Genomic DNA, 144,179 nt, shown 5'->3' on the forward strand with positions numbered 1-144,179 from the left:
TGTCAGTTATATTACAGGCGCACCACTTCACCCTTTGTGCCCACCCTCCATTCCCCTTTCCCCTGGTAACCACTAATCTGTTTTCTTTGTCCATGTGTTTGTTTATCTTCCACATATGAGCAGAGTCGTACAGAGATTGTCTTTCTCTATCTGGCTTATTTCACTTAACATAATACCCTCAAGGTCCATCCATGTGTTGTTGTGAATGGGACGATTTTATCCTGTTTTTCTGGCTGAGTAGTATTCCATTGTATATATATACCATATCTTCTTTATCCAATCATCAGTCGATGGGCACTTAGGTTGCTTCCACATCTTGGCTATTGTGAATAATGCTGCAGTGAACATAGGGGTGCATGGGTCTCTTTGGATTGTTGATTTCAAGTTCTTTGGATAGATACCCAATAGTGGGATGGCTGGGTCATATAGTATTTCTGTTTTTAATTTTTTGAAAAATCTCCATGCTGTTTTCCATAGTCCATTAATTTTTTTTAAGGTTCATATATAATCAGGTAATTTTACTAAAAATAGACCATTGCTAGGAGAAAAATCTCAATTCCAATGGCTAAAAATTTTGTACGAGATTACCTATAAGGAAAAACAATGATTTTGTAGCAGACATCTCTTCCACAATGCTACAATCTAAATTTCAAAGTGGCTTCCCTTGTGCAGAGCTCCCCTCACTTCCTTCTCCATTGTATTTCCCTTCTGAAAGCTCCACATAGTGATAAAAGAAACGGATATGGAAAGATTCTTTTGAGAAAACAAAATATGAAGTAAGAAAATGCATCTTCTTTAGGAAGCAAACAATCTTTCACTAAAGGGAAATGGTGAAGCTGACACTTGGGCCTACACATCCTTTGGGGAGTCGCCACTCGTAAATCTCCACCTTTCTGCTCATGAGAGAAGCTAGAGCATACGGTGTGTTCATTATAACCCAGGGAGCTAAATGAGGAAGCTATTTGTTAGTAAATCAAACTGAGTATAACTCATTCACTGTTGCTGCTGTAATAAACTACCACAAATTTAGTGACAACACAAATTAATCATCTGACAGATACGGAGATTGGAAGTCCAAAATGAGTCTCACTGAGCTAAAACCAAGAGCTGTGTTCACCTTCTGCAGGCTCTAAAGGAGAATCTGGTTCCCTACCTTATTCAGTTTATAGAGACTGCCCATTTTCTTTGGCTCACAGCCCCATTCTTCTGTCTTCAAAGCCAGCAACATTGACTGGAGTCCTCATGATGCCATCTTTCTCTCTTTTCTGTCTCCCTCTTCCACTTTTAAGGAACCCTGTGATTACATTGGGCCCACCAGAACAATCTAGAATAAACTATATTTTTAAGGTCAGCTGATTAGCAACCTTAATTCTACCTGCACCCTTAATTCTCCTTTGCCATGCAGCCTAATATACGCACAGGTCCTGGGGAATAACACACAGACATATTTAGGAGGCCATTATTCTGCCTACCATGGTATCAAAAGAAAATTAAATGTGTTCTCTCTCTTAGGTGAAGTTGTTTTCTATGAGTCAATGTTAGTTTTCATGCTGAAACATTATGTGTCAACCTAAAATGTAAATCTTTGTCAAAAATTATGAGACACACTCTGGGTAATTATGAAAAACCATAAAGCATTAGTGGGGATTAGAGATTAATGATCATTCAATACATGTCATTAGTGTTAATGTCAAGTATAGCCAAACTTAGAATTAGCTCTCTGAAGTTTCCAGCTAAAAATGCACTCTTTTGTCTCTATGAAAGAAGGAAAAGCCAGGGCAGATGTCGGTCTTAGGCCCCACTGTCATAATTCACTGCGTCCTTTCTGCAGGTCGCAACACATCTTCTTCTGGTAATTGATAAGCCTAAACACAATCCGAACTTTGTGTGCACTGATAGCAGAGACTGTCTCCAAGGAAAGGAATTGGATCGAGTCTTTTATTACACACTTTTTACCTTTTGAAATTTATAACACGTGCATAAATTCTTATTCAAAAAGTATACTAATTTTAAAAAGAATATATCATGCAGCCCAGTCTATTGTGGTGGGTGGTCAAGGTTGAAGGGGCGAGGTTTCTTCATCCCCTTTCTTCCAAGTTCCAGCAGAGAAAGAAGGCAGTGGCCCTTTAGGGGGCCCTCATCTGGAATCCCCAGTGCTTACTGGCAACAGAGAAGCCCACAGGGCTGGAGGCACTAAGGAATTTGGTGTAAGAGAGACAGCAAGATCAAACTTCCTGAATGCTCAAAGGCCTTCCCAAGAAGGGAAAAGAAAGGAGGCCCAGCTACATCCAGGTTTTAATAGACCATGTTTACATACTTTGTAAATTGAGTAATATAAAACTGAATGAAAAAACTGACAGTAAAGGTCAACAATTATAATCAAGAGATAATGCTTAAGAATAATAGCTCATTAACAATAATACAAGTCTAAACCCTGTTTACAAAAATATATTTAAAAAAAAGACAAGATTTGGCTGAGGATGGGAGGGAAGAAAATATGAGTATCAGTGTTCTAAATACCTAGAAAAGAAAAAAGAAAACATAATGCAAGGAATGATGGATAGGAAAAAGAATTAGGACAAAATATTTATACCAGACAAAATGTCAAAGATCACATAATTATAACAAAGTTGTCAATTAGTTAAACTTTCCTATTAGACTACAAAAACATCTGATTGGGTCAAGTAACTAAAGCTATACACCTAAAACTAAGGCAGGCACACACAAGTTAGAAAATGTGCTAATGCATCCCAAAAGAAAACAACGGTGGTGGTATTAACAAAATATATTACAAGGTGAAAAAGGGAAAAGGTCACATCAATTCACAATAAAGACATAATTGACATGAATATGAATCACATGGCTTCAAAATATGTAAAGACTAAAAGTTAAAAATACAGGAAAACTTAAAAAGAAACACAATGGTAATAGACTGGAAGCTATTCACCTGTATCACTTGGTATCCATTAAGCTGAAAGGGACTTAAGCAACTTTTAAGCAAAAAAGGAAGGATATCAGGAGCCACAGCACTGAGAGAAGCCAGGGTCCCTTGCAGACAGGAGAGCTAAGGGAGATAACTTGGATGTGCCCTAGATTATCTACAAATGCAAGACCTGCTAGTGGACGGGAACACTCATGGGCAGCAGCCTGAGGCTCTCTGGTGCACGTGCTCTAGGCAAGTTCAAGACTGCTCACAGGCAGGTCCTAAGCCAAACCCACTCTGCAGGGCTTCTCAGTCACTTTCCTTTAGGATGCAGCAGAACCCAAGTACCAGGGAGGGTCCCTTAGGTCTCCATTGTCCTCTCACCCCATGTCTAGGTTCCCAAGCCTCACAGCCCCCGCTCCAAGTGAACTCTCTATACTTCTCTACCAGGTGCCAGATAAGTGAAAACAAAAAAGATTTAGCCATGCCCAACTGTTATACATTTAAAATTTATATAATAGAGATTCAGACTATTCATTCATTCCCGGAGGTAGCTTGTCAACAAATTTGAAAGACATACAAAATCAACACTTCTTCTGATAACCTGTGTATTCTGAGCTACATAATAAAGCATCTGACCTTAAAACATGGGAGAAGTAGGAAGAAAATGTTTTAAAAGATGCACACATTTTACCATCCTCCCTTCTCTGATCAACTGAATATGGTAACCTTGCCAAGTATTTCCACAAATTAACCCAAAAAATGACACTTGAAGAAGAGATTACTCATCTGAAAGAACTGGGACAAATCATAAGTAAAGAAAAACACGGCCTGCTCATGATAAATCATAAGGTTGACAACTGTTAAGAAAATATTTAAACATTGTCTTCCTTTTATAGTCAAAGTGGGTATTTTATTTCCAAAAAATTTGTCAAAGAAATTATAGAAACTATAAAGCTGAAGGATAAACACTTTAAATAAGAATTCATACTCCAAGGAAGTAAGAATCTTTCAACTTTTATTTCTAGGATACATTCATCTGGAACCTTTTTGTTTCTTTACAATTTTCCCCCTAAGAGAAATGAATACAATAAAAATATAATCCAACTACCAGCAATGTTTGTAACCAGAAAAGAATCTAAAATCTCTGGTGTGATAATATAGGATTTTTTAAAAAATATAAGCTTCATACCAGAAATAAAGCCTGAATATTCTCTTTTTCTTTAAAAATATAATTTTCCTTCTTTGCTCCCTCACGTAAATCTTATAATCAACCATTTAGTTCTAAAGTCTATTTTTCAACTAGTAATATAACACTATAGCACTGTTTTTCCCTACTTCGTATCCTGTTCTGTACTAAGAATTAACTAATAATTGCAGAAGTGTTTAAAAAGATGAGACGCCACTAAGTTGTAGCAAGATTCTTCAAGACATACTGATTTAAAAAGAAAAATTTCATTAGCAAACTGAAACCTAGTTAACATGTTTTTGAAATTCAAAAATGTGTACAAAGCACTTTTGCAAACTGTAAAGCTCTAATGGAAAACATTTTTAAAATCTGTTTTGAATAGAAAGGCTGCTGACTGGGATGGAACATCAGGGACAGAAAATTGAAATCTTGTTCTTTTTTTCTCTAACACCTTAGATATGGGGAGGGAGAAGAGTATAAATTGCAAAGAAGTTGGGGTACGGGTACAAGGATATCTCACAAACACTGACTGGTTTGCAGTGACTGTTTTTGCTAACTGAGAATACAGACCAAGGGGCATAGTAATAGACCAATACTTTTACACCAGACTCAGAAATCAAGCCATCTGTCTCCAACTAGGAGCCAGAAATAACAGAAGTGAGACAGTTTTTCCCCATCTTCTGACCAGCTCCCTTACGCAGAGCTTTATTACTTGAAGTATAGTCCATTTTAAAATCATATTCCAAAGCCCAACATTAATGGTCTGGAATGGTTTCCTTTCTTTAGTTTAGGAAGATAATCAAAAAGCCTAATTATAAACATAGGCACAACATACCTGAACCAGAGTGACACTCTCCTACCTCTAAGTAAGCAGCATTATTCATGACAACTTTTTAGGGTATTTTGTGGAATATAGGAAGTTAAGCAAAGAATTTAAAAAGTTTGGTAACAAAAACAATCCCAGTGAGGGAGTCCTTATTCGCCAGAATGCAAAATAGACATAAGAGAAACTTCTTTCCATGAGCCATCTTAATGAAACAGATAGGCCTATGAAGACAGACCAGCAATGAAGGACTGCGGAAAAGCTCATCTGTACCTAGACACAGGCGATCCAAAGAAAAATCCTCAATTATCGAAAGGATGAGTGAACTGACAAGAGAGAATGGGTCTCGGTAACCACAGAAAAAGGCTTTGCTAACAGAGTTGAGCGAGTCAGGCATGCTGGAAGAGGCTGCAACCAGGGGCTGCAGAGCCTCCCTTCCCAAAGTTGCTGAAGAGTCTTCCTGTGGCTCTCCGGGAGCAGGCCTAGCTTAGCACAGAGAATGGGCTAAATGGCCTTCTAACTTCTCTTTTGGCTCTCTGATGCACTTACTCTTTTCTTTAGTGTCTTCTTTCCCCAAGAGAATATTCAGGCCAATTATGTTTTTGTTTTTCCTGCATTCGTTAAGAATTATATACTAGCAATTTGGAATACCCCTCTCACTGAGTATCTTATGTTAGTATACGATACCTTGAGTAATAAGAATGTAGAACTTAAATGCCATTTACACAAGAGGAAAACAAGCCCAGGTCAAACTTTGATGATTCCACATTAATAAAACTCAGCTATGATATGTAAAAAACTATTTTTGTCAAGGTTTTAACTATTGGACTTTAAACCAATTTCAATATTCTACATAAAGGTCATTTATATTGAAGTAACATGCCTTCATGTTTTCTACATACAACGACAAAAGAAGATTTTTAAAAATATACACATATTTTTAAACCAATTCACTCCCTTTTACAATCATACCTTCAGTCCAACATTTAAAATATAAACCCAACTAGCAATGAAAACAACGTGGATCAAGTGACAGTATCATTTAAGTCAAACAATAAAAGGTCAGCGTTAAAACAGAAAATAAACAGATTCATTGGAAATCTGCTCGTATGCCTGATGTGTTCAGAAATGAACCTCACACAGAACAGATCCTACTGTGATATTAGACAACTAATTCCTTTCTCACTTTCTCATTCCATGATGCCTCACTATTTTTACTGCGGTTTATACAGTAACTAGTTATCCTAACAGCAGAGATTAATATTAAAAACACAGCCTATTCCAGAAGTGGCATATGCTCCCAACAATTGTTTTGTGCAGTCCCTGAATTATAAAATAGTCCAATCTTTTAGGAGCATAAAAGTGAAAGGGCTTAGATCTATTCATGTACATTGTCCATTAAATGTTTCTAAGTTAAGACAGTAAGGTGGAAAAAAGGAATAGAAGGGTACAGTAAATTTTCTTTACACAATTCTATTACATTAGACAGTATTGTCAATGACATGTATTCATTTTAACCAGGTTATGGAAAAAAAAGAATTATTACCAGAATTTGTATCAATTTCTTGGAGAAGCTAATAATAAAACATTAAATATACATATTTATTTGTATATTTATTTGAAGAATCTTTGGTAACACTTGTGTCTCTTCCACATTATAGGACTTTCCAAAATAAATGTCAAAATTAATTTACTAATCAGCATATGAAAGATAAATTATGTTACTATTCTTTTGGTTTTCCTATAAAATGTACTTGAACCTGACTATTAACTTTCACTAATCATGCATTTAAACATAGTATCTGTTTAACTTTTGTACATATAAAATGAGAGACTATTACCAGAAAGAAATTAGACAGTAATGAGAATCAATGACAAAACATAACAATGACAACTGTTCTTAAGTAATTTATTTTTAAATTATAAGATTTACAATGCTTTGATTATGCAAAATAGCATAATAGAAATTAAACCAAATCAATAAACCAAGAGAGAAAGAAAACTTAGTTTTCTTGAATATCAGAACTTAAACCATCATTAAAGTATCTGATGTCCCAATCACGTCTTATGGAGACATAAGTCTAATAATTTCAAACATTTCACTTGTGGGTTTAATTCCTCATTTTCAACTTTTATGAAGTGTAATGTAATTTATTTCAAATCCTATTATACCTAGTGTTTATACTGCAACAGCAGCAAATCTCACATGTGCAATCAAATGTGGAGCTGGGGCACAGCTTTTAGCTTTTAGCCACAGACAGAAATTATACACTGCATTCAGTACAGTAGAGGACATTATATTAACCAGAGCGTAAAGTTTAGTACACTTATTGCAGGGTTGGTATTTCTTCCTGTTTGAACTGAACCGGCTGAGCTTCTGAGGTGACATATTACTGCTGTGGATAGTAAGACTGCTGTGGGGGCTGAGGGAAGGGGTATGAAGGCTGCTGGGGTCCCGGGTATGGAGCCTGTCCAGGGCTCTGGTGATACACTGGCGGATATGGCATATTATACTGGCCGTATGCATAAGGATTATAGCCCATGGGCATGGGCATTTGGCAATACCTGATGGGAAGAAGAAAACAAAAAAACTGGATCAGTAAATCAAATACTAGAAAATGAAACACATAATAAATTCTAAAACCAAGTTTTTCAAGAAAGCCATTATTCTCTATTTCTCAGTCTATTAGAGAATGGTCGAGAGAAAAAAACAGCTGTTTCAAAGTACCTGTTGAAGAAAAGTGTTCCCATCCTCTTATTAATAGAAATGAAAGAATACCAAGTGCTTAATACTATCCAGAAAATAATACTGTTGAAGGAAATAGGACTAAATATTTGACTATTAACAAGAAATAAAAATGGAGACCCTTCATTTTATGTGGCAATCTAAGTACATTCCTATTTCACAAGATTCAGTGTTCACTATAATGCACATAAATTTACTGTTTACAAAGTTTTAATATTTGGAAGACAGAATGTACTTACTAAATAAAGTTGGGAGCACATCTTAAAAGGCAGCCAAATGTCTAGATTTTTAATACTAAAAAATTATCACAAAGAAAGCTGCTCTTTAAGAAAATACATGCCATAATTAGATAGATTTCTGTTTAACAGTTTATCAGAATGCCAAGATTTCGAAGTACAGGTATGTAAACAAGGCCTTAGCAGTCTTGCTATGCTAAGATCAGAAAAGGCACCTATCCATTTATCACCTAAATAAAGACAACCAAGGAAATACATTCTGAATTCCTGAAGAGGTACATTTAACACAATCCCAATATGCAAAAACATAAATTAAATAAGCCTGGGAAGTGGCTATTCAACTACTCAAATAAGTGACTATAACTATTTTTATTTCTGTGTAAGCTGACAATGTAGCTTATTCATTCATGATACCTCCATTCAGAGAAAGGGGTAACCCTGTTTTTAACAGGTTAACTAGAGCTAGAAACATTAGCCAATTTATTGGGATAGACGAAGTTTCAGCCTTACCCGGGATATCCTGGATAGGTAGGATATGGGGGTCCCTGGGCCTGTGGAGGAGGAGCTGAACCAGGAGTTTGTGACGGAGCTGGTGCCGTGGTCCCAGTCGCCACTGGAGCTGGAGCAGTAGCAGAAGGAGCTCGATTTGCTGGAAGCACAGGAGGTGGAGGTCGGGCTGGGGGCTGGGGCTTAGTAGGCTATAAGAAAAAGTCAGCATTGACTACAAAATGTTTCATGTTTCTGTCAAATTGCTATCAATTAAAATAAATGAGGTCATATGAAGAACTCTAGAATCCACCCAAATATATTTCTAATTCCCATTCTCAAATGTTGGCTTATTACTCTAGAAATGTATCATAGTTGAGGAATAATTCTCCAATTTGTGGATACTCCATAGCCACTGCTCTTTGCCTGATGCCTAATATTTAACCATTTATTGCTCATTACTGGTCCTATCAATGGTTAGACATTTGAGGTGGGAGCAAAGAGCAGATCAGACACAGCTTACTACTGTAATCTCCTCCTGGCCTCAACATTTTTTATATGAAAATTTTAAAACACCAGAAAATTTAAAAGAATAACCACCACATATTTGTCAATTAAATTCAGTAACTATTAACATTTGGCCATATTTGCTTTATGTATAGCTATATCCATATATTTATCTATATATTGGCAGAACCATAAAGTAAATTGCAAACTTCATGACACCAGCCCTAAACACTTCAGTATACAAGTCCTAATATTCTCCTGCATAATCACAATACCATTTCACCTTAAGAAAATTAAATTATTCCCTAATATCATCGAGTATCCACTCCACATTCAAGTTTCTCTATTCAGCACAAAAAAACTCTTATAGGTGTTTTCATAAATCAAGATCCAATTGAGGTTCATGTAGTGCATTTGATTATTATGAATCTGTCCTCTCTTTTAATCCAGAATATGCCCCCTCACCTACTTTTTTCTTCCTATGACATTCACTTTAGAAAAGGCCAAGCCAGATGTCTCACAGAATGTCCCAGTTCTGGATTTGTCCAATTGTTTCCTAACAGCACAATTTAACTTCTTGTTTTATCACTGTATTTACTACAAACTGAGAGCTGGTTCTAAAGAGTTGATTAGATTCAAGTTAAACATTTCTTGGCAATAATTCACGAGTGATGCTGTATTCTTTATACTGCAAAACATCAGAAGGTTGGTCAGCTGGTGAAGTGGTGACCACCAGATCTCTACTATGTAAAGTCTGTTTTATCCTTTACAGCGAGCAAGCTGCCACTAACATAACGCTTCGATTTTAACAACGTGCTTGCTTACTGACCGGCATGGTTCTCGGCGCTGGAGTTGGAGGAGTTGGCGCATGCCCCGCTGCTGGAGAGGACTGATATGCAGGGGTAGGAATTGAAGGAGCACTAGGTTCTCTGGCAATGCTTTGTTGCAAATCCCTTATTAAAGACAAAAGTGTTAGAAATTAATACAAAAAAAAAAAAACCAACACATATAAAGTACCAGGTCTTTTTCTTTTCTTCATATATGAAACAGAAAACAGACTTAAAACAAGGATGGTATTTTAAAATATACTACATTTCTGTTCTTGACTAGAACTAACTTAAATCTTCTTTCTTCCTATTTAATAAAAGGAAGTCAGTTCTTATTTTCTTTCTGAAGACTAAGAAACAAGAAAAATTTCTTTGGAGATCACAGTTACAGCTAGAACAAGGAACATGTCATATTGGGCAAGTGGTCCTAAAGACTGCCCACTCTCCAATCAGACGTCATCCCCTAGATGAGAAACTCCTAACACAGTAACAACCAATCTACAAGTTACCAGAAAATTAGAACTGTTCACAGTCACCTAGCTGATATTTTAATCACTGTTATCATATCACTGTTTACAGAAAACAAAACAAGTGAGAAAGCTAACCAATTCAACTATGTAAATTTCTTGATGAAAACTTTCTGAAGATATTCAAAGAAATCTGGCACTGAGATGTTGTATGTTAAAAGATACCTCATAATCTACTACTAAGGTAAATTCAGGAAAGACAGATTGTTGAAAGGATCATTAAAATACAGTATTAAAAATTAGAAAAATATTTTAAAGTCACCTCTAACTGTAACTGGAATCCACTCCAAAATCTCACTCAACAAAACCCTAAGATAAAATGCACTCCATGAACACATGGTATCGATCAGCTTCTCACTGCACTGATTCACATACACAGAGAAGTAAATATGACACATCCCCAAGTGGCTGCACCTGTTGTCCTGATGTAACAATCAACAGCAACTCCCAGAGTCCTCCAGACCACACTTTCACTCTCAAAAAGAGTCCCAACTGGAAGATGAATTAGTCACTCCCTATATAAAGAAAACTAATATACATTCATCAAGAAGCCAAAACAACTTCTTAATGTTTGTAATAAATGCTTACAACATAATAGAAGTTTTTAATCGATGTTAAATTTTGAAAAGGTTAGGTTTTGAAATATCTCCATATGTGTATATATCTCATATACAGTAAATATATTTCTATATTTTATATATTTTATTACAATTGTTTAAATAATTATAGTAATTATTTAGATATCTGAGTATATTTAATCATAAATGTATCTAATATATATAATTATAATTATAATACATTATAAAGCCTTAACATAATACTTTTTTCTTTTCCTTTGATAAACTCCAGAGATGGTTGGAGTAAAAAGCACATTTATAGGACAAATAAAAATTTCTTAGTCACTTAGTAATTATATAAATCAAAGCTATTAAATCATAAGACTAATAACATAAAAAAGCAAAACTATATGAAATAAAATACCAATATTCCAACGCCCATGATTACTGACATTAGTTTTATTTTTTATTTCATTTTTTAAAATTTCTATTTAATTATTTTATTGAGGTCATATTGGCTTATAACATTGTGTAACCTCAGGTGTAATTATTGTCTAGCAGTTTCTGTATAGACGGTGTTCACCACCAATAGTCTAGTTTTTATCCATACTGACATTAGTTTTAAATCATTAGTGAAAAGAAGGCAAAGCTCAGAGTTACTCTTTTTGCCTACTTTATATAAAGAGGACATCTTTGTCATCACGGAAATGAAAATTAAAATCACAATGACATAACACTACACACTCACCAGCATAGCTAATGGCAAAAATATAGAGTAACCAGAACTCATACATTGCTAGTAGGAATACAAATTAGTACCACCACTTTGGAAAACTGTTTGGCAACATCAACTACAGCTAAACATACACATACCCCATGACCGAGCAATTCCACTCTTAGATGTATACCCAACAGCGCTACATATATATACGCTCACCGAAAGCATGATCCAGGGGGCCAGCCCAGTGGCGCAGTGATTGGGTTCACACACTCCACTTTGTTTTTTTTTTTTTTTTTTGGAGGAAGATTAGCCCTCAGCTAACTACTGCCAGTCCTCCTCTTTTTGCTGAGGAAGCCTGGCTCTGAGCTAACATCCGTGCCCATTTTCCTCTAGTTTATACGTGGGACGCCTACCACGGCATGGCTGCCAAGCAGTGCCATGTCCGCACCCGGGATCCGAACCAGCGAACCCCGGGCCGCCGAGAAGCGGAACGTGCGAACTTAACCGCTGCGCCACCGGGCCGGCCCCCACACACTCCACTTTGGCGGCCCAGGGTTCGTGGGTTCAGATCCCAGGTGCAGACCTACACACTGCTCATCAAGCCATGCTGTGGCGGCATCCCATATACAAAGTAGAGGAGGACTGGCATAGATGTTGGCTCAAGGATCATCTTCCTCAAGCAAAAATACGAAGATTGGCAACACATATTAGGTCAGGGCCAATCTGCCTCACGAAAAAAAAAAAAGGAAAAAAGGCATATCTAGAAGTAGCCACATGTAGCTTTAAACACCTAAAATGTGGCTCTAGTGTGAACTGAGATGTGCTGTAAGCAGAAATTACATATCAGATTTCTAAGACAGTGTGGAAAAAAAGTAAAATACCTCATTCACAATTTTTACATTGTCTCTATGTTGAAGTTAAAATATTTTGAATATACTAGGCTAAACAAAATATTTTATTGAAATTAATTTCATCTGTTTCTTTTAACTTTTCTGTGTGTGTGCGCCGAGGAAGATTCAACCCGAGCCAACATCTGTTGCCAATCTTCCTCTATTTTGTATGTGAGCCGCCAGCACAGCATGCCACTGACAGACAAGTCACTCAGGTCCACACCTGGGAACTGAACCCAGGCTGCCAAAGCAGAAGGTGCCAAACTCAACCTCTAGGCCACCAGGGCTGGCCCTCTTTTAACTTTTTTTTTTTTTTGAGGAAGATTAGCCCTGAGCTAACATCTGCTGCCAATCCTCCTCTTTTTGCTGAGGAAGCTTGGCCCTGAGCTAACATCTGTGCCCATCTTCCTCTATTTTACATGTGGGACGTCTGCCACAGCATGGCTTAATAAGCATGCAAACTTAACTACTTAAGCATGCAACTACTTAAACATTAACTACTTAATAAGCATGCAAACTTAACTACCACACCACCAGGCCAGCCCTCTTTCAACTTTTTTAATGTGGCTACAAGAAATGTTAAATTTTAAATTGTATATGTGACTGCATAGTATTTTCACCATACAGATGTAGCTTTATTTCTTTCCCCAGCCCTGAACATTTGATTTGTTTCTATTCTTTTACTGCTACCAGCAACAGTGGACAGATGTGTTTGAGAATATTCAAGCCCATCCTATTTATAATATAGCAGCCAAAACTAGAAACTACTCACATACTCAACAACAGTAGAATAACATGTAGTGTATTCACACAATGAAATACATACAGAAATGAAAATAAAAGATCTACAACTATACGGATGAATCTCACAAACGAAATGTTGATTGAAAGTCAGTCGCAAAAGAATACAACCGATTCTACTTATATACAGTGCAAAACCAGGAGAAAGCAGTCTGCACTCTCACAGTCAGGATAGTGGGTGCCCTGAGGGGAGTGAGTGATGACTTGGCAGATGCAGGAGCGGTGCTTCTGGGGTGTTGAGAATGTTCTGTGCATTGATCTAAGTGCTCACCGCTTCGGTGTATTCAGTTTGTGAAAATTCAACAAGATGTACACTTATGTTTACTTGTGCTTTTATTTTAGAGTCAATAAAAATGTTTTAAAGAATTTAGGCCCTGAGCATTAACAGTGATTCTGACAAAATAAACCCTCAGAATTTTAAAGGCTAACTTTATGACTATTTGGCCTACTTTTCCATCACTCATTCACCTTTTAATCACTGAGCTGAAACCACTTGACAAGGTGATGACTGACTCAGAACTGATTTTGTTTATAGTATAAATACAGAAATACACACGCAAGTAGTAACAAACCTAATTTTCAAACTAGAGATTTGAAATATGAAGTATTTTAAGATGAGAGTATCCAAAAATTTCTTCCTAAGCTATGAATCTCTATTATGCTATAAAATTCTAAAAACAGTTATGTTAGCCCTTTGTACACTAAAGATTTAAATGGAGAAACAGTCCATTTAAAGAGAAACTAGAAAGTCAGTTATCACGGACAGCAAAATGATTTCAACCAACCGCTGGCAAAACTTTTTGTGTAAAGAGTCACACAGTAAATATATTAGGCTTTGTAAGATATAGGGTCTCTGTCACAACTACTTAATGCTGCTGGTGTTAGTGCAAAAGCAGCCACAGACAAAACGTCCATGAAGAGTGTGGCTGTGCTCCAATGAAACTTTACTTTCAAAAATAAGCAGCAGGCTGGACTTAGTCTGGGTGCTGTAGTTTGCCAACCTCCAAGTTAAACTTAAGAGTCTTTTTCAGCTCTCTTGGTCCTGAGCTACAGAATTTAGGGGTTCTGTACAGATGTCTCAGTGGCTGCTGGTTGAAAGAAGGAAAGGAAAGAGGGACAAAAGGTCCTGCTCTAACACCTAACCCGGCCTAGATCTGAGCCAGACACATTTTTATCTGTTTTACAAACTGGGTTTCTCTGTAAGACTGAGTTTGAAAAAAGGATTCTGCAGCTCAAAAGAAAAAAGCAGGAGGCAGGGGGAATGAACACAATACAAAACATAAAAATCAGAGTACTTGGTTGTGACTATAAAAACATATGAAGTCCCATCAATCATTTAGATTAATTTAATTTTCTGAAAAGTAACATACTCACTTGATTCAAAAACTAAAGAGTGAGACCCCTATCTGCAAGCTCCCACTCCACCCTTCAATTCCCAGACAGACTCCCACTCTTCTTGATGTCTTATGAACCTGTCCAGAGCTTCTTCAGGCATAAATAAGCCAATTCAAATGCATACTTTTATTTTCTTGCTTTTTACACAAAAAAGCATACTTTACACTGTTCTGTACCTTATTTTTTTTTTACCATGACTATTTATCTTATAGATCTTTAAATATCAGTAAATAGAAAACATCCGCTCTTTTAAAAAAATAGCTGCACAGTATTTCACTGTACAGATATAGCTTTATTTATTTCACCAGCCCTGGATATTTAATTTATTTCTATTCTTTTACTGCTACAAGCAACTTAGAAATGAATTAGCTCATAAATATGTCATTTCTAACATATGCTAATATATTCTCAGAATAAATTCTCAAAAACAGAATCGCTTGATAAAAGGATGTATGCATTTGTATAATGCAAACCTCTGCAGTTCAATTGTCCCACAGAAGGACCGTACCAGTGTACATTCTCACAGCAATGTGTGGGAACTGTTACCCCCATGGGCCAACAAAGCATGTTATCAACTTTCAGATTTTCCCCAATCTAAAAAACGCTATTTCAGAGTAATTTTAATTTGTAAGTATTTTATATTGAATGAGGATAGGCATTTTTTCACATGCTCAAGAAGCACTTATACTTCCTCCTCTGGAAATTTCTGTTCACATACTTCGCCAATTTTTCCGTTGAGTTTTTTTCCTCCTTTTTAATATCTAGGAGTTCTTTATAAATTAGGTAAATTTGCCTTTTGCCTGTGAATAAATGTCAAATATTTTTCCCCAGGTTATTACATTTTGACTCTGCTTATCATGTTACGATGAACTTATCCTTTTTTTAATGGCTTCTGGATTTTAAGTCAGAATTAGAAAACCTCTTCCATTTCAGTTTTATTAACAAATTCTCTCATATTCTCTTTTAGACTTTACATTTCATTTTACACATCTCAAGTTTAATCCATTTGGAATTTTTCTGGTATAAAAACAACTTTTGTTCTCTAAAGGGCTAGGCAGTTGTCTCTAACTTCCTCTGACTAGTGTAGGATCTTTTTCACACTGAATCCACATACGTATTTGGATCTCCTTCTATTTTCTATTCTGTCTTTGGTCTGTCTAACCATGTACCAGTACCACTGTGTTTTGACAACATTATATATTTTAATATGTGGTAGAATTAGTTTCCCCTTACTCTCCTTTTTATTCAGTTTTCCTGGCTAATCTGTGTTTCTACTTGAGTTTTAGTATCAATTTGACTAGTTTTAAATGAAAATCTGTTAATTTTTTTAAAGTCAAAATTACAGCGAATGCATAAGTTCATTTAGAATTGACATCTTCATGAAGTTGAGTCATTCTATCCAAGAACATCATGTCTTTCAACTTCCTCAAGTCCTTTTTCGTGTCCCTGAATAATGTTTCAAAGTTTTCTTCATACAGGTCTCATATTTAGCAAACTTATTCCTATGTATTTTATCTTTTTTGCTGCTATTCTAAGTAGGCTCTTTTCCTCCATTACATCTTCTATATGTTTACTTATATGAAAGCCATTGATTTCACCAATTTTTATGATCAACTACCTTCAGTAATATTTTTTCTTCTATTTGCAGAGTTTTTGGATTGTTCTCTTGGGTTTTCAAGTGGTACAATCCTAAAGTCTATAAGGAGTGATAATTTTACCTCCTCCTTTCCAATTTTTACATTTCTAATTTCCTTTTCTTGTCTAATTGTGCTGGCTGGTACTGCCAGTATATTAAATGACAGTGTTAACAGTGGGAATTTGTTGCCTGTCCCTGCCTTTAGGGGGAATGTTTATAGTGTTTCTCCATTAGCCACCATGCTGAGTTTTGTGGAGATATAGACATAGAGACATATACACATATACATACGCATACACAACACATACACACATATTTTCATATTAAGGAAGAACCCATCTACTCCTATTTTATTGAATACCAGAATAGTTATTTTCTCAAATACTTTTTACTCATCTATGAAGACAATCTTTTTCTCCTTCGATGTAAAAATACTGAACGAATCATTGCATTACTGGAATAAAAACTCCTTCTCGCTTGGTCATGGTTCTTTTTTAACACACCGGTGAATATTAATGGCCAGGATTTTATTTAGGACTTTCGCATCCATATCCAAAAGTGAAATTGCTCTGAAGATTGTGTTTCGTTTCAATCTTTGTCAAATGTTCTTATCAATAAGACTAATTTGGAGGTTTGTTTTTTTTATTTTAACCTCTAGAATCATTTAAAAAGCATTCAAATTATTTGCTTTTTAAAGGTTTAGTAGAAAAACTCCACAAAAACCACTGGTCCTTCTCTTTCCCAGGGGTGGAGAGAGATTAGCTCTTTGATAATTTCTCCTACTTCTTCTGTGGAAAACCATTTAAACATGGACAGACAGGTGAATAATGGTTAGGTTGGCTGAAGGGTTCAAGAAAGGCTCACGAGTACAATAGTTTCTGAGTTCCTTATGTTCATTATTAATGAACATAAGGGTTTGTATATACCTAAGAACAGTTTGACTGGATATAAAATGTTTGGCTCATGTTTGCTTTCCTTGAGTTCCAAAAGCAATCACTCCACTCTCTTCTAGCATGCAGTGCTGCCAACCTAATTTTTTTTTACCTTTTTATAAACTGACTTGATCTTTTTGTGTGACTGCCTAAAGGATTCCGCCATTACCTTTTAAGGGTAATAATCTATATGCCTTGGTGTTGACAGGTCTCATTCATTTTTCCTGACCATAACATAAACCCTTTCAACAAACTTTCACTTATTTTAGGAAAATGTTCTTGAGTAATATCAATAAATATTTGTTCTGTTCACTGTTTTGGTTTTTCTTCTTTGAGGGGAATCCAATTTTGCATATATTGGGTCTTCTTTGTCCATCTTTTCTCTAATTCTTTTTAATTCTTTCATTACTTTGGTTTCATTTTCTCAGATTTCTTCTTTTCTGTTCTGTGTTCTTGTGTTTTATTCACTGTCTATTCTCCTTTTCACTCCTTCTCATTTCATCCTATATCTGTGATGGTTTTGTTCTATTTGTTTCCTGAATTCTGACACCACACATTTTATCAGTTTGTTTTCTCACAATCCCCATTGAGTTCTGGCATTTTTGCTCCTCAGAGTTTTTGGTGTTCTTTACAGTGATTGCTTCCTAGCCCTTTTTTTTTTTTCAATTCATGGTGAAACAGTCATTCAGAATTTTCATCTGTTCTGTGACAGTATTATTCTGATGAATGTTCTTCATCTATTAAGTTCTGTCAAATTTTGTTCATTTTTTCACCTTAATAAATACAGTACCTTCGTATTGATGCTATGTCAACTCTCTATTCCATGATTACTCTCATTCCATGCAGAGTAATCATGGAATGAGTCTTACATTACTGGCCCAGCTTTCTCGGTAGGCTCCTTCAGAAAGAGATTTTGTTGATATTTTCTGAGCTATTCACCCTGACTTCTCCAGGGTCTGTACCTCTAGTTTTATATAAGGAAACTATTTGCCACTTCAAGGTAAACTGCTTATGTTTACTGGTATTTCCTGAGCCCCGCCACCCTGAGCTGTTTCTTTATCACTTCTGTGACACCACTGTACTTCCTACATCTAAAGTTTCTGCTCCTTCTCATCCTTTTGTTCTCAGATTATGCAGCTTGCTTGTTACTTTGTAAAATACCCAGGAGGAAAGAAAGGAAATTGCTATCTCATACTGTCAAGCTCACCCCAAGAGTCTCCATATAGGATTTTTTAAAAGAAAAATACTTTATAATTTGATACACAGAACAAACTTACTTTAAGAGTTCATCTCTTTCTGTCTTCCGTGCAAACACTATATCACTGCATTTGTTCTGGAACCTAACCAGGATCTCAGTCAGTTCATTGTAAAACTACAAGCAAAGAACAAATCCAAGTAATAAATCAGAATAATTCCTTAATCTAAGGAGGAACACAATCTAAAGCTCATTTGACAATAACGGTGAAAGCTTAAGCACTAAAATCCTCTGCATAAGACAGAGTCATACCACTTAAGTCCAACAACTTAATATTAAAGATGACCTAAGATTCCTAAGGAAAATAAAAATAATAAAATCATTTTTAGAGAACACCAAAAATTAAATGACAACAAATTACAAGTTTCATGGTCTCAGTGAACATGTTTCCAATTCCTACAGAAAAGTGAACTACTTAATAAAGACACTAAACATTTAAGTGGAAGGATTCCATTTGCACATTCACTTTAGAAATGCAGGCGTCATTTCAGAAATAGAAGTATTTCTAAAGGCTCTCTGGAGAGTTTCTCAGCTGATCTATTTCAACAGAGCATTTTAAACCAAATTAAAAGAGTATTTTACTATACTCTCTATTTGGAAGGCTTTGCAGTATTTCTACCCTCTCTTCAGAGGGTTCTACATTATATCTAAGGTACTTACATCAAGATAACTTTATTCAATGATCATCAGGGAGCTAAAGTACCAAAATGAACTGTGTATCTGAAAAATTTAAAAGTCATTTGCTCCCTCAAAAGCAAGGTAATTGGTAAAACAAATATAAGCATTTCCCTAAAGTATTTAAAGGAAAGGCAGGAAAATTCTTAAGCCGTTTTTAGTAAGTACTCTGAGACTCAGGCAGATCACAAGTCTATCATTATCCAAACCATCAGCACAGAATACAAAAGCCACACCCGCCCCCTCCCCACCGCAGATCAGCTTTGACTACATCTGTTCCCTCAGAATCCACTGACTGGTCAACTTTCTATCCCCCAAAAAAGTGTCATTGGCTTCTGACATCTCTGTGCTAATTTCTGCTTCCTGGAATGCCTACACCCTTCTTCTGCCTGGTGAAATATACAATTCATTCTTCAAAGTTCCCATGAAATATTGCCACCTTCATTAAGCTTTCTCCCACTTACAACCAACCTCTCAGAGGCAAAAGTCATCAAAGCTGACAAATTCAAGACAAAGAATAATCTGGTCCCACTAGAAACACTAATTAACTTCCCAAACTCTATTTTCACTCTATACTGGTTACTGCTGTTATTTTGTTCTTCGTACCTTCGTGCCCTCCTTCAAGTTAGCTACAAGTTCAACAAAGTTGTCATACGCAGTAGCTAAATTCTTCAAAACTTCTTCTCTTAAGTTAGCTTCATTGTTAGATTGTTTCATTTTCGAAAATTCCTGGTGTGAGACCTTGTTAAAAGAAAGATGTATGTATTTACATTATTTATCAAATTAATATCACTCATATTTTTATTGATACTTTTCCAACTATGAAAATCATAGATGACTACATGCAGAAATTACTAGAAATTTACCTAATATTTCTTTTGTGGTAGCACAGAACTTTAAATCTTTCCTTAAATAAAAATACCAAAAATTCAGTGGGTGTCAAAACATAACCAATAATTACAGATTTCTATTAATATGTAACACTTGCAAAAAAAATCCTAAAAGGACATAAATTTAGTCCAAGCTTATCCTTTATGTAATTTTTTTAACATAAACTTATTAAATATACACTTTAATAGATCATAGTATATATTTAATATATATTAATATATATTAACTTTACCTGAATATTTTTAAGAAGTTCTTCCTGTTTCTTTAGAGATTCTTGGACTTTAGTCGTAAGACCTCCATAGATTCGATCCAGTTCAGTAACAGAAAGAGCTTCTTCATTTATCACACCATCTTGAGCCAGAGCAGTCAAAAATTTGCTTGTCATGTCAAAATTCACAGATTTCAGGTCATTCTCCAACCCCTCTCTTTCCTTCTTTACTTCATCAAGATTTGTCAATAAGGATTTTAAGACATTTACAACCTAAACATTTAAAAAGAAAACCCTTAGTTTAATTGCCCCAAAAGCCAGAAGCCAGTTTCAAGAAGGGAATTATATACAAAGGTTTATCCAGGGTCACAGAGAGATGATTTCTCAGAGGGCCAAGGATAAAGTGTCCATCACATTTATTTAGACACAGATGCTATACCTTCAGTGGACTCCAGTTATAAGAGCAGCAGCAATAATGATTAACAGCAGCAAGAGCTATGACTCACTGACCATTAACTATGTGCCAGGCACCATCCTAAATAGTTTACAAACACAACAATGTATTTCTTACAATACCCATAGGGGTACCCACAGGTGCTTATTACCTCTATTCCACAGATGGAGAAATTGAGTCTCAAAAGAACTAAGTAACATGCCCAAGGTTACACAGTTACTAAAGGGGCAGAGGTGAAATTTGAGATCTAACTCTGCCTACCTCCAAAATTAATCTTTAATCACTCTACACTATACTGCGTCCCTCTCGCAACTTTGAAATAGGGGAAGTATGAAGTATGTCTTTCCTACGTAAGTAAATACTCCATTTTGCCAACATAGAGAGACTGAAAGATAGAAATAGAGAGACAGATATGAAGACAGAGAGACATATAGAAAGAGCACCCGAGAGCGAGAGACAGAGAGAGCGCGCAAGCGAGCTATAAACCACGTTTATTTCACATACTGGGAGAGAAATAGGGAGAGAGGGTTCTTGTACATCTTTTCACATCATGAGTTTTATCTCTCTTATTCAGTCCAGGCAGTCTCTGACTAACATCCACGCGACTCATAAACACCCCTTTACAGGAAGAGTGTTAGAATGTTCAAGTGCCCTCTAAGGCCACTTATAAGCTGCCCCCTTTCACTCACATCTCTTCACACTTTTGCTAAGGCCATAAGGGAGAACACCAACCCCAAGCCTCCCATTCTGCTTGCCCCAATTTTGCTCACAGAAAGAAAGCTGGGGGAAGACAAAGCAAGAAGAGACATCCATGAACCCCCTCTACATCCCTGTCTCATTTCCAACTCCAACAGATCTCCTCACCTACTGCCTGTTTCTAGGAATTTCTGTCCTACTCTTCATTCCACAGTCCTAGTGAGCTCCCTGACAAGAGTGTCCAGAGTAACCTTCATCTGTGAGGACCACAGACCTGAGCAAAAGTCTAAACTTTCTTCTGAATTTTATCGCCTATATCTCCTAAGTGACCTAACTTAAATTCAGTCTTTAAACTTTTAGAGCAGTGGAAAGAAATAACGACTCCTAGAGGTCCAAGAAGCATCAAACCACAGACACTCTAAAAGGAAGGAAGAGGGGAAAGAATCATACTGGATGCCCACAGCAAAATCTGCTTTAGGGATCAGGTAGACAATGTGGATAAAAAAATCTTGCTTCCAAATGACTTCCTGGATATATTCTTTTCCATTTGGAAAAAAAGGTGCAAAAGCATATATATAGTATGTTGCATTTTGAGTAAAAGAGAAGGGAAATCAGAATATAAAGATAAAGACACATATCTTATGTACATATGTGTGCATATGTCTTTTTTGCAAAAATAAAAGCACTAAGGAAAAACCAGAAACTAATGAATATGGTTACTTACAGAGAGTGGATGAGAACAAGGAGAAATGAATAGGGATAAGACTTCTCTCCATGCACATTTTGAATCATGAACATTTTTTACACATTCAAAACACAAAATTCAATCAAAACTCAAATAAAGAAACAAATGAATCTAGTTGTCCATCAAAGTGAAACATAATCACATAGAAAAAAATACTCCAACTCTGACTACTCTCCTTTAGTGGAAGCAATGGACTTAGTTACTGTGTAACCAAGGACAGCTGACTACCTGGAAAACTCAGTTTTCCCATCTGCAAAGCAAGAATAATAACAGTATCTATCTCAGGAATGTTAAGAAAACTGAAATAATCCATACAAAGTGCTCAATGTAACTTCTAACACAGGATAAGTGTTCAATCACTAGTAGCCATTATTATTAAGTGGTAGTTAGGTTTCATGGTTGAACTCTATGCTTTGGGTACATTATGGACTAAACAGACTTAGGCATATAAGCATTCAGACAGGAATAGAGGAACAATGAGGGAAGACTAAGAATTAAAGTATCCTTTCTGAATTATAGCTATTTCTGTAATTATGTGACACATTGTGTAATGGAAGGATGCAACAGGATATAAAATTTTAAAAGTACTGACAGCATTATGTTAGCATATTTAAACTGATAATGGAACCTCAACCACGACTTTGACCCTATGTGAAGGTTGTTTGGCTATTAGAAAAATAAGAAATGCCATTTTTATCTCTCTATAAGTTACATCCAACAAAAGCTAGGCAGAAAAAAAAAAATAGCCAAGTAAAATAAAGCTTGGGGAGAAATAGGAATATGCAGAACTGGTTTTAAAAAATAGTCTAATAACCCAATTACAAAATAGGCAGGGGACATGAACAGACATTTCTCCAAAGAAGATATACGGATGGCCAATAGACACGTGAAAAGATGCTCATCATCACTAATCATCAGGGAATTGCAAATCAAAACTACACTAAGTATCACCTTATACCTGTTAGAATGGCAAAAATATCCAAAACCAAGAGTGACAAATGTTGGAGAGGCTGTGGAAAAAAAGGAACCCTCGTACACTGTTGGTGGGAATGTAAACTGGTGCAGCCACGATGGAAAACAGTATGGAGAGTCCTCAAAAAGTTAAGAATAGAAATACCTTATGACCCAGCCATCCCACTACTGGGTATCTATCCTAAGAACCTGAAATCAGCAATTCCAAAAGTCCCATGCACCCCTATGTTCATCGCAGCATTATTCACAATAGCCAAGTCATGGAACCAACCTAAGTGTCCAGCAACTGATGATTGGATAAAGAAGATATGGTATATATATACACAATGGAATACTACTCAGCCATAAAAAAGGACAAAGTCGTCCCATTCACAACAACATGGATAGACCTTGAGGGTATTATGTTGAGTGAAATAAGCCAGACAGAGAAAGTCGAACTCTGTATGACTCCACTCATAGGTGGTAGTTAACATATGGACAAAGAGAACTGATCGGTGGTTGCCAGGGGAAAGGGGGGTGAGGGGAGGGCACTAGGGGTGAAGTGGTGTACCTACAACATGACTAATAATGATGTACCACTGTAATTTCACAAGGTTGTTAACTATCATAACCTTAATAAAAAAATAAAAATAAATAAAAAATAAAATAGTCTAATAAACAACACTAAAAGTCAGGAACACTATAACACTATTATCTTGAAATAGATTGAATGTCTCTTACATAGTACAGAAACCAAGACCCTCCACCAAGATACACGTGGTTCATATGGATACAAGTTCCTCTTCAGTGAAAAACTATACACAGGGCAGCAGAGTAATGTGGGAAGAGAAACCCAGCAGAACTTTAAGAACCACAAGTTTTAATACCACCTCCATTATGATGAAAAGTTAACTTCCTTTTATAGTAGTCAGTTTTCTAATCAAAGTGATAAAGAAGGACCAAATAGCTATTTAATAAGTTGTATTCTATTCCAAAATGCTATGATTCTAAGTCTCTGAAAAAAACTGCCATTTGAAACAACCAATTTATAAATGAACTTTTAGACCACCACACAGAGACAGAAAAATTCTTTGCATGACAAACATCTTCTTCTTTTTTTAACTGTCATATATACTAGTTTAACCATATTTTAGAATGTATAATACCGGCCTTATTTTAACAGAGCGAATGTAGTAGAAAACGAATTAAACTGCTTCCACAAATAAATGACAAGGATAGTAAGAAAAGGAAACCACTGCCTAAATTTTCTTATAAACTCAAGTTTGCGGTTTAACATATTATCAAGTTGAAGTATATAAATAATTAGAATCCCTACCCACCCTACAGCACTATTTACAATAGCCAAGATATGGAAACAACCTAAATGTCCATCTACAAATGAATGGATAAAGAAGATGTGATACACACACACACAGAGGAATATTATTCAACCATAAAAAAGAATAAGAAAACCTTGCCATTTCCAACAACATGGATGGACCTTGAGTGTATTATGCTAAGTGAAGTAACTCATACACAGGAAGATAAACACCATATGATCTCATTTATATGTGGAATCTAAAAAACAAAAAACAAGCTCATAGATACAGAGAACAGGCTGGTGGCTACCAGAGGCAGATGGTGGGTGAAATGGGCAAAGGAGTCAAAGGTAGAAACTTCCAGTTATAAAATAAGTAAGTCATGAGGATGTAATATACAGCATGGCAACTATAGTTAATAATACTGTACTGCATATTTGAAAGTTGTTAAGGGAGTAAATCTTAAAAGTTCTCAATATAAGAAAAAAAATTCTATATGTATGGTGACCACTGTTAACTAAACTTACTGTGGCTATCATTTCACAGTATGTACAAAATTGAATCATTATGTTGTATACCTGAAATTAATATAATGTTGTATGTTAATTATACCCCACTTAAAAAATAAAAAATTAAAACCTAAAAAAATAATTAGAATCCTGCAGTGTTTATTTCAGTCTTATAAACAACTCTAATTAGCTTTCAACTGCAATTAACTGCATCCCCTATCAAGCTAGGCTCCTGGTGGTTACCACTCAATCAGCAAATACTTTTTGAATCCTTATGTGTTGGGTACTGTTCTAGGTTCTAAAATGTAACCATTAACAAAAACAGAATCTTTTCCTTCATTTACGAGGCTGGGAGGGAGGATTAAACAAATACACAAAAATAGAGTAATGTGGTAGACAATGACAAAGAAGGGGGAAAAGTGACATCTGAGGCTTTAAGGGAAAAGAGGTAGTAGCCACGCAAACGGAAGAAAGATCCCAACAGAAGGAAAAGCAAACGAAAAAGTCCTGAGGCGGAACGAGCTTAGTGTGTTCAAAGGAAAGGGGAAAAAAGCCAGTCTGGCTGCAGCATAGTAAACAAAAGACAGAAGGGAGGAGGATGAGGTCAAACAGAAAAGCAGGAATGAGATCACCTAGACTGTCTACATTTCATCTTTCGGACCAGGGGCTAGCAAATTTGTCCCGTAAAGGACCAGACAGAAAATATTTTTGGCTTTGTGAGCCATACACTCTGTAGCAATTCTACCTTTGTAATGCAAAAGCAGCTATAGACAAAAGATAAATGAATGAGTGTGCTTACGTCCCAACAAAAATTTATCTATGAACACTGAAATCTGAATGTCATATAATGTTCACATGTCATGAAACATTATTCTTTTGACTTTTCTTCACCATTTAAAAATATAAAGAGCATTTTTGGCTCATAGACCATACAAAACCAAGAAGCAGGCTGGATTTAGCCCACAAGCCATTTTTGCCAAGCCCCATTTTAGATGATGATACTCTCTGTAACATCAAATAGCACTGAAAACACTTAGGCACATAAGAAATGTTCTCAATGAAATTTTCAACTTTACCTTTCAGACTTCCCATCTTTCTGTTAGGGACCACAGTGTCATTGTTCCTGGCATACAGTAGGCCTTCAACAAATGTTTGGTGAACAAATGAATGAACAGATGCCAGCCACTCTCAACACTTGTCTATATACTTTCTGCTATGAAAAACTAAGAGTAAAAGCTGTGTGTGCAGATCATCCACTAGTCTATAAGGTGCCTCTGTGTGAAGCAGAAAAAGCACCCCCTGGGAGGGAACATAGCTTTGGACAGTGCTACCTTATGCACTACCTCTGAGGAGATGAAGCTTTTTTTCAGTGGTACCCCTCCATCACCCTAGGCAGATGCAACACTGTGAGTATAAGTGGATATCACCTTTGTGCAAAGAAAAAGATGCCCCTTCCTCTGGGCAGACTCGGCCCTGGCTGGGCAAGTGTAGACCAGATTCCAGACCCCAGTTGGTCAGAGGCACACAATCACACGTAGTGGTCCTAAGTATTTAAAAAAGGATCTTTAAATACAAATTAGCAATAGCCTGCCAAATTGTTCAGACTATGTCAATATCTAAAACCAGATGCCCAAATAGACCAAAGATAAACAACTATATAGTAGGCTTCTTCACAATAAAACAAAACAATGGCCCTACCATTAAGCTTGAACCTCTTAATAAAACATGTACTTTGTATCACTTTAATAATCAGCAATTCAATGACTGAGTTTTTATCCTAAAAATTCTGGCTAAAATGTGTCATCAACTACTATGACAACTATCTGAAATAGATTTGATAAAGATATGATGTTTGACTTTTTTTGATAAAGGCATACGATGAATAAATATACAGAGCATTAAAAATTTTTTGGTTACCTCTACCCAAAAAATCTAGTTTCAGTAAAAAAAATTTCATATCAACTATAGAAGTTTTCTTCCCCTACGTAACACCACTATGGATTAACAAAAGCAGCTATTACTACAACTGAATAAAATAACAATCAGTGAAGGCTGATTACGCTCAGCACAAACCATTTTTGCTTTCCCATTGAAAGCAGGAGAGTCAGAGGACAAAAGCCATGTAAGTTTTGAGTCATGTACAAGACACCAAAAAGAAAAAGGAGAGGATTCTAAACACTTCTTTTTTCTAAAATAAGAATGGGCCGGAATTTCTTGCTCTTCTGTGGGTCTGAAGTCTCTGTTCTTGGCTAATCTTCTAACGACCTTCCCTCGCTCCCTCACTTCCACAAAGCATCTAACTGATATTCTTTGTTCCATAAGGTCCCCTGCCTCGAGAGACTCAGGTTCTGTGCACATTCAACTATGCAGTCTTCTCTTCACTTTGGGGGCTGGTTTCCACTAAATGTCTAGTAGCTTCTCTGGACACACCCACTCACTTAGTCCTTCTCAGATCCTATAGGTGTTCACTTTTTCTGCCTGTCTACTCTGTTCTTATAATGAGCCAATATCTTAAGAAACCTCCTTGGGCCGGCCCCGTGGCCGAGTGGTTAAGTTCTCGCTCTCCACTTCGGCGGCCCAGGGTTCTGCTGGTTTGGATCCTGGGCACGGACATGGCACCGCTCATCAGGTCATGCTGAGGCAACGTCCCATGTGCCACAGCTAGAAGGACCCAAAACTAAAAATACACAACTATGTACTGGGGGGCTTTGGGAGAAAAAGGAAAAATAAAATCTTTAAAAAAAAAAAAAAGAAATCTCCTAAGAGAGGAGCTCCAAAATGCTGGAATCTAAGTACTTCATCATCTAAACACTCACATCATACTTTCTATAGTTACAACACTTTTAAATTTCTACCGTGTTACAGTTATCCTTGTATATGTCTAATCTTCCACAATGACCATAAATTGAGGGTAAAGGCTGTGTATGATTCATTTGTTAATTTTTCAAAGTACCTAGCACAGTCCCTTAGACAGAGTAGCAATGTTTCTTGCCCTTTGGCTTATTTTCCTATGCACTTCAGAGACTCTATCTTATCCTACTACATTACCTCAGTGATCAACCACTAAACCATACTCACACTTTCTCCTCTTTTAAGACTTTCTGAATCAGATACCCTGCTATTGATTTTCTCCTTCCTGTCACCGTACAAATGCCATGACCATTTATTAACATGCACATCTTGTCAATTTTCCCTTCAGAAGCTGTCCCAGTGGAATACGGTGGAAGGCAGTATAGAACGATGTAAAAAACAAAGAATTTGTGGTCAGAGACTATCTGGCCAAACCCAGTCTTCCATTTCAGGGAAGTTTACCTATTTCCAAGCCTCTCTCTTTTATAAAACCTGAATTAAAGACTGTGAACATATGAAGTATCTAGAATATAGTACTCAGCTCATAGGAGGCATTTAATAATGGAAATTATTATTACAGGATAGTAATATTAGTATAATTACCTATTAGACGGTATATATATCATGCTTTAAATATAACAACCTCAATTTAAATCAGTATTTTTTAAAAGATGTCAATAAGAAAGAAATTGGCAATTCCCTGCATGTAATGGCTTTAACACAGTCTTCATAAGCAGATGACCACCCACATCAAAATGCATCTTCTCACCTCGCTGCCCTGCATGGTCTTTGCTGGGTTAGCGGAAGGGATGGCTGCATTCAGCTCAGGTTCTGGCTTACAGAGAAGTGCAATGGTGTCACGGTGAGACTGATACCGTTCTTTCACTTGTCCATCTGCTTGCACAGCCTTATCCAAAACTGCTCTGAAATTGTTTCCCTCTGCAGGAAAGAAAATGTTACCAGAGTACAGCATTGATTTTAACAATAATATTTATGGGCTGCTTTACTTTTAGTTCTGTTCTCTAACTTTACTTTTTTCTCTTTCTACAGGCCCAATTCACTAGATAATTGAAGCTGAGCTCCTGTCAGTCTTTGCAATTTTGTTTTTGGAAAAATGACAAAATCAATTATAAAGCAAAAGCAATTATACCTTAAAATACATCTGTGGTTACTGTCCACCAAACAAAAGCTAATCAACATTAGTCTAATCTTCTCCTACAACACGTGAATATAGAAATCATTCACTCCAAAAATTGCTATAACTTATTTAAAAAGTACCCTCTCTCAAAGAATCATTGCTTCAACTTGACTTAAAAGAACAGCAGTTACATTTTTAGAAAAATCTCAACAGTACTAATTCCTTTTACAGAGAAATAAAACAAGTCTCTAGCTACCAGGAAGACATCATTTATTGCAACAAGCATAAAAAGTCTTAAAAATAATAATTTAGCTTCAAATTAACTGTTAAAATTCACCTGTTACCACCCGGGATTCACTACTAAGTGAAATGAAATTACAAAACTATACATCTAATATGATCTCATTTATGTTTTGAAAACATGTGCAGGGGTTGGAATAGGAAAAGAGAGTTGAAGAATCATTTTAATTTTCACTTTATACCCTTTTTAAGAATCTGAACTTCTTAGAATGAAGATGGATTATTCCTTTTATCTTACACTGAACTGCAGAAAAACAGCTGGGTTTTCATAATAGCAGTTTCACTAAAAACAGGTTTACAACAGAGCCTAATTTAATCAAGCAAAAATGTAGACCCAAATTGGGAATTTATACAAGGGAAAGTCATTTATGCACATTTTTACCTGCTCGTAAAGGCTTATAGAGTTCATTGGATGGTGTCCTTTGCCAGCGTTCCTTGAATTTTGCTCTTAAATCACTGTCAGTTGCTTCTTCTTCATCCAACAATCTTAAAGACTTTTAAAAAGGAGGCAAAGCAACAATGAGATATCATTTCTGGTATAAAAAATTTAAAACATTTAAAAAATGATCATACTCAATATGGGTGAGAATTAGATGGGAATACTCCTACATTACTGGTTAGAATATAAATTGGTACAATTTTTGTTGCAGAAATATAAGTGATAACGTATTTAACAAAAAGTCTTGTAAAATTTAAGGCTAGGTTAGCCATTACCTTACTTAGTAAAACTGAAAAGGAATAATATCTAAGAGATTATGTACATTCATCACCAAGACTACTTTAAACAAAGACTTTTTTTAAGATTAAAATAAATAGAAAGCTTTTGGACCTTAGAAGACATAAACAAAACAAAGAGAAAACTGATTAACTTCATGAAAATAAGATTTAGACGTCTATCCCAGTAAAAAAAACTGAAAATTAACATATAAAAATGCCTTTTCCATGCGCAGCTGAGAAGACAGGACAGTAGGGGCCAGAAACATAAGAAAGTGCTGATCCACCAGTGGAAACAGGTTCTAGAGCCAATGGTATCTGCTGACCCAACAGCTCAGAGCAGATGTCTGTAAACTTCTCTGTCCAACACTGGAGTCAGTATTTTAGGCTTTGCTGGCCACAGTCTCTGTCACATATTCTTCTTTTCTTTTTTTACAATCCTCTAAAAATGGTAAAAATCAGCCTTAACTAGTGAACCATACAAAAACAGCCTACAAACCACAATTGGCCCACTGTCAGTAGTTCACCAACTACATAGTTTCTACTGGCTTAGAGGGAGAATTTAAGAAAACACGAGCAGGAAACAAGAAACATCAGTGGGGCTTAGAAGAGTAAGAGGTCAGATCAAAGGCACTATCTTTCCTCAAACTGGGACACTTCCAAATGGGTGACATTAAGTGGATGAATTTTTAAAAAGGAAAATTGTCCAACAAAAGGAAACTTACCTGACTGGAAGTTGCTCTAACTAGAAAAGATAAGAAGTATCACCTAAGATTCCTAATCAAAAGCCTGAACTGAGGATGGAAATCACATGACCTGTGTGACATGAAATCCTAACATGAACTTCTGATTAAAAGATTATGCACAATGAAGCACAGAGCAACAGAAAATAAGAGCGGATAAGAGACATGGAAAATAAAGTGAGAAGATTCAACATAAATATAATCAGAGATCCAGAAAGAGACAATAATGAGAATAGAGGAAAAGCAATATTCAAAGTAAAAACTAAGAATTTTCCGGGATGGATGAAAGATACAATTCCTCAAATTTACTGGATCCAATGAAATGTCAAGCAATTTAAATGAAAGGAAATCCATACCCAGACACATTATAAAGAAGAAAAAAAAGAGTGTATTACTTTTATGCTGGTGTTTTAAAAAAATGGAGGGAACAACTCAATAGAACCAGGAAAAAGTAGGGGTGGGAGTAAAAGGGACAAAAAACCGAAAAATACAGAAATACAAGTGTGAGACAAGTAGGAAACACCAAATATAGAACATGATTCCAAATACATGAATAATCACAGTTAATATAAATGGATTTAACCCTCCACAGATAGAGATGAAGACTGTCAAACTAAATTAAAAAGAAAAATCTTGCTATGTGCTATTTACAAAAGACAAAAGCAGAAGGACACACAAGTTGAAAATCAAAGACATTCCAAGAAAACTACAGACCAATATCCTTTATGAATATAGATGCAAAATGCCCAACAAAATACTACCAAACCAAATCCAGCACACATTAAAAGGATTATATACCATGACCAAGGGGTTATCCTAGGATTGCAAGGATGGTTCACATCAAAAAATGGTGGCACCATGGTTAAGTTCGCACGCTCCACTTTGCCAGCCTGGGGTTCACAGGTTCAGATCCCGGGTGGAGACCTACACACCTGTCATCAAGCAACGCTATGGTGGCACCCCATATACAAAACAGAGGAAGACTGGCACAGATGTTAGCTCACAGACAATCTTCCTCAAGCAAAAAGAGGAAGATTGGCAACAGATGTTAGCTCAGGGCCAATCTTCCTCACCAAAAAAAAAAAAAAAAAAATCAATGTAATATTGTATATTAGTAGAACGAAGGAAAAAAACAATATGATCATCTCAAGATGCAGAGAAAACATTTGACAAAATAAAACACCCTTTTATGATTAAAAAAAACACTCAATAAACTAACAATAGAAAGGAATTTCCTCAACCTGATAAAGACCATCTATGAAAACCGCACAGCTAACAGCATACTTAATAGTGAAATACTGGACACTTTCCCCCTAAGATTACAAACAAGAGAAGGATGTCTATTCTCACCATTTCTATTCAACAATGTACTAGCCAGGGCAATCAAGCAAGAAAAAGAAATAAAGGGAATCCAAAACTGGAAAGGAAGAAGTTAAAACTATCTCTACTTGCAGATGAGATGACCTTAAATCCTAAGGAATTCACAAAATAACTATTAGAGATAATAAACGAATTCAATAAAGTTACAGAATACAAAATCAACTTGCAAAAGCAACTGTCTTTCTATACTTTAGCAATGAATAATCCAAAAAGAAAATTAAGACAATTCCATTTATTACAATTGTATCAAAAAGAATAAAATACGTGGGAATAAATTTAACCAAGGAGGTATAAGACATACAATGAAAACTATAAAACATTGTTGAAGGAAATTAAAGGCAAATAAATGAAAAGACATCCATGTTCATGGATCAAAGACTTAATACTGTTAAGATCGGTAATACTCCCCAAATTGATCTAAACATTCAATACAATCCCTACCAAACTTCTAACTTTAGGATTTTCTATATATATGGTCAAATCAAAATCACAATGAGATATTACTTCATACTCACAAGGATGGCTATAATTTTTTTCAAAATAACAATTATAAGGATTGGCAAGGGTGTGGAAAAACTGGAACCTTCATACACTGCTGGTAACAATGTAAAAATTTTGCGGCTGCTCTGGAAAACAGTTTGGCAATTCCTCAAAAAGTTAAATGGAATTACTATATGACCCAGCAACTTCACTCCTATGTATATACCCAAGAAAACTGAAAACAGGTGCTCAAAAACAGTTGTTCACAAATAGCAGCTTATTCGAAATAACCAAAAAGTGAAAACATCCCAAATATCACTGATGAACAGATGAACAAAATGTGGTATAACCATACAATGGAATATTATTCAGCCATAAAAAGAAATGAAGTACTGACATGAACTTGATGAACTTTGAAAACATTAGACTAAGTGAAAGAAGGCAAATTCAAAGGGCCACATATCGCTTATGATTCCATTTATATGAAATGTCCAGAATATGCAAATCCATGGAAATTCAGATTAGTGGTTGCCAAAAGCAGGAGGAGAGGGAGAATGAGAAATGATTGCCAATGGGTTTCTTTTGGGGGTGATGAAAACGTTCTGAAATTAGATAGTGCTGATGCTCACACAACACTGTGAATATACTAAAAGCCAGTGAATTGTACACTTTAAAGAGGTTAAAATGGTGAACTTTATGTTGTGTGAATTTTACCTCAAAAAAAAACATGTAGTTGTGAGATAAATATAGGTGACTGTTTAAAAGAACCAATTAGATATCTTGGAAATGAAAAAATATCAATGAAATTTTTAAAAAAACAACTCCACAGAATGGCTAAAGAACACAAAAGGCATGCCTAAAGAGCCAACTAATGAGCTGGAAGGCTGGCCTGAGACAGTCTCCCGGAAAGAGCAAGAGCACGAGGAGAAAAAGTAAAAGAAGTGTTAAGAGAGATGAAGAACTGATCCAGAAGCACCAGCACCCATCCATCAGGAACTCATTAGAGAGAATGGAGAGAACAGAGGAAAAGGAATAACTGAAGAAACAGAATCCACAGACAGAGATCTAAGATTAAAAGCCCCCATGAGGTCCCAAGCAGGATAAATTTATTATTTACTAAATAAATTAGTGGACACTTCAAAATTTCTGAAAATCAATACTAAAACTAAATTTCTAAAAGCTACCAGAGAGATGAACACTCAAAAAGAGTATCAGCTTCACAACCTTTTTACTTCACAACTTACTTAAAATGAGACTCTCCAAGTACAAGTGATGGAACAGTGACTCTAAATCCCAAAGCTGTTAGCAACATCAAATAAGACAAGTAGAAGTACCTCCTGGTAAGACAGGCAGGCAACACACATATCATACACACTAATAATGCCACTTTTTCCTTAATTATGAGTTTTTTTCACATAGTATTTCTAATGAAGATGTTCCTCATAATTGATAAAGTTATTTCATAGGCAATGTTCTTTTTCCATAAAACTTGTTTCAAAATCAAATATGCATCTTCCAATCAATGACACTTTAAAATTAAGGGACTATAGTAATATTAATATTTAAATAACTATTAACTAGCAGGCACATGCACGATCCCACTTCACAACTATCTTCAGTGCTCAATACTATTATCCCATCTCTTGGATGAGTAAACTGAGACACGAAGATGTTTAGTAATTTGCCCAGGGTCACAGCTAGGAGTAAGAACTGGGAATCAAGTCCAAATATAATTCCACATCCTGAAACCTTAACCACTGAATTATGTGTAAACTATAAAATATTAAATAATGATTTAGAACTTCTACCTACTAAGTGCCCCAGACTGCTTTCCATTTGACTTGTTATGCCTCCTGCATTGTCCACTGTTTGTCTTCTCCCTCACTATCAGACAATTACTTCTTGCTGCTTTCACTTATGTACAGTCTTGAACAGCATTCTCCACATTTGTCTCCGTCTGTCTATCCACTATTCTAACATCCTTTCAGTTGTACCACCAGATAACAAACTTGTTTGAGCCACAAATCAACACATTTTAAACAACAATTTTAAAGTATTCTCATGCATAAAGTCTATGACCTTAAGAAGAGTGTTTGTCAAATTTTAATGTACACACAAATCACCCTGGGATCTTATTAAATGCAGACCCTAATTCAGTGGATCTGGAGTGGGGTGTGAGAGTCTGCATTTCTATTAAGCTCAGCATAGCAAGGCTTTGGTACTGAACTATGTAACCCCAATTCTGTTTGCTTAGTTTTTGATTACTGACTACGTCTACATAGGTAAAGGTGGTAACGTTGATTGTATGTTAACGTAGAACCCCTCATGAATCAGATTTCTCAGGCCAATAGTGCAGTAAATTTCCATTTAAATTTCCTAATCTTTTTCAATAGCTGATTTGCAATGAAAGGCGAACTACGAGCACTACCATCATCATCATCATATCAGTTATTATACTTGCAATGTTATCACCATCATAGTAATATAATAGTAATAATAGCTATAATTTATTAAGCACATACTGGTTGTCCCATAAGCTAGGCATTCCACTCTTTTACTTTAGTTAATCCTTTAAACAACCCTGGGAGGTAAGTATTCTCATCCCCAAGGTTCACACTGTCATAACTATTTGAGTTCTCTAACCTGGCCCCAAAGTGCTTGGAAATGAAGGAAACACAACAGCCTCTGAAAGTTAACTGAAAAATCAAAACATCATGGACTAAAGCATTGATAACAGAAGTTCACCTAAAACAACGTGACTTCTAAACTGGCAAAAGCCAATATAATCAGTTTGAATACATTTATAGCTAAAGAAAGAAATGTATCAATTAGAGGAAAGAGGTGAAGGTACAGTAGTAAAAGGAGAATAACAGTGGCAAACAGTTGGCTTTAGCCAAGTAAAAAATACTAAAAAACTTTAGTATTCCCACTCCTGTTGACAAAACGCCCTCTCCACTGGAAGATGGATGCAGTGGGCTTATAAAATATTTGAAGGCCTAACTTCCTTAGTCTTATTCTATGTTCACCAAGAAACCGAATCTTTCACAGACATCACTATAAAGACTGTGAACAGTTTGTTGACAGATATTTCTCACAATGTACTCATTTTACACAATAGTCATATAAATTTCAATTATGTGAATTTATACACCCTTAAAACTTGTATGAACCCATTCTCACTCAACTGGAATTCCTCGCAAGGCTGAAGGGCAGGCTCTAGGCCATAGTAATTCACCAAGATGACCACCCTGTGAAACCCAATAGGAGTAAGCAAACCACTTAAAACATACCTCATCCAGGATTTCTCTATTTCTTTGCAGTAGTTCAGGTAGCTCTTTGATCAACTGGTCAACAGTCTGGATACCTCCCTGTTCAATCACAGATGTGGACTTAGTCAATATAGACTGAGGTACGGTGTCTCCAGATACATCTTCAATTGCTGCTGGAAGATTAAGGGAAGCTAACACCCTGAAAAAATAACACACTATGTCATCTGGAGGTCTAAACCACCTTTAAAACATTTATCTCCTATATCTGAATCAGTGGCAATGGAGTTAGCACCCCAAAAAAGTGGATAAGCCCTATCAATGGAAAAATAAAGCAAAGATAAAGGGAAAAAGAAAATTAGTGATTGATAGAATTAAAACAAAATCATTAAAGAATTAAGTTCACAGTACAGAATTAAAAGCCAAAAAAGTAAGAAATACACATTAAAATATACTAGATACCTTTGGCTCACGGCTCAAACTTAATTTCTTTCAGTCTAAGTAAATAAAAGTCAAAACTATTATCTTAAATCCAATTTTTTATCACAGCCCTCATTATTATAATGTCACTCACAGGTCAGAAATAATACACAAAACAGTTATTATTTCCTACCATCTAGGCAAAATGTCAAGAGAACATAGTTGATCTAGGTATTAATTACAGAATCTTCATCTGTTCTCAGTTTTGTGGCACAGTAACAATTATTCTACTATTTCATTTACATAAAGGAAGGGCTGTTAGAGTAAACTTATGTTGCTTTCTTGCTAGAGGATGCAAAATGAGGTCAAAATCCATGCATTCATCAAAATTAAAAACATGAAAAACCAAACAAAACTAGGGAAAAAATATTCTCAATTACATACATTTGACAAAGGACATGCCTCTAAACTATGCAAAGAACTCTAAAGATTAATAAGAAGAAAAACTCAATTTTAAAAAATGAGCAAAAGATTTAAACAGATATTTCACAAAAGATGTATATATGACTAATAAGCACATGAAGAGTTGCTCAACATCATTAGTAGTTAGGCGAATGCAAACTAAACCACAATGAGATGCTGCTACACAGACACTAAAATAGTTAATATTAAAAAGACTGACAATGTTAACTGCTGATGAAGATGCAGAGCAACTGTATTTCTCAAACACTGCAGGAGGGAATACAAACTAGAACAACCACTTTGGAAAACAATCTGGCCATCTCGTACGAAGTTAAACATGCACTAACCATACAACTCTGCAATTCTAATCCTAGGTATTTACCCAAGAGAAACAAAACATGTCCACACCAATAATTGTACATCAATGTTCATAGCAACTGAAATTTCCATCAACAAGTGAAAGAACTAACAAACTGCTATTTGACCATAATGTGGAACACTGCTCATTAAGAAAAAGGATCAAACTGATACACACAACATAGATGAATCTCGAAAACATTACGTTACTTGAAAGAAGCCCAACATGTTGACTATACACTGTACATGCTATACAAGCTGTAAGTACTGTATACACTGGAGCAATATTGTAACGTCCTATATACTATAATGTACATATTGTACATGCTATAACGATTACATTTATACTAAACTGTATAAAAAGTAAAGCTAACCTCTAGTGACAGGGAGTAGATTCAGTAGTGGCTAGGGGCTAAGAGAGGAGGGACTGAAGTGAAAGAGGCATGAGGGAATTTTTTAGAATGACAGAAATGTTCTCTATCTTGATCATGGTGGTGGTGGTTACACGGGTATACACATTTATCAAAAAGAATCGAACTATACAATTAAAATAGGTGTATTTTATTGTGTGAAAATTACATTTAAGATATTTTAAAAACCAAAGAATTATTTTCTTAGTCTTCAATCTATCATAAACAAAAATTGGTCAAAATACTAAATGCGGGGCCGGCCCCATGACCAAGTGGTTAAGTTCCCACGCTTCGCTGCAGCGGCCCAGGGTTTCACCGGTTCGGATCCTGGGCGCGGACATGGCACTGCTCATCAGGCCACGACGAGGCGGCGTCTCACATGCCACAACTAGAAGGACCTGCAACTAAGATATACAACTATGTACCGGGGGGAATTGGGGAGATAAAGCAGAAAAAAAAAAAAAAGATTGGCAAGTTGTTAGCTCAGGTGCCAATCTTTAAAAAAAGAAAAAAAAATACTTAATGTATCATGTATCTTAACTTAAAAAGTCCATTTCTACTTATCATTTCCCTCAAATAAATATCCCCTGAAATACAAATTAGTGGTCAAATATTTTCATTTTGTTTCAGTAAGTGAATTTCTTCCAACTATAATATATTTGCTAGGGCTTAATAAATATAGTGTCCCCAAGAAATGTGTGTGTGCACATGTCTCTCTATATATTTGCTATTTCACATATCCTTGACATTCAGCTCCAAGCTCAGAAAACTAAAATGTTCATAAACTATTTAGTTAAAGAACAACCAAGCAGAAAACACTAGAACTTTAGAAATGAATTTAGGTAAGTTACGCTCTACCTACCCATTTGCCAAAGTGGTGGCTTCTCTCATTTGAGCAATTGATCTGTTAACTAAATCAGCTTTCCTCTGATTATAGGCAGCCAAAGCCTGCTGCACTGACACAGGAACCATCTTCTCAAACAGATCTAAAATTAGGAATGAAAATTTCAACAAAATTTTAAGACGAAAATTCCAACTTTAAAATGACTGTTCATATTTCTTTTCCAATATTCACATAAAAAGTCTACAAAGATTTAAATTAAAGATCAAAACTAAATCACTCTTGGGAGTCAGTCCAGCAGCATCATGGTTAAGTTCACATGCTCCACTTCAGCTTCACAGCACAGGTGTGTGGTTCACAGATTTGGATCCCAGGCACAGATCTTGCATTGCTCATCAAGCCACACTGTGGTGCATCCCACATAAAACAGAGGAAGACTGACATAGATGTTAGCTCAGTGACAATCTTCCTCAAGCAAAAAGAGGAAGATTGTTAACAGATGTTAGCTCAGGGTCAATCTCCCTCACAAAAAATAAAATAAAATAAAAATAAACAAAACAAATAAAAATAAATTTAAAAAACACTAAATCAGTATTGAAAGTACATTGATGAAGAGAATTTTCAGATTACTATATTCCTGAACAATGACAGTGAGGCTCTTTCTTTGAATTTAATTTTCTTAACTTTTAGGATGTATTTGTCATTGAGTTTACCGGATCTTTGGTGAAGATTTATACATAAGAAAATGCTGTTCATTTGTTGTTTAAATTGACTGAGTGAGCAACAGTGCCATGGTTCAATTTTCAGCTCCACCACTTCCCACCTCTGCAACCTTAAGCAAATTATTTAACCTCTCTGTGCATCAGTATCCTTATCAGTCAAATGGGGACACTAATAGTACCTATCTCATAGGGTTGTTGTGAGAAGTAAATGAGCTAATATTTGTAAAGTGCTTAAAAGAGCCCCCAGCACACGCTAAACACTTTGTGTTTGATAAACAGAAATAAGTAAAATTATCACCCTTTCTCAATAACTTAGAATATTATCCCTGGGATCTCAGCTAGAGGCTACCACACATTGCATATATCTACAATATCCACAGATATTATAACATTTATTTATTTGATACAACCACGACTCCAGAAGTTTATATGTTTAAAGTCATATTTACATCTCCTTTCTTTTTTTTTTGAGGAAGATTAGCCCTGCGCTAACATCTGCTGCCAATCCTCCCCTTTTTGCTGAGGAAGACTGGCGCTGAACTAACATCTGTGCCCATCTCTTTCTCCACTTTATATGTGGGACGCCTGCCACAGTATGGCTTGATGAGCAGTGCATAGGTCCACCCCTAGGATCCGAGCCAGCAACCCCCGGGCCACCAAAGCAGAATGCATGACCTTAACCGCTATAGCACCAGGCCAGCCCCTATGTCTGCTTATTTTTAACGGTAGAATCTTAAATAATGTAACAAACATCTAACAAAATGACAAGTGCTTGTTTAAAGTCTTTATCATTACTCAAAAACACAGTTTCATACTGTGTTGTATGAACTGTTGTATACTTTACATAGCCTTACTACTATTTACTTTCCATCTTAAAATTTCACTAAAGATACAACACAATTTTTATTCTCATATTCATTTTGAACAACATGAATGCAAATCATATTCAAAGCATACAATAGCAATTGTGTGGTTTTAGCTACAAAAAATAGATTAAACTGGAGAAAAGATGAGTAAGATTAAAGCACATCTGAATACTTGACGTACCAGTGAATTTCTGGCTGATTGGTACATTGACTGGGGTAGATTTCACAAGTGTGGCTTTGCCAATAGGGTCTAGATCTTTAAGGTCTGGAACTCGATCATGATAAATGAAGTCATTGTCTTTCTTTGCTGCAGTAAGGGCACGACTGATTTTGTCAGAAAATTCCTTCACATTGACATATTCATCATAGCGAGATGCCACTGTTTTAATCAATTCTGCTGCATGCTAAAAATGTAAAAAGAAAAAAAAAGTTTTTTCTTTTTTTCAACCAAGCATCCAAGCATTGTTTTTTTAAAAATTTCATATTTCCAGCGAAGTGGTCAATAGACTAACCTAGAAATTCTCCCATCACAAAATATCGAAAATGAAAAATAAGACATAGAAGACATCTCTTTAAACACATGGGTAAATTACCAAGAAAGTAAAAGAAATCCATGGGCCAGTAAGTATAAACTGACACTAAGGAAGGCTAGCTGTCAGGTATTTCCGTAACCAAACAACCAGCAATTAAAACAGTATTAAAATCCTTCAAGAAGACCTGAGACAGATTCTTGAAATTATATAAGACAGAGAACTGAGAAACCTCCCCTTTGCCCCCTCACATGAAGGCAGGAATTTCAAAGGGCTATACCCACAGAGAAAGGGTAGATCAGAAAAAAATTACCCAGCAACATAGGAAGTCAACAAAGAAGCATGTTATCTCAGCGTCAGTAAGAATTTTGTTTAAAAAAAGGTTTGCCCTTATAATTCATAACATGAGCATATGCCTCACATAAATTTAGGGCTCAAATTACATTACTTAGGTGGTATTAGGTATATTAACATCAGATAAACAAGACAATAAAGTCAAAAGCATTATTAGGAATAAGTTCAGTACATAATGTTTAACATTTGCCAGAAAGATATAAAACTTAAATTTTGCACTTAATAGTTTCTATCTATATAAACAATTACATGAGAAATTGATAAATCCACCCATGATGAGTGTGGAAGATTTTAACACTCGTGTCTCAGCAATGACTTGACCAAGTAAACCAAAAAACTGTAAGACTAAAGAAGATTTGAAAACACAATGAGTTTGATTTACCAGACATGGAGAACTCTAGACTCCACAATTAGAGAATGCATAATATTCTCCGGCATACAGAGAACATCTATATAAAGTGACCACATAAGGAGATAAAGCAAGTCTAAAACACGAAAATTACAGGAACACAAGAATGGTTTAATATTAGAAAACCTACTTATGTCATTCTCCAAATAATAGATTTAAGTTTAAAAAAATCAAATTATCTCCATTGATATGAGAAAACATTGATAAAAATTCAATATCTATTCCTGATTTTTTTAAAAATCTCAATAAAACAGATATCCAGTTCCTTAACATGATAAAATCTTAATCCCCAAAGCTGATAGCATATGCAGCAGAAAAATCTAAGAAACATTCCTAGAGTCAAAATAAAATAAAGATTTCCAGTATCATCATGACCATAGAACATGTCAAAACAACTAGACAAAAGAATGAAATTAGAGGTATAAAATTTAGAAAAGAAAAGGAAAAAATTATTTATAGGTGATGTGTTTGTATACCAAGAAAATCTAAGAGAATCAACTAAACTATTCTAAATAATGAAAGAGGTAGATTAGATACAAAATCAATAAAGTAAATACACATGAACCACCAATGATTTGAAGAGAGAACAAAAGAAATAAATCCATTGTTACTAGCAACAGAAGAAAAAATACCCAGGAATAAATTTTAAAGATATATATGCAAAATCAATACAATAGAGAGAAACAAGGATAACCAAAACAAACAAAAGGTACATCTTCAGTGTAAACTAGGAGATGGGAAAATGCACAAAATTAAATCACTTTTTAAATTTGTAAATCAAATTTGATTTGTAAATATGGTCAAACACTCCCCCAAATGGCAAAACTGGGACTAGAACCCTCAGATATGCTGAATACACCAGGAATAAAGGGGACTGCTAAGGGCCCCATCCTGAGTGAAAATGCTTTAAGCAAATCCGAAAAGAATGAAATGGAGTGAGGTAACAACTGCCTGCTGATGATAAAGCCAAGCCAAATGGATGAGGTCGAGCCACCAATGGGTCACAGGAAAACGGAGTGCTGAGAGGCCTCATCCCAAGAGGAAGCTGCTGAGAACAAGAGGCAGATTAATTACAAGGGCAAGAATGCTGAGGAAATAGAAAAGAGAACTGAAAAGGGGGGAGAACCTGAAGGGGGGTGAGTACCCAGAAAACACCAACAGAACACAAACTCTAAAAGTAGACACATCACTTGAAAAGCAAAGGCTGTGAGGAATTCAGGGAAACACAGGTACAAAAGCAGAATCCTTCCTAAACCAGGATAAGCTTTGAGAGCCAGAGAAGTGAAGCTGTGGAGGGAGCCCTCACACGAGGCCTGGAAAGCTACCTGGGCCCATTTCCCCACCCAGGAACCTCTTGCTATTCCTCCACTAATATCAATTTCAATCAAACTCAAGTAATTGAAAAGGCATCCCACCTGCCTCAACACAAAGAAACCATTACAAAAAGGATGAAAACGAGCGGTGTAACTTTCCAATAGATAATGAAAATTCACCAAAGAAATACTGCCACATAGCAGACGAAAACAGCACGCTAAAAAATCTAAAATAAACTTAAAAACTTAAGGACACAATCATAGTAATGTAGACAGTGTTAACAAAGTGAGTAACATATGTCAAGGACTCTAAAATGGAGCTGGGAGGCCCTTCAGGAAGGGGGGTTTATGCCACAGCCACCAAGTGTTAACTGAACTTTTGAACTTTACCTGACACCAGAGGTCACATTTGGAAGCATTCGTCATTCCAAGAACGGACAATCTGCCTAGATACAACCCAGGGACCAACTACGTGCTGGCAAGTCAGCTCACCCCAGGCCAGAACCAATCACTAGCTGTTCAATGTAATCCTCTGTGGGCCTACGTTCTTTGCCTTTATAAACCCCTGCCTCCTCTGTCTTCCTCAGAACACATCTGAGTTTCTCCCCGAATCTATGTCTCCCCAAGTGCAATTCTTGAGACCTCAAATAAACTTTTGCTTCTTTTGCAGTTTATGCCTCCTATTCATTGACAGTACTGAAAGAACACAAAATATGAAGAGAGGACCAGATGGCCTAGACAACAGTGTTTGACAGCCTGATAGCAAAAGAATGTGAAACAGGAACTGACAGAACTCAGGGAAGAAAGTGAAGAAAAACATGAAATCATTTAAGAAAAGAAAGACTGAAATATTTATTCAAGGAACAAAAAGGGGATAATAGACATCACTGTAAGAAACATACAAAACAAGAAAAAGTGAGGAAAATTCAACATGGCAGTTAGGGAGGGGGAGGGTCATTACAAATTAAAGATTTATGAGACGTGTCAACCAAATGCAATGTGAGGACCTTGTACAGATCCTGACTTGAACACCAACTATAAAAAGATACTTTAGAAAAAAATCAGGGAAAACTAAACTAGGTTTGGATAATATTAGGGTACTAGTATTAATTATTAATTCATATTAAGTGGTATTAATTTTGCTAGATGAGATGACATTATGGTTTTAATTTTTTTTTAAGCCTTATCTATTAGAGATACATACTAAAATACTTGGAGAGGAAATGATAATGTGAGATAGCTATAAAATACTCCAAAAAAATAAGAGGAGAAGGGGAATCAGATGAAACACAAATAGCAAAATACTGATAATCACTAAAACTGGGTAACGGATACTTGATGATTCATACTTTTATATATATGTCTGAGTTTTCCACAGTAAATACTTAAATAAAATAAAATTCAGATAGAAGAATAAAGCAAGAACAATCATGAAAATTCACAAAATGAGAGCTGACAATATCTATCAGGCATTAAAACATTCTAAAGTGTCATTGACTATAATGGTATGGAACTGGAGCATGAACAAACAGGCCAATGAAATAGAATGAAAAGTTCAGAAATAGACCCAAATATATATGACAACTTTAGTATATGCTAAAGTCAGACTCTCAAATCAGTGAGGTAAAGAAAGTCATTATAATAAATGGTTTGGGGACAACTGGGTAGCCATTTAGAAAAATAAAAATTAGATCCATACTTCACATCACATATCAGGATAAACTCCAAGTGGATCAAAGATCCAAGTATAATATATAATAAATTACAGATGTATTCATACTTTGATTTCAGCAATCCCATTTCTAGGAATTTAAGATATACTTGCTGCTATGGAGTGAACTGTGTCCCCTTAAAATTCATTTGTTGATGCTCTAACCCCCAAAGTGATGGTACTTGGAGATGGGGCCTTTGGGAGATTATGTTTGGATGAGGTCACGAGGACAGGGCCCTCATGATGGGATTAGTCACCTTAGAAGAGACACCAGAGGGCTTGCTCTCTCTCTCCCCACGATGTAAGGACACAGCAAGGAGCCTGGGTGCAGGCTGTGTGGCCAGCAGTGTGCAGGCCAGGAAAAGAGTTCTCACCAGAACCTGACCATGCTGAAACCCTGGTCTGACTTTCAGCCTCCAGATCTATGAGAAAATAAATCTGTTGTTTAAACCACCCAGTCTATGGTATTTTGCTATGGAAGCCTGGGCTAAGACACCTGCTGAAATACAAAACACCACGCATACATAATTATTCACTGCAGCATTGTTTGTAATAGCAAATCTTGGAAACACACAAGTATCCAGCAATAGGAGACAGCAATAAACTGGTTTATACAAAAAAGTACAATGCAGCTCTGAAGAAAAATGAGGACGGTCTCTCTATTGCTGTATTAAAATGGAGAGATCTTCAGGATACACTTTTATATAAGAAAAGCAAGATGCACAATACTGTATATAGCATTTACCTCTTATGTAAGAACGGGGAGAGTTAAGAATGTGCATTGTTTTTGTGTGTATGTATCTGTTTATATTTCAAAGAAAAAAAACTTTGAAAGGATTAAAGAAGAAACTAATGAAAATTACCTCTGGGGCAGTGAGAAAAAAGGATGAAGGGAACAGGATAGAAGGGAAAAGGTAGAGAGACAGGTTAAAGTGAATACTTTTATATATAACTAATTTTTCCAATTTTTACTTGGAAATTTTCAAGCCCACAGAAAAAATGAAAGACCAGAACAATGAGTAACAACAGACTCTCTACCTAGGCTCAACAACTGCTACCAATATGCCATACTGCTTTATCTCTCTTTCCCATACATACGTATGTACACATACCTTTTTTTTTGCAGAACCACATGAAAGTAAAGTTTAGACGTGACGACTCCTCTCTAAATACCTCAGCATAGATCTCCTAATGAGGACAATCTCTTTAATACCTACAAGCTACTATCACAACAAAGAAAACAAATGATACTTTCATAAAATCTGTTTTACCATCTTACTAGATCCCTCATTAATGAATTAAATAAATCTCTGACATTCTATATGAATCACACTTTTTTATCTATATTTTTTGTCCTTTTGAAAATTGTACTTTGGCAGTTTTAGAGATTCCACCAAGATGATCAAGTGGACCCACCTTTCCGGAGCCAAATAAACTGCACTGTCCACAAAGTGCACCTCATGAGCTGTATAAGGCCAGGTACAATTTTTCTTGGTCCCAGAAATGAATCCTAAGCAGCAATTTTACCTTTGCTGCTATCTGACCTATTGTTTTGATTTTCCTGACTCTGTGATTTTATTTTTGTTTCTGGTTTGCTCGTGGCCAGTAAGTTTTTTCCCACTGCTGACAGCAATGACTGGAAAGTTGGTTTAATGGTGTAACCATCAAACGATCTCTATCAAATTCACTGGGTACTCTACTGAGTGAAGGACTACGGAGAATATGATTTATTGGAAATCTTTTTTTGTCTGTTTTTTCAGTTTGCCTATTTCTGAGCTCGAATCAAGTAAAAAAGTATCTCATGCCTACCGGAAAGAGGAATAGCCCTTTGAGATACAAATTGGTGTTCATGTTTTGTGTTAACTTTTCCCCTACGACTAAAGCTGTAAAACTCAAGCTACAAACTCTTATATGTCTATAACTTTACGAAGTCTTTCTCTCTCAGTCTGAGTCTGAAATAGCTGCCTTTTTCCAGAAGGGATTTTAAAAATTAGATTAAAATTTCAAAAGAAACTCTCTTTGACTCATTTATAGAGACTAAAAGGGTTTACTTGAATCTAATAGTCCCAGAATTCCCAGAAAATAAACTAAACTCCTAATATTTTAAATATGCTAGCCTAAAAAAAGTCTTTCCCACAAAAACTCCTTTCTCAGAAGCATTTTTATATAAGAATCTAAGTTACTGCAATCAAAGTGAATCCCTGGATAAATGAGATACATTTGATAATCTGAGTTTTATAAAAAAGTATTTTGTCAGTGTGGAATATAATACAAGCATATATTTCATTTTTTATAAGATTTGGGTTGCTTTTCTCATGAAAAGACTAATTAATCTGAACTTCCTAAATGATACTTGCATAGTATCTTCTAAAATCCAGTCCATATTTAAATTTCCTTAACAGTCCTCTTTTTACCCTCTGCTTATCAATACTCAAAATACAAATAACTCATAAAACAGCCCTTGCCTATGCTGTGAAGTTGTCCCAGATGTCATCACAAGTTTCTGACCACCTCAACGCCGACAGTATGGACAACAAGTGCACAGAAGGTACTCTGCTGCTTACAAGATCTATTTATATATATTACCACTGGCCTTCTCAAGCTGTGAAATTATATGCCCCAATTTAGACCAAAGCTAAGCCTTCATTAAGTTAAGCACTGCACATCCTTTCTGGAGCATGGTAATTAATTTAGAATATTTTATATTAAAATAAGCATGGATAAATTTAAAAGAGAACTGAATGCAAATTTTGCATGAATTTTTTTACAAAAAATATGAAACTTCAAAAAGCACTCGGTAAGTAAAGCCTAAAGATAAAAACAATAATTTGTCTGTTGATAGGGGCAACAAGAGGAAAGGTTTTATGAGCAAACCTGGGAATCTCACTAAGAAAAAAATAGAGATCCAAATTACTTAAATATTTATTTCCCAGAGACTCACCTGTAACCTTGCAATCTCTTCTCCAAATTTCTTCTGCTGTTTTGCCAGGATAGACTGGTGGTACTCAGCATTGGCCTGCATGATACAGTGCTTTGCAGCCAAGATGGGGAACACCTCCTGGAAATAAAAATACTGACCAGGGGAGAGTCCAACCACACAAACCACCACAGACAACATAGGATGCAGGAAGGAGAAGGAAAAGGAGACAGAAATTAGAATTACCCCATTAATGGTTTAGAGATAGGTTAGTCATTAGGTGTAAACAGAGAAGACCACATGGTTTTGCATGGCTTGGATTCAATTAATTCAATTTTTCTCTTCCAATTAAAATTAAGGCTTTTTTTAAACTGTTAAGTGAAGCCAGTTTAAGTTTTTACAATTCTCTTTCATGGAGCCATGAAGTCGACATTTTGTTTACAAAGAAGAAAGGAAAGCATGTATTAGAAAGAGAAGCAGAATCGACATTCACAGAGGAAGACCAAGCACAGGGCTTTAGAAGCTTTCTTATGAGCCCTTACCCAGCCCTCAGAGTTAACTAAACCACCATTACTCACATATACTAATGAAAATGCTCTATAGCTGACTGTTTCATCATGTTTAAAAGACAAAAGACAGTAAAGTAAGTTCCCACTTACATTCATATCCTAAGAGACTTTTTAATAAAGATGATTTTTAGCCATATAAACATTATTTAGTATCACAAACACTAACATTTCAGTATCATATACTCAAAAACACATGGTAAACAGACAAACGTACTAAGTCAACGACTAACATGATAAAGTGTTATTTTGCCCTAATTTGTTTTGAAAAAATTCCAGTCAAAATTAATTTGAAAAGATTCAAAAACATTAACCAGAAAAGCAGTTATATTGGTAGAGGCTCTTCCAAAACGTCAAACTGCAGCCTGCAACCTCACTGTTTTCAGGAAGTACATGCCATAGAAAATCCAAGAAATACACTAGACAATCACTGTCTAGACAAAAAAATAAGAGAATCAAAAACTGAATTACTACCTTGTGTGCTTTCCTGTCTCCCAGTGAATAATTTCCTAGCTTCCTGGATCACTACTTGCAGATATTCCAGTTTTATAACTAGAATATGAAAATATCTTATGAGCTTTATTAGTAAAAAGGCAAAAATAAAAGACACCTAAATCTCAAACTGCACCCATGCCAATTCTCAAGGTAAGACTGCAGCAACTTGGTACTTCAACAGGAGATTTTCAAGGAATACCAGGAATGGTACAGAAGCAGTTTCCAAGTCTTTGTAGGTGACCTTCTTCTCTCCGTGACAGGACTGAACTAATGGCCCAATGGATGTAACGGTACACTGTGCAGCTGAATACGAGGTCTTTCAGATGAAAAAAAGGTGAGAGGAGGTCCCAAGTCTCTTTTTAACAGTAACTCTATTAATACCCAAGAGTCCTGGGCAAATCTCTATTGATCTCTTGGTGTATTTTAAATCTCCAGGAATCTTCACATTAATTCCTTATTGTTCGTTTTCTGACTAAACTAATGTTGTAATGTTGATGTACTTATATGCTTTTTTTTTTTACTTTACCACAAAATTGTCTGCAATTTCATAATGTACAAAGACTCCTGAATGACTTATAAATCTGTAAATTCCCCCACAAAAGATCATGTAGCAAATAACATATGCTATCATATGAATGAAACTAATTCTCTGAACATTTCTGAGAGTTGTTGAAACATACTACATTTCACTCAATCTGTAAGTTTCCTTTTTCAATCTTAAATTCTGAATTTACTTGTTCATCAAATCATCTGCTTTGTCATTTACAAATGAGCATCACTGACTAGTGTTTCCAAACGTCACTTCAGAAAAGTCTACATTAAAACTATTAATACTTCCTGTGACATGTGGTTTAAGACAGTTGTTTTCCTTAGCTGTCCAACAGCCGCCCAATTTTCTATCCCTGTTGGCAAAACTTAATTCTAATCAAAGTATGAGATGAATTTGTTTTCTTTTCCTTTTGTCTTTATGTCTGTTTCTGCGCTTTAAGACTGATCTTTAAGAAAACAGGACAATAATTAAAAGTGTGAATAATCAACATGCTCAAGTATTCATGCTTATACCAAATCACCAGTGATTCAGAACTACACAATGACTTGATTTGACAAAATTATTGGAGACAGATTTTCAAAAATTTTCAGAAAAAGTTTTAGCTTGAAAAGACAGGTTTAGTAAAGAGTAGAGTCAAAGCCATTCCCTAAATAAATATATAAGAATTTTTCATGCATCTTAAATAAAAAACTATTCCTACAAATAATATTCTTCAAATGCCTCTCCTAAAATTTCAAACTTCTTTACAGAACATAATTGTCAATTTGCTTCTTGTACACAAAAATGTCCAAATATTTCCACATGCAAAATAACCCAGTGTTTACAAAAACAATAACTGACCTTGGGGAGAGTATCTTTGTATTGACACTGTTTAAAAGCATCACCAAAATAATCTGCAGCCTGATTAGCCAATTTAGCTATGATGGCATCTTTCATTTTATCTGGAATAAAATATTAAATTGACCATTATAATTAAAATAAATATTAAATAATCTGATATATCATAGCTCAGTATGGACATTGACATAAGTCTGTACATTTATCTAAAAAAAAAATCTTCATTGATGAAATCAATTCTTCTGCATAAAACTTAATTATTCCATATGCAAATCCAAAGAATCAGAAAATAGATTAGTGACTGCCAGGGGCTGAGGGAAAAGGAGAATGGAGAGTGGGTATGGGATTTCTTTTTGGCATGATGATAATGTTCTAATGCATACTTTAAAAGGGTGAATTTTATTGTATATGAATTCTATCTCAACATAAGCTGTTATTTTAAAAGAAAAAATTATTCCAGTTCTGCCAGCCCCAGTGCCCTAGTGGATAAGTTTAGCATGCTTCACTTCAGCAGCCCAGGGTGGGTTCCTTGGCTAGGACCTAGACTGCTCTGTTAGTCGTCATACTGTGCTGGCAGCCTACATACTAAAAAATAGAAGAAGACTGACACAGATGTTAGCTCAGGGCAAATCTTCCTCAGCCAAAAAAAAAAAAAAAAAAATTATTCCAGCTCATAAAGCTTCCATATGATGACTGCTCCCTTATTTTCAATTTCTCTGCTCTTAACATATTCAGTGCACATTCCAATCTCTCATACTAACTTACATGCCTTATAAGAAATGTTCTTTTCCCCTCATTCACAGGGCCAGGGACTCTGCCTAGATGGCTCCTTCTTGACAGTTACGTCTAGTTTAAAGGAGATCTTCTTAAAGAATCTTTTTGAGTAATAAATCTAAAATTAGCATAACTCCCCCTACATCCTTATCCCACAGCCAGATGACCAGCCATTATCACACAATCTATCTTGTTTTCTTTATAGTAATTACCCCTCTCCAAAATTACCTTGTTATCTTACTTATTATCTCCCCCACACTAAAATGTAAGCTTCCTGAAAATAGGAATTTGTTTGTCTGCTAACTCTATTTATCTAGAGCCTAGAACAGTGACTGCCACACAAGTAAATATCTGCTGAATGACTTTTTGACATACTACAAATCTACATAAATACTACTCTGGAGTTCACTGTTTTAAGACAATAGCTAACAATCCTTTTCATGAAACACAGCCTACATTCTTATACGTGCATTTGTACCACCTTAAGTTCAAAAAAGGAAAGCTGAAAATTTTCAGTAACACGTGTCAAGGTCAAAGAGGAAAGCTATACACTGAGCATATTATATTCTAATCATCTTCTTATTTTAACAGCCTATCACTCCTTTTCACATTCAACAAAATGGCGAACAAATTGGAATTACCTCTTGTGGCTTTTAAAAAAAATACTTCTTGGGCCTGTGCCAGCATAATGAGACTGAGGGTCCCAACAGTATCCGGAGATATGTCCACAGTAGGCTCTCGATTTAAGGCAGATAAAACTGTCTCTTTAATATGTAAAAAGGCACCACTAGCAAACTACAGGAAGGAAAAAGAGAATTTCTTAAAAATCTAGGAACTCAGCAAGACGATTTTCTACTATTACACACAAAATTATTTCAAATGTTAACTCAGTTGATCATTTACTGTATTTAAATTTTTATATTGTGCAAAACAGATCTAAAACATCTGACCTACAGATGATAAGGGTATCTTTCTAAAACACTATAGAATAAAAGGAGATTTAACAAAGATTAAAAGTAAATTGCAGCAAAAAACAAAGTAAATTAATGGGACGAATTGATTAAACATTTTTAGCTACACTTCCTCAAAACTAACACAAGAATAGAGGCAAGGATAAAACATTACTAAAATGTTTTTAGTACTAAAATGCTCTTGTTTTGGTCCCAAACAAATTCCTCTCTCACATAATTAAACATGACACTTAGGGGAAACCCCAAATGGTAGAGATCCCCAGTCCTCTAAGGAACAGCATTACCATTCATTGCTAACGATTTCTATTTGGCTTTCAGAGCCCCCTGGTGAAATGTTCCCCATCAGATTTTTCTTCCCAATTATATTTTGCTGAGGTTAACACTAAAAGAACTTTTCTTTTATGAAACAAATGATCCCGGATAAAAGAAAGACGTCAATCCGGGATTAAAAGGTGGTGTGGGTTAAAGAGAGAAGCTTTGCAGGGACGACTCAGGGTTAACTGTATTAAAGTGAGCATCGTGTTTCCTGCAGTCATGAAGTATCGTAAAACTAGAATATCTGCAGGGAGTGATCAGTTGGGCTTGCTTAGTAAACTAACAGAATCACCGACAGAACAGCAAGAGATCCAGTTTCTCATTCGTAAATTGGTGCTGGATACCTACAGAGGCTAAAGAATTTACCCAAGGGTACACAGCTTCTCGGTGGCAAACAGCCTAAACAAGGTCTTCAAATACCACTAGTTCTCCTCCCATCACACTAAGTCACCTGCTGTGAATCGGAGGTTAACCACAGAATGGAATGTGTCCTCAATAATTCAGAATGCCCTCTAAGATCTCACATGCCAACTAACTAAATAAAATTTTACTTCATTTTCACATTTTTAAACATTTGCCATTTACGGACTCAAAAAGAGGAGGTATATGCATCATGTTTGTCATCTGTGTCCCTCCAAAACTGTATGGCAAGCCATGATTTGAAGCACACTGTTTGCTTAAAGCCTATTTTTCTCTCTGTTTCTTAGAACAGCATTCCTTACCTCTCCCTTAAACTTAAACAATCTGAAAAATTCAGACTCCACCTCTAAGACAAGCAAATTCCAGAGGATGGGAGACAGTGGAAGGACCATTAGGAATTCCACAAAATTTGGAAAGAGAACACCTGAACCTCCAAAGGACCATTTTCGTAACACTTCTGACCTCTAGTCTCCTTGTCTGTTAAATGAGAATCACGTTATACAACATGTATCACGCTCATCTGAGAGTAAAATAATGTACAGAACACACTTTGTAAATTATAAAGAAACATAAAACATGAAAATGTAATTATAGATGATACCACTTAACAACAATCACTTACGTTCTTTAAATTGAAACAAAAAAAAAGCTGAGTAAATAATATGCCATATTAGTAAATAACAGAAAGTAAAATTTAAATTTAGCTAACTGAAGAACATTACAAATCTGACCACATTTAAATATGACCTCTCCACAAGTCTCAGAGTTAAAATTTTCTTGCCAAGAGGTCTTGATTTTTGCGACACTGGTGAAATTTTACGTGTGTCTCACTCTAAGGAAAAAAATATATAAAAATAAAGTACAAATTTTTTAAATGAGGTCATTTATTTACCAAGGATTTCATCTCAAACATTTAATCATTTGTTCTCCCAACATATTGAGCCTTTATTATGTGCCAGGCACTGTGCTAGGTGCTGGGTATAAAGGTGAGCAATTTATCTAAGGGCTTCAAAAATACGAATCACCTCATTAAAAAGTAGATTACTTTTCAAAAAAAACCTATGGGTAAAGAAACATCTATAAACCTAAATACAAATTATTTTCAATTTAATCCAATGCAGTCTTGATCATTATGTAGTAACTACTGTTCTGCATACCTGGTAATGCTTAGCAGCGATTTTCAATCCTTCATCATTATCCAGGTTCTGTTCTGCTGCGATCTGGCTAGCTAAGGCTGCACAATTGAACAACACACAGCTCTTTTCATATCCTAAGCTTGCAAGAGCTGTAAAAAATTGAGAAGAAAAAATTTATCAGATTATTTTTCCTAAAGAAAATGAATATTTCAAAGAGAAATAAATACTATGACCTCCATCCCACGGGCTCTCACAAAAACCAGTTTCCAGACCTGTTTTCTCACCCATAATATGCTCCCATATTTCTAGCTGCCCTGCCAGGCATTTATTTCCACAACAATATTCCCATCACCTAAAACTCAAAAGATCAATAAATTCTTCTTTCCTTCCCTTTACGTCCACATTGCTATTAGGTTCAAAATGAAGTCATTCTCATGTCTTTTCTCACTTAAATTCAAATAAATTTTTTCCATTTTTCCACCACCTCTCTCAAAATTGTAACTTCCCACCACATTTAAACCAATTCCTCACTACTCCAAACCTAAGCCAATGCAAGCACCTCCTAGATGGCCATCCATGTCTCACTCCCTAAGCCAATGCATCTCTCAGAGGGCTAGCAGATTATCTGGCTAAAATACAACTACGACCAAGAATCTACACATCTCATATCCGCCGGGATAGCTACTTTGGAAAAAAAACAGAACACAACAATTATTGGCAGGCATGTAGAAAAACTGGGACTGTTGTGCACTATTGGTAGGAATGTAAAATGTTGCAGCTGCTGTGGAAAACACTATGGAGGTTCCTCAAAAAATTAGAAATAAAATTGCCATATGATCCAATAATTCCACTTCTGTGTATATATCCAAAAGAATTGAAAGCAGGGTCTCAAAGAGATATCTGTACACTCATGTTCATAGCAGTATTATTCACAAAGCCAAAAGGTGGAAACAACCCAGGTGTCCATTGATGGATGAACACAAAAACAAAATGTGGTACATACATATAATGGAATATTATTCAACCTTAAAAAGGAAGGAAATCCTGTCACATGCTATAACATGGATAACCCTGAGGACATCACTAAGTGAAATAAGTCAATCATAAAAAGACAAATACTGTATGATTCTACTTATGAGGTATCTAAAGCAGTCAAATTTACTGAAACAGAAATAGAATGGTGGTTAACAGGGACTGAGGGAAGGGTGAAAAGGGGAGTTGTTTAATGGGTACAAAGTTTCAGTTTTGCAAGATCAAAAAGTTTTGGAAAGCTGTTTCACAACAATGTGAATATACTCAATGCTACTGAAACCATACACTTAAAACTGGTTAAGACAGTAAATTTCATGTTATACGGTTTTTACCATAATTTAAAAAACAAGACAAATTCAATCAGAGACATTCAAGGTCTCACATAATGTGCCAGACATTGAGCCCAAGCAAAATAATCAGAAGGTTCCTTACAAAAATACTGAACAAGGCATGTAGGAGAATCAGAACACTACAGTTGTGTGTTTGTACCAGAGTCCCTGTTACAGCATTTTAGTACTCTCCCTTGTAATAACGGCCAGTTTTCAGTTCATCTCCAACTCAATTCTAGCCTCCTCACCCTAAAGTGAAGCAGACATACATACCAGCTACTCTAACCTACTTTCTTAAATAAATATATGAAAAATCAAGAATAACCAGGATGTGAAGAGAGCCTACAACAAAATAAAGATCAAAGTGAACTGATAAATTAAGCCCAAAGTAAACGAAGACAATTCCAATAACAGAAAAAACATTTCAAAGATCCTAATTAGCATTCTTAAAGAGATTCAAAGATGGTATACCTATAAAACAAGAACAGGATGTTATAAAGACAGAACAATCCATGAATAAGAAAAACCTCCAGGAAATTAAAAACCTGACTGCCGAAAGTTTTTCAAAAGATTAGAAAATAATATCTAGGCAGCCAATAAAGTCAAAGAAATGAAAAATCTAAGAGTTATGAATGAGAAGCTCAGAACAGCCAACATTGAACTAATAAAGCATTCCAAAGAGAAGAGAGAAAAAAGAGAAGAGGAAATTATCAAAGAAATGTACAAAAACTTCCCAGGGCTGAAGGGAGATATTAGTCTTCAAACTGAAAGGGCCAATAATACATGCCATACACAAAGAATAAAAACAGAGCCAATTAGATCTTTAAAGATTTCTAAACAGGAAGGATAAAGAGAAAATTATAAAAATCTTCCCAAGAGAAAAAGAAACAGGTCACCTACAAAAGGACAAAAATCAGACTTTTCATAGGTAACATTGGATAGTAAAAGACAAGGGAACAACGCCTTCAAGTTCTAAAGAAACGTAGCTCTAATTAAGTCAACAAATATATATTAAGGGCAGTATGCCGGAAAAAAAGACAGCAAGGGACAAAACGGTAAGCAATGACGTCAGGGAAGTAAAAGCCAACTTACACTGTAAAGCCTTTAGCTTTTACTCTAATGAGGTGGGAAGTCAACAGTTTTGAACAGAGACTCACTCAGCCCACACAGTGGACAACAGACCGCAGAGAAGCAACCCTGGTGGAAGCAGGAGACTAGACAGGTAGCTGCTACAGTAACGTACTGAGACGTGATGGCGGCTCTGACCAGAATGGCAGCAGTAGAGGTGCTGAGAAGTGACTGGATTTTGAACGTATTTTAAAAGAAAATCTGATAGGATTTGCTGATGAATTAATTGAATGCAGGGGGGAGTGAAGTGAAAGTGTCAAGAATGACTCCAAGGTTTTTGACATAAGCCCCAGGTGCCAGAATTTCAAACCAAACTCATGTGAGGACAAAATACAGACATTTTCACAAAGAAAGGATTCAGAAAGTTGACCTTTTCTCTGAAAGTTACTTAAGAATATATTCCAGCGAAAGAGCTAGACACCATATCCAGAAAACAATAGCTTTAACCTAAGGGAGCAGTGACAGTCCCGGATGATAGTTATGCAGCAGCTTTGGATAGCAAACAGTCCAGATTCAAGAAGCCATCGGAAACAGGAGTCTCGCAGGAAAAGGGGTGACTCCAGAGAGAGAAATAGTTAAGACTGAGAGTTTGGAATACCTTCAGAATATGGTAAAAGCACAGAATGTGTGTGGTGGTGAAGCAATTAAAACTTCTAAACACACACACAGAGAGCAGCACGAGAAAGTCACAATCTAAATATTAAGCAACTCGTCAACGCTATGACAGAAGTCAGTAGGTTTCAAGAAGAATGAAATATATTCCAAACAGATAAAAGTAAACTTCTTCTATATAAGACATATATCCGGTCTATTGCATTTCCCATAAACATTATCATCCCAGGCTGTGATCTGTCATTTTATTTTGACAATTTCTCGTGTGTAAGAGATTCTATGAAAATGTTTTCTTGTAATTAAATCTTTTCTTTTTCCCTTTATTATTTCTTCTATCACATCTAAACTTAAATCAGGTTCTCTTTAAAATAAATATATAACTGTCCTTTTTGTAGAGTTCTTTTTTCTTAATATTCAACTCCATTCTTGTTTTTCACCTGAGCTCTTCTTTTCACTAAACTTTCCAAAATGAAAACAGCTTGATTATAAATAAAAAGTTTTTCTAAAATTCAAACAATTGTTAAAAAAAAAAACTACAAAAGAAAATAAATTAAAAATCACCCAATAAGCTACCTCCCAGAGTTACCCATTGTTAATTTTTGGGTGAATATCTTCAGAAATAACTACATATATGTTCACACATACAATTTTTCACAAATTGGATACTATACCACATTCAAATTGCCTGGAACACACAACTCCAGGAGCAGTAATCACGCTGGGTTCTACATGAACGGTGTTCCAAGGAGACCAACTCTAGGGCCCCTTGAGTTGTACAATGCAGCAGTTCTGACCTATAACAGGTGTTTTGTTTTTTTTGTTTTAAGGATTGGCACCTGAGCTAACAACTGTTGCCAATCTTTTTTTTTTTCCCTGCTTTATCTCCCCAAACCTCCCCTGTATACAGTTGTATATCTTAGTTGCCGGTCCTTCTAGTTGTGGGATGTGGGACACCACCTCAACGTGGCCTGATGAGCAGTGCCATGTCCGCGCCCAGGATCCAAACCCTGGGCCGCCGCAGCGGAGCACGTGAACTTAACCACTCGGCCACGGAGCCGGCCCCTAACAGGTGTTTTATTCAATATCCCCTGGACATAGCCTCTCATGTCAACAAATACATATTTGCATTATCATTCTTAGTACTCTAAAATTACATAATATTCTAATGAATGGGTAGCCCATGCTTTATTTAACCAAGACATTACTGAAGGACATCTAATTCACATTTGCTACTAGAAATGCCTTGATGAACTACCTCCTGCTTTATTTATGCTCTTAATTTTTTTGCTTCCCACTTCTTCCAAGAACTTGGCTCATCACTTAGCCTATCCCACGTGAGTACCTCCTAGTTCTCCCACATCTGCTCCTTATTCTCAGCCTATCAATTTGCTTGTCACAACAGCACTAAAAATCCTTTTCTTGACTTTGCCTCCCTCTCAGCATAATGTTCCCTTTATCCTCAAATCTTTACTGCAATTTTTCTGAAATGAACAACGCACATTTGCTGTTTCCTTTTCCTCAGTTCTGGTCCACCCCTCAACTTGATGCAATCTGGCTTCCTCAGCATGCCCCTGGTGAAACTTCCTTCACTGCCAAATTCAGTGACTTCTCCAACCTCACATGACTTGACCTCTGCCACAGTGACTCTTTCCATGATGTTCCAATCTAGATGAATAACACAGCCACTTGGAGACATTTTCAAAGATACTAATTCCATTATTAGTATCCCTGAAATTTCCTCCTATCACATCTGGCATTCTCTATCTTTATCTTTAAAGATACATCTGTATCTTTAACATTTTCCTCAGGTAATTCTAATGTGCAGCCAAGTTCAGGAACCACTGGACTACATTATCTTTGAAACTCTTCTGGCACTCAATTCCATGTCTCTGTTTTTCCCTGTTTGCACCAAGATCCTAAAAGCTTTTTCTTAATCTCATTCCCAGAATCTCTTCCTCTATTTCCCCTAAATGTTATCTTCCCTAGCTCCGGTTTTCATACTTTTCCCAATCTATAGTCTACTAGAGGGGATAAATTTATTATCATTTAGTGATAATCATTCCCAAATCAATGTGTCTACATCTTTTGAGGTTTAAATCCATTAGTTCCAAATAACAAAGACAAATTTCTACCCAGACATAACACAGAAAAGTCAAGCTCAACCTGTGTATTGAAAGCAATAAATATCCAACAGGTCAAACCAAGTTACAAATCTTAGAGTCCACCCTCAATTCCTACTCTTCCTTCTGACAGATAGTGGGCAGAACCAGTCAGTTTCACCTGAAATGTCTCTTAAACCCATCCTTCTCCTCTGACTCACATATAAGACCTTGCCTAATCTCATCATCCTTATCAGTCTCCTAACTGGTCTGTCTCTCCCTAGTCTCTGGAGTTAGGCTTTCTGGAGTCAGATCCAGCTTCATTCAATCCTTGCCAAATGATCTTAGAAAGCCACTGAATCTTTCTAAACCAGTTTGCTCAATTAGTAATCACAGTGCCTTTCCTCAATGGGTTACTGGGGAATTCAGTAAGGTAACACATGTAAAGCCCCTTCCACAGTCCCTAAGTGAAATAAGTACTCAATAAATGTTAGTTAGCTATTAACATATAAAAAACAAGAGTAAAGTTCATAATATATTTGCAACTTTTCATAATCTTCTTTCCAATGTCTTCACCCTCCATAATCCCCAATTCAATCTATGGTTTCAAGGCTTAACAATAATTACATTAATATGTATTATATATAATTTATACTGTATCATATTATGTAATATGATACAGTATATATTCTATAATGCATACATACTATATATAAGATACTATAAATATTTATATTTGCATAAATAAATTTGCAGCTAATATTTAAGCACTGTTCTAAGGACTTTACATGTATTCACTCATTTAATCCATATAAGAACCCAATGAGATATATCATCCTTCACAGTACTATTCCTCACTTCATAGATGAGAAAATTAACGCACAAAAAAATTAACTCGATGAGCTGTACATAAAAAAGCATCCACTCTTCTGACCTTTGGTTATACTGGTCTACCTATAATGTTATTTTCTACCTGGAAAAAACAAATTCATCCTTCCAGGCCTAACTCAAACATTGCTTGCTTTCAACAGGCAGCATTAACTTCTTCCTCATCTATGCTCCCATAAGTTTGTTCATAGACTGATATACTACCTACTGTATTTTAGAACGATCAACTGTCTTCCCAACCAGACTGAGTACAATCGCTTTATTCATTTTTATAACTAGGACAGTGCCTGGCAAGGTGTAGGCTCTCTACAAATATTTGGAAATTGCATTAGAAGTTGAAAGCTAAAAAGAAAATGAAATGTAAAAATTTTTATTATTTACAAAGTCATTAGGAGAGCATTTTTAAAAGCCAAAAACAATACAAAGTGGTTAGACCAAGTTTCTTATCATTTTTATTAAAAAATTACATACCCAATTTTACAGATCCTCCAAAAAGTGAACCTTTATCAAAAGCATCCTTCCAGGTAAATGTCAAGCAGATCTTGACAGAAAGAGAGAAAATAGAAAATTATGTTACCTTCCTGGATCTCATTAAATATTTAGTCTTTTTTGAATAAAATTCTACAATGAGGAAAAGGACATAGGCTTCAACTTGCTATCTAAAACATTATCTTCCCTAAACAACCAACTCCTTTTCCTGGACCATAAAATTTTCTCTTTTTAAATTAAAATACTGGCAGTAAGAAATTTCAAATGTTCATTCTGCCTCAGTAATTGTACATATATTGTCTTCTGCTGAAAACGCTATCTTACTCATCTTTACAAACACACAATGGCTTGAACACAACAGGCACTTAATAAATGATTGTCAAAGCCAGAGATGCAAAGGCAACAAAGTAAGTACGACAGGTTTCCCAGAAGATAAAATTAAAAACTTGTGAAGATTCAAGTCATATACATATGTTCACCTTTCTGTATGTATGTTACACATGACTAAAAATTTACTTAATAAAAAAACTGCATCTCACTCTCCTAAAATATTCTACATACAAAGGTTAAAAAGAACTTAGCCTCTTTTAAATTATGTATTGCAATCCAATACAAAAATGTTTTAACTCTGGATTAGAGAATTTTCCATATACACCAAACCAGAGAAAATAACATAATGAATTCTCAGTTTTAGCCTTTTGCCCTTTTTGGTTCATCTACCTCCCACTTTCCCTACACTCCTCCCACACACATGTACTTTTTTCCTGGAGCATCTTAAAGCAAATCTCAACATATTATTTCAACTATAAAAACTTTAGTAGGAGAACATTTAAAGGATTCTACATAAACTATTTTAAAATTTAGAAATGTCACACAAAGTTTTTAACAAGTCCCCCAAATAAAACTGTAAGAAATCACCATTTTCAATATCTAGCCTTTAAGAAAAAGTAAAGTTGACATTCTTATAGTCTAATATCTAATCATAATAGCATTTGCAACTTTATATGCAAATATAATTTACGTCTATAATTTTTGAAGCACATAAACTGAGAATAATACTTTCTGAATTATAGTTTCCTTCTTAATTCTGTAAAAGCCAAAAAGGAAGGACAACATAGATTATATTAATCACTCAATAGATCCTACTGATATAAAATGCAGGGAAAAAAAATTGTAGACCAATGCTCTACATTAGCCCAGAAGTGACTGAGGAATGACTTGAATAGAAGTACGGAAGACTCTTCAAAAGGACACAGACTCATATCAGATGGGCTTAAAAAGCTTCTAATTTGTATTAAAAAGTCTCATAAAAACCTAAAGATAGTGAAAAGGTATCATTTACTTTAATGAAATTATACCATGGGTGGGAGGAAATGGGTGATTTGCCATTATCATATAACTTTAACACAAATTAAAATTAATGACTTACCTGATTTTCAGAAAATGGGAATTTGGGTTCAATGGAACATATCTGATCATAATATCTATAAAATAGAACAAAATTAAAAATTATTAGAGTTAAATATTACACATACATGTAAATAACTGGTTTATACTAAAATTATTCATGTTTACTTTGAGTGGCCCACAAATCATATTCAATCAGCTATTTCAAAGTTAATGAACATAGTCTTTTAATGTGTAAACCAGAAGTTAAAATATATGCAGAAAAAATTGTGAACAAAAAATTCACACTCATCACCAAAGAAAAATATTTATCAACCAGTATTGGCTAAAAGCAAACTAACACTGCTCAGGAAAGCAGTGTATTTCTTAAAGTACTATTTCTTATTAAGATAACTGTTTATGTCCTTTGGGCAAATTAATATATCTGGCAGGGTGATGATTAAAATCAGGTTTACCAACTTTCAAACATGTTTTGGGTATGTCCACTTCTGTGTATCTCCACCACTGCCACACGGTTTCACTACCCTCCCTTTAAAGTAGACTAATCCAAAAGTTTCCTAGCCAATCTCCCTGTCTCATTTTCTCCTTCCTCATTCTTTTAATCTATTTTCCACACAGCTGCTGAAACATCATCAAACAGGAAGCAGTCTTCCCCCTGATCAGGTTGACCTTTGAGCTAGCAAGGGGGGTTGGGTGGTGCCCCAGGCCAAGCTTTCTAACTGGCCTCTAATCTTTCCTCTTTCCCTTATTACTGCCCACCTCTGTCCCCCCTTCAACAGGGCTCTTTCCAATGGTTATCTCTAAGGCCAGGTTTTCAGGAGGAGGTGCAATGTGTCTGGGATCAAGTTTTTGGCTGACATGGCCATGAGTCTGGTTACAAACAGGAAGAACTGAGCAACTAAGTAAATACACTCAAGACAATGGGAGTCAGGTTTCTAACTATCACGGAGAGGAATTACAAATATGGGAAGGGAGAAGGCTAGAATAAACTCTGTAGCTTTGGATTGGAATTGGAGGTATCAGTGTGAATTCATTTTTGTGTGTATGTGTGTGAGGAAGATTAGCCCTGAGCTAACTACTGCCAATCCTCCTCTTTTTACTGAGGAAGACTGGCCCTGAGCTAACATTCATGCCCGTCTTCCTCTACTTTATACGTGGGACGCCCACCACAGCATGGCTTTTGCCAAGTGGTGCTATGTCTGCACCCAGGATCCGAACCGGACAACCCCAGGCCGCTGAGAAGCAGAACATGCAAACAACCACTGTGCCACCGGGCCGGCACCCTGAATTCATTTTTTAATATAGTGAAGAGATACAAAACAGGTATAAAACATCTTCCTATGCCAGAAAGTTAAGGAAATATGCAAATAATGATGAGGACATGTCAAAATGATATAGGAACTAGCTTTAAAGGGCTTCCACTAGCCAAGTACAGAAGAATTTAAATAAACTAAATAAATCATAACCCATTGAGGAAAATAACACCATTCTGAAGAAAATTAAATAAATAGGTGAAGAGAGAAGGAAAGTTCTATCCTACTATACAATGCCAACTAATAAATCTAAAAGAAATGGAGTTAGAAAAATCAGCATTTGGTACCTTTCAGATCACAGTATCTGATTCAGGTAAGATTCATCAGCGGATGCTAAAAGCTGAAAGTTTGATGGAAACAGGATTTTACAAAGTCTCAAAGTATCTCCCCACAAAATACGAAATAAGTAGTACAAACATACTTATTAATTGTATGGTCAAGTAACTTGGCAGACACCATCTTAACTAAGTGATAAAAGTTAAACACCACCAGCAATGGGACAAATCAACATCATGTTCTTCTTGATATGCACTAAAAAGAACACAGCATCACTTCAATGATAGGGAATGCAGAAACCATGAGAAAATACGAGACACAGCCTTATTGAGGGACATTCTACAAAGTAACTTCGCCTGTACTCTTCAAAAATGCCAAGGTCATGAAAGACAAAAAAAACTGAGCAACTGTTGCAGATTGAAGGAGAGTAAGAGACAATTAAATGCAATGCAGGATCCTGGATTAGATACCTGGACCTATGAATAACACTATTGGGAGAATCGGCAAAATTTGAATGAGTTCTACAGATAACACGGCAATATTTAATCAATGTTAGTTTTCTGATTTTGAAAGTTGTATTGTGGTCATGTAGAGAGTACTCTTGTACTTAGGAAATGAACTCTGAAGTCTTAGGTACTCGAACCCTTTAATGAAGTCTCATTGTACTTAAAATTACGTCCAAACATTTGACAAGGTCAGGACCACCTGTACAACAGTCTACTCTCCAGTCTCACCTCAGAATATTCACTACACATTCTAGTCACTAAATGCTATGCTCTCTCCTGGTTTAGGGCCTTCACCCATTTTTTTCTCTGTACCTGGGAACTTTTCCCATCACAATTTTCCACTCTTCTATTCTAAGCAGACATGTCATGAAAGAAGCCTTTCCTCATTCATTCATTCATTCAACAAATATATACTAAGAGTTTACTAGGCACCAAACACAGTTCTAGGACATAGGAATTCAGCAGTAAATAAACATTTAAAAATCTGCACCCTTGCAAAGCTTATTTTTAGACGGGGAGACAAACAAAATAAGGAAAAATATAGTAGACAGCGGTAAGTGCTATGGAGAAAAAGAGGTAAGAGAGAGAAGGTGTGTGTATGGGGTGAAGTGAGAAGAGTGTAGGTTTGTTTTTGTTTTTGTTTTTGTTTTTGGTAAGGAAGACTGGCCCTGAGCTAACATCTGTTGCCACTCGTCCTTTTTTTCCTCCCCAAAACCACCCAGCACATAGTTGTATATCTTAGTTGTAGGTTCTTATAGTTCTTCTATGTGGGACGCCACCTCAGCGTGGCTTGATGAGTGGTGCTAGGTCTGCACCCAGGATCTGATCGGCTAAACCCCAGCCCCCCGAAGCAGAGCACATGAACTTAACCACTTGGCCACGGGGTCAGCCCCCAAAAAGACTGTAGTTTTAAATAATATGGTCACTTGACTACATGAAAGTAAAAAATAAAAATTTTTTAAATATCATGAATAATAGAGAAGGCATGAAGGAGGTCATGGGGTGAGCCAAGCAGATATGTGAGAAAAGCATTACCAGGCAAGGGAAGAGCAAGTGCCAAGAAGCTAAGAGAAGAGTATGCCTGAAAATGCCCCTGCCATGGATGGCAAGGAGGCCAATACGGCCATAGAGCAAGCACAGGAGAAAATAGGAGGAGATGAAATCAAAGAAGTAACGATGCCTTGAGTGCATCTGTTAAGACTTTTGGCTTCTACTACACAGAGTAAGGGGGGAACCGTTAGAGGTTTGGACAAAAGAGTAACACAAGCTAATCTATTTTCACATAGTCACCATGGCTGCGATGTAGAAAAGTGACTTGCAGGTATGCAAGGGCAGAAGCAGAGAAATCAGTCAGGAAACTACTGCAGTAATCCAGTCAAGAGATGATGCTAGCCTGGACCAGGGTGGTCCATGGTGGTGGAGAAGTGATAAGGGCAGTCAATGTAACTCCTTTATTAAATTAGCTCCCCTCTCCATTTATAATCTCTTAGGCCTCTGAACTTTTCCTTCATAGAATTTATAACAGTTTATAATATATTTAGCACTGTTTTATGGTAGCACCAAACAATGAGTAAAATGCAAATTTTTTAAGTTACCTTTTTTCTTATCTCTGAAGAGTTAAAACCAAATACTCTCTGTTTTGAGAATGAACAAAAGCTACCAAGGGACATGACCATAAGGAGTGAAGAGCAAGTACCAAGGGCCTAAGGCAATAGTGTGCACGGCAAGCAAGGAGGCCGATGTGGCTATTGAGCAGGGATTGACAAACTTTGTCCGAAAAGGGCTATTCTAGGCTTTGCCAAGCAGAAGGCAAAATCAAGGATAATATGTGGGTACTTACATAACAAGAAAGAAAACTCCTGCCCTTCCCTGTACCCTTTTCACCTGGGTTGGGCCATCTCAGATGGTGGACACACAAGATACACAGTTGTCCAACTGCCACTAGCTGAAGATGTTCTCTGAAAACAGAGTATACAGTCTGGTGGAGAGGGGCTCAGCGGAGAGGAATGGGTGGTGGCCAACAGTCAGTTTCACTCTGCCCCAGTGACAACCAAATTCCAGCCCACCCTTCTCTCCTCCCAGAGAGCCCAGCCATTTCAATTTGGGCAGTTGGCACAGCTGGCTGGAGACAAGGCAATATGCTGAGTCACCAATTCCCAGGCTGAGATCCTACCATTCAATGTCAGGCCATTGTCAAGTGGAGTACCAATGTGCAGGGGGCACCAGAACAAGCCCTGGGTAGCACTGAGGCATGGCCACTGGCCAGGGAGGCAGGTGCTGGGAATAAAGGGGAGGATGGAGCAGAGGCGAACACCTCAGGGCGTCTCCAAGGCTTGCAGTGTTAATTCACTAGAGTGGTGCCGGTGGACCATTCAAAAACAGGCAGCTGGGCGGGCCTTAGTTTGCCGACCTCTGCTCTAAAGCAAGCAAGGAAGGTCTACAGTCGAACCGTTCGCACCAATCTCCTCTAAAGTAAGGGAGAAAGGACATAATAGGAGACGCAGCTACTCGCTCTGCAAACGGATCAGGAAAAAAAGAAAGGCTAAACAGAATGTAGTAAATTTTTTATATCTACTCTCTTCACTCCAAAGCTGTTGGGGTCAACTCTCAAAACTTGAGTTGCGTGGGGAAACAGTGCATTTATGTCCTATATTTAGATGACTAGAAGCTATGTGATGAAATCCTCAACGTAAAAAAGCTGTCTTTGGACAGGTGGTGTAATCTGAAATAAAAGTACAAGAGGGCAGTCACTGGAAATCAACAATATCTAATACGGAGTAAACACCAACAAAGAGGCCAACTATGTTTTTCAAAAGAGAGTAGCCACTGCTAACTGCAGTTACCACAGGCAAAACGCTGTTCCTAGAGCACTAAATACAACAAGGTACTCCTTCGATATAATTCCACCATATACCAGCCCTCACAGTTCAGCCGAGATCCCAGGTATCAAAGTTCTCTAGAGAGGGAACAAGAGCAGAAACGAGAGACTCTACCACACCCCTCTCTTCATCTTTAAATATGCTTTACTCTATCAGCAGATTCTAGCCCAGGATATACCTCCTACAAAGTAGACCTAGGCTGCAAGTTTTCCACGAGTAGGAAGATGGAAAGCCAGTATGCTACACTGAGTTGGCAAAAAAAAAAAAAAGTGCATTGTGAGAAATGATGCTGCAAAGAATCTGTACCTTCAAAGATTTTATTTTAGAAATAAGTGGAATTTTTTTAATCAACTATAAAATCCTAAACATACTTAAAAGGAATGATGCCATAGTGCACAGAGCTCAGGCTTTCAAGTTAGACAACCCTGAGTTTGAACCCCAGCTCCACTAACTCTTAGCTGTGTGATTATGTGCAAGTTACTCAACCTCTAAACCCTTCCTAAAGTGAAGGCAATACCTCATTTTACTTATGAGGAACAAGTGATACAATATATACTAAATGCTTAAAATAGTGTCTGGACACATAGTACATGTTGGATAAAAGGGTAGCTACAAATTATTATTTTGCAACTATTCAGAAGTACTTTCATATGTTCCCCAATATTTTATAAAACTCAGTCACTTTACAGCAAATATCTAATCACTCAATTTTTAAAATAGCATGGGAAAAAAACTAGGAAATGAATCTATCTCTTTGAATATACCAAAGCTAAGTATAGGACAAATTCTTATTAGAAATTCTAGTTCAAAAAAAACTTTTTAGGAGGAAGGTGTGGAAATGGAGAACAACCAACCCACATTAGCGAAAGTGATACTGCAATGCAAATTCGCATAACCTACACAGCTCCAGTCAGCAGTTAGGGCCGTGCAATTTTAACCACCATCAGCCAGAAAGGGAAACAACAGATCTCAAAGAGACAGGCCAGACACTGGTCAGAGTTAATAGAGCCTTCCTGAACCTTACTTTCACACTTCCTCACTCGCTTTCTCAAATGCAGAATCATTAATGAAGCACTGTTGCAGCAGAGTACAGTGGAAAGTAACTAGCCAGGGAGTCAGGAGGGCAGGATCTTAGTCTAATGCTGCCACAAAGTGAGCTGCATGGGCTTAAACCTCCTGTGTGCAAAGGATTCTCACAGAAGATTCTCTTTAAGGTACACAGAATGAAACAGTCCTGAGAAGCTATTTTACTTACTAAACATTAGAAAAGTCAGAACACAGAAAAACAAATCAGATTTTAATCTTCCTTTAAATTTTCATGTTTATTCATCTATACGGAATAAAATTACTGAGCCAAATTAAGGTCTGGCAACTATAGACACTCCTTGAGACCAAAGGCCAAGCACTATATACCTTTATATCCTCCACACTACTTGATTAACAAATTGTGGTAACGTCATTAGTGCTACTATTATCTCAATATCTTCACCCCTAAACCAACAATCGGAATGTAAAGTACAGTTGTGAAGTAAAACGGAACAGCAATATTCTCTTTCCTGATCTGTAAAACACTAGTACTTGAAAAAATTTCAGAAATTACAAGACTAGTTCCATCAACTTTATTTTACAAATGAAAAAGATACTACTATAATGCAATAAACTAAATATTTAACCCACAAAAGAGTGATAAATCTACTTAGAAATTTTACGAAATTTATATAAATGACTCAAGTTAAAGAAAGCAAAACTAAAATTACAATTAAAAAAATGTCAATGAGACTACTACATATCAAAACCAGTTGGATGCAGCCCAAAGTAGGCTGAGAAAAAACATACAGTACTAAAATAAATGTATTCGAAGAACAAAAAATATGAAAAGATAATCATTCAACATAAAAAGACAGAAAGAAGAAAAAGAAAATAAGTGAATGACAAAAGCAGAAAACAAACCAAAACAACTCAGACTTGGTTTTAAAAAAAGAAAAAGGTGGCTCCAAACCTTCAGCAAATCTCATCAAGGAGGAAAATCATACATAACACACGCACAACACTAAGACTAAGAAAAAAATTGGGGCCGGCCCCATGACCAAGTGGTTAAGTTCACACGCTCCACTTTGGCGGCCCAGGGTTTCACCGGTTTGGATCCTGGGCAGACAGGGCACCACTCGTTAGGCCATGCTGAGGCAGCGTCCCACATAGCACAACCAGAGGCACTCACAACCAGAATATACAACTATGTACTGGGGGGCTTTGGGGAGAAGAAAAAAAAAAGGAGTAAGAAAAAAATTATAACTACCGCTTATGAGGAGAATAAAACGTTTGCAAGGACTTCTGTGTGACAGAAGATACCATAAACACTGGGGCCAGCCTGGTGGCATAGTGGTTAAGTTCATATGCTCCACTTTGTGGCCCAGGGTTCACAGGTTCAGATCCCGGGTATGGACCTACACACCGCTCATCAAGCCATGCTGTGGTGGCATTCCACATACAAAATAGAGGAGGACTGGCACAGACGTTAGCTCAGAGCCATTCTTCCTCAGACAAAAAGAGGAAAATTGGCAACAGATGTTAGCTCAGGGCCAATCTTCCTCACCAAGAAAAAAAAAAGATACCATAAACACAATTAGAGACAAGAAACAGATGTGAAGATTATCTGCAATACACACAATGGAAAAAGGATAAACAGAAAATGTTAATAACTCCCAAAAATCAGTAAGGAAAAACCAAGCAACCTAGAAAATGGGCAAAAAAAAGAACAAGCAATTCACAGAAAAAGAAACTAAAGGACCAGTAAACACAAGATGCTCGACTTCAGAGAAGTCAGGGCAATACTATCTAAAACAAGGTACCATGTCTCATCCATCGGTTTAGCAAAAAGCAATTAATTTAAATTATTAATCAGAGAGTATTAGCAAGGATGTGTAGGCAGAAAAAAGTCACATATACCTCCTGATGGGAATGAAAACTGATACCACCACTGTGGAAAGCTGAAAATGCAGATACCCTCTTCCAGTTAAACAAAGAGATGTGAATAAACAGCCTTTTCTGCTCCCTCCCAAAATCCCACTAAAAAGGAATAAAAAATTAAGGGGACCAGCCTGGTGGCAGAGCAGTTAAGTTCACGTGCTCCACTTTGACGGCCTGAGGTTCATAGTTTGGATACTGGGTGCTGACCTAGCACTGCTCATCAAGCCATGCTCTGGCGGCACCCCACATAAAACAGAGGAAGATTAGCACAGTTATTAGCTCAGCGACAATCTTCCTCAAGCAAAAAGAGGAAGACTGGCAACAGATGTTAGCTCAGGGCCAATCTTCCTCACACACACACACAAAAATTAAAAAGACGTAAATGCACAAGGACAAAGAAAATGGGAAAGGGCACGATAGCTTACAGAGCTTTCCCCGAAATTTTCTAAAAGGTGAAAAGTGAATAATGAAGAAGAGAAAGCTGAAAATCTACCTGCCTACAGGGAAGGGAGCTAACAAAGTATAAGCCAAATCACACCACAGAAGGGAGAAAGGATCTGAATTAAGAAGCATGAGGTACCACTGAAGACAAGAATGCAACGTGAGGCTGGGAAGAGCAAGTGTGGATGAAAATCTTTGAAAGAAACCTTTAGGCCCACCGTTCCTCTACTCTGAGGGCAGGTTTACTCTCAGGAAAATGTTAGGGATATCAAGAACAGCTAAGGTGCGGATCAAGCACAGCTAAGTGGGGAGCATGGGGACTGAGCGTCTACAGTTGGGGGTGCTAATTGCCTACATCATTCTCTCTTCTTCTTTCGATGGAACCCCAGATTTTAGCTGGGTATATGGCTGCCTTTAATAAAAATTCCTGTTCCTATCCCATACTTCTATGAGATGTGGACATACATAACAGCCAATAACATAAGCAGGGTGTTGTGGGGCAGTTTCCAGGAAACATTCTGGAGGTAGAGCCTTCTGCGTCCTTTCTCCCTTCCTCCATCACACTGTCTGAACCTTGGGTAGGACTGCTAAATGGACCCTGAGAACAAGGACTGTACAGAGCAGATAGGTGGAAGGAGTCTGAGCCTGATGAACTTCACAGAACCATGATACCAGCCCTAGACTACCAGCATTACCTATCTACCAACTTTTTACACAGGAATAAAACCATAATTTAACTCATTGATAATTTGAGATCTACCATATGCAGCTGAATCCAATCATAATACAGGTGCCACACTAAAACTAGATGATATAAAAGACTGCATACACCACTATGTGGGTCCCCAACCTCCCTGTGCCCAATCGTATTTCACAAAGCTGACAACCAGGCTTTCTCATGGAAGAAGGCTGGAAGCTTTCTCTCTAAAGAAACTGATCACCATAAAGGACACAGACACTGCTATCTGGAGTTTTCCTCCCCAAAACACATCAGGGTTCCCATCTGATCACCCTAAAGCTCACCATTTACCAAGGCTCTTGTAAATCAATTTTTAGTTAAAGTCACTTTATAAAGGATGACATTCATTCTCAATATCATACACACAAATGTGTATTTTAAGAAATTTTAATAGGGGCCAGCCCTGTGGCCGAGTGGTTGGGTTCATGCGCTCCACTTCAGCAGCCGAGGGTTTCACCGGTTCAAATCCTGGGCACGGACCTATCACCACTCATCAAGCCATGTTGAAGAGGTGTCCCATGTGCCACAACTAGAAGGACCCACAACGAAAATATACAACTATGTACTGGGGGACTTTGGGGAGAAGGAAAAATTTTAAACAAAAAATCTTAAAAAAAAAATTTTTAATAGAACATCTACAAGTTAGTAATAATAAAATGTCAAGTCCATCACTGGACCTATACATGAAGCTGTGTACCAGTACTTATCAAGCTAGCTTCTATTCTTTAAGAATTAGCTTAAATCCTCTTTTTCAAAAATTTTACCTAAACGTCAAGTTAAAAATATGTAAATCAATGTTCAGTTTTCACACTTATCCAAACACAATTTTTTTTCCTCCCCAAAGCCCCAGTGCATGGTAGTATATGTAGCTGTAAGTCATTCTAGGTCTTCTATATGAGCCACCACCACAGCACAGCAACTAACAGACAGTGGCATGGTTCCTTGACCAGGAAATGAACCCGGGGCTGCCAAAGCAGCAGGAGCGCCGAACTTTAACCACTAGGCCATCAAGGCTAGCTCCGAACATAACTATTAAAAGATATTCTGCTTGATTGAATGAACATCTCACAACTGTTTCATTTTTACAGCATATATACCCAAGGAATTTGTGTACACACTTCCATTATAAAATTTAATCGGCTGTAGTATCTATTAGCTTACTCTAACCCCACTAGAAGAACAAGTGAAAAAAATGTAGTTGTTGAATGAATGCACTAGGAGAGGTGATTAAAGAAATATGGTTAGTTTCAAAGAGACTATCCCTGCAACAGCTCTAGTACCTAAGAACAGTTCTCACATTTATGCCTGGGAAAAGAATAAAGGAATGAACAAATCAATGAAGTTTTAAAGTTCACAACAGAACCCTATCAGAACCACTACCCCACTATTCCCTCTTGTCTGTTAGTCTGAAATCTATGCACTAATTTTCTCTGAAGACTCCAGGCTCCTTAAGGGTTGGAACCAAACCTCATCAATTCAACAAGATTATCATAGTGTTCGTTATACCACACATCCATGCTTTTTCAATAGTACATATGGAAAATCCTCACTGAATGCTATTCATGTCTACATAAAAACTGTTTTGGAGATTTTTTAAAGTATGCTGATTCTAAAGATTGGCTAAGTGCTCCTAAATTATCTTTAAAAATTCTTATAGAAGTATCAAACTAACGATCTTTGCCACCCAACAGCCTTATCTTTAAAATTGACACAAAGGGGTCATAATCTCTCTGAGCAATCTATTCAGTATCCTCCTTTTGGGGAACCAGCCCTTCCCCAGTCCACAGCAATATTGCTTTGATCCGTGGAAGATGGAGGAGTTAAACCAGAAGAGTGACTCAGACAAGGGCAATTAAATTAGCCCATTTCCCATCATCATAAATGGGCACAAGCCAACCCAATCGGAAGCCTCCCCTGGACTTTCGCCAGCCTTAAGGAGAAGAGCACTCTCTTATATAAGATCCTGATTATTACCAACCACTGTAACTACGGCATGAGCTGCCAGTGGCCAGCTCTCCCAATACAGGAACAAAGCTCGCCTAAGAGGGAACCATCATGGAGGCCAGATGATCTCCAGTGAGGCCTAAAGCTAAGGAAGCAATATTCCTAGACTTTTCAGTTATCAGAACAAATACACTAGTTTAACCTGGGCTTCTCCTACCTGCATCCTATAACAGCTATGTTTCTCCTGTGAAACATGAGTATGATATACACAGGAAAACAGATCATTAATAAGGGAGGTGAAAGGAATTTTTTAACTATAAAAATGTTCCGCCATCCTAACTGGAAAGCACCACAAAAGGGGCTCTTAATAAATACAGCATGAGCTCACTAAGCACTTGCTAAGACAACAGATTTACTCCATCATGCGCATACCTGCTTGGGAACAAACTGATTTTAAGCAACCTATCTTGAACGTTCCATTATGTCACTCAAGCTTGATTTCAAATAATTGTAGCTCCTAACCGCTGGAATTTTCCATGTCACTTGATTATGATGAACTTAGAAAGATGGCTCATTACAAGTGGACAATGTAATAAGTAACAGACGTGTTTCAGTGTCCCAATTCTCCCACTTCCCTCCAGCAACTACTATTATGAAATCCAAATCTAACCAAGAAAGTTTTGCGGTGATTTCCCCCAAAAACGGGGGAAAGGGAGTCTCAGTTACAGACCCACCAAAAGTGAAGAAAACTAGTTCTGGGTAAACGTGGCAGGAGACATCAAGTACGTGGCAGATCTTTCCTCCCAGGTATCCGATCGACCGAGCCCCGGCGGACCGAGGGCTGGGGGAGGGCCGGCAGCAAGAGCGGGCAGGGTCGGCGGTGGCCTGCGGGCCGCTCTGCTCACCAGGAAGGAATGCAGACCACACCTACGCGCCCAGCCAAGCCAGGGCGGGGCGGCCGGGCCGGGGCAGGGGCCGTGGGTGGGAGGGAGAGGAAGGAACGGTGGAGGAGGGAAGGAGGGCGGCAGGCTGCGGACAACCTCCCCGCGCAGCCCCAGGCCCACCTCAGCAGCGTCTCGAGCGCGCCCTCGTGCTTGTCCAGCGGGCGGCCGAGGGCGGCGCGGCGCAGCTTGCTGAGCTCCTCCGCCGCGCGGCAGTACTGGGCCTGCTCCTCCCCGCCATTCGGGTACGTCTGCTGGATGAACTTCACCAGCGGCTTGGCCAGGTCCACCTCCGAGGTCTTTTTCAGCTGGACCGAGATGAACGACGCCATGGCGAGCTGCTCGACCGCCGTTCAGGCCACAGAGACCGCGGGACGGCGACGAGAACCGAGGCGCGCTGGGTACCTGGCTGGCGGACTGGCGGACTGGCGGACCGACGGGCTGACGGACAAGCGCTGGGCCTGCGCTTCGGGTCTGGCCACTTCCGGGAGCTCCCGCGCAGGCGCAGCCCGCGGTCACGTGAGCGAGTCAAGGGGGCGGCGCCGCTCACCTGGGCCCAGCACTGCCTGCGCCGTGTGATAAGGTGTTGGCTTTCTCTGCGTGTGGGTATCTCTTCCCCACCTGCTGCCGCGGCGGGTGGACAGGGCGCTTTCATGTAAAAGTAACTATTCCTCCACTCGAACGACTTCTCGGTGAAGGACTCCTCTTACTGCCACCTGCGAGAGTTTGCGGCAACGTAAGAGCTTGCAGCCTCAGGGTTATTGTGACCTATGGTAGTTCATTCACCGCGCTGCTGTGTGCAAGTACTGAGCCTGGTAGGCAAGGTCCCTGCCGTTGTGAAGCTACAGTCAGGTAAGGACGCAGGGACTAGCATGTAGGATATTAAGATTCTTTGGAAGAACCTAATTTAAACAAGATAATTGGAGAAGGTTTCTCTGAGAAGGTGAACTTAAAATAACCTGCAGTTTGAGACGATGCTTGACATTAGGAGAGTGGCAAGGAAGAGCCTCGCAGACCGAGGAGCAGTGAGTGCAAAGGTCGTAAGAGGCAAGTACTTACCACGTTCAGGGAGTTGAAGCAAACAGTGTGGCAAAAAACTTAAGAGTTTTCTCTACTCTTGAAAACTGGAGAATGGAATGAAATATAGAAAAGTAGAGAATGGAATGAAATAAAATTGGAAGAGTAACCAGGCATCAAATCATTGAGAACCTTGTAGGCCAAGTTAAAGAATTTGTATTGTAAAATATACAAAGGAAGCTATAAATGGCAGTTAGGCAATAGTGACATGATACAATTTACGTTTTAGGAAGGCCACCCTGTGCATCAATCTGATAGTGTATCTCTTGATGGGATGTAGTATAAAGTATACAATATCGTCTATGATATACTCCAGGCAAAAATATTTAACTTGAATCTATCAAACCTTTGCGTTTATTACACAATGTATAAGAAATACAGGGGATAGAGGAGCAAACTAAATGATACCATAGGAAGTAACCAAACATCTAGAAAATAGAACATTCTGCAAGATAACTGACCCCATCTCTTCAACAACTTATTCTTATGAAAAAAGCCACTGCTCTATGAAAAGAAATTTAAGGGACTTAAGAGCCTGGATTGAATCTTGGTTTGAACAGACCACCTATAAAATGCATCTTCAGGAGAACTGAAGAAATCTGAATATAGATGGACTGAGTACAAGATGAAAAAGTATTGCCTTGAAAAGGTAGAGGTCATTTACTGAAAAGAGCAAGTCACGGAACAGTATGTATGTTATGATGATATCTCATTTTGGTTACAAAATGTACATATGTGTTTTTATGTACTACAAAAAAAGCTCTAGAAGTATTACACCCTAAGGTATTAGTACACCCTAAGGTGTTAGCAGTTGTAATCTTTGGAAGTGGAAATGTATATTATGTATATATATTTTTTTATTTTTGCCCATCTTTTTTGTATGACTTTTTACAGCATATATGCTAATTTTGTTGTAAAAGTTTATTTTACCAGTTTGTAAAATTTATTTTAATTAAAATATTCCAGGTTAAAATAAATAAAATAGCCACTCTGGCTGCTGAGTAGGGAATGCATTAGAGGAAGGCAAGATGGAAGCAGGGAGGCACATCATGAGACCGTTTCAGAAATCCAGGCAAGAGATCGTGAAAGCTAACATTAGCGGGAGTGAGCCAAGTTGATGTATTTCTGACTTAAAAATTGAAGAATTTACTGATAAACAGGATAGGAAGGTGAAGAAAAGCAAATGATCAAGATGGCTCCCAGTTTTGGGGCCTGAACATCTGAACGGTAGGTAGAATCATTTACTGACATAAGGAAAACTGATGGATAATCCACTGATTGGGCCAGGGGCTGGAGAGTGTTTGTACCCAAGCATTCAAGTGGAGTCAGTAAACTGACAATTGGGTATATAATATTACAGCTCCAAGAAGAGATCTTGTCTGGGAATCAACAGTCAGCATACAAATTATTTTTAAGCCCCAGGGACAATAAAGGAACGCAAACAAATAGAAATAGAGTAGAAGCTATCAGGAAATAGAGGATGAGATTAGGTGTTTTTAAGACAGAAAATAATGGAGTGTCTTGTAGGCTGGTTGACAAGACTGATCCATTGGAGAAAGAATGAAGATTCAGAAGAGCTGAGGATAACCAAAGGAGCAGAGTGCATGAATAGAGGCGAGAAAGGGTAACCAGAGCAGAGAGGGTACAAGGGGAAGGATTGGCTGTCAGAAAGGTGAGGAATATGTCATTTGTTGAGGCACGTGGAAGGAAGTAGGAAATGAACATAGATGTGGGTAACTGTGTGGCATGGATCAAGGAGAGATTAAGGTGATCCTATCTGGTGGAACTTAGAATAAAATCCAAACTCCTTACCATAGCGGGATCTATCTCTGCCTATCTCTTCAACTTCATATTTTGCCACTTGTTCCTTATTTATTTCTGCGCAGTCACATTGGTCCTATTTCAGTTTCTCAAACTCGCTTAGATCTTTCTTTCCTGATGTGACCTAGGATACCTTCCCCTTTTGTTCATATCTCAGTTGAAATGTCTCCTCTCCATTATACCATCTAAAGTAGATTGCCCACTTGTTAATGTCTAATTCAGGCGTTGTTTCATTGTTTCCTTCATAACGCTTTTCCTAACTAGCAAGTATTTTGTTTGTTGATTTAATTTTTGTCTGACTTCCCCACTAGAATATAAGCTCCATAAGGGAAAATATTGTGTTTGTTTTGTATACTGTTATATCTCCAGCACTTGGCACAGGCACTCAGTAAATATTTTCAAATGAGTAAATAAGTTTTGCTGCTTGTGAAAAAAATATATATATTTCTACATAATCATTAATTAGGCAATAAGCCAGTGACCAAAGAAGGATCATTTATTACAGTAGGCTAGCTCGTGCTCTGATAATAAACAATTTCAAAATCTCAGTGTCTTAACATAATAAATGTTTGTTCCTTGCTCACACAAAGTCTAATATGGGACAGACCACAGTCCAGGGTATCTGTCCACCAAGCAGTGTCTCAGTAATCCGGACTACTTTGATCTTGTAGCTCAGCCATCTCAACATGAGACTCCACTTTCAAAGGAGAAGAGGGGATCTATAGCATCACATAGGAGCTTTTCACTGCCTCACCCCTCTCGCTTCCGCTCACATTTCACTGGCCAGAACCTCTCACTTGGCCCCATGAAACTGCAGTGGATCTGGGAGGGTTGGTCTTCTGTATGCCACAAGGAAGGAAGGGAGAACTGCATCTTAGGAAACACTAACGATGCATTCCAAGGATAAGTTTCAATGGTTCCAGACTTGCTTATGGAAACATTGATCTTCCATCTGTGTAATGAAACTCTATAAAATATGTTCTTAGAGTATATTCTCAGAGTAATACTTTGGGGGATATTAAATCAATAGATTTTCCTCCCTGCTAATTCCTACTTCTGGTGGGCCCATCATTACTCCCACTGATTGAACCAATGGAATTAATTGCCTCTTTGGAAGGACACAACCCTGCTGAAAACAGCTTTGAGTTTCAAAACAGAATTTTTCAAGTCCACGTTGAGACAACAGTCTGAAAGTAAGCCCTTGTGATTTTTGGAGGAGCCAAGCTTTGTTGAGAAAAGAGGCTTATAAAACCAAGCACAGAAGACTGTAGTAAAGAGTTTTTACAATGAATAAGAAAGTAAATAGGACAAAGATTTGATATAAGGAAATTTCCTGCAATGCGAGAAAGAGAAAGCCCTTTGAGTGCTGAGAGGCAGAGTCTGAGAGAGAGAAAGTGAAGGGCAAAAGGTAAATGAGACTGTCCTCACTTCCTTACTCCACACTCAGGGTAAACCTAGAGTGTTGGGAGGGTAGGGGGAGGGGAGCACCTAGAGAGAAAGAGGTATGGAGTAGAAAAACTCAAATAGACTTGATGAAATCAAGAACATCAAGGATGGTACTCCATGTCACCTGGGGAGACACATCCTGTGTAAGGAATGGAAAGAGAAGAATGGTATGGGGCAGGGGCGCTGGGCTTTTTGCAGCATGTAATAGCAAACTATTTGCCTCCCTAATCTATTTGCAGATTTAACTTTTGAAAAAATAAAACAAAAACTGAAAACAAGAAGAGAAAATTATCCATTTTTCACATATGGGTGTGTAAAGTTTGTCCACATGGCATCAAAATTTTAAAGAGAAATAGGGAAATTTAGCCTTTTATTTAGAATTACTCTCTGTGTAAGCCCATTTTCATCCCATGTACTGCTGATCCTATTTTCATCAGTTGCCAGTTCTCTAATACCATTCAAAGCTATTTAAATAACGGTTGCCCTTTGCCACCAGTGTCTCTTTTAAACAAGAGTCTTTTTTTTTTTTGAGGAAGATTAGCCCTGAGCTAACATCAGGTGCCAGTCTTCTTCTTTTTGCTGAGGAAGATCAGCCCTGAGCTAACATCTGTACCCATCTTCCTCCACTTTATATGTGGGACGCCTGCCGCAGCATGGCTTCATAAGCAGTGCATAAGTCCATGCCCAGGATCCAACATGGCAAACCCTGGGCTGCTGAAGCAGAGCAGGCGAACTTAACCACTATGCCACAGTGCCAGCCCCTAAAGGAGAGTCATTTTACTTGGGTAAGGTAACTTCTGAGAATAAATATCGGCATTATTTTGAAAAAACTGCTTTTATAGAGGGTTGGCCCCCGTGGGCTAGTGGTTAAGTTCAGCACATTCCACTTCAGCAGCCTGGGTTTGATTCCTGGGTGAGGACCTACACCACTGGTCAGCGGCCATGCTGTGGCGGTGACCCGCATACAAAATAGAGGAAGATTGGCACAGATGTTAGCTTGGGGCAAATTTTCTTCAGCAGGAAGAAAAATTGCTTTATAGAGTACGCATAAACATTTCTGCCAAGAGCTGAAAATTATCTTGTGAGTATCTCAACATTGAGGGCATGTTTCAAGACTCCTATTTTCACTGAAACCCAATATTTGTTTAAGTATTTCAAGTTGAAAGAGGCATACCCTCACCCTCTCACTCGACTTTTGTTGTTAATTTGCTTTTATACGTACATAAGAATGTTTCTTTAGTCTGTTCCCTCAGGCAAACGTTAGCTCTCTCTTTCAGATTCAGGGAGCAGTAAGTAAATGTTCATTAGGGTATCTTCATATTAAACATACTTGAGTTTCCTTGTAAGAAAATTATGCATATACACAGAATATATGTCATTTTATTTATCTTTACGTAATATTTATGACCACATATTAAAAACCAAACCCTGTAAATTCATGGTACAAAGGAAAGTATCAATGACATTTAGATGACCATACTAAGTTATTCAGCAAATACCTCTTGAGCTTCCACTGTGTGCCAAGCAAGATTTAAATCAAGAGAATTCTGTAACAACCTATCAAACTATGGTAGATGTTTACAGAGGTCTTGATTGCGCTCTCATAGAGATAATTCACAGGAGGACGTCTAGGAGAGCAGTTAAGGGAGGTCCTAAAATGTCAGCTGTGTAGCAGGCCTAAAGAGCAGTCAGCCCAGATCAAAGCAGGAGGATGAAGGGCTCCGGAAGGAAGATCCCACAGAGAAAAAAGGAAAGATCGGAGAGATTAGAGCTTTCAGAAGAAAGTAAGAATTATTATAAGGAAGAAGAAAAGAACGTGACACTAAGAATAAAAAAAAGACTAAGCAAGTAAGGAAATAAAATCATAGTACATATCTTGGTATGCTGTTAACAAAATTTACAGTCATAATAAACAATAAATATTTTAAGGTGATGTCTACCAGGTTTCTTCTTGAAAAATTACCATTTTCTCTTTGTAATTAACAAGTAATTTATGGGAATATACTTTGAGACTATATAAATATATTATTCCTCATTAAACGTTTTTCCAGTAGTGTTTGCATCCTTTGATGATTCTTGCCTGAATCTGTTATTTTTATGATGGTTGCAAAATGGTAATTTTCTTATCCGTCATTCCTCCTATGTTTATTAGTTGGCATTATTCTATAAGAAAGAATTTTCCTTTCTCTCCCATTTATTTTTTTATTCATTCACTTACATATTTATATCTGCATAGACTCAGGAGTTTTTTATTTTATTCAGTAGATTATATTCATTATTATCATTATTTATTTTGATGCTCTATTTTGTCCAAGAGTTGGCAATGGAAGCACCTTCAGGCTGGCTCCTATGTTCTTCTTCCCCAAACATTTTAATTTTTAAAATTTCAATCACAGCATAGAATTTTACAGCGAACACCTACACACCCACCATCTAGATTCTAACATTAACATTTTATTATCACACATTTCTATCTTTATCACACATCTGTCTAATCATCCTCCTATCCCTCCATCCATTAATGTTTTACTTTTTGGATCCATTTCAGAGTACATTGCAAACATCAGAAAGGAAGAGTAGAATAAGTAACTTGATTAGTAAATAGGATAGAGGGGAGTCAAAAGATATTATTTAAATGATATCAATGAATGTTGTTTAAAACTAACAAATCAAATAGCAGAAGGAAGTAAGGAAAAGGAGGACCAAATAATTAAGAAAAAGTCATCAGTATAAAGGTAACTATTAAAACAAAAATATAAACTTTCCTAAACACCAAGAGAAAATTAAAAAGAGCAAATAGACCAGATGGAGAAAAACAGTAAGAATAACAATACATTCAATAAATATAGCACAGAATGATATGACAAAATTGAGATCAAACACAACAATCATCTAATAAACATAATTGGGTTTAAATCAACCATTGAAAGAAAAAGAGTTTTAGATTGACACAAAAGAAAACCCAAATGTGGTATATTATAAAATTAGCCACAAATTCTTCCCCTCCCTTCATCTGTGATTTTGCAATGTGATACTGCAGATCCTCTCAGTGAGAGGTGGATCTGTTTCTCCACCCCTTAAGTCTGGGTTGTTGATGTGAGTTGCTTTGGCCAATGGGGCGTAAGCAATTGTGAGGCAAGCAGACACTTAAGTTATCAGGACTTGCCCCTTCTTGCTGCACTTGAAACCCTAGGACCTCTGTGTGTGCAGCCTAGCCTGCTGGATTATGAAAGATACATGGCCCAGCCATTCCCCTAGCCCAAGCCAACAATCTACTGATTGTCAAACATGTGAACAAGGCTACCTTAGATCCAGTTACCAGCCAGCCCCTCAACTGACACCACACACATGAACAAGCCCATCAGATCAGCTGAGCCAGCCTATTCCACAAATGCTCAGCCAACCCACAGAATCATGAGCTAAATAAATGGCTCTTGTTTTAAGCCACTAAATTTTGGTGTGGTTGGTTATGCAACAAAAGCTAACTGATACACCAACATTATGGTACATACAAGCAATGCACCTGAACAAAGTGATTCAGAAAGGACAAATAGAAAGGAATCGACAGAGATATACAAGGCAAATGGAAACAATAAGAATGCAGAGGTTGTTATCTTGATATCAGACAATTCAAGCCCAAAAGACTTAAATATGTTTGAGGACATTTCATAATGCTAAAGGTTAAAATTATCCAGAAAAAAAAATTGTAACTAAAGGCTACCATTAAAAGTTTTAATTTTTTTTTCCTTAAAGATTGGCTCCTGGAAGGTCTGCCTGGTGGTGTAATGGTTAATTCACACACTTTGCTTTGTCAACCCTGGGTTTGCAAGTTTGGATCCCGGGTGCAGACCTACACACCACTCATCAAACCATATGGGGGCAGCATCCCACATACAAAGTAGAGGAAGATTGGCACGGATGTTAGCTCAGGGACCATCTTCTTCAAGCAAAAAGAAGAGGATTGGCAGCAGATGTTAGCTCAGGGGCCAATCTTTCTCACCAAAAAATTAATTAAATTTTTGTTGCCATTTTTTTTTCTTTCCTCTCCCCAAAGACCCCCAGTACATAGTGCTATGTTCTAGTTGTAGGTCCTTCTGACTCTGCTATGTGGGACGCTGCCTCAGCATGGCTTGAGCAATGCTAGGTCCACACCCAGGATCCGAACCTGTGAAACCCTGGGCCGCCAAAGCAGAGCACACAAACTTAACCACTCGGCCATGGGCCTGGCCGCTACAACTAAAAGTTTTGAATAACTATGTATCAGGTAGCTCAAAATATCTATGCACCAAACAACACAGCAACTACCATCACAGAAAAAGAAACTACAAGATTAAATTTCCAAGTAATAATTTCAAATCTGATTAGGTCTGCTCTAAATAATAGTGTGTAATACTAACCTCATTATGAGAGATGTGGCCTTGCATATTATAAGAAAGATGAGAAAGTATGTTTCTTCCACCTTGTGGTTAGGCTGTACTCTATGAAAGTTAATATTTGTATTTGGGAGATGCTGATTCAACAGTCACCTGCAAGGCCTTTAGAAGAACAAAGAGACTCATCAAGTCACAGTAGAAGTTAGTTCCTTCACCTACCTGGTACTTTTTCTGGGACCTGGATAGTCAAAGTTCCCCACCCTAACTTGGACTATAAGAGGACTCCACTGACATTACCCACCACACCCTCCCCCAGGATATTCGTCTAACCTAGTTGTTCTCAAATAGAGATAGTTCTGCCCCCCAGAGGACATTTAGCAATGTCTGGGGACGTTTTTGGTTGTCACAACTTGGGGAGGGGATGGAATGCTACTGGGATGTAGTGGGTAGAGACCAGGGATACTACCTGCAATGCACAAGACAGTCCCCCACAACAAAAACTTATCCAGCCCAAAATGTCAATAGTACCAAGGGTGAGACTCACTCTTGAGAAGTGTAGTATTCAGAACAGCCTTCAAATTTTGAGGAATATACTGCTGGAGATATAGTCTAATCCATTTGGAAGGATGGGTTGTTCCAAAGAATGCATGAAGGCTTGCTTTGAGAGGCGAGAAGGAAGCATTGTTGCAGAGAGATTGGTACCTAAGAATAGGGGAGAAAAATTAGGAACTGGAGTACAACAAGAGTTGAATTTCTTGAGGACTTTTTCATTAAACTCAGGAGAAGTCACTGTCATTCTTTTTATTGCCTCAATTGTCATTAAAGGGAGAATAAAGGAACAAGAAAGCAAAAAATGTGATTGGCCCCACATTCACACGTCTGCTGACTCCATGGTAAGGAACCTACACCCTATCCTGGTGACTGTGTCCAGAGGTTCCAGGTGGTGACCATCAGCAACATGATCAGTGGTTCGTGCAGAGCTGAGACACCAAAGAGGAATACAGATATTAAGAACAAGTTTGGCAGTACAGCTAAGGGGTTTAAGATAAGTCATTCTGTCTGTTAGACATTAAGGTCCTCCAACCTCCCATATACCTTCACTCAATGATCCTTCTCTGTCCTGATCTTCACCTGGGTACCCTCACCTCTCCCTCTTTGTCCTTTGTCTTAAGCCTAAGGGATAAGGATGTAGGTCAGGCCTTACATTATTAGTGTAATCTCATTCTCAAGCATTAGTAGTTCCAAAAAAAAAAAAAAATGACCCAATTCTGACTGTTGAAATATAGAAGAAGTTTGCCAGAGGTCTCAGAGAAGGAAACTTTGTTGTTCTTTTGAGAGAATTTCTGAATGTAACCTTACTTTCCCTAAATGTGATGAAGAAATACATCTCTGTATGTCAGAGTTCTTACTTGCACACACTAGAAATGAGCTGTGGATAGTTTATTCAATTTTTTAATTTTAATAATAAAATGTTATACAAAACAATATAATTTAACTTAAATTAATTAAATTAAATTAAATTAAAAATGATAGGGGCCAGCCCAGTGATGTTGTGGGTAAATTTGTGCACTCTTTGGCAGCCTATGGTTCACAGGTTCAGATCCTGGGCATGGACCTACACACCACTCATCAAGTCATGCTGTTGCAGCGTCCCGCATACAAAATAGAAGAAGATGGGCACAGATGTTAGCAACAGTCTTCCTTAAGCAAAAAGAGGAAGATTGGCAACAGATGTTAGCTCAGGGCCAATCTTCCTCCCCAACAAATAAAAAAGTAAAAAATGATAAGATTTAATAAAATAAAAAATTTTAATTTTAAATATGTTAAAAGGATATCAGGGTGTTCACAGAATCTCTGGAAAGGCCAGAGAATCAGGTTTCAGGGCCACACAGGAGAATGTATCCTATTGCAGAACTGCTCCAGAGAAAATACCACTGCCAGCCCACCGAGCACAGATACCCCACTGGCAAAGGGTGCTGGGCCCAGCAGGCTTCTGCCAGAACCTCTGCAACTGCAGCCTCTGGAGATAGTGCTGCCACCCTTCCCAGAAGGATTTCTGCATGGTTCTTGCATCTTCATGTCACCAAGTTTGAATGTTTGTATTGGCAGAGCTGCAAGGTAGACTGGGAAACAGAATTTCTGGATTCTACATTCGTGAAGTAAGGACTCATAAAATGGAGAACTTCCTGTAGGAAAGGTTTTCAAAGGTGCCTTGCAGCCATAAAGAATGCATATGTCGGGGCCGGCCCCGTGCCTGAGTGGTTAAGTTCGCGCGCTCCGCTTCCACAGCCCAGGGTTTTGCGGGTTCAGATCCTGGGTGTGGACATGGCACTGCTCATCAGGCCATGCTGAGGTGGTGTCCCACATGCCACAACTAGAAGGACCCACAGCTAAAAATACACAACTATGTACTGCGGGGCTTTGGGGAGAAAAAGGGAAATAAAATCTTTAAAAAGAATGCATATGTCAACTGTACCTTGGGAGCTGTTGGCAACCGTCTTGTGACCTTGATGAGGAATTAGCCTTTGGATGAAACTAACATGCCAGAAGTCAGAGAGGAGAGCTAGAAGGAAACTGGGTCACCAATGATATCACTGAGATGCCGAATCAAACCAGAGCTGATGCCCACCCTGTTTCTGGGATCTAGGTCCATGGCCCATTAAATCTGCATTGTTGTTTGAACCTGTTTGAGTTGGATTTTCCTGTTACTTGCAAATGAATGTATCTTAAATAATATATAAACAAAAAATAATTGAAAAACACTACTAAATTCTTAGTGGAATTTATGGATTACAGTGTATCTGTATTTTAAATTTGGATATATGTTACTAAATTACCTTCCAAAGTTTTGCACTAATGTTTACTTCCACTAACAATTTGTGAGAGTTTCTTCCCACCTTCACTAACATTGAATTGTATCCTACTTTTTAATATTTATTAACGTGTTAGATGAAAAGTAGCATCTCACTATGCTTTTAATCTTCATGTTTAATTAAAAAAATTAATTATGAATGAAGTCAGAACTCTTTTTAAGTGTTATTTATATTTCTTTTTATTGTTAACTACTTATTTTTATTCTTTTGCCCTTTTTCTATTGGATTACCCATGTCTTTCCTTATTGACACCTGAGTGCTCTTTGTTTATTTAGAAAATCATTCTTTTGTCATATATTTTACATTACCATTTTGTCATTTGTCTTTTGGTGTATATGTCTGTTTTTAACATTCAAATTAAACAGGTGTGTCTACGCCCATACCACCCGGAATGTGCCTGATCTCAGAAGATAGGCAGGGTTGGACCTGGTTGGTGCTTGGATGGGAGACCATCTGGGAGTATCTGGTGCTCTAGATATCTATATCTATATATATATATATATTAAACATGTATACACGGTACATCATGTGTACTGTATGTTGGTGTCCTTCCATGGTAGACTCAGAAAGAGGATCCATAGGATCAATCTTGCTTATAACTGGCTTTAAGAATGAAAGATGCATGAATTAGTAAAGTTGCAACATACAAAATCAAATATACAAGAATCAGTTGCATTTCTATACATTAACAGTGAACTATCAAAGAGAATTTAAGAAAACAATCCCATTTACACTAACATCAAAAACAATAAAATAGGAATAAATTTAACCAAGGGGGTGAAAGATCTGTATACCGAAAACTATAAAACATTGATGAAAGAAATTGAAGAAGACGCAAAAATGGAAAGATATCTTGTGTTCATGGGTAGGAAAAGTGTCCATGGATTGTTAAAAGTGCACATGGATTGTTAAAATGTCCATAGTACCCAGAGCCATCTATAGATTCAATGCAATCCCTATCAAAATTGCAACAGCATTTATCACAGAAATTTTTTTTAAATGCCAAAATTCATATGGAACTACAAAAGACCCAAAATAGCCAAAACAATCTGGAGAAAGAACAAAGCTGGAGGCATCACTCTTCCTGATTTCAAACTATGTTACAAAGCTATAGTAATCAAAACAGTGTGGTGTTGGCATAAAAACAGATATATAGATCAGTGGAACAAAATAGAGAGTCCAGAAATAAACCCATGCATATATAGTCACTTAATTTTTTTTCCTGAGGAAGATTTGCCCTGAGCTAACACCGTTGCCAATCTTACTCTATCTTGTATGTGGGTCACCGCTGCAGCATGGCCACTGGCAAGTGGTGTAGGTCCGTGCCCAGGAACAAAATCTGGGCTGCTGAAGCAGAGCACACTGAATTTAACTACTAAGCCACAAGGCCAACCCCTATAGTCAATTAATTGTTGACACAGAAGTCAAGAATATACAATGGGGAAAGCATAATCTCTTCAATAAATGGGGTTGGGAAAATTTTATATCCACCTGCAAAAGAATGAAATTGGACCCCTATCTTATACTACACACAAACATCAACTCAAAGTGGAGTTAAGACTTGAATCTGAGACCTGAAACCATGAAACTCCTAGAAGGAGACATGGGGGTAAGCTCCTTGACATTGGTCTTAGCAATGATTTTTCGGATTTGACACCAAGAGAAAAGGCAACGAAAGCAAAAATAAACAAATGGGACTACATCAAACTAAAAAAGTTTCTGCACAGCAGAGAAACCATCAACAAAATGAAAAGGCAACCTAGGAAGTGGGAGAAAATATTTGCTAATCACATATCCAATAAGGGGTTAATATCCAAAATATATGAGGAACTCATACAATTCACACACAAGAAAAAAACCAATTTAAAAATGGGCAAAAGGACCTGAATAGATATTTTTCCAAAGAAGAAATACAAATGGTACATGAAAAAGTGCTCACTAATCATCAGGAAAATGAAAATCAAAACCACCGTGAGATATCACCTCACACCTGTCAGAATGGCTATTATCAAAAACATAAGCAATATGAGATGCTAGTAAGGAAGTGGAGAAAAGGAAACCCTTGTACACTGTTGGTGGAAATGTAAATTGGTACAGCCACTTTGGAAAACAGTATGGAGTTTCCTCAAAAAATTAAACTTAGAACTACCATATGATCCAGCTATCCTACTTCTGGATATATATCCAAAGTAAATGAAATCATTATCTCAAAGAGGTATCTGTACTACTACATTCACTGCACTCCTATGTTCATTGCAACTTGTGTCTGTGGACTGAGGAATGGAGAAAGAAATTGTGGGCTATACACACACACTCTCTGGAATGTTATTCATCATAAAAAAGAAGGTAGTCCTACCAATTTGCAACAACATGGATGAACCTGGAGAGCAATATGCTAAGTGAAATGAGCAACAGAGAAAGACAAATACCGCATGGTGTCACTTGTATGTGGAATCTGCGGGGAAAAAAATCAACCTCATAGAAACAGTAGCATGGTGGTTGCCAGGGGCTGCGGGGTAAGGGAAATAGGGAGAGGTTGGTAAAGGGTACAAACTTTCAGTGGTAAGATGAATAAGGTCTGAGAATCTAATGATAACTTGGTGACTATAGTTGAAAAAACTGTATTGTATAATTAAAATTTGCTAAGAGAGTAGAACTTGTTTTTTCATGCACATACAGAAAAGGTGATGAATGTGTAAACTCGATGGTGGGAATCCTTTCACAATGTATATGTATGTCACATTGTCCACTTTAAATATATTACAATTTTATTTGTCAATTATACTTCAATAAAGCTGGAAAAATGAAAAATGAAAGAATGGAAAACTGCTATAGTCCTCACAGACCCCATCTCTCCTACCTGTGCCCCACAAGGTGTCACTGTTGAAACAGATCTGCTATATCAAGACTGTTCACAAGATGGAGCTGTTAAAACTTAAGTGCTCTGATAGTCTGCAGTTTCAGCATTACAAACACCAAGGGCTCTTTTTTCCTGGGACACCTGTGATGCTAGAGTGAGATTTATAAGGACTGAGCTAGAAACCTGTCCTCCCCAGTCAGCAACGTTAAGCCCAGGTAAGCAGTCCAGGATCCCTTCTCCTTCATGGTGAATTTCTCCTGGGTAAGCCCTGGTGTGTTTTGCTGTCATCTCAGGTCAGGGCCACTTTGGTGCATCAGTCATGATGTAATAATACTGACCCTCCTGAAGAAAGTGGTCAGGGTCTCAGTTACTTCCTTCCCAGAGGCTCCTTAGTCTTTGGGAAAATTTGCTTTCTCCCAGCAACCTTCAAACTGCTTGTACATGGATGTGATGATAAGAGCAGCATTGGCAACTCCCAAAGTGTCCAGCTACACCCTTCCACTGCTTGCCTTACAACTACCTAATTAAAAGGAATCCCGCTTCCAGAACAACGGGCTATTGGGGAAGCTCCACTAACAGATGCAGCTGTCAATTTTAAATGGCAGTTTCTCTGCTAAAAAAAATTTAAAATTCTACCTTGCAGAGACGCTTATTATATACAAAAATGGGATTTTACCACACATATTGTTTTAAATCTGTTTACTAATTTGAGGCAGTTTAGTCCAGTGGATAAGAATGTCTGGAATCCTGATGTCTTAGTCTGCTCAGGCTGCTTCGAACAAAAATATCACAGATTGAGTGGCTTAAACAACAAACGTTTATTCCTCACAGGTCTGAAGGCTGGAAAGCCCAACGTCAATATGTTGGCAGATTCAGTAGCTGGTAAGGGCCGTCTTCTTACTTTGCAGAAGGCCATCTTCTTGGTGTATCCTCACATGGTGGAGAGCGGAGAGAGAAGTACCTTTCTTGTATCTCCTCTTATAATGGCACTAATCCCATCACGAGGACTCCACCTTCATGATCTGAGTACCTCCAAAGGCTCCATCTTCAAATACCATCACATTGGGGATTAGAGTTTCAACAAATGAATTTGGGGGGGGGGGGGGGGACACAAACATGCAGTCCATAACACCTGATTGCCAAAGTTTGAATTCTAACTGCAATATTTATTATCTGTGTGGCTTTGAGGCATTTATTCAACAACTCCAAGCCTCAGTCTTCACATCTAAAAAAAAGTAATACTACTTACCCCAAAGGGTTACTGTGGAAATTAAATGAATACTTGACAGGTTGCCGGGCAGACAGTACATACTTGATGTTAGCTGCTACTGCTACAATTATTATCATTTTATCGACATTATTGAAGACCCCTTCTTGTATCCCCTCAATGTCTGGAAGTAGAAATAGTTCATCACTAGAAAGAAAACAACCTTACTACTAACAAAGCACAGAGTCCAGAGAATTATAAGAAAAAATTTTTCTCATCGCATTTCATTTCAGCTCCCCATGAGTCAGCTTCTTACCAATACTGATCACTTTTTATACAATAAATTTGCTGCTATATTCTGCTAAAACATCCCACTGCCGCAGAGAGATTTTCACTAGTTTTATATTGTTGAGTATGTAGATTGTTTCCACTTTCACAGTGTTATATACAACATGGCCAAGGTGATAGTTAAGTCTTTATTCACATTCATTACCATTTCCTTAGAATAAAATCCCAGAAGCAAATTTGCTAAATCAAAGGATGTGAGCATTTTTAAAAGTTTTTGATCTGACTTAACGAAATTGTACTTCATCTAGAAGAGACTAGATGTTGATAGAATGACTTCACATTTCTATTAACAGCATATGAAAGTGCTGAAACCTTAACCAACATTGGCTGTTTGCTTTTTTAATCTTTACCAATTGAAAAAGTGAAAAGTGCTTTCTCACAGTTTTATTTCGCATTTATTTTACTTCTAGTGAGGCCATAGTTTTTTTCATGTGTTTCTTAGCCATTTTCATATTCTTTTGTGAATTACTGTTTTCAGTTTTTCTTTTGGAGAACTCATTTTTTTATACTGATTTGTAAGAGTATCTTCTATCATAAGAATAATAACCCTTTATTCCAAATGTTGCAAATATTTTACCCAGTTTGTTGTTTGCTTTTCAGTTTTATTTACGGAGTTTTAAAGCACCAGGTTTCTGACATACAGAATTTTATACTCTTAAAGACCCAAGTGTTGTGAAATAGCAAAACATTAGAGAGAAAGAGATGATACTCTGAGTGTCCAGAAAGGAAAAAAAAAAACAGATCACATGCAAAAAATCATAATGAAAATGACTCTAGACTCCTCAACAACATTTGAAGGAAGAAGACAATGGAGCAATGTCTTTAATGTGTTGAAGAGAAATGCCTTCCAACCTACAATAGTATAACCAGCCAAGCTATCAATCAAGGTGAAGATTGAACGTAGACACTTTAAGACTTGTAAGAGCTGAAAAAATGTACCACCTGTATTATTTTTCTATTGCTTTTATAAAAAACTTCCACAGGTGCCAGCCCCGTGGCCAAGTGGTTAAGTTCACGCACTCTGCTTTGGCAGACCAGGGTTTCACCAGTTCAGATCCTGGGCGAGGACATGGCACTGCTCATCAGGCCATGCTGAAGTGGCATCCTACATAGTACAATCAGAGGCACTTGCAACTAGAATACACAGCTATGTACTGGAGGGCTCTGGGGAGAAGAAGAAGAAAAAAAAAGATTGGCAACAGATGTTAGTGCAGGTGTCAATCTTAAAAAAAATTGTTATTTCTATTATTGCAAATCATTTTGACTTATTAAACCCTGTTTTATTTTTTATTTTTTAAAATTATTTTATTGACATCATGTTGGTTTATAACATTTTGTAAATTTCAGGTGTAAATTATGTATCAGTTTCTGTATAGACTGCATCATGTTCACCACCAATCTAGTTCTTATCCATCACCATACATATGTGCCCCTGTACCCCTATTGCCCTCCTCCCACCCTCTTCTCCTCTGGTAACCACTGTCTGTTCTCCTTATCCATGTGTTTGCTTCTCTTCCACATATGAGTGAAATCGTGTGGTGTTTGTCTTTGTCTGGCTTATTTCTCTTAGCATATTACCCTCAAGCTCCATCCACGTTGTCACAAATGGAACAGTTTTGTCTTTTTTTATAGCTGAGTAGTATTCCATTGTGTGTGTGTATATATATATATGTACCACATCTTCTGTATTCATTCATCTGTAGATGGGCACTTGGGTTGCTTCCTCATCTTGGCTATTGTGAATAACACTGCAATGAATATAGGGAAACGTAAATCTCTTTGAATTGTTGATGTCATGTTCTTTGGATAAATACCCAGTAGTGGAATAGCTGGATCGTATGGTATTTCTATGTTTAATTTTTTCAGAAATCTCCATACTTTTTTCCATACTGGCTGCACCAGTTTGCATTCCCACCAGTGGTGTATGAGGGTTCCCTTTTCTCCACATCCTCTCCAGCATTTGTTATTTCTTGTCTTGTTAATCATAGCCATTCTGAGAGGTGTGAGGTGATATCTCATTGCAATTTTGATTTGCATTTCCCTAGTAATTAGTGATGTTGAACATCTTTTCGTGTGCATATTGGCCATCTATATATCTTCTTTGGAAAAATGTCTGTTCATGTCCTCTGTCCATTTTTTGATTGAGTTGTTTGTTTTTTTGTCATTGAGTTGTATGAGTACTTTATATATTTTGGAAATTAACCGCTTGTCAGCTGTATGATTTGCAGATATTTTCTCCCAGTTTTTGGGTTGTCTTTTTGTGTCGTTCGTGGTTTCCTTTGCCTTGCAGAAGCTTTTTAGTCTGATGTAGTCCATTTGTTTATTTTTTCTTGTTTCCCTTGCCTGAGTAGACATGGTATTTGAAAAGATACTCCTAAGACCGATGTCAAAGAGTGTACTGCCTATGCCTATATTTTCTTCTAGGAGTTTTATGGTTTCAGGTCTTAGATTCAAGTCTTTAATCCATTTTGAGTTAATTTTTGTGTATGGCACAAAATGATGATCTACTTTCATTCTTTTGCATGTGGCTGTCCAGTTTTCCCAACATCATTGATTGAAGAGACTTTCCTTTCTCCATTGTACATTCTTGGCTACTTTGCCAAAGATTAGCTGTCTGTAGATGTATGGTTTTATTTCTGGGCTTTCAATTCTGTTCCATTCATCTGTGTGTCTGTTTTTGTGCCAGTACCATGCTGTTTTGATTACTATAGCTTTGTAGTACATTTTGAAGTCAGGGATTATGATACCTCCAGCTTTCTTCTTTTTTCTCAGGATTGCTTTGGCTATTCAGAAACCCCATTTTAAAGCTTTAAATGGATTAATTCTGGCCTTACACACTGCATTGAGGTTAGTAATTAACTATTACTGCATAGCAAATTACCCAAAATTTAGTGGCTTGAAACGATGAACATTGATCATTTTACAGTTCCTATGGGTGGCCAGACAGAGCCACAAATTTTTTTGACTGAGCCTTGGAAGTCACATGCCATCACTTCTGCCATATTCATAGACCAACCCTGAAACAATATGTAAGGGGGTTACACAAAGTTGGGACTATCAGGAGGTGAACATCACTGGGAGGCCATCTTGGAGGCTGGCTTTCCCACACACATACAGGAGTAACTATTCTGCAGAGATACCTTTAACAGTGGAACTAAACACATATGAAAAATAAAAGGGGGCCGGCCCAGTCGTGCAGTGGTTAAGTTGGCTGCCCTGGGGTTCGCCGGTTCAGATCCCGGGTGTGGACATATGCACCGCTCATCAAGCCATGCTGTAGCAGGTGTCCCACATATAAAATAGAGGAAGATGGGCATGGATGTTAGCTCAGGACTAATCTTCCTCAAAAATAAAAACAACAGTGAAACTGCTTCTAAAGGCAGAGTATTTTGCCTTATACATAAAGACCCTCAACAATTTACTGAATGAATAAAGATTCACTCCTACAACCTAAAGAGAAAACAATTAAGCAAATTAATTTATTACTTTTTTTTGTCTGAGCTTGGACACTGATTGATTTTCCTCCACAGTCTGGCCATCTGTGTCTTTTAGAGATGGTGTTCAGCAGAAGTGAGGAAGATGGTGATACAACTGAGCACCAAGACGATGGTGACACAGTTGATCACTAACAGGTTTCCATGCTGAGGGGAGACAGAAGGAGGATATGGCAGGATGTCTCCAAAGCACCTGGTAGCTTGGGTCTTGGGGTATAGTAATCAAGGAAAAAAGGTCTTTGGAGGATATCAAAGACATCACAGTCAAGAGATAATGCCTGAAAATGTACAACAAGCAGCATACCATTTCCTCCTTATAAATGTTTTTCTAATTGTGATATTTGTATGTTCAGGATATCTTCAAGATTTCAGCGGAAACATCCCATTTTTCCTCTCTACAACCCCAGTCCTCATTTGCAGGAAGCTGAGAGTGCCCATGCCAAATCTCAGACCAGTGGAGATAACATTTATTGTAAAGAGCAACTCAAGCTAAATCCAGTCAGCCTGGAGAGGCACCAGAAATAGAATGATCAGCTTCCCAAAAGCCTCCATCTTGGGAATGATGCTGATAGTTCTCATGCATCCACAGATAGTGCTTAATAAATATATTTAGATGAATAAATAAAAGAATGCATGAAAGCACCCACATGTAAATTGAATAGAAGTTTTAAAAATATTTGGTGGGAGACTGAGTCAACCAAAGACACGTAATATGGAATTATTCAGTGTATCAGCATAATGCCATTCCATTCAGACCCAAGCTTCCTGCTGCTGTGCCCTCACTCTGTGATGGAGATGGATATCTTGGGAATAAGCTCCAAGTTCCCCCGGAAAGCTGAAGAGGCTGGCACAATTATCCTTCTATGGAACTCTAGCCCCGAAACAATGAAGTTTGTTAATGAATGTCTACTGACTAGGGTATGGTGTCTCCTAAATGATTTAGTATCTATCAATTCCAGTAGCAATAAATAATTGCTAAACATCTTAAAGAGAGGGCTGTCTTGCTTGTCTCATCCTCTGCTAGCACATAGCAGACCCTCAGCAAACATTTCTTGAATGAATTCATGTTTTGCCAGCTGTGTTACCTCCTCTGCCAGTACAAGCTCCATGGCCAGTTAACCAGAATATAAACTGGACTATAAATCTCTTAAAAGAGGTATATTTTTGCTTATGTGAAAAGGAGGCAAAATCATGAATCAAACTAGAGGGTATATTTGACAAGAAACTGATTTAAGAATTGAATTAGCTAGACAAGCCAAGCTGCAATAGTGAATGCAGTTTATTGCCAAAGACATTACCAAGTTAGGACAAAGAAGATGTGGTTCAACCAGTCACAGGAGCTTTGAAGTAAACCATTTCAACCTGGCGCCAGGTGAAATTGTGAAACTGGCTTGGTCTGACTGTGTGGCCCCTAGGCCTCCCTCTCTCCTTTATTCCTTTTCCTAGGCTAAAAATTCCATCATGTTTTCTCCACTCTCTAACTTTTTTTATGTTACAAGGGAAATCTGATGGTGGTAGGTTGTAATTATCTCCAAAGCTACCCCTATTTCATGTATTGCAATGGCCTCGGCAAATTTCCCTGCTGTAGACAGTGAGTGCACCACCACTGAGTTGGAATAAAATCCAGCATTTTTCCTAGAAGGAAGGGCTGAGATTTCTGCCTTTATTTCCTACTTTTTTCCAGATGTGCTTGTTGAAAGCCCAGCTTCCTCCTCAAGTAGTGTAGTCAGACAGAACTTGACATAGATTGGTTAGGGGAGGCGGTGCGGGGAAGTTGAAGATGTTTAGCAATTACAAAAGAGCCCTTCAATTCAGGGATTATTCGGTATGTAATCAACAGTCCCAAAACAACATCTACTTAGACAAGAAGAGATGCAATGCAAACTCAACTGAATATTTCTTTGGGCAATTTATTTAGAATCTTTTGTCCTTGCATGACTCAACCTGACTTTTTAAAACTGTGAGTCACCGTGATGCTCATTCTGACCAATACTTTAATGCTTCATTGCTTGGGGGGAAATGAGTATTGCATTTTGAATCCAGCACCTTATACCTAGTGTATCTTGTCTTAACTATTGAGAGGGATTATTGAAGGCTTAGTAAATTACTATGTTACAGCATGATACAAGATAGCCTCTTAATATTGTGTGTCTAGTTCTGACATCTGGAACTGCTGCAGCCATCTTGTGACCACAAGAAGAGCAGTAAAAGAAAATTTTTGCTGAACTTTGAATGTATGCATTCAAACTTACTTACTGCATGACCTTGAGCCTGTAATATAGCAAGGTGTCAGAACAAACGCTTCCCCAGAAGAAGGATCTAGAGTAACTGCTTTTCGAAAACTTAGAGTCAGTAGAAAAGCTGCCTGATGGTAAATTTGTGACTGAACTATCTAGACTCTACAAACTGACTTGGGGCATAGCAATCAGCTGTGCCAAGCTCCACTATTACCAAGCAGTTTCGAACTGGCAATCCAAGGGGTTGTTTAAACCAAGGAATCATTTTTCCTTGTGAAAATTTGTGGCTTCTGCCTTTATAGGTCCCACCCTTGTCTTTGATCAGAGACAGTCTTCAGAAGGCTGCACTCTCTTATATACCTATAAACAGGTAAATCCCCAAGGATTTACACTAAATTTGTCTCCAAAGTATTCTTTGCAGTTTAACACTTACTCTGCCTCAGAATCTTTATGTTTGTTTTGTCTAGAGGTCAAAACTGATACACCAAAGATGGCAAAGCAGAAAGGCAGAAAGAAACTGGTTCCTTGGTGGCACCTTTGTTTTACTAACTGTGGAGCCCTCCTACCTCTGGACTTTGTTATATGATATAGTAAACTTCCTTTTTTGCCTAAGCCACATGGAGATGGGCTTTCTGTTTACTTGTCCAAAAAATAAAATTGATACACCTTCTCTCGTTGCTCTTTCAAAAATAGTGCCCCTACCCCCATCAAACACTGCTCTCTTATCCTCCTTATTATATATTTACTTGTTTGTTTACTTGTTCATTGTCAATGTCTCCCACTAAAATGTAAGCTCCACAACACAGGGAACTTGGTCTGTTCAGAAGCCCAGTGTCCAGAAAGTGCTAGCATATTACAGATGCCCAATAATATTTGTCTAACGTTCATTTATATATTCATTTATTTATAAAAATACATTTTATATAAATATATTTAAATATATACATAAATGTTTTTATTTATATTTTTATATTGTTTATATAACCCATAGGATTACATATTGTCTTAAGGTTGGATTTCCCAGAAGCAAAGCCTGAGACAGGGATGTAGGAGCATGCGATTTGTTGACGAGTGCTCTTCGGGGAAGGGGAGGGAGAAGGGCAGGATAAGGCAGCAGAGGAAATAAACAGGGATGTAATCTCAGCTGAATTTTAGCCTCAGCCTGATCCCATGGAGAGCTCTGGAGCATGAATGGCGCTGTAGAATTGGTACCACTTTGAGGCAAGGAGGCAAGCTATTTTTTCAACTCTTAAATCAGTAAGTCAATAGTTATTGACTATAAGCTGCTTGGTGAGGGTGGAAGGGAGATATTATCTCCAAGGCAAGTCAGCTCCCATTCGACCAAGGGCAGTTCTTCAGAGAATGGGGCAGCTACAAGTAGTTAGCAGTCAACATTCACAACAGCTGGGGGATGGGTGCACCCGTCTCAATAAAGGGCATCTGAATGGGATGATATCTATCTAGGAAAAAAAAACCTAGAGATTTACTAAAAACTATTAGAAACAATAATAGAATTCAGTAAAATGGCAGGTTATAAATTTAATGTATAACAACAGCATGGGGCCAGCCCCATGGCCAAGAGGTTGGGTTTGCATGCTCTGCTTTGGCAGCCCAGGGTTTCACGAGTTTGTATCCTGGGCATGGACCCAGCACCACTCATCAACCGTACTGAGCCAGCATCCCACATAGCACAACCAGAAGGACCTACAACCAGAATATGCAACCAGGTACTGGGCTGCTTTGGGGAGAAGAATGAAAAAAAAAAGATTGGCAACAGATGTTAGCTCAGGTGCCAATCTTTAGAAAAGAAAAAAAAAAAATCAACAGCATGTCCCTAATCAACAGCTATTAGAAATTTAGCTGAAGAAACTATTTTATTTCTAAACCCATAAACTGATCAAATATCTAAATATTCACAAATAAAAAATACATAGAACTTAAATGAAGAAAACTTTAAAATTCTATTTGGGGACATAAAAGAAGACAAGTAAATTGAAAGGCATAACATTTTTTGGATCAGGAGACTAAATATGTTGAATATATAAATTCTTCCTAAATTGTCCTATAAATTCAATCCAATCTCAATTAAAATGCAAACAGGAATTTTTTATCTTGAAAAATAATTCTATAATTCCTGGTAACCAGCAAATAATTCTGTAACTCATGGTACCCAGGAAATAATTCTGTAATTCATGGTAACTAGCAAAATTTAAAGCAAAGTACAGCAGGGGACTGGTCTTAACACTATAATATATTGAAGCTATTGATGAAAATAATAAGAATAGTAAGAAGTTTTCACATATTCAGGTAAATGGGGAACCCATTTTTGTTTAAACCTGATTGAGCCTAAAACTTGTTTTTCCCAGGGAAGCCTGACTTATGGCCTGCCAAACATGCATTGTACATCTGCTTCAAACATTATCCCAAAGCAAAGAATGTACTCTTTAAAGGTAGGGCTGAATGTCCCCCTTCCCCTCATGCCAGTACCAGGACTTCTTTGAAGATAAGGTTTTTCTTTCCAGAAAACCAAGGTCAAGTTGACCTGTCATGTAAGTGCTAAACTGCAGCAAAACAACTCCTTGTGACTTTGAGGAAAAAAAATGCTGTATTCCTGTCATGCTTGATATATGTTCTTTGTTCTGAAACAGTGCATAACCATGCTCTAAACCACGCTTCTCGGGAGTGCTTTCTTCCCTGGAGAATACTGTACTTCCGGGATGGTCCTCAGCTTGGCTCAATAGATATCACCTTCCCTTTCTTATCTATAGATTGGTTATTGATTGTTTGTGTCAACACTATAATAATTAAAGCACTTTAGTACTTGCAAAAAAAATGGGCAGGTCAATGGAACAGAATAAAGATTTCAAAATAGACCCAAATATATATGGAGAGTTAGATTGTGACAAAGGTGAGACCTCAAATTGATGGGGAATGACAAATTATTATATATATGGTGTCAAAATAATGAGACAACTTTTGGGGGACAAAAAATGCTCCTTAAACAAAAATAAGTTTCAGAGGGAGCAAAGATGTTATGTAACAAATGAAAAACAAAAGCTTCTAGAATAAGGCATGGGAACGTATATCTTGTTATTGTAGAATAGGGAAAGCCTTACTAAGTAGCAGACAAATCCATAAATCATAAAGTCAAAGCTCAAAAGCTCAAATGACTGAGAAAAATATTAGCAACACATTTGACAGGCTAATTTCCATACTTTATAAAGAGCCCTTATGAACCACTAAGATTAAAATTGGGTAAAAAGGGTGAGGACAGACTGTTCAGAGAAAAAGAAATACTAATGACCAATAAACTTATAAAGAGAGGATAACATCATCCACAGTTAAAGAAATGCAAATCCACACTACAGAAGATATTTTTCACCTTTTGGATAGGCAAAATTTAGAAGTCTAATGCTTTGTGATTTTAATGAAAGTGTGGGAAGACAGGGAAACTCACATAGGATTGGTGACATCGTAAATAAGTGGAACTTTTGTGTAGCTGATTTGACAGTCACTGTCAGTGTAGAATGCACCCTTGGCCTGTCAAGCCCACTGCTAGAAATATTCCATAGGGCTATATTTGCAAATTTCACCAACATAGCATGTATAAAGATGTTCAGTGAAGCATGATTTGTAACAGCAAAAAAAAAAAAGAAAACCCACAAAAACTGGGAACAGTCAAAATGTCAATTAATAGAGAATTGGCTTAATAACTAATATAGAATACTCTGTAGTCATTTTTTTTAAAGTATGAGGTAGATTAGTTGTGCTGATATGGAAATGATATGAATATGGAATATTTGGTTTAACTAACTAGTCCTCTTATTAAAGAGTTGCCATATTCACCTCTCACAGATTAGAGTAACAATGAAATGCATGTCTAATATTAAAATCCCCTGTATATCTTTGCAGTTCATTGCCCTGCCTCAGCGTTGTCCTTAACATCAAGTATCATAGTAATGGCAAAGCAAAAGCTATTACAAACTTGTGTATGGGGCAGAATAGAACAGTAATCGAGGATACAGGGTATGTTAGTAATCTATTGCTACATAACAAGTTACCCCAAAACATAGCAGCTCAAACAACACGTTTATCATATCACAATTTCTGCAGGTCAGAAATCTGGGAGTGGCTTAGCTAGATGATTCTGGCTTAAGGTCTTTCATGAGGTTGCAGTCAAGCTGTTGGCTCTGGCTGCAGTCATTTCAAGGCTAAAATAGGACGAGAGAACCTGCCTCCAGCTCCCTCATGAAGTTGTTGGCAAACCTCCGTTCTTCCCTGGCTGTTGGCTGGAGGCTTGCTTCCTCACCATCTGGGGATCTCCATGGGGCTGCTAACATGGCAGCTGTCTTCCCCCAGAACAAATTATCCAAGAAAGAGAGAGAGCAGGCACCCAAGACAGAAGTCGCAGTCTGATCTCAGAAGTGATATACCACCTCTTCTGCCATACACTGTTGGTCTCGTAGACCAACCCGGGTAAAACGCGTGAGGGCACTACAGAATGTGTGAATACCAGGAGGCAGAGATCGGGGCCATCTTGGAGGCTGGCTACCACACAGGCTCTGCAGTCAGACTCCAGGGTTTGAGTCTCTTACTAACATTTGCCTCAGTTTATAGATATATAAAATGGGAATAATAACTATCTACTTTTGTTGTGAGGACTAAAATAGCTAATATATTTTAAAAGTTTAGAATACATTTAAGATATTTATGAGTGAATTATAGGACATCTGGCATTTGCTTTAAATACTCCAGAAAAAAAAAATGAACAAGGAGAATGATGGTGGTTGATGAAACACATATGGGAAAATGTTAAAATGTTGATGATAATGGTTGAAAGTGGGTGGTGACAGAGATTCTTTTATGATCTTTTCTTTATTTCTTAAATTTGAAGTTTCCCATAATAAAAAGTCACATAATTCTTTACATAAAATGTTTATAGTAATACCTAGAACATAAGAAGCACCAATAAATGTTAATGATTACTTTTGGAATGATGAATAAGCCAGATTTTTCCTTATTCAAGTGGTATAATTTCTTACACACTGAGTCTTTATACATGTATAATTCTGGATTAAATAAGTTAACTTAGGTCTTTACAATGTTTGCTTAAAAATTATTGATCCATTCAGCTATAATCATCTTTCTACCCAGTGCCCAAGTGATCTTGCAACTGCAATAATGCAGATATAATTTCCTGTATCTTGTATGTCATATTCATATCCTCTGAACCACAAGAGGGAGCCCACGTCCAGAAGTATAGTGAAAGTGACAAACTTAGAATTGGTACAGTATTGACAAGAATGAGAGTCCACTGAGCTACCCCTGTGAACAAACAGAGTCCCCTCATCAGCGTTCTCTACTCCTTCCCCCAACAGAGAGGCCACCATTGTTTGCAAAGTCTCCTTGAGAAAACTTAGAGTCCTTCCAGTGTGAGAGGAGAGGGGTGGGCTATCTTGATAGGGACTGATGCAGGGTGGGAAAGATTGGGCACTTTGGTGACCCTGGTGGAGTGCCCTGTGCTTAGCTTCCTTAGAGCACCTAGGAAGAGAGCCAGACTGAGAGGAGCCTGCCTTACAGGGCAAGACTCACATGATATTTGAGGGGCACCTAGAGGTATTCTTGACCAAAATATCTTATACTAGCTTGTTCTCTTATCTGAGATTTCCCTCATAAGGGAGATTCATTCCCTTAGCAGTTGGCCACGCTTAAAATGCACTTAATCCCAAATGCAGAAAAAAGTCTTTACTTTCCATTATCCTGGGGCTGTTTATCAGGTTACCCAGGAGGGGCAGCAGGAGTGAAGAATGCAGCCCTGGGAAGACAACAGGCGCCTGCATGGACAAGCTAGAGGAGCCCAAGAGAGACACTATGGATTTCAGACCGCCCCAGAGTGTGTGAAAAATCACACTGAGAGACACTGTTCATAATAAATAATTACCAAAACTGAGATTTGCCTCATTTTTTATAATCTAGGACTCAACTGCAATTATTTTCAGACAAGTAACCCAGTTTTGGTGAAAGCTTTGTAAAATATGCCCAGGCTTGGCTATTTTGAGACAAATTTTACACTTTTTTCATTTCTCCTGATCACTAAAACTTTTTTCTCTTATATAAATACTACTTTCAATGACAGAGTTATGAACTTCAGTGTTCTCTGTAGGATGCAATTTTCCTCTTCATAGATAGAAATGTTGCCAATCTTTTTATGAATTTGGATCTAACTTGGTTATAGCAGAGCCCTTCTCTCAAACATTCAGCATATCAGGATCCACTGTGGTGGACAACTGAATATGTAAGATACATATTCAGTCCTCATGTAATGTTAACTCCATTCATATTTAATAGACATTTACTGAAAGTAAACTGTGGGGGTACCAAGATGTATAAGAACAGTGATAGTATGACTTGCACACAATTCTTGGACAAATGGCATTTGAGTCTGATCTGCTCTCTACTATCACCCCTTGCCTTTTTTTTTTTTTGCTGGAGGGAGGGACGGTTATGACTAATACAGCTTATGCAAACTTAGAAAATATCCTATTCTTCTATCTTTTATTTATATCATCCTTAAGTTTACAGAACAAAATCATAGAGGTGGGACTTTCTCCACCTAAGAGTAGCCAGGTGAAATGAACTCTTTTTTTTTTGCAGGGAAAAATTCACCCTGAGCTGACATCTGTTGCCAATCTTCCTCCTTTTTTTTTTTTCCCCCTCCCCAAAGCCCCGGTACATGGTTGTATATCCTACTTGTAAGTCCTTCTAGTTCTTCTATGTGAGCCACTGCCACAGCGTGGCAACTGACAGACAAGTGGTGTGGTTCTGCACCCAGGAACCAAACCCAGGCCAACAAAGCAGTGAGAGTGCTGAACTTTAACCACTAGGCCATCAGGGCTGGCTCTGAAATAACTTTTTATCCAGGTAACCAAATACATTTAATAATGTGGTTTCGGAATACCTGATACTTACCATGATGGAAACAGAGTTGTCAGCAAGCTCCTCCTCCTGCCCCAATAAAATGAAGCCAACACTATTATTAAAGGTACCTTGAAGAGGCTTCTACAGGATTCTCCTGGAGAGAGAACAGAGGGATGGCATGGACTGGCTTTGTAGAGAGTGATGTCGGGGAATGACGAGAGTCCCCAAGGCCGAGGGAGGCATAGGATTCAGTGAGGTCAGTGGGATGACCTGTGCTTAGGTCCTTAAAGCTCCTTTGAGGGGTGTCAGGCAAACTTAATTGTGAAACATCGTAGCAACACTTTACCTAAGAACCCTGAATGGAAAGTTTAAAAGACCCTGGAATTGGCCATTATTGACCTTCTCTGGTGTGATCTTTGGCCTGACCCTGGCATCTCTTAAGCTGTCATGGAGGAGGGAGACATTTACTTCACCTTCTTTTCAGGGTAGTGTAGTGGGAAAGCTCAAAAACGTCCCAGGATGTGAATGCTGTTTAGTAATTAAAGAAGATAAGGCAGAGTGGGGTAACCACAAATTATTGCAAAGAAAGGCATCTTTTTCTTCAGATGGAAATTGTTTTACTGATTTATATGATTGAAAATGTAACAGATGCTCATTGCAAAAATTTAGAAATTATTGTTGCTACATGCCATCAAGTTGGCTCTGACTCTTCGTGACCATATGAATGAGTGATGTCCACAGTGTCTAGTTCTCAACAGCCCCGCTCAGCATCTGTAGACTCATGCCTATGGCTTCCTTTATGGAGTCAATCCATCTCATATTTGGTCTTCTTCTTTTCCTGCTGCCTTCTACTTTTCCAGCATTATTGTCTTTTCCATAGAGTCCTGGCTTCTCATGATGTGCCTGAAGTAAGACAGCCTCAGTTTTATCATTTTTGCCTCCAGCGATAGTTCAGGCTTAATTTGCTCAGGCTTAATTTACTCGTTCATCTTTCTGGCAACCAGGGTATCTGTAGAGCTGTCCCTCAACACCTTGTTTCAAATGAACCAATTTTTTTCCTGTCCTCTTTCTTCAATGTCTTGCTTTCGCACCTGTACATATTAACGGGGAACACGAAGTGTGGACAGTCTCATCCTTAGTCGCTAATAACACTTCCTTACACTTGGCCATCTTTCATAATTCTTTCATTGCTGCCCTTCCAAGTCTCAGTCTTCTCCTGATTTCTTGGCAGCAGTCTCCATTTAAATTGATGAGTGAACCAAGGTAACGAAATTTTTAGCAATTTCAATGTTTTCATTGTCTATGTTAAAGTTGTGTAGTTCTTCTGTAGTCATGAGTTTTGTCGTCTTGATGTTCACATGCAGTCCTAGTTTGGCACTTTCTTCTTTCGCCTCCACCAGAAGTTGTTTCAAGTCATTGCTGCTGTCTGCCTGTAAAGTGGTGTCATCTGCATATCTTAGATTGTTGATAGTTCTTCCACCAATTTTTCATCTGAACCTCGCCCAGTTTCTCGTATGATACATTCCGCATACAGATTAAACAGATAGGGAGATAAAATGCAGCCTTATCTGACACACTTGCCTATAGGAAACCATTCTGTCTTTCCATATTCTGTCCTGCCAGTGGCTTCTTCTCCACAATACAGGTTACGCATCAGGACAATCAAGTGCGGAGGCACGCCTATTGCTTTCACAGAAGCCCATAGCTTTTCAGGATCCACGCAGTCAGAGGCTTTACTGTAGTCTATAAAACATAAACTAACCTTCTTCTGAAATTCTTTGGAGCACTCCAGTAGACAATGAATGTGTTAATTGCCTTGAAATCTGTTAGTTTCAGTCTTTTGGGAAACATTTCTTGCTCTATATAAGGTAAAAGCCTTTGATGGAGCACCTTGAGCATCACTTTACTTGCATGGGAAATTAGAGGAATGGTCCCATTAGTTACTACACTTCTTGGCATCTCCCTTCTTGGGGATTGGGATATATGTTGAGTCTGTAGGCCATTATTTTGTTTTCCATATTAGCATCAGAAAATATAGAAAAGTATAAACTCTGTGTAGCATTTTAATGGGATTAGTCAATGAATATTGATTGATAACGTGTTTTTTTCACCAATAGTATATTTTGGACATCTTTCCATGATAATGAATATTAGTCTATGGCCACAGAGTATTTCCTTGCATAAATATGTCAAACTTAATGCCTATTGATTGAAATGTAGATCACTTATAGTGCAGTTTTTTATATAGAAATAAAGATATAATGAACATAGAACTTTGCACATTAATTTTCTTAAGATATATTATTTTCTTAAGATATATTTCTAAAATTGGAATTTTTCGGTCAAAGGTTACATACATTTTTAGAATCTTGATGTATACTACCAACTTGTTCTCCAGAAGTTTAGTACCAGTTTATATCGCCAGCTGCAGAGTATTGACAGTGTCTGTTTTTCCACATCAATTCTGGGCATTATAATTTTTTTTTAAAGATTGGCACCTGAGCTAACATCAGTTGCCAATCTTCTTCTTCGGTTTTTTCTTTCTTCTTCGTCTTCTCCCCAAAGCTGCCCCAGTACATAGTTGTATATTCTAGTTGTGAGTGCCTCTGGTTGTGCTATGTGGGATGCCACCTCAGCATGGCTTGATGAGCAGTGCCATGTCTACACCCAGGATCTGAACCAGCGAAACCCTGGGCAACTGAAGCAGAACGTGTGAACCTTACCACTTGGCCACAGGGCTGGCCCCCGTTATCATTTTTTAAATCAACCATTTCTTACTCAAAACTTTAAGAAAATTTGAAGCCCGAGATACCAATAATACTTTTTAAAAATACATAAAATAGTAATAGTTGATCAAACACTCAGCAAGAGAAGTTTCAATAGACACAAATTTGAGGCAATAAGCTTTAGTTAAGGAAAAAGCAACAAATTAAAAATCTATTTTCATGACATCTCACAAAGCAGATGATAATTATTTAGATATATGTTGTCACCATGCATCACTCTGTAACGTTAGCTGTAATGTAACTGTGAAAATACTTGGAATGGAAGATCAAGGTGGTATTGAATCACTCCATATTGATCTTTGTCCTAACTACAAAAGAACTTTGTCATAGTGTGGACCAAGGGAAGGACTCCAAAACCAGAAATGATTATAATTTGTTCATCCTTTTTTATATATATGTAGATAAATAAGTAGGTATTTAGACCAAATAATTAAATCTGAAAATTATAGCTATTAAAGCCGACTTTAATGTCCAGTAAATGCTTTTTAAAAACTGCTTCAGATTGAAATAATTACGTTAATTAAAAACATGAATCTAGAATAATGGTTGGGTTTCTTATTCTTCCCATAAGTAAGCATGGTCATTTAAAGAATATATAACGATGCAAATTATAGTCAGTGTTGGCTGGAGCAGTGAAAAGCTAGAAAAACCAGAGCACTTTCAATTAAACTTTTTGAGATAATTTGTTTCAATTTAATGAATGGATCAAACACTTAATGACCTCACCTTAAATAGAAGTGTATGCAATCTTTAGCCTTTCTCAGTGTCTAAAACAAACAAACAAAACAAGCAACGACATTTTTATTGAGATAAAATTCCTGTAACATAAAATTCACCATTTTAAACTGTACGCTCCAGTGGTTTTTAGTACATTCACAATGTCCTGCAACCATCATCACTCTCTAATTCCAGAACATTTAACTCACCTCAAAAAGAAACTCCATACCTTTTTTTTTATTAAGATTATGATAGTTAACAACCTTGTGAAGTTACAGTTGTACATTATTATTAGTCATGTTGTAGGTACACCACTTCACCCCTAGTGCCCTCCCCCCACCCCGCCTGTCCCCTGGTAACCACCGATCAGTTCTCTTTGTCCATATGTTAACTACCACCTATGAGTGGAGTCATACAGAGTTCGACTTTCTCTGTCTGGCTTATTTTACTCAACATAATACCCTCAAGGTCTATCCATGTTGTTGTGAATGGGATGACTTTGTCCTTTTTTATGGCTGAGTAGTGTTCCATTGTATATATATATACACCGTATCTTCTTTATCTAATCATCAGTTGCTGGACACTTAGGTTGGTTCCATGACTTGGCTATTGTGAATAATGCTGTGATGAACATAGGGGTGCATGGGACTTTTGGAATTGCTGATTTCAGGTTCTTAGGATAGATACCCAGTAGTGGGATGGCTGGGTCATAAGGTATTTCTATTCTTAACTTTTTGAGGAATCTCCATACTGTTTTCCATGGTGGCTGCACCAGTTTGCATTCCCACCAACAGTGTACGAGGGTTCCTTTTTCTCCACAGCCTCTCCAACATATGTCACTCTTGGTTTTGGATATTTTTGCCATTCTAACAGGTGTAAGGTGATATCGTAGTGTAGTTTTGATTTGCAATTCCCTGATGATTAGTGATGATGAGCATCTTTTCATGTGTCTATTGGCCATCCGTATATCTTCTTTGGAGAAATGTCTGTTCACGTCCCCTGCCCATTTTGTGATTGGGTTGTTTGATTTTTTATTTTTGAGTTGTGTGAGTTCTTTATATATTATGGAGATTAACCCTTTGTCAGATAAATAACCTGTAAATATTTTTTCCCAATTAGTGGGCTGTTTTTTTGTTTCAATCCTGTTTTCCCTTGCCTTGAGGAAGCTCTTTAGTCTGATGAAGTCTCATTTGTTTATTCTATTGTTTCCCTTATCTGAGGGCTTATGGTGTCCGAAAAGATTCTTTTGAAGCTGATGTCAAAGAGTGTACTGCCGAAATTCTCTTCTAGAAGACTTATTGTTTCAGGCCTAATCTTTAGGTCTTTGATCCATTTTGAGCTTATTTTAGTGAATGGTGAAAAAGAATGGTTGATTTTCATTATTTTACATGTGGCTGTCCAGTTTTCCCAGCACCATTTGTTGAAGAGACTTTCTTTCCTCCATTGTAGGCCCTCAGCTCCTTTGTCAAAGATTAGCTGTCCATAGATGTGTGGTTTTATTTCTGGGGTTTCAATTCTCATCCATTGATCTGTGCATCTGTTTTTGTACCAGTACCATGCTGTTTTGATTACTGTGGCTTTGTAGTATGTTTTGAAGTCAGGGATTGTGATGCCTCCAGCTTTGTTCTTCTTTCTCAGGATTGCTTTAGCAATTCAGGGTCTTTTGTTGCCCCATGTGAATTTTAGGATTCTTTGTTCTATTTCTGTAAAGAATGACATTGGGATTCTGATTGGGATAGCGTTGAATCTGTAGGTTGCTTTAGGTAGTATGGACATTTTAACTATGTTTATTCTTCCAATCCACGTATGCAGAAACTCCATACCTTTTAACAGTCACTCATGATTCCCTCTTCCCTTGATCCCTGGCAAACACTAATATACTTTCTATGTCTATGGACTTACCAATCTGGATTTTATATAAATGGATTTCAATTTCATGTAAATGAAATCATAACGATATGTGACTGTTAAAAAATGTCATATAATGGAATCACAACAATATATGGCCTTTAAGAAAATGTCAAATGACAACTTTATTGATATGTAATTGAAATGACACAAAATTCACGTATTTATTTATTTTTTACTTTTTTGCAGGGAAGGATTCACCCTGAGCTGACATCTATTGCCAATCTTCCTTTTTTTTCTCCCCAAAGACCCCAGTGCATGGTTGTATATTCTAGTTGTAAGTCATAGTTCTGCTACGTAAGCCACCACCACAGCAGGTCAACTGACAGACAGGTGGTTCCGCGACCAGGAAACGAACCTGGGCCGCAAAAGCAGTGAGACTACCAAACTTTCACCTCTAGACCTTGAGGGCTGGCTCTCACATATTGAAACTGTACAACTCAGTGGTTTTTAGCATATTTGCAGATATGTGCAACCATCATAACAGTCAATTTTAGAACATTTTCATCACCCTGAAAAGAAACTCTGTACCCTTTAGTTATCACCTCCCTAACCTGCCACTCCTCCCAGCCTTAAGCAATCAATAATCTACTTTTTGTCTTTCTGAAGATTTGCCTATTCTGGATATTCCATATAAATGGAGTCATACCATATATGGTCTCTTGTGACTAGTTTCTGTCACCAACATGTTATTATCTGATTTTTTTTATTATAGCCATCCTAGTGGGTGTGAAGTGGTATTTTGTGGTTTTGATTTGTGTTTCCCTGATGACTGATTATGTTGAGTAGCTTTTTATGTGTTTATTGGCCATTTATATATCTTCTCTCAAGAAATGTCTATTCAGATCCTTTGCACATTTTTCAAATTGGGTTATATGTCTTTATTATTGAGTTTTAAGAGTTCTTTATATATTCTAGATGTAAGTATGTAATCAGATAAATGGTTTGCAAATATATTCTCCCATTCTGTGAGTTGTCTTTTCACTATTTTGATAGTGCCATTTGAAGTACGACACTAGAAGTTTTTAATTTTGATGAAATCCAATTTATCTATTTTTTCTTTTGTTACTCATACCTTTGGTATCATATCTAAAAATCCATTGCCAAATCTGAGGTCATGAAGATTTACTATTATGTTTTCTTCTAAGAGTACTATAGTTTTAGCTCTTACGTTTAGGTCTTTAATCCATTTTGTGTTATTTTGTACATGACGTGAGACAGTGCAAAGGGTTCTAGACCCAATTCTAACATGTGCGTGTGGAGGCTTCCCCACGCCAACAAACAGTTCTCAGACAGCAGCAAGTGGCCAAGAATACAACTCAATTCTGATAACATCTACCCAGAGATAAAATCAGATTCCACAGGTAAAGGCCTCTTTCCCACAAGACTGCCCTCCACTTCAGATGCCAGTCACAAGCCCAGGTTGTTACCTGTACTTCTGACTGAGTGGCTGTACATCAGAGGTTCCCACACCCTCCTCCTTGGGTTTGAATAATTTGTTAGAATGACTCATGGAACTCAAGAAAACCCGTTACTTACTAGATTACTGATGTATTACAAAAGATATTAAAGGATACAAATCTAAAGCCAGTGGAAGAGATACATAGGGTGAGGTCTTGAACAAAGGAGCTTCTGTCCTCGTGGAGCTGTGGAGCTTGGAACCTGGCATGGTGGCACATGAAAGCGTTTTAGTTCCCCAACATGGCAGCTCTCTGAAAAAGGCTGAGGCACTATCCTTTTGAGTTTTTATGGAGGCTTCATCACATAGTCATGATTGACTAAGTCATTAGCCATTGGCGACTAATTCAACCTCAAGCCCTCCTCCACTCCCCAGATTTCAGAAGGTGAGATTGAAAGTTCCAATCCTCAGATCACGTGGCTGGTTCTCCTGGCAACCAGCACCCACCCTAAGGTGGGATCTAAAAGTCACCTTTATGGCCCTGAGGTGCTTTTGGGAACTGAGGACAAGAGAGCAAATATTATACTCCCACTGCTCTTATTGCTCTGGAAATTCCAAGGGTTTGGGAGCTGTGAGCCAGGAACTGTGGATGAAGATGAAATATATCTGAGAAATATATTTCAATGATCTGAATGACCAAATATATATTTCTCTCTCTTTTTTAAAGATTTTATTTTTTCTTTTTCTCCCCAAAGCCCCCCGGTACATAGTGATGTATTTCTAGTTGTGGGTCCTTCTAGTTGTGGCATGTGGGACGCCGCCTCAGCATGGCTTGATGAGCAGTGCCATGTCTGCATCCAGAATCTGAACCGGTGAAGCCCTGGGCCTCCAAAGTGGAGTGTGCAAACTTAACCACTCAGCCATGGGGCCAGCCCCTATATATTTCTTATGAATCGCAATATAGCAGGTAGGGATCCAACTGTGGTCTTTTGCATATGGATATCCAGTTGTTCCTGCACAACTTGTTGAAAATACTATTGTTTTCCCTATTGAATGGTCTTGGTATTCTCATCAAATTTCAATTGACCATAAATGTATAGGTTAATTTCTGGAATCTCAATTCTGTTCCATTTTTCTATATTTTTATCCTTATGCCAGTACCATACTGTCTTGATTACTATTGCTTTGCAGTAAGTTTCTAAATTGGGAAATGTGAGTCCTCCACCTTTTCTTCTTTTTTGAGATTGTTTTGTCTATTCTCAGTCCCTTGAAATTTTATAAGAATTTTAGAATCAGCTTGTCCGTTTCTGGGGAAAAAACCCCCACGCAGTTAGAATTTTGATAGGAATTACATTAAATCTGTAGATCAATTTGAGGAGTACAAAACAAAGTTAAAAAATAATTTTATTCTAGCTTAGTAGGTTGTGGGAGACTGTTTACAAAGGTGGCCACAATTATTCCCTTCCCCATATCTATGGATAGATGCTATGATTTTTGAGCTCCTCCCATCAAATGGTAGAGTCTGTTTCCCATCCCTTGAATCCAGGCTGGCCTTGTGACTTCCTTTGACCAAATAGAATGAGGCAAGGGTGACATTGTGCTAGTTCCAAGCCTAGACTTAAAGGTGGCTTACACACTTCTCATTCTATCACCATGTGAACAAGTCCAAGCTAGCCTATTGGAGGATGAGAGACCACATGATGCAGAGACAAACCACCCCAGCTGAGGCTGTCCCACACCAGGCAGCTTCTAGCCAACCTAGAAGGTACCACAGATCTGACAGGCAACCCAGGTGAGATCACTGAAGCCTGGCCCAAATCAGCAGAACTGCCTAGTCCATCCAAAGACTCAAGAGCAATTTTTTTTAAAGGTGTTTATTTTAATACACTTAGTTGTAGAGTGGTTTTTATATCACAATAAATAACTTACATAGGCAAATTAAAAAAAATAAAATATCCACAAAAATATTTCCTCTGTATGGATAAACAAAATGTGGTATGTATATATAATAGAATGTTATTCATCTTTAAAAAGAAATGAAATTTTGATACATGCCACAACATGAATGAACCTTGAAAACATGCTTAGTGAGATAAGCCAGACACAAAAGAACAAACATCATATGATTCATCTCTTATGAAGTACCTAGAATAGGCAAATTCATAAAGACAGAAACTATAATAGCAGTTATGAGGGGCTGGAGAGTTATTGTTTAACAAGTAGAGAGCTTCGGGAAGATGAAAAAGTTCTGAAAATAAATAGTGGTGATGGTTGCACTGAGCTGTACAGTTAAAAATGGTTAAAATCATAAATTCTATTTTATGTATATTTTACCAGCCAGGCCTGGTGGACTAGTGGTTAAAACTCGGCACTCTCATGGCCACAGCCTAGGTTCATTTCTGGTCAGGGAACCACACCACCCATCTGTTGGTTGTCATACTGTGATGGCTGCTTATTGCTGTGATGCTGAAAGCTATGCCACCAGTATTTCAAATACCAACAGGGTCACCCATGGTGGACAAGCTTCAGCAGACCTTACAGACTAGGAAGGAAGATCTGCTCACTCACTTCTAAAACACAACGATCATGAAAACCTCATGAATAGCCATGGAGCATTGTCTCATACAGCAGTGAAAGTTGAGAGAATGGCACAAGACCTGGCAGGTTTCCTCTCTGCTGTACACAGGGTTACTAGGAGTCAGAATCGACCCTCGGGCACTAATAACAACATATTTTACTACAATTAAAAAGAAATGTCCGCTTTGAGTTCTCTTGATCGGCCTCATTCCTGACTCTAGCTGTTTGCCCCCAGCTCTAGCTGGTGCCTTACGGTGCCACCCAGCTCCTGGCTCAACTCTTCAACTTTCACTCCTAGGAAGTGAGAACAGGATTCCACTTCCTGGGTTTGGCATTTCGTACCCCCAGCACAGGACTCAAACTCTGCCTATGATCCTTTGCATTTCTGGCACTACTGACAACCATCTCGCTTCCCCCACTTGCTTCCTAAAACCCCATCTGAACTTTGAGATGCCCCGGGTAAGCTTTTCAGATAAAATACTTGCAATATTTGGGACAAACTTGTACTAAAAATTATTAATTGTTTATCTGAAATTCAAATTTAACTAGATGTCCTCTATTTTTATTTGCTAATTTGGCAGCCCTAGCCCGAGGGCTCTGCCAAGGGGATTTGGGGGGAAAATTCACCAGGAAAAAATATACAAATACTTTTTATTTTTATTTTCTTTCCTGATGAAGCCATTTGCAAAACACTACCTATGTCAGTATGTTGAACACTTCAACAGCCAGGCTAATAGTCACTAACTCAGATTTAGACACATACAACCCTGCCCTCAAGAGAGAAGATAATGTACAATGAATCTGGTAGTGTTTTTATTCCATTGAGATTCACTGTCACCCGATGTATTATTTTGTAGCAAGCTACACTGTGTGTGTGTTTAACCACATAAATTTATACTGTTAATTTACACTGAAAAAGCATATTGTTTCAAATTATTTAAAAAGCATGATTCTCAAATAAACAGTGAGCACATGACAAAGTTTTATTTAACTCGTTAATGAAGGAACCAGAAGACAGAGAAAATAGTTTGATGAGGATATGAGTAACTGGGATGTAAATGTCAGTGGGAAAAGGAATGCTGAAATCAGAATGTTGAGTTGGATATGAAACTGGTTTATCCTACAGGGCAATAAAACCATTACCTTTGGGTTATCTTCTCTACCAGACCGGGAAAAAAAATCACACTTTACCAGTTTTTATAAGTTGACATCTAACTTTACAGAGTTGTGAGACATCCAGGCCCTAAGCAGTTGCTAGCCAAACAACTTATATTTCCTGAGAGATATGACCCTCAGGTGAGACTATTAGAAAATGCTCTAATATGATATTAAAAAGTCACTTAATCATCTTTTTTGCCTTTTCTCCAATTTCTGGATACTTTTTTCTGTACAACATATACTACACGCATAACTACGTTTGGTATGGAAAAATAAAGAATAGAGACAAAAAATATGTTTGATCCCCCTACCATTCTGTCCTGCGGTGAGCCTGGGGTCGTAGATAAAAATTGACTCTGGCCTCAGTGCCTCTCTGTATCCTGGGAACTCTCATCAATGAATAAGAGTCCAGTATTTAAAGTCATGGATTTTTCAAACTGTAGGTCACCTAAATGCAAGCCAACTATTTCATGTGGTGCTCGTCCAAAAAAACACAATTTGCTCCAATACTGGTGGAAAAATTGACTAACACATGGTCCCACATGGGAGCCTTGCTAAGGATTTCCAAGGCTAACTTTTACTGTTTACATTTTGCCATTCACGCTAAGTTCAGGATCTAGACAAACCACAAAAAGAGACCCTTCTATAATATTGGTTTTTTAATTGATTTTTTTTTTTTTTTTTGAGGAAGTAAATACATACTCTACAGATTTCAAAAAGTAAAATGAGGTTGTAGTAAATACCTATTGGGACCAGATCCCTTTTTCTAGTCTGATTCCTCAGCTGCTCTGAAGATTAATGCTAATCGCTCAGAGCTACCTCCTTTTCTAGAGAATTGCCTTTGGGCAATAGGAGCCACCTCTCTTGAGAGGATACGCCCTCCTGAGGGCAGCTCGCAGCCAATGACTGACTGATAAGGTTGCAAAAGCCTGGACCCTCTGTCTCAAGGTAGGACCAATGCTATGGCACAATTCACACTCTAGAGTTCCTCAAGATATGAGGCAGAAGCCAGACTCCAGCTAAGACACATTCGTGTTTAGCTTTTGATCCCTGCCTTTTCCGGCTTCCCTCACTCCTCTTCTCCTGAAAACGCACTCTCAAGAATCCCTGCTCAAGTCTGCATCTAGGGAACCTGACGTGAGACAAGTGTTTAGAGTGTGAAGTAACCTTTCTTCCTGCTTCTTTCCTTCAGGCACCCAATTCATTCATAAGAAGCAACCAGAGTTGCCAGTGTCTTGGGTCAACTTACAGAAATATAAAAAATATGTCTAATAGGTAAATATAAAATAGCTATATTAAATATGTATTTTTGTGAGTTTATTTTTGTTTTATATAAACAGATGGTATTATACACTATCACTATTTTGCCTTTTGCCTTTTTATTTGATAATATATCTTGGAGATGTTCCTAACCAGTACACATAGTGCTGCTCCTTTTGTAAAAGCTGTTGAGTGTTCTGTTGTGTGTATCTACTATAGTTAGGAAATTGGTCCCCTAGTTTTGGACATGTAGATTGTTTCCAATGTTTAGCTATTAAATAAACATATATAGCAATGCTATAGTGAATCCTTGTTTGTGTGAATCCTTTTTTGTATGAAATATCATAATTTATTAATATTTTGGGGGGTTAATTCCTGTTAGTGGGATTTCTGAGTCAAGGGGTACATGCATTTGTATTTTGGCAGATGTTGCTAAAGTGCGTTCCACAGAAGTTAAATCAATTTCACTACCACCGAAAATATATGAGAATGGCTATTTCTCCAACTCTTACCAACATGATATTTAGCCACACTTTTTATATTTGCCAACCTGACATGTAAAAAATGATGTCTTTTACAATGAATGAGATTATGTACATATTTATGTGGTTAAGAGCCATTTGTATTCCTTTTCTGTGCACTATCTATTTATGTTCTTTGCCATTTTTATTTTGGATTTTGTCTGCTTATTATTAATTTGTAAGCACTCTATGTAGGAAAATTAACTCTGTGATATGTTAGAAAATATTTTTCCAAGTATATCATTTGTCCTTTTCCTTTGTTTATGGAGTTTCAATGCTATGCAGAATTCACTTTTGTTTTTAGATAGTTGAATACATAATCTATTGTTTTATGGTTTGTTGATTTTTGCTTGGTATCAGGCAAATTTTACCTTAAGGTAAGGTCTAAGATCATTTTGGAAATTCTTCCATATTTTCTTCTAACACTTTTCTGAGTTTACCTCTTTTTTTTTTTACATTTAATTGAGCGCATCTGTTTGTTTTGGTATAAAGTGAGAAACAGTAATTCAATTCTATTTTTTCTACATAAACGGCCAGTTATCTCAGTACAGTTTTTTGAATAATCCATCTTATTATTCCTATTTTATTAATAGCTATTATAAAAATGGATGCTGGATTTCATCAAATGCTTTTCAGTACTTGTGGATATGATTATATGATTTTCCCACTTTTTCTTTACTAAATGATGAATTATTGAAAAATTCTTACTTTCCTGGAGTAAATACCACTTAGTCAAGTTATATTATTTTTTTTAATATACTCTTTAATTCTGTTTTCTAATATGCTATTTGGGATTTTTATATACCTATTCATAAGTGATATTGAGCTATAGGGTTTTTTGTGTGTGTATTATCTTTACGGTTATATTCTCTTCACTGGAAATTTAGAAGTCTTATCCCTGCATGCTTCAGAACATAGAAGCATAGAGTCACTATTTCTTAAAGATTTAGTAGAAATCTTCAGTGAAAATGTCTGTGCCAGTGTGCTTTTTGGGGAGTAGCTCTTTAATATGTTCCCATTTTTTCTGTGACAATTAATGTCTTCATATATTCTATCCATTCTGAGTTCAGTTTTGATAATCCTTCATTTAAACCAGGTTCTCGAATTTATTCTATAGTGATACACGATGGCAGTCCCTCCCGAACCTTTTAATTTCTCCTGCATCTATGCTTAATTTCCTCATATAAATTATTATTTTCTGCGTTTAAGATTTCACTCTTTTAACCTTAATTAAATTAAAAAACAGTTTATTTCTCTTACTTCATTTCTGAGAATTAGGTTTTAGATTTATTTCTCATTGTCATTTTTTCCAAAGTTTTTAATTTCTGCTTTTATCTTTATTAATTCACTAATTTTTATATCACCAGGCCTATTTTCTTGTGCTTTTTCTAATTTCTTGATTTGGACATTTAATTCTTTTACTGTCAGTCTTACTTTTTAAAAATTTAATGTAAGTGTTAAGACTTTGCATTTTCCTCCAAGCACTGCTTTCTGTGTATGTCAGATGTTTTACTATGTGTTCTCACATTTCAGGATCAATATCCTCTTTGAAATAAAATATATTTATGATTAGTTGGTATGGTTTTGTTATTAATTTCTAACTTAATTGTATTAGGTACAAAATAATATTGCCAAAAACTAATGTTGCCTATATTATTTCTGTTTTTTGAAGTTTATCGATTTTTTGAAATCACATTTTTTGAATAATTCTCGAACACATAAAAAGAAGATGTAACTTTATTGGGAGAGTATAGAGTAAAATAAATTAGAGCTATCTAATGAATTATTCCTTAAGATGTTTGACTCCTTAGTGGAAAGAAACAGAAAACGTATTTTTGTGCAGATGGTTTTGATACTCCTTTGCTGTAGACTGTTCCTAGTGTTGAAGAGAAAATATTGCTGTTTTAAAATTTATAGCTGTAATTTTTGTCTTTTGCTTTATAGTTTGTAAGAGCTGTATCGTGGAGAAAGAAATACTTTCAAGAGCTTTTGGTCGACACAAAATAACCAAGATTTCGTAGCGTGGTTGATTTAAGGGTAGTGATGATTGATACACTGTTTTAAAGTTCCATTTTCTCTGTGCTAATCCTCTTATATTATGTTAGGACTTTTGGTAAGCCTGATATACAAGATGCTTTGGGGGAAACTAAGGAGAGATCTCTGTGAACACTTGACGCAGTGGTGAGCTTCAACTACCTGGAGCACTTATGATGTGGGAAATGGTGACGAGCAGAAAGGGGCCTGTTTTTGGTACTGAGGATTGAGATCTTAAGGTGCCATGCAATAGAGATGTTGGGTTCGAGTGTGGGTTAATTCATGAATGGGCTTGAGATAGCTCCTCCTGGAATATAATAGATAGCACAAATCCTTGAAAGGAGAAACTAGAGCCTGCTAACCCATGGGTTGGGACAATCTACCCAGCAGCTATCTATCTTATGCTACTATAAATAATAACAGCCCAGTGCTTTGTTCAACACTTACTATGTGCCAGCCACTGGCACTGGGTTGATAGATAGATAGATAGATAGATAGATAGATAGATAGATAGATAGACTGATACATAGACACAAAGATAGAGATAGAGATGTATGTATATCATATACATGAATATATAGATGTGTATATATATTCATTTAATCCTCACTACAACCCCATGAGGCAAGTACTAGTATAATCCCCATTTTACAGATGAGTAAACAGAGACTTAAAGAATTATCCAAGGGGCTGGCCCAGTGGCACAGCGGTTAAGTGCGCACGTCAGCGACCCAGGGTTCACCGGTTCGGATCCTGGGTGTGGACATGGCACTGCTTGGCAAGCCATGCTATGGTAGGCGTCACACATATAAAGCAGAGGAAGATGAGCACAGATGTTAGCTCAGGGCCAGTATTCCTCAGCAGAAGGAGGAGGATTGGCAGCAGATGTTAGCTCAGGGATAATCTTCCTAAAAAAAAAAAGAATTATCCAGATGGCACAGTTGGGATTTAAATACATGCAATATGACTGGGTCTTTTAGGTATGAAAAGTAAACTAAAGAGACTTCTGGTTGAGGACGGGATGGAATAGACTTCTCCTTGTTTCTCCCACTAAATACAACTAAAAACCCTGGACATTATTTACAAAACAAATACAAGAAGACTCTGAAAGGTGGAGCAAAGAAAACAGAATGGACCCAAGGAATGACATGCATTGAGTTTCCTGGGTTTTCTTTTTACCTCATATTCTCAACTGGGTGCTGGAGAAGCTAACAACCCAGAAATACCAACAAATGTAGACCAAAAAAAAAAGAAAGCCCCATAAAAGCCTATTCTTTCTAGCTAAAGGACAAGAAAGTGCAGTCTAGCAAGACTGAAAACGTTTAGACAGTACTAGCCCTACTGCAGCCAAATGCCACAGTAGAAACTGAGGCCCCACCCCCACCCCTGTCAACAGAGGCTGAATGGGGAGCCTAGACTTCCACCCTCACCCACCTGGAATGAGGCATTCCTCCTCCCTGCTTCTCCTTCAACTGGGGTAGTGTTAGACAAGGCCAAGTGAGGAGCCAGGACTTTCATCCTAATCAGTCAGTAACAAGCCCCTCCATCCTCCAAAGTTTCAGTGGAGACCACATGAAGACCTTGGACTTCCACTCCTCTGGCAGTGACAAGGCAGCATCATCTTTCCCCCACTGGTGCGATGTTAGAGGAAACCTGCTAAAACTGAAGATTTAAATAAGATCCAGAGTTTCGTAACATAATAACCAAACGTCCAGAACTAATTTTAAAAAATCAATCATTTTCCCAAGAATCAGGGAAATCTCAACTAAGATGAGAAAAGACAATCAACAGATGGCAAGACGCAGATGGCATAGACGTTGGAAGCGTCTAAGTAGGATTTTAAATCAGCCGTCATCAAAATGCTTCAGTGAGAAATTTTGAACATGCTTGAAACAAGTGAAAAAATAGCAAATTTCAGCCAAAAAACTCAGAAACTATAAAGAAGAGCCAAATGAAAATTTTAGAACTGAAAAATACAATAAAATATAAAAATTCACTGGGTGGGATCAATAGCTGACTGAAGAGGACAGAAGAATGAATCAGTGAGTTTGAAGTTTGATTGATAAAACTCACCCAATATGAACACAGAAAGAAAACAGACTGAAGGAAAAAAACGAACAGAACCTCAGGGACCTGTGGGACCATAACAAAAGTCTTTCATTTATGCTCTCAGAGAAGAGAAAGAGTGTGAGACTGAAAAAGTCTTCGACAAAATAATGCCTGAAATTTTCCTAAACTTGGTGTAATATATAAACCTATAGATTCAAGGAGCTGTTGAACCCCAAACAGGATAAGCTCAAAGAAATACATGCCAAGACACATCATAATCAAACTTCTGAAACTAAAGACAGAGAAAAAGTCTTGAAAGCAAGAGGGAAGAACAACGCCTTACCAGTAGAGTAAAAACAATTCGAACGAGAGCAGATTTTTCATCACAAATCATGGAGGTCAAAGAAAGTGGGACAACATTTTTGAAATGTTTAACGAAAAGAACTGTGTACTCAAAATTATGTATTCAGTGAAAATATATGAAGGGGAATGAAGGGGAAATCAAGGCATTCTCCTATTTGAAGAAAAACTAAAAGATTTTGTCACCAGTAAACCAACCTAAAGGAATAGCTAAAGGAAGATCTGTCAACAGAAAGAAAATTATGAAAGAAAGAATCTTGAGAAATTCTTAAGAAAGAAAGAAAAATTCCTGATCATTTTAAGACTCTCCCATTCGCTATGAGAACAAAAACTTTAAAAAAAAAACACCAAACATTATTTGCCTACTGGGGTTGTGAGTAAAACAGAACTGGTAAGACCAGAGGCTCCTTTTATTAAAGAAAGTAATGTGTGATTAAAGCATTTCTGAGGAAAAGAATTCCAATCCAGATCCACCAATCCTGGTATAGGTGTGCCTCTGACGTGTCCATATATGTCCCGGCCATACTTTACACGTGTACATCATTCATGCTCACTCCACCCATCCCAGAAACCTGGAGAGTCAAGGTCTTTTTAGGTATTAAGGCTTGGATAAGGGTTGGACTAAGGGAAGAGGATGGGGGAGTGTATATGAAACTGCAAATGCCGAGACCCATTAATTTACCTGCCTCTTTTGTTTTTAAGATTAACCATTTATAATATGACTACTTAACAAGTTTATTGAAAAGAAAAGAACCTGAAAGATTGCTTAATCTATTCTCTTGCTTCAGGGACAGATCTGTACCTGACTTAACAAACAAATTAATCCTCAGGCAATAACATTCCAGCCACCTTTGGTAATTCATTGCATTGAGGCCCATCCCTAGCACCCAACCCAGAACTTGGTTGGGTTGGGAGCAAGATGAGGCATAAATGAATGGTGAGGTATTAATGAGTAATAGAGATAGAGCCAGCAAAATTTTTAGAAGTGCTTTTTGAAATGAGAACAGTATTTCTTTAAAAGTTATATGATTGGATTTTCAGTTACACATAGTAGATGAACCATATCTATTTCTCTGCTCCATCCTGAAACCTCACCAAAATAACTAGAGTTGAGTTTTTAACAGGTTTGTTGTGGTATGCTTGACATACAATAAACTATATATCTTTAAAATATACAGTTTTGTATGTGTGTGTGTGTGTACACACACCCCTGCCACCACCACAATCAAGATAATGAACATATTCATCATCCCCAAAAGTTTCTTTGTGCCCCTTTGTAATCTCTTTTTCCAACTCCTCCCCACCCTACACCCATTCCCAGGCAACTACTGATCTGCTTTGTGGTCACTATACTACAGGAGTTTGCATTTCCTAGAATTTTATAAAAATTAAATCATATAGTATATAATCCTTTATGTCTGGCTTCTTTCACTCAGCATAACTATTTTGAGATTTACCATGTTGTAGAATGTATCAATAGTTCATTCCTTTCTAGTCATCATTTCATTGTATGGATATACCACATTCTGTTTATCCTATACTTGTTGATGGACATTTGCATTATTTCCAGTTTTTGGCTAGGATGTAGAGTTTCAATATTTATTTGTGTACAAGTCTTTGTATGGATATATGCTTTTGTTTCCCTTAGGAAAATACCTAGCACAGAATTGCCTTTGCACATTTTGGGAAAATCAGTTGTCCGTGTATGAACAGGTCTACTTCTCTTCTCTCTATTTTGTTCCATTGCTCTATTTGTCTCTCTTTGTGCCAGTACCACACTATCTTGATTTTTATTGCTTTGTTAGTCTTGAAAGTAGCTGACGTTAGTCCTCTAACTTTGTTCTTTCTCAAAATCGTTTTAGCTATTGTAGGACCTTTGCATTTTCATTTTCATTTTGGAATCAGCTTGTCAATTTCTACACAAAAAGCCTTGGGATTTTGATTGGAATTGTATCGAATCTATAGATCAATTTAGGGAGAATTGACATCTAAACACACTTGAGTCTTTCAACCCTTGAACGTGATATATGTATCATTTCATTTGCTTAGACCTTTTAAAATCTCTCTCAGCAATGTTTTGTAGATTTCAGTGTACAGATCATTCATATCTTTTGTCAGATTCATCCCTACATGTTTTATTTTTTCATACTATTGTAATTTATAGTGTTTTTCTAAAATTTCAATTTAATATTGTTCCTTGATAGTATATGGGAAAAAATGGACTTTTGTAAATTCTTGTGTGCCACAAACTTGCTAAGCCAATTTATTAATTCAAGAAGATTTTTAGTACAGTCTATTGGATTTTCTACATAGACATTATGTCACCGACAAATAAAGACAATTTTACTTCTTTCTCTCTAATCTGGCTGCCTTTTAATTTTTTTCCTTGCCTGATTGCACTGGCTAGAACCTCTAGTACAACATTGAGTAAAAGTGGTGAGAGTGAACATACTTGTTTTGTCCCTGATCTTAGGGGGAAAGCATTCCATCTTTAGCCATTAAATATCGAGCTAGCCGTAGGTTTTTCGTAGACGCCCTTTATCAAGTTGAGCAAGTTCTCTTCTATTCTTACTTAACTGGCAACTGAATCCTCTAAAAAGTTGTATGATTGGATTTCCAGCTAAACATGCTTTGCTAAGCACATTCATTTCTCTGCCTCTCCCTGAATCCTCACCAAGACAATCGTAAATGATTTTTTAAAAGATATAAACTCATAAGGATAAAAAATAAACACCAAAATTTGGAAAGCAGAAAGAGAAGATTGAGGTGTGAAAACTGACTTAACAGCACTCAAAAAACTGAAAACATGCCTACCTGTGAATTGTAGGGTGAGCAGTTTAGAACAAACTAATTTGAAGGGCGAAAACCCCAGAGAAGACTTGAACTCAGAAGAACCAAGTACCTCCGAAGGTAGGATGAAAGAGTACATCATACTGCTTCCAGGGCTGAAATCACAATTAAAATAGCAAGCGTGGGGCTGTGATGCGAGGAGAGACTAGCAAGTTTTGGACTCATTCTTCTGCGATGAAGAAGAATAAAAGGATAGTCTAAAGTGGGAGGACTAGTCAATAAAATGTATAAGGAGCAGTTCAAACACCAGGTCAGAACACTGGTCACTCCCCCACCCTGTACCACCAGAAGGCTGTCCTTCCTCCACTGCAGCATAATATTGGAGACTCAAACACTGGAAAAATTGAACCAAAGAGGGTCTGAGACAGAGCTGAGCACAGGAGTGAGGTGCCATAAGGAGAAGACATGGAATAAATAAAAGTCTAAATACTGAATGGGGAAAACTTCTAGCACTCTTCCCCTGCTGGTTCCTAGACTCTTGAAAACCAGGCTTATGCATCTATATTAGCTTCCTAGGGCTGCTGTAGCAAAGTATTACACACTAGGCGGCTTTAAACAACAGACTCTTATTGCCCCATAGTTCACCAGGCTAGAACTTCTAATCGAGATGTTGGCAGGGCCGTGTTGTCTCCGAATCTTCTAGGATTCTTCCTTACCTCTTCCAGTTTTTGGGAAGCCAAGGTGTTCCTTGGTGCAATGGATGCGTCACTCCAATCTTTGCTTCCATCCTCACATGGTCGTCCTCTCCTTGTGTGCATGTCGCTCTATCTCTTCTTCCTATAAGGAAACCATCGTATTGGATTAAGGGCTCACCCTACTGCAGTACAACCTCATCTTGACAAATTATACCTGCAACGGCCCTATTTCCAAATAAGGTCACATTCTGAGGCACTGAAGGGGAGGCCTTCAACATGTCTTTTTGGGCGAACAGTTAAAACCATAACTGCATCCTAGGCAGGAGATTGGAGGGTTATTCTTTGGGAAAACTGATCAAGTTAAGACAAAAAACGTAGTTCCTGACATTTGGTGAAGCCCCAATCAAATATCCAGGTTCTTGCCTGGTCACCGCTAGTGATCTAACTCACATATACAAAGCTTCACAAATTTCCAATAGTTTTTTGTTATCTTCCTTTTAAATAAACAATTAAGGAAACATTCTGTCATGAAAGACAGAGATGAGAAAAAGGAAGTGAAGGTAAACAGAATATGCACGGAATGAGAAAAAAAATCTGTAAGAATGCTTAGAGAGAGAACAGAAGACATTACATCTATGACAAAAGGACAGAGTTCTTAAAAGTACATTAAGAGAATTAGAAAGAGTTCTTAGAAATGAAAATATGACAACCAAAAAACTTTTTAAAATTCAATAGTTAGGTTGGAAAATAAAATAGAGAAATTTCCCCGAAAAGTAGAACAAAGATCAAAGGTATTGGAAATAGGAGAAAAAAAGATATGAAAATTAGTGAACGTAGCTAGTCCAGGAAGTCTAATATTCAACAAATAGGAGTTCCAGAAAGAGGAAAAAGAGCAATATCTATGAGAAATTTTTCAAAGAAATAAGACAAAACTTGTCCAAACCAAAAGATATCAAGTTCCAGATTGTAAGGGTTACTGAGTCCCTAGCAAAACAAATTACAAAGAATCAGATCAAGACACGTCAGCCCGACATCTCACTACAGCTGAAATAACAAAACGTTACAAAGCTTCTCAACAAAAACAGCAGAATCCAGAAGATCTTTTTTTTTTTTTTTTTTTGAGGATTAGCCCTGAGCTAACTACTGCCAATCCTCCTCTTTTTGCTGAGGAAGACTGGCCCTGAGCTAACACCTATGCCCATCTTCCTCTACTTTATACGTGGGACGCCTAGCACAGCATGGCTTTTGCCAAGGGGTGCCATGTCGGCACCCGGGATCGAACCAGCGGACCCCAGGCCACCAAGAAGCGGAATGTGCAAACTTAACCGCTGCGCCACCGGACACGCCCTTCAGAAGATCTTTGAGCAACCCCTTCCAAAATGTAAGAAAAAATTATTTACAACATAAAATTCTATAAGTGAACCACCCCAGTATGAAAGTAGAATAAATACACAATCAGAAATGGCAGGTCTTAAATAATTTCTCTTCCCATGGAAGATGTGCTTCACAAGTAAGAGCGTAATCCAAGAAAGGGAAAATATGGGAACCATGACGCAGGGACAGAAGAAAGGAATTCCTTAAATTACGGTGAAGTGAAGTCCCACGACAGCTGTGTAACCCACCTAGAAAGACACCACCCTAGACTAGAATAGGACAGAGGCTTCCAGGAAGGATGCCTGTAAAAAAAACAGTAGTGCTTATGGTCATTGGGAGGAGTTTTACCACTTTGACAAAAATTTTGAGGATGAATTAATGATAGGTATGTAAAATATTAATTAACCAACCAAACAAAAAACAAGGAAATTACATATTCATAGGTTGAATAAACAAAAAGTTACAAAAGAAAGGAGGTACAATCACACTGTTCTATGTGGCTCGATAGTAAACAATAGTCACATAGTCCATATATTCAATATGCTTCAAAGGAGATCATTGCTCCAACCCTACATAAAACCTCACTTAGGGCAGTAAAGATTAGCAGGAGCGACATCTAATTGTAACTCCATCACCTACTTGAGCTATGTTTCATAAGCAGGTCTCTCTCTGTTTTTTAGTTGCAATATTAAACAAAAATTGGTATATTTTTATAAAATAATGGTTTATTGAGATATAATTTATGTACTATATAATGGTTTATTGAGATATAATTTATGTACTATAATGTCACTAGTGTAAATTGTACAATTCAATGATTTTGGGTATATTCCCAGAGGTATGCAATCACCACCACTATCTAATTTCAGAACATTTTCATTACTACAGAAGAAACCCACCCCTTTAGCATTTACTCCCATTTGCTTTCTAGGGAATCCCCAGGCTCTAGACAACCACTAACCTAACTTCTGTCTCTATGGATTTGCCTATTCTGGACATTTCATGTAAATAGAATCATATAATATGTGGTCTTTTGTGACCGACGTTTTTCATTTAGCATGTTTTCATAATTTATTCATGTTATAGTGTATATCAGTACTTTATTTCACTTTATGAATGAATAATATTCCATTGCGTGGCTATATCATATTTTGTTTGTCCATTCATCAGTTGATGGACATCGGGTTGTTTGGCTATTATGAATAATGCTGCTATGAAATTTGTGTACAAGTTTTTGTGTATCTTTAATTCTCTTGGGGATATACCTAGGAGTGGAGTTGCTGGGTTATATAGTAACTCCCTGTTTAACTTTTTGAGGAAGTGCCAGAATTTAGCACAATTTTTGAAACAAAGATTTCTTCAAGTAATGTTGCAAATATTAAATGTTTCATTTGTTACAATCAAATGGAATCTATTTTTCTAAAGAAGATGTTCAGAGATCTTAATGTGACTTTATTAAGAACAGTAAATAGCTGTCCTCAAATAAACTGTCACCTTTTCTCCCACCCTTCCCTAGAGAGGAGAAAAATGTTTTAAGGATGATAAGGGGACTTAAGACTTATAAAAGTGAATTTAAACAAGGATTTCCTGATCAGTTGTCCCAGGTCTCCAGAACAAATATAAAATGGAGATGTGAACACAGTGGATTAAAAAAAAGGACTACAAAGTATAACTATGACTATCTGAACATTTTGACAGCAGCTCAGCAATCTATTTGTGGCTGGACCACAGTATACAGCCTATCTGGAAACTTGGTCCATCACTGGTATGAGATCATCAAAATATTGCCTCATTCTCTAAGAAGCAGCCCTGGGCTTGCTGGTAAAAATCTGTTGAGTTTTTCTTTATTTAGTGCAAAGTAATTACTTCCAATATAGCTCATGGGTCTGGTTGCAAACATAGGAGAAGAGACCAAAACTAGAAAAACATCATTCAAAGTTGCACTCTGAGTAACAAAAAGAGGATTAAATTACATTATCATCAATAACCTGGGAAATGCACCCAGCAAAGTTAATGATAAACCTTATGCTTGGAGAGCTAACAGAATGAAAGATTGGCAAAATTTATTTATTAAATGACACTGTTGGACACAGAAAATAAATTATCATAATGTATGCATTCTCACAGATATCTAGCTCTTTAGCTGAACAAAACAATTTATGAGCAGCAGGAGTCAGCTCTCGGCATTTATGAGGGGAAAGTGCTCAGTGACTTCCTGTTCCATTTATCACTGCAAACCCATCTTCCAGAGAACATTTTGTTTTTAAGTTTGACCCATCTCACCTTAGTCTCTGATCTCCTCAGAGGAAAGGGAGACAGCCACAGTAGCCGGCTCCTCTCAGGCTCATAGTAAAACCAATGCTCAAAAGCTGTGAGAATAGAGAGCTCTGCTGTCTCCGTTTCCAGGTTTTCTCCATGCAGTAGCATGGTAAGCAAGACAGGTGAGGCCATGTGGATTTTTACAGGTAGTAGCTACGCCAGTGGGAGAAATGATAGGTGTGTGCACTGGCCAAGATATTCAGACACTCACAGCTGCAGTGTGTCCCTGTTATCTGAAATCTATGCCTTTCCCAGATGATTTAATCTTTTTTATCTTTTCCTGAAGATTCTTCTAAACGTTATGCCCAATGGACCTCTTAACTGCCCTCCATCAGCTCTTGTATACAGCTTGTTTTATTTTCATGTGTTTTTGCTCATTTGTAATATAATTAGCATGGACAGAGTTCCTTGGTTTGCCCTCATATGGTTCTGCAATCTGTTCTCATCTGAGACCTCCATTCCATTTGGTGAGATCTCAGCTCTTGTCTCACTTGACTTTTTTTTTTTTTCCTGAGGAAGACTTACCCTGAGCTAACATCTTTTGCCAATCTTCCTCTATTTTGTATGTGGGTTGCCACCACAGCATGGCCACCAATGAGGGGTGTAGGTCCATGCCCAGGAACTGAACCTGGACCACAGAAGCAGAGCACGCCAAACTTAACGACAAGGCCATGGGGCTGGCCCTTACTTCACTTTCTGACCATGCAAGTGCAGAAACTGAAATACCTCTTCTCCATCATCATGCCTGTGCTCTTAAGAATCCTGCTGATCAAAATGTATTCATCTAGGGGCCGGCTCCGTGGCACAGTTGTTAAGTTCACACCTTCTGCTTTGGCAGCTTGGGGTTCACCTGTTCAAGTCCTGGGTGCAGATATGGCACTGCTTGGCAAGCCATGCTGTGGCAGCATCCCACATTTAAAGTAGAGGAAGATGGACATGGATGTTAGCTCAGGGCCAGTCTTCCTCAGCAAAAAGTGGAGGATTGGTGGCAGATGTTAGCTCAGGGCTAATCATCCTCCAAAAAAAATGTATTCATCTAACTCTACTGATTCAATGTATTATTTTTTCACTAATTTATTCATAAAATATTTTCCACCAAACACTCCCAAATATATATATCTATATGATTGTAAATCTTCCTTTTCAAATCCTCTATTAAATATAAGTTATATACTTATTAGCCATCTTAATAAATAGCCCAAATCCAATAGAATAAATTTCCCTTCAAATTAATGCTACCTGTTATTTGTAATAATATTGAGAGTCTGGAAAATGTGCTTTCGTATCTGTACTGATGGCACACCAGCTATAGAGGCCGCAAGAGAGGGCACTGACATGCAAATAAAAAAGGTTGGACTGAACGTCAATCCGTACATTGCTTTATTCACTGTTTTGCTGGGGAACAGTATGCGGCTTGACCTTGATTGCATACTGAAGGGAATCACGAAAATAAAAACTGTAATCACGCTGACTGGGAGTTCAGGCAGGCCCCAGTGCTGCCCGCCAGTGAGGCTGCAGCCAGCCATTGAAGGATGCGGAGCTCTCAGCCACACAGGATCCACTAGCAAACAGAAAACTTCTAATCTTCTGTTTTTGAAGCAAAGTAGATTTTGTTTTGTTTTATTTTGTTTTTTGAGGATCAGCTAAACAGCACATATTAAAAATGGGCATATTAGTGCTACTTACGTGCCTAACCGTATAAACTGCCGAAGGACCCTGACCAGTTTGACCGATCCTGGCAGATTTTCTCAGTATAGAGATGTTTTAGACTGAGTCCTGCTCATTGGCAGGTAGCATAGGGTTTGAGACGCAGGCTGCAAAAAAAAATGCAATACCAAACTGAGACAGATCTAGACATTGGCTAGGGTAGACAGCTACTTTAGAAAGAAGACTGTGATTCGGAATTTGTTCTGGTTCTAAAGAGTGAGGACCGTGAGGAGGGACATCTGATAACTCATAATATACTGTTTTGTATTTTTTTCTATAAACTTTTACTTGAAATAATTGCAAATAGAAAAGTCAACAGAAAAAAGAGAGAAAAAAATGATACGAAGAACTCTCATACACTCCTCATCTCAGTTCGCCATTTGTTAACATTATTCCACCTTTGTTTTATTAGCCTCTCTCTCTCTCATATTGTTATTTTCTGAACCACTCAAGAGTAAATTACTGATGTCATGCCATTTTACCTCTAAATACTTCCCATTTCTCTTGAAAAGAAAGAGATATACCATCTTCTCCCAGGTCTCCTTCACTGCAGAAACTAATCTACTCACATACATTATAATCTTTCCGTCAGAATTAATTTCACAAAGAGTGGAGCAAAAGATTATAAGAATCTGAGATGAAGCCTTTCTTTCTCTTCAATTTTATATTTTCTGTCTAGCAGCTATGTATTGATAGAACATTATGTGGTATTTTAAACTATTTTTCCCTTATGTTTACTCCTTTACGCCAAATAGTCTATGTGCAGCTAGGGAGTGGGCTAAAAAAAATGGTCTGGATTATTAGAGGGAAATCAGAAAAATATGTCAAATACATGGTTTCTAAACTTTCAGGGATTAACTTTTTTTTCCTTCTCCTCCCCAAAGCCCCCGAGTATATAGTTGTGTATTTTTTTTGTTGTGGGTTCTTCTAGTTGTGGCATGTGGGACGCTACCTCAGCGTGGCCTGACGAGCAATGCCACATCGGCGCCCAGGATCAGAACCAGCGAAACCCTGGGCTGCCGAAGCAGAGCGTGTGAACTTAACCACTTGGCCACGGGGCCGGCCCCGGGGATTAATTTTAAAACTTCTCTTTTTTGGTTTGGTAACTTCTAATTTTGTTATGATTTCTCACATGTCTCACAGAAGAGTTTCATAGTAAAAGGCTTTTTATATACTATTTATTCAGTTTGTTTACATTTTGCTGCATTTGCTTTATCATTATCTCTATCTATATAAAAATGTATGTATAAATTTTTTCTAGATCGTTTGAAAGTAAGTTGGAAACATCACGCCCTTCTATTTCTAAACACTTCATTGTGTATTTCCAAAGTACAAGGACATCCTCTTGTGTAAGCATGGTACAGTTATCAATATCAGGAAATTAAATATTGATAAATATTATTAGCTAATCCATTGTCCACATTAAAATTTGCGCACTGTCCAATATTGACTTTTATAGCTGTTTTTCCCCCAATCCGGAGTCCAATCCAGGACCATGCAGTACATTTAGTTGTCATTTCTCTTAGTCTCCTTTAATCTGGAATAGTTCTATATCCTTTCTTTGTATTTCTGTATTTCTTGGCCTTAACAATTATAAGGCTTAGAAGAATTATTTCACCTGATTCGCTAGCTTCATGAAAGAGAATAAAAATTGAGACCAGCTTTAAGTGTCAATGTTAGTACAATTCATGCCGGCCATTGTGCCGCATTCTTGTTGAGGACGAACTATAACCAAAGAGTTCTTTTTTTCTGTGTCTGACTTGGCCAAAAGTTATCATCATTTGCAGTTCTTTTTCTTTTTACCACCTAATCGGTGTTTATTAGAAACCTTCTGAAATTGGTCAATAACTTGGTTATTGTATTTTACCATGTAATGTAGTTATAGTAATAAAAATAAAGTAATAGTTGAAAAACAATTTAAACATGATCAAATTGCAACCAGAATGCTATGTGTTTTCATATACATGCTTTTAAAAAGGCAGCAACAAGATCTATATGAGGAAAACTACAAAACTCTGATAAAAGAAACGAAAGAAGAACTAAATAAATATAGAGATATTCCATGTTCGTGGATATTGTGAAAATGTCAATTCTTCTCAGCTTCATTTATAGATTCAACATAATCGCAATCAAAATCTCAGCAAGTTATTCTGCAGATATCATCATACTGATTCTAAAGTTTGCATGGAGATATAAACAGCCAATACAATATTAAAGAAAAAGAACAAATTCAGAGGGCTTACACTATGAAAATAGAGATGAATAGATTAATGGCATAGCACAGAGAGCCCAGAAATAGGCACACATAAATACAGTTGACTGATCTTTGACAAAGGAGCAGAGGAAGACAAATACAATGGAGAAAAGATAATCTTTTTCAACAAATGGTGCTCAAACAACTGGGTGTCCACATACAAAAAAAAATGAATCCAGATATAGAACTTAAACCCTTCACAAAAATTAAAACAGATCATAGAACTAAATCTAAAATGCAAAACTATAAAACTCCTAGAGGATAACATAGGAGAAAATCTAGATGACTTTGGGTATGGTGACAACTTTTTAGAAACAACACCAAAGGCACAATCCATCAAAGAAATAACTGATAAACCGAACTTCATTAAAATTAAAAATTTATGCTCTGTGAGAGAAACTGTCAAGAAAATGAGAAGACAAGCCTGGGAGAAAATATTTGCAAAAGACATATCTGATACAGGACTCTTATCCAAAATATACAAAGAACTCTTAAAACTTAACCATAAGAATACAGGCAGCTTGAATTATGTTTTTATTTTTTATTTTTTGAGGACAATTAGCCCTGTGCTAACATCTGCCACCAATGCTCCTCTTTTTGCTGAGGAAGAGTGGCCCTGAGCTAACATCTGTGCCCATCTTCTTCTATTTTATATGTGGAACGCCTGCCACAGCATGGCTTGATGAGCAGTGCTTACCTCCGTGCCCAGGATCCGAACTGGCGAACCCCAGGCCACCTAAGCAGAGCACTCAAACTTAACCACTATGCCACCAGGCTGGCCCCACAACCAACTTAATTTAAAAATGAGCAAAATATTTGAATAGATAGCTTACCAGACACCTCACAGATGGCAAATAAACAAACATATAAAAAGACGCTCCATATCATTAGGGAAATACGAATTAAAACAAAATGAGATACCACTACACACTTACTAGAATGACCAAAACCCAAAACACTGACAACACCAAATGCTGACAAGGATGTGGAGCAACAGGAACTCTCATTCATTGCTGATGGGAATGCAAAATGGTGGGAATGCAAAGATCCACTTTGGAAGACAGTCTGGAGGTTTCTTACAAAACTAAATATATTCTTATCATATGATCCAGCAATTGTACTCCTTGGTATTTATCTAAATGAGTTAAAAACTTATGTCCACACAAAAGCCTACACATAGATGTTTATAGCAGCTTTATTCATAATTGCCAAAACTTGGAAGCAACAAAGATACTCTTCAGTAGGTGAATGGGTAATAAAGCATGATACATCCAGCCATTGGATAGTCTTAAGCACAAAAAATAAATGAGCTATCAAGCCATGAAAAGACATGGAGGAAACTTAAACACATATTACTAAGTGAAAGAAGTCAATTTGAAAAGGCTACATAATATATGATTTCAACCATATGACATTCTGGAAAAAGGCAAACAATGGAGGTAGTAAAAAGATAACTGGTTGCCAAGGGTTGGGGGAGGGAGGAATGGGTAGGCAGAGCACAGAGGATTTTTAAGGCAGTGAGCCTATTCTGTGTGATACTATAATGGTGGATAAATGTCATTATACCTTTGTCCTAACTCACAGAATGTTCAACACCAAGAGTAAATCCTAATGTGAGCTGTGGACTTTGGACGGCAATGAGGTGTCAATACACGTTCTTTGATTGTAACAAATGTACCACTCTGGTGGGAGATGTTGATAGTGGGGGAGGCTGTGCCTGTGAAGGCAGAGGGTATATGGGAATCTCTGTACCTTCTGCTCAATTTTGTTGTGATCTAAAACTGCTCTAAAAGATTGTCTATGTAAAAGGGGGAAAAAGCAGCAAATATAACTGAGTTTCCCCACTGAAGCATCTTTCCTGTTGAGGGGAGAGGAACTCACATCAATCTTTCTATTGAAGGATCACCTGAACACATTTCTGTATGTTATTGTTAATGCCAGCTTTCAAGTGCCTTGCGCGAGTGGCATACTTCAGTGGTACATTCACTATCTTCACCAGCTTTCACACAGCCAACATATTACAACGTTTAATATTGAGGATACAATTTCTCAGGAAGCTCAAACTGAGAAGATCAATCACTGAGCATTCAATCCTTTCTCAGCAATGGATGATTTTCTCTACAAATCACAAAATCTGGGACGAGCAAGAGTCATAAATAAATGGCATAGTGTGGGGCATATTTGTAAATCACTTTTAAACATTATGTCTGAATGGGAAGAAATCCCAGGCAAAAAGCAGACTAGGAATCCATTTTTTTCTGTCTCTCAATTTGAATAGTTTTCTTTCTAGTTTGGGGGAATATGTTCATTGACTTCGCAGAGTGCCAGAAATGGTGTCTGAAAAGTTGATCTGCAATTTCAGAGTTCGCGTTTGATCATAATATCTAGAAGTAACTGATAGTGACACTAAAACGTGCTGCTTGTCCCAGTGATCTGGAGCAGAGCTCAGGTCATTTACTTTAGCAAACGCAACATTAGAAAATGAACCAAAAAACAAAAATAAAAACCCCACTGGATAGAAAGCCTGATCTACAGCCCAAACTATATAGACATTCCTTTGTGTGTCATCTGCTTCATGGATACCAACTTTTATAATTATTCATTATAAAAATTGCAATAAGTCCTTTAAGAAAGTTTCCTAAATTTGGTGACCCACTAAAATCTTAATGAGTAAAATGCCATTAAGTAGCCTATATATACCAAGAGTTTGAGAAAGTATGTTGAACTACGGGATTTATAAATATTCTAGGCTAGCCTCCAACTTATTTTAGGTCACTGAAGTTTTTAATTTTTTAATACATTAAAAAATTTTTTGATAATTTTCATGACAAAAAAATTTTTTTTCAGGAAGATTAGCCCTGAGCTAACATCTGCTGCCAATCCTCCTCTTTTTTGCTGAGGAAGATGAGCCCTGAGCTAAGATCTTTGCCCATCTTCCCCTACTTTATATGTGGGATGCCTACCACAGCATGGCTTGCCAAGTGGTGCCGTGTCCGCACCTGGGATCCGAACTGGCAAACCGGGGGCCGCCAATGTGGAAAGTGCGAACTTAACTGCTGTGCCGCCAGGCTGGCCCCATGACTTTAAAATTTTTTAATTTGAAATAATTTCAAACTTACAGGAAAATTGCAAGAATAGACAGACAATTCCCATAGACACCTCACTTAGCTTCCCTGAGTGTCAATATTTCACCACAATAATTTTTGTTATAAAGTTTGATTTTTTATTATAAAATTACTACATGCTTATTGGAGGAATTGAGAAAAATTCAGAACAGAATAAACAACATAGATAGCGTCCATAATCCACTATGAAGAGATAACCACTGTTGACATTTCCTTTATTCTTTTGTCCATATTAGACAGGCTAAAATTTATATAAACTGCTTTTTTTTTTTGTAATGATTGGTATTTCCTTCCAGGTGTGGGACTTGCATGAGGCAAGTGAGATGTTTAGGGCACAAAATTTAGGAGGCACTCATTCTCAGGGTTCTGTAGAGTCAACATGAATATGACCCTGAAAGTTAGGACTTCCTTCAATTTTGTACTGTGGCCACCTCACTTGCCTCACTCTGTTCCCTGCCGTATTTCTTCCTATGATTTCTCCGCACTTCTATTCACCATGTCAACAGATGATAGCCAAAAAAGAACAGGATGTCTCCTCCTCACTTGGTAGATTCAAAATCCTTAAAGAATAGAAATGATTCAAAATACAGACAACGTTTGGGAGAGAAAAAAAGCCCAGAATAATGTAAGAGCCAATTCTTGTCTTGTTACTAAATATGATTCTACAAGTAGAGGGGAAAGGAGAGAGAGAATGGACACAGGGAAATGATGGAAGTTTCAGTAGAGATAAGACCTTGCACTTTGCTCACCCCTTGGCAGACCCCAGGGACCAACCTCCCAGAGCACACCGTGCTCCAGCGCAGCATGGGAGTTGCAGAAAGAACAGTGGGATCTAAAGGTGTCTTGAGGATAGGAATGAGGGACAATTCAGTAGTGAACTGCCTGTGCTTGATAACCCAAGTATCAGATGTCCAGCTGATGGTAAGAATCAGGGGTCCTACCAAATTCCCCAAAAGGCCCCTGGAACTTAGATACAACTTGAGGGAAAAGGGTGGTAGGGGGACATGCAATTTGACCAAGATTAAATTTCCACTACCCCAGGGGAATAGAGGCTTACAAGAACAATTATACAGGGTGAAAAAAATGTAATTTGCTTTGCATGTCTGAACATGTTCCCTAAGATTTGTACCTATTGCACAAGAACAGAACGACCCACTAACCTGCATCTTATCATATGCTAATGGGATATGAGTGGCAGAGTAAAGGGATGAAGTTACATGGCAGGGATTCAGTCCTACAGGAGACAGAGTATCCCTTCAAGAGCTCTCTTAACACTATGACTTCTTTTATCTTCTCAACCTCACATGCTCAACTACACACACTATTTTCTCCAGTTAATAGAGCCTCCACCTCCAAACTTCCAAGTTTTTGCTTAAAAATCTTACGTGTCCCCCAAAATCCAGCACCTAAGACTATGAAGCTGTGAGCACTCCTTCCCTATTTCTTTGAGATTCTATCATGTGTACATAGAGGATATTCAATATTTTCTACATGCATAAAGGGCACTGGCCTCATATATTTATGGCTCTCCAAGTCTTATCTGACTAAGTAGTTTGTACTTTTCATGAGACTACAGACTGTATTATACACATGATGCTGATCGTTTCTTAATAGTACCCAACACGTGCAAGAGGTATTCGGTGTATACGTACTAGAGAGTGAATTCCCAAGTTGTTTATCCCACAAAATGGAATACCTAATGTTTTAGATTGGGTTCTCCCAGAGGCAGACTGAGCCACAGGTTCAAGTGGACAGTGACTTATTAAGGAAGCACTCCCAGGGCAGACTAGTAAGGGAGTGGGGGAAGCAGGACAGGGAAGAGGAGGCAGACAAGCAAGGGTACAATTTTAGATGAATTCCTGGACTCAGTCTGATCTTGTAGGGAGCTCTGGAGTGTAAATTATGCCGCTCAGTTCACCCCGTCATGAGGCTGGGGAGTTAGGCTTTGTACACGCTCACCAGTCAGTGGCTGGCTTGGCCACCTTGGGAAATGTGAACTCTCAGGCATCTCTAACCTTCCAACTAGAGGGGGCTCCAGTAGCCCCAGGGCAACCTTTGAAGGAGGTTGCTTGTGTAGCCTAAGGAGATTCTGAAGGGATCTGAACAGGGTACTGATGTGTTCACAGAGCCTGACAACAAACGCAGTCTTTGAGAGCTTCTTTGATTTATTCTGAGCAAGATGCTCCTGTTAATCCTTGTTTTCTGGTTTGTTGATTTTTTTGTTTTTTGGTTTGTTTGCTAATTTATATCCTACCTCCTTGTGTTGGTTCATACAAAGCAATAAAAAATTTTAAAAATTATTCTTAAATGAAAACAAATACCAGATAGTCCAAAGATTTATATCTAAAAAAGGAAACCATGAAAGTCCTGGATGATGGCTCAGAGCTGCTTTGGGAAACAGGAGCTTGAGAAGGTTAAACTGCTCTACAGAAGGAAATGGAAAGAATTTGTTTTTATGTTTTTTTTTTTTCTTATGAGAAAGCAAGCACAGAGGAGAGAGGAGTGAATACAGAAACAAGAGATGTAGCCAAAAGACTGTTTAGAACAAGCGTGTCTAATGTTTGATTTTAAGATGCATATGTGGCCCCACCTCCCTAAACAGTCATTGTAGACTGCTACACACTCAAAATCTTGGATAAATATGAGCTGTTTTGGGTATGAAAACTAAAGAATGGACTGAAACAGGGTAGAGAGGAAGGAGCAGCCTCAAATTGCACAATGGAGAACAAGAATTCAGCGGAGGCAGCCAGAGTCAGCTGGGCCATGAGACCATAACTCCACAGGGAATTCACAGAGGTCTTGGCCAGGGCGCTGGGTTTCCTTTTCCCCAAGGCATGGAATATGAACATTCATGCAGTCTTATCTAAATCCTTTCGATAACTGGACTACACTAAGGAAGCTAAAAGCACTTCAGAATATCTTTATGAGGTACTTTTATAAAATAACACATAGTTATAATATTGGAGAAGTTGTGTGAGTTGTGTAAAAACACAAAATAAGGAAGAGACAAACGTAGAACCAGAACCCAGATATTAAAGTTCCTAGTCCAGTCTCCTCCTGCCATATGTTATTGTCCCAGTAGCAGTTTGCAGTGGTAGGAACAGCGTTACTGGCTGTATCTGAGGCTTCTCCGAAAACCTTAGTAATGAAACAGTGAGTCTCAAAAATGGATTCATTTAAATCCCATCTGTGTCACACCTTCTGAAAAGCTGTTCACCCACTCACATTGGCTCTACTCCAAGATGCCCCATGCACTTTGTAAAACTGGCTGGCTAAAGTTTCCTTTTCTATGATGTGTTAAATTTCTTCTACTTCACCCTTCTTTGTAAAAGCTTAACAAGCTTTGATATTAAAGAAAAATGGGCTATTCATGACCTGAAAATTCTTAGAATGGTGCAGAGCAATTCCTGAGACCCAGGAAGTCACTGTGTGTATTCCATCGAAGTAAGACAGTGTTTGAAGTTTTCAAGAAACAGCAATTAGTTCCCTGTGATTAGGGGTGTAAGGTAAATGAAGGCTGGAGAGATCATAGGAGCTGGACCAGCAGTTTATAATCTGTCTTTTGGAATTAAAGAGGTTACTGAAGATTTTTGAGTAAAGGAGTAACGTTGAATTGTGAAACAGAAAGACCGCTGGCTGCAAAGTGCAGAACAGATCAAAGGGGAGCCAGGTGTCTTAGTCAGCTCAGTCTTCTATAACAAAAACTACAGACTATGTGGCTTAAACAATAGATATTTATTTCTCACAGTTGTTGTAGACGCTGGGAACTGTGGGATCAGGGTACCCGGACGGTCAGGTTCTGGTGTGGGTCCTCTTCCTGGCTTACAGATGGCTGCCTTCTCATGATGTCCTCACATGAGCAGGAGGGGAGTGGGAAGGGGAGAGAGAGAGAGAGAGAAATACTCTTTTTCCAAATAATGTCACATTCATGGGTTCTAGGAGTTAGGACAGGGACATATCTTTTGGGAGGCCATAAATAAACCCGCTATAAATTTTCTAATGTAGTGGTTCTCAAAGTGAGTCAAAATTATTTTCATAATAATACTAAGATGTTATTTGCCTTTTTCACTGTGTTGACATTTGCGCTGATGGTACAAAAGCAATAGCAGGGGGGAAATTTTTAAAAATTTTTAAAAAGCAATAGTGGGCAAAACTGCAGTTTTCTTAGCATGAAGCAATGCAGTGACACCAACTGGACACGAGAAGGTGAGGTGTGGACAGTGTGGGGAGGGAGTAGAAGCGGGAGAAGCAGGTCTGTTCTGGAGCTGGGTCCATGGAAGCTGAGGGCCACCAAGACTGTCCTTCACAGAGCCATGGTGGACGCTGGCAGGGCTGCGCAGGAACACACCGCTGGGGCTGAGGCAGAGCAGCGGCTCCGGTTGAGGGGATAGTGATATGTATCAGAGTAGCCTAGAAGCAGGCATCAAAGAATCTGTTATCAGACACTGGAGGTTCAGAAGAAATAATCCAGCCCTTGTGAAGGTCATGGTTAACAGGCTGGGCGTCTCTTCCCGGATACAAGTTTTTGGGGATTTAGGGTATAAGATAAAATATAATCACGGTGGCAAATTTCAAGTTCTGTCCAAAACAGTAAAATGAGTGTGTATCCTCCCAGAGGGACTAGTGTGACAACAAGCTCTTATAGTGCATAGATAGGCAGAGGCTAGAGCTGGAGGCCGACTTGGCTTGGATTTTGCCCTAGTCTGGGTTTCTCCAAAGGCATGGATTTGGGTACAGGTAGTTGATTCAGGAAGTGATCCCTGGAAGGGTGGTGAGGGAGTGAGGAAGTAAGACCTGGAAGGAAGGAAAGCCAAGAAAAGGGACATTAATGACTGAATTGCTCCTGGGAGCAACTGGGACTCATCTTTCTGGGGACTGTGTAGAAATACTTAGAACTGTCTCACAGAGAGGCAGAGAAGCCAGGATATTTATCCAGCATTTCCTGAACCTCTATGGTTGAAGGTCGCTCTTGGGGTCTTAACTCCACAGCATGCTCTCCTCACCAGGGAAAACCATCAAGGAGAGAAATGCAGGAACTGAATGTACAGAACTGTCTGTAGGTAGGGGCTCTGAGAGTTTTGAATCTCCTTTCTCTGGCTTATTAGTTATGTGACTTTTATTCTTTGTGATTCAGTTTACTCATCTACAGAAGGATAATGATAATCAAAACTTATGGGGTTGTCATGAGAATTACATGACAAAAGATACGTATGTAAAATGTTTAGAAAATTCCCAGGAACAGACTTAATAATATGATTATCACACTATCTCTGCAATGTTGGTTAAACTAATTCATTAAATTAATTATAGTTACCTCTTTCTTATCTTTTAGAGAGGTGGTAATTTATTTGGTATTAACTGCTTTTTTTTTTTTCTTTAAGGAGTCTAATGGTTTTCTCTTAACATATTTTCAGCTTCACTAGTGTTTACCATTGTGAATTTCCTCCCATCATTCATGAATATTTGTTAGCTCTGCAGTCTTTTATTAACTGGGCTGACTTCAGTCCTCTGGAAACCTCAAAATTTTCACCGCTGCCACAGGTAGAAAAACACCAAAATGCCTTTCATTTCACCTCTCCCTGGATGCCAATGCAAAACATGATAAATGTATTTATATTTCCCAACAGCACTATTGATTTCTAGAGATATTCTACGTGTATTTAACTGGTTTGCCTGGATAAACACAGGTTCTTACATTTCTATTTTATTTATTTTTGCCTAAGCATCAACCAAGGTGGAGCTAATATTACAACCTCAGAGATGGTTTTCTGAGCTTAGCAATTTTTTGTACATGGATCAAATTCTCTTCCACAGATCCATCTAGAAGTTCTGAATGACTCAGGACTATAAAGCACCTTTCTCTTCACCTATTTACATTTTCACTCTCAAAATGATGCCTTAAAATGTATATCTTGAGTATTACACTCAAATTGTACAGCAATGCCCCCCCCCCAAATGGGCATAGCATTGCAGTTAAAACTAAGGGATTTGGGGTCAGATTATCTGGGTTCAAATGTTGCTGTCGCCATTTATTAGCTGGATGAACAGGGAAAAGTTACTTAATCTCCCTTTGCCTCTGCATCCCCATCTGTACAATCAGATATTAATAGTAACTACCTCACAAATTTGTTATGAGAACTAAATGAATTAATAACTGTAAAGTACTTAGAACAGCACTTGTCTCTTAATAAGCGCTATCTAAGAGTTCGTTAAATAAAGAACTTCATATATACCGACTGTTTAGTATTTAATATGTACTTTCCCTTTTATGATTGGCGCTTTGCATGGGTCAGGTGGGAACCAGAGCAGGAAATCATTAATCTTAACTGAGACTGTCATTATTTCCAGTCTGGACAACTGCATTAAACTCCTAAAGCGTCTCATCACTAACCTCCTCTCTTTCCAGACCATCTCATCTATTGCTATTAGTAGATCTGGTCATGCCTCCAATTTTTTCAAAAATTTTAATGAGTTCCTGTTTCTATTATGAGACTTTGCTAAGATTATTACGCAAATACCTTCCCTAACTACACAGGAAAATAAACATGTGCCCTAGGATATATAAACTAAAACAACTAGGCACAAGTAAGAAATGTCTTTGAAGTCCAGGCTCTTAACTTAAAATTTTATGTCAACTTTACATTCTAATCCATAACATGGCCATGCATATTTTAACTTAAGAAACATTTTCCATTTCTTGCCATTGAGAAGGTTTTAAAAAGATTTTTCCCACCTGTTTCCTTGGTTAATTGTGAGCTATTGCATCAAGTACATCAATTTTGGATAATTAGACTGAATAGCAGAGACCTAACAGCTCATTATCAGGCAATTTTTTTCACAATATTTCTAGAATCCATACAGTTAAATGTGTGGATATAATTTTTTAACTGCTTCACGAGCCATGTGGGATAATCATTAAGTAGAGATGCCCTAAATGCTGACAAAGAGGTGGAACAGTACAACATTTTCAGATTACGGTTGATTAAAATTTTATTATTTTATTTTTTTAAATGTTTCTCTTGAGGAAGATTAGCCCTCAGCTAACATCTGCCACCAACTCTCCTCTTTTTGCTGAGGAAGACCAGCCCTGAGCTAACATCCATGCCCATCTTCCTCTGCTTTATATGTGGAATGCCTGCTACTGCATGGCTGGAGAAGCGGTGCATAGGTCCACACCCACGATCCGAACCGGTGAGCACTAGGCCACTGAAGTAAAATGTGCTACCTTAACCACTGTGCCACTGGGCCAGCCCCTACAATTTTAATAAATATGTCTTCATGCTAACAGTGTGTAATGGGAAGGATTCTTATGGTTCCAAGCAATAGCAACTCAATTCAAACCAGCTGGAGCAGAGAAGGGACTGTATAGCTTAGTTTGAAGTCCAGAGTTGCAGCGGGCTTCATTCGTGGCTATTTCGAGGGGTCAAACTCTCAAGGCCTCGGCTCTCCATTTCCAGGGCAGGGTCTTTCCATATGACAATCAAGATGGTGATCATGGTAAACTGCACAAAATGAAAAGAGCTCGTTTTCCCTATGACCTCTAATAGAAAAGTGCTGGAGACAGACCAGCTTTCCTCAAATCCATTTCTCACTCAATCACTGTGACCATATGGGTAGGATGCAGTGATTGATCATGCCTTGATCTAGTGCCACACCTATGGTCAGGGAAGATAGGAACAATTTGGCTGTCAGCCTCTCACCACTCCACATTCCCCACCCCTAGAAAGACCAACTCTTCCTGTTTTCCCAGGACCGTGGGGTTTCCCCAGACACAGAACTTTAAATGCTGAAACTGGGTAGGGGCAAACGAGGACAGCTGGTCTCCCTACCTCCCATTCCCCAAAAGAAAAGAGGTTTCATCCCAAAGGTGGATGGGAAAGGATGCTAGGCAGGCCAAATCTGTAGCTACCACAGTGCGCCAGAGAATCAACTTTCTTGTGATTTATTGACAAACTGAAATCATTTCTGATCATTCCACCTCCCTTATTATCTTAGAATACTTGTCAAGGGACTTTTTTCAGTGAAGAAAGCTGACTGGTGATTTTTAGCCTAGTGCCAATCTTTTAAATCTCATCTGATGTAAATAAACCAAAAGTCTCAAACAAGTCCTACTTCCACTATGAACTCTTCTAACTCAGACTTTATCTTCACTTTAGCAGTCTTGTCATGTGCAATGAAGATATTAGCTTTACTGTGTAATTGTCATTTGAGAGTTTAGCTTTTAAAATGCAAATTAAGACAACTTTGTGGACCACTTTTATTAATAAGGTGCACATATAAAGAATTCATTCTTTTAATCCAAGTTTTACCCTTTTTCATGGCATTTTCCTTTTTTTTTCATAAATAAAAATAACAATGCAGTCTTAAGTTAGAAAACTCTGACCAGCAGCCACTCCTGGCTAAGCCAATATACATCTCTGTAATAAAGCAAGTTTTCAAAATCAACATGTTAATTATAAATTTGATTCAAAAGAAAAAATAATCAAACCGCTGATTTTTTTAAAGCAAACTTTACTTCTTTACTAGCCGTGTGAGAAAATATAAAAATGGATTATTTGCATAAAAGTGTTCTTGGAACAGGAGCCTTGATGTGGGTTACCACTTCCGGAGTTCTGTCTGTCATATATTTGGCTTCATCTCTGCACTTTCCCATACATTTGTTTCCAGAAAATGCTGTGTGCCAGAATTTTACTATTTGGTTGAAAATATTTTCACCACTTATTTTACCCACACACATCTTCACAGACATCACCATTACAAATATAATAAACAATTGCCTAATCAGTAACAACCTTGCATTCATCCAACTATAAGAGAAAGAATTGGATTACATATGACTGTTTTAAAAAGCACACTCAAATGTGTTTATGAACCATGTTGTTTTTCATAAGAGCACATTTTTCAGATTGGCATCCTCCTTTTGATCTAAACAGATTTGAAAATGTCTACCATTTAGAATGTCACCAATTTTTCATGTGTTTTTAAAAAATCTCAGGGTCTGAGGTAATTAAAAAACTGATTGTGAAGCTTTACACAAATTTTATTTGATCTGTACATTTTATTGTAATACTCTAGCCAGAGCTTCTCTCTTTATAATTGAAAAAAGTGATCACAGTTTTTCTGAAAAGTTTGCAAATTTAGGGGCTGGTCCCATGGCGTAGTGGTCAAGTTTGGTGCTCTCCGCTTTGGCAGCCTGGGTTCACAGGTTCGGATCCCAGGTGCAGACCTACACCACCACACCGTCTACACCTGCAGCTACACCACCACCAAAGTCAGCCATGCTGTGGCAGAGAACCACACATAAAGTGGAGGAAGATCGCCACAGATGTTAGCTCAGGGCTAAGCTTCCTCAGCAAAAAAAAAGGTTTGCAAATTTGTTTTTTTTATGGGACAATGATATCTCACAACCATTTTTATTTTGGGCTTCTTTTCAGAGATAGTTTCTTCTTTTGGGTGAGAACTGTTTTGTTGTGTTGTGTTGTGGCATGGATTTGCCCTGAGCTAACATCTGTTGCCAATGTTCCTCTTTTTTTTTTTTCCTTCTCCCCAAAGCACCAGTGCATGGTTTCATAGTCTAGTTGTAACTCCTTCTAGTTCTTCTATGTGAGCCACCACCACAGCATGGCAACTGACAGATGGGTGGTGTGGTTCTGTGACCAGGAAGCAAATCCAGGCTACCAAAGTAGTGAGAGCGCCAAACCTTAACCACTAGACCATCAAGGCCAGCTCTGCAAATCTGATTTTTAAGTGCTTTTCAAATTTAATGGTTTCAGGTGATTATTGCTCAGTTTTCTCAAAACACAGATGCTGAGCTTTAGGTTTGTTCACACATCCACAGTAATGGAAATTTGTATTAAACTGAACATCTGATTATATCTTGCACGTTTTAAATGGACTTCAGCTTATTAAAATGGTGATTGGAATACATCACTGTCAAAAGTAACTATAGGTAGCTTTGGATAGTTCTGTCAATAATTTCAGGCTTTTCTGAATTTCTTCTATTCTCACCGTTTCAAACTTACAATTAAACTTACTCCTTTTAACCATTGATTCCTGTTGCTATTTGAAGATACAAGTTAAAAAGCATTACAATTAAAGATAGCAGGGTAACCAGACTCCAAAATGGTCCCCATCCTTGCCTCCAGTTTTTCATGCCCTAGTGTCGTCCCCTGTCACACTGAACAGGGCTGACCTCTGCAAATAGACGTTTGTGGAAATGATGGCGTGTGACTTCTGAGACTAGGTCATAAAAGACACTGTGACTTCCTCCTTGGTCTTGGATCACTCACTTTGGATGAAGTCTACTGCCATGACATGAAGACCATCAAAAAACCCTATGGAGAGATCCACGAGGTGAGGAACTACAGCCTCTTGCCAACAACCGTGGGAGCAAGCCACGTTGAAAGTGGATCCTCCAATCCCACGAAAGCCTTTGGATAACTGCAGCCCTGCCTGATATCTTGATTGCAGCTTCATGAAAGAACTTGAGCCAAAACTATCCAACTCAGCTGCTCTCAAATTCCTGGCCCACCAAAATCTGTGAGGTCATAAATATATGTTGTTGCTCTAAACCATTGGGATTGAAGTAATTTGTTACTCAGCAACAGATAACTAATATAGAGAATCAGATGGTAACAAAAGTTTCAAAACACAAACTTTTTGGGACTTTTTTTCTTATCAGAAAACCCAACTGCTAAATGAAATGAAAAAGTACCATTTGGGAAAAAAACATCCCACCACAGCCAACTGGGCAGGAATTGATTTTATGGGAATTAATGGATAATTTTTTTTAAGTCTCTCATAAGGTGAGAAATTTATTTTTGAAAATATGGGTTGGGTGGACCCTTGCAGAACTTGGCAAGAAACCTCACATTAATGTCATGGCTCCTAGTGATATTTTCATGGCCTGTCTAAATACAATCTAACTCATCTTTGACATGTTTCACTGGAAAACATCACTGGACTCTCTGATAACATCAAAGCACCAAATTTTCGTATCATTCACTGCACATAAAATTTTCTATTGTTTCCAGGCTTTTATGGAAAATAAGATTTTGGCTGCCATGAAAAAGTGGTATCTTATTTATTTTCCTTATTGAATGCATGTGACAAACCTTTTTAGGGCTTAAAAATTCTGACAAAAACTTCCCCATGTAGGTCCCAGGAACCTGCTGAACTGGCCTGGCCGTGATTGCTGAGCAGCCTGACATTTCTTGCCTCTGCATCCAGATTCCTTCTTATCCCTGGGATTCTTTTTTTTTTTTTTTTATGCTTTTTCTCCCCAAGTCCCCCTAGTACATAGTTGTATAGTTTAGTTATGGGTCCTTCTGATTGTAGCATGTGGGACGCCACCTCA

The 144,179-nt window shown here is 37.6% G+C and overlaps 1 protein-coding gene across 2 annotated transcripts; it reads right to left on the reverse strand.

Moving 5' to 3' along the window:
• Positions 1 to 3,924: 3,924 nt before the first annotated feature.
• Positions 3,925 to 73,606, reverse strand: PDCD6IP (programmed cell death 6 interacting protein). 2 transcript variants are annotated; one of them, XM_046652887.1, is made up of 18 exons: positions 73,260 to 73,606; positions 61,153 to 61,207; positions 59,706 to 59,775; positions 53,168 to 53,295; positions 50,946 to 51,099; positions 49,534 to 49,634; positions 47,107 to 47,238; positions 40,030 to 40,252; positions 38,282 to 38,405; positions 35,795 to 35,972; positions 29,570 to 29,681; positions 28,519 to 28,688; positions 20,250 to 20,498; positions 19,733 to 19,867; positions 18,474 to 18,568; positions 9,740 to 9,863; positions 8,428 to 8,615; positions 3,925 to 7,500 (listed from the first exon to the last, which is right to left on the reverse strand). In XM_046652887.1, exons 1-18 carry the CDS (start codon positions 73,466 to 73,468, stop codon positions 7,326 to 7,328), a joined length of 2,622 nt encoding a protein of 873 aa, XP_046508843.1. In that variant the 5' UTR covers positions 73,469 to 73,606; the 3' UTR covers positions 3,925 to 7,325. The 2 variants fall into 2 exon arrangements, with proteins under 2 accessions (XP_046508843.1, XP_046508852.1); XM_046652896.1 differs by having other exon boundaries at positions 47,107 to 47,223; positions 73,260 to 73,603.
• Positions 73,607 to 144,179: the final 70,573 nt, after the last annotated feature.

This window comes from Equus quagga, chromosome 1 (genome assembly GCF_021613505.1).
Source record: "Equus quagga isolate Etosha38 chromosome 1, UCLA_HA_Equagga_1.0, whole genome shotgun sequence".
NCBI lineage: Eukaryota > Metazoa > Chordata > Mammalia > Perissodactyla > Equidae > Equus > Equus quagga.

Excerpts from the sequence above, each read along its gene's own strand:
- PDCD6IP (XM_046652887.1), bottom strand. The coding sequence starts at position 73,468 with ATGGCGTCGTTCATCTCGGTCCAGCTGAAAAAGACCTCGGAGGTGGAC. Across the intron at positions 51,100-53,167 it reads TCGCTGCTAAGCATTACCAG|TTTGCTAGTGGTGCCTTTTT; the intron begins GTATGCAGAACA and ends TCCTTCCTGTAG. Across the intron at positions 28,689-29,569 it reads CTATAAGCCTTTACGAGCAG|AGGGAAACAATTTCAGAGCA; the intron begins GTAAAAATGTGC and ends TCTTTCCTGCAG.